Source organism: Chelmon rostratus, chromosome 17 (assembly GCF_017976325.1).
Source record: "Chelmon rostratus isolate fCheRos1 chromosome 17, fCheRos1.pri, whole genome shotgun sequence".
Lineage (NCBI taxonomy): Eukaryota > Metazoa > Chordata > Actinopteri > Chaetodontiformes > Chaetodontidae > Chelmon > Chelmon rostratus.
In genome coordinates, this window is record NC_055674.1 from 2,960,069 (window position 1) to 3,093,920 (window position 133,852).

General features: G+C 40.6%; 5 protein-coding genes and 1 long non-coding RNA gene across 6 annotated transcripts; 4 read left to right on the forward strand and 2 right to left on the reverse strand.

Moving 5' to 3' along the window:
- Positions 1-16,210: 16,210 nt before the first annotated feature.
- Positions 16,211-45,487, reverse strand: si:ch73-281f12.4 (RA_Radil_like and Myo5p-like_CBD_Rasip1 domain-containing protein). Its single transcript, XM_041957763.1, has 16 exons — positions 44,870-45,487; positions 43,809-44,147; positions 42,423-42,658; positions 39,235-39,563; positions 35,920-36,615; positions 35,639-35,676; positions 33,951-34,120; positions 33,721-33,833; positions 29,453-29,672; positions 28,927-29,099; positions 25,687-25,831; positions 24,214-24,389; positions 23,714-24,098; positions 19,669-19,790; positions 18,208-18,347; positions 16,211-18,118 (listed from the first exon to the last, which is right to left on the reverse strand). The coding sequence occupies exons 1-16, from the start codon at positions 44,995-44,997 to the stop codon at positions 18,016-18,018; spliced, it is 3,513 nt and encodes a 1,170-aa protein (XP_041813697.1). The 5' UTR covers positions 44,998-45,487; the 3' UTR covers positions 16,211-18,015.
- Positions 45,488-48,442: 2,955 nt separating this feature from the next.
- On the forward strand, positions 48,443-49,629 carry LOC121621422. Its single transcript, XR_006007626.1, has 3 exons — positions 48,443-48,588; positions 48,953-49,029; positions 49,252-49,629. It is a non-coding gene; the product is annotated as an uncharacterized LOC121621422 (long non-coding RNA).
- Positions 49,630-52,156: 2,527 nt separating this feature from the next.
- Positions 52,157-65,522, forward strand: grap2a (GRB2 related adaptor protein 2a). The gene is made up of 8 exons (XM_041956752.1): positions 52,157-52,398; positions 57,700-57,852; positions 57,948-58,039; positions 58,437-58,556; positions 59,814-60,003; positions 61,207-61,296; positions 62,366-62,482; positions 63,250-65,522. Exons 2-8 carry the CDS (start codon positions 57,775-57,777, stop codon positions 63,427-63,429), a joined length of 867 nt encoding a protein of 288 aa, XP_041812686.1. The 5' UTR covers positions 52,157-52,398; positions 57,700-57,774; the 3' UTR covers positions 63,430-65,522.
- A 314-nt stretch (positions 65,523-65,836) lies between these two features.
- fam83fa (family with sequence similarity 83 member Fa) lies at positions 65,837-80,740 on the forward strand. The gene is made up of 5 exons (XM_041956314.1): positions 65,837-66,378; positions 71,812-71,979; positions 73,752-73,873; positions 76,619-77,418; positions 78,830-80,740. The coding sequence occupies exons 1-5, from the start codon at positions 65,905-65,907 to the stop codon at positions 78,877-78,879; spliced, it is 1,614 nt and encodes a 537-aa protein (XP_041812248.1). The 5' UTR covers positions 65,837-65,904; the 3' UTR covers positions 78,880-80,740.
- A 469-nt stretch (positions 80,741-81,209) lies between these two features.
- Positions 81,210-90,112, reverse strand: cyth4a (cytohesin 4a). The gene is made up of 13 exons (XM_041956315.1): positions 89,996-90,112; positions 89,254-89,336; positions 88,908-88,972; positions 87,699-87,765; positions 86,195-86,313; positions 86,004-86,084; positions 85,719-85,831; positions 85,301-85,449; positions 83,930-84,041; positions 83,753-83,829; positions 83,556-83,627; positions 83,183-83,331; positions 81,210-82,195 (listed from the first exon to the last, which is right to left on the reverse strand). The coding sequence occupies exons 1-13, from the start codon at positions 90,033-90,035 to the stop codon at positions 82,111-82,113; spliced, it is 1,212 nt and encodes a 403-aa protein (XP_041812249.1). The 5' UTR covers positions 90,036-90,112; the 3' UTR covers positions 81,210-82,110.
- Positions 90,113-124,199: 34,087 nt separating this feature from the next.
- Positions 124,200-125,657, forward strand: sstr3 (somatostatin receptor 3). Its single transcript, XM_041957044.1, has one exon. The coding sequence runs from the start codon at positions 124,200-124,202 to the stop codon at positions 125,655-125,657; it is 1,458 nt and encodes a 485-aa protein (XP_041812978.1).
- The last annotated feature ends 8,195 nt before the right edge of the window (positions 125,658-133,852 follow it).

The window sequence follows — 133,852 nt, forward strand, 5'->3', positions numbered from 1 at the left end:
ATGCTGGAATAGATGGAAGAGGGACAGACCAGTAGATGGCGCTAATACAGCACTTATGGATGCCAACCGCCATGAAACTGAACCGAAGAAGAGGATTCAGGCACGGGAGTTGCACAAAGTGGAATGGTATAGCTAAATGGTAGGAAGAGTCGGAACAGTATTGTCTTCTTCTGTTCTTCTTAGCGGTTAGCATTAGCATTAGCGAAATGGTAGCATCGGTACTGGCCACTACCTGGAGCATCTTCTAAACAGGCCTGGGTCAGTTGAACGTGGCAGTGCTGTTTGGATTGTGTAGGAGCAGTGTGAACTGGCACTAGGGGGGGTGACTCTGGGACGCCGGAGTTCACCGCCTAGCCTCCTGGAGGTGTCGTGGGACTAAGTAGGCGAAACACTGTTGAAGGGAGGTATCCACCTGATGACCCCCAGAGACGTGTTAGGAATCACTGCTCTTTGGCAGGTATAGAGGCAGATTAGAGCTCCAAGGTTCTTCATTGAGAATGAATCCTCTTTTTGAGCACAAGTATCTTGTGTTTAAATTAACCCAGTAAATTACTGGGAAAACTGGGTAATGGTGGAACAGACAGCCAGTAGATGGCGCTAATACAGCACTTATGGATGCCAACCGCCATGAAACTGAACCATAGAAGAAGATTCAGGCAAGTGAGTTGCACACAGTGGAAAATGTCTGTTATATTTTCAGGATGGCAGACGAGGAGCTGATTTTGTATAGATTTATAATAAATAATCAGCGGATTCGTGTGATCTTGACGTGAAAAAGATTCACATCTGACCCCTTGCAGGAAATGTTCCTGAGACGACCTGTGTGACAGGAGCTGTGGACACCAGACTTCAAACTTATGCACACATGAACACATTTTTGGGGTATATGAAACTGTCCCTATGCACTTAACATCTGGTTCATCATGGCTCAGTTTTGTTCCTTCTCAGCTGTTTTGTCACTTATTCGTTCATACTTCCATCGACTTCAGGTCGTTCTGTCAGAACTTCCATCAGAGCCATCAGCATTAACATCAGCTGAACAGCTTCACAGCTCAGTCAGATGTTGGATATCTCTTCCATCTTCAACAGCAGAATCAAAGCAAAAGGATTCAAAGCTCCCTTCTACCATTTCTTCAAATTCCTATTTATTTACCCACAGAGGGGGGAGGCAGCGCAGGAAAACTCACTTTGAACTAACTTCTGAGGGATGTTTAGGAGAGATAATTACCAGGTAATAAAAGAAAAAAGAGCAGCTTCATCATCAACGAAATGAAATGGAAAATAAAATAAAATGATTGATTAAGAGATGAAATTAAAGGGACATCTTCAGTGACTGTTTCATACACCCGAACAATCTGCACGTTACAGGGCGATTTCCAAAAATCTCCATTTAAATGAGCTGAAACATTGCTCGCATGTGAGCGACAGCCCAAACACGGAAGAAAACGTCAGTTTTGCCTGCATATGTGTGGTCCTGGTCACTGGACTGTGAGGTATGAGAACTATTCATCCTCTGGGTTGCAGCAAAAACTGAAACCTCCTGCAGATTTGCCTTGTTTGCACGTATTAAATTCTGTGTTGGCCATGAACGCTGATGACAAATCTTTCCAGACAGCAAATGACAATCAGATACAACAACAGCAGGTGAGCACTCTGTTGTGAGAAAGCAGCAGCCACTGATACATAATCTGCGTCCTTTTCGTAAAGCACGCGTGCCAAGTGCAGTTTGCTGGCACCAAACGAGAGGACTTCTCGTTACTGAACGTGAAAGTTCCCACACGGCGACCTCTTCCTGCCATTTGAGCCTGCCAACACGCCCAGTCGCCAGCTGACACCCCCCCAGTGAAGTTCAGAAGGAAAACATATCGAGGAGTCTATTTATTTATCTACTCGATCACGATCGACAGGACCTGCTGCGGTTTGAGCCTCAGCAAACAAACAGCTAATCCGTCTCTGTAAGTGAATGTACTGATATTGGATTTATAAGGCAAGAAAAATACTGTCATTAGTCTCGCTGTCGGGAACAATTCAGCCTTTTGTCTCGACCCTGCTGCTCCACAGCTGCAGGCAATCATTTATGCAGAAACATAATGGCCTCATGAAATACAGCAGATGCTCCATGAGCACCTAAAAAATACAGGGAGCACATTTACATCAATTTACATCACCGGCAAATGGACCAAAGCTATTCTGACAGGCTCTTTTTTTTAGTCTTTATTCTGGATAGCGAGCGAAGAACTGATTAATTCAGCAGGCATCACCTGTAACTAAACCCCCCCAAACAAATACACAATTACACCTCTCTGCAACGGATAATCACAAACTGAACAAGTATGTCCTTCATTCTCAACATTGTATTAGTGTGGTAATAAAAAGTAGCTTGTGTGGCTTTTGTTATTTAGTTTCTTTGTATTATAGAAAAATCTATGACAAATTATTTTATTATTTGTATTATTCTGAAAAGCTGTTTTTAGCCAGAACAGCAGCTTGTGCCACTTCAGGCAAACAGATATATCTCAACATCTACGGCCTGCCGGTACGTTTGGTCCAGACCTTCATGGTGCTCAGATGATGAGTCCTGCTGCGTTTAGTGACGCCCTGGTTTTTCCTCCAGCGTGAGGCTGACATGAGTTAAAAATGCCTCAACAACTGATTTACGACCAAATACCAAATTGTGTTCAGTGCAACTTAGCAAACAGTAGCATGCTAACACTAATCTAATATGAACATGCTAAACCGTATAGCTGCTAAACATGAACAGCACTGTCATCAATGCTTCATATCAAGGCTACGTGATGTTAAAAGGAGAGTTTTTTCAACATAGAGCTAACATGACGCTGCATTCTCAAAAGATTCTTGAAAGTGCATATTCAGCAGAACTGCAGCAGCTTGCTCTTCACAACGAGTTATTTCTGCCTTCAGTAAATGCAGTTTCCGAATCTCTCAGCGACACGACAACGCTCTTCAGCTTTCTGACGACCAGAACTCAAAGAGCTCATTTTTGTTCCCCAAAGTTGGTCCCTAGTACCTCCTCCCTAATGACATCATGCAGGTTGAGAAAGGTGGCAAGCACTGATTGGTCGGGGACCAACGTGTAGTCTGTCATGTCTCTCAGCCGAGTAACAAGAAATAACAAGAACTGACTCTGTATCCACCTGCTCTGACACAGTGATCACCTGAACCTGATCACCTGTTATTAGTTTTTCTTGAGTTGAGTGTAAAACTCTAATATCCTCTGACTTCATTGTTATAATATGTTGTTTTTGTTGAGCTCTCAATAATATCATAAAAGGAGAAAAGAAAAAGAAAGAGAAAGTGGATGCTGGTGATAGATGGAGCTCAGAGAGGTGTGTGTGTGTGTGTGTGTGGGGGGGGTGCTGTTGTCTGACTGGTGATAAGGAGTCTGGCTCCAGCTGGCACAGGGAGGCCAGGAATGACAATGGCCCCGACCGGCCTGCTCACCAGTCCAGCCACGCAGGACAAGAACACCCGGCAAGGCCAGACCGGCCTGGACGAGAAGCTGCAGCAGAACGCAGGAGGAATGAAGCCCCGACACGGGAGGGGAATACAAACGACGGTCTGCACCGACACCGTGAACACTTCATTTCCACAATTAATATTTCTGGTCTATTGTAAAAAGTAATTTAAAAAGGTTTTGGTCCACAAACCACGTACAGAAATTCCTATATTTTCTATTCCGCCAGTGTCTCGACACTTTTCAGGATGTTACTGGTTTCCATTTAATTTCAACTCGCATATTTAATCCATCAAAGAGACGAAGAAGAAAGAAGAAACTGTGTCACTGCAGCATGAAATCACTGTGAGTAATCCCAGGGAAAAAAGTACGAACAGGAAAGCAGTAAACAATTTCTGCATGTGTTAAATCTAATGTATTCACGGCAGTTATGTAAAGAAAAAGTAGGCTAATGGATTAAAGCATCATTAGGAACGAGAACAAGAACGAGCAGAGGAGAAACTATTGCTCAGTCCTGTGATCTGCAAATGCAGCAGAACAACACGAGAAACATGACACAGAAATAAAAGAACACATGCATGAAATGTGGAAATCCAGACACTGATACTGTTCAGCATTTAGAGTAACTAGTTAAATAACACACTGGAAGAAAACTCAGTCTGTCCTGCAGCTACACAGCAGATAGAAAAACACAGAATATAATTCATCTCTTGTTTCTCCTAAAATGCTTAACTGATCCCTCGCTCCACATAATCTTGCTTTCTTCCACCTGTTCCTTAATATTTGGCAGAAGTTCATAAGTGGAACAAACATTTGTCAGTTTCTTGTCTGTTGTTTGCAGTTGTGGAAGAAGTATTCAGATACTTAAATGAAAGTACTAATACCACACTGAAAATACTCCACTACGTGTAAAAGTCAGAACAAAGCGAAACGTCCTGAGTCACTTTCAACCACTGCCGGTGAGTAAAGTGTCTGAGCAGAGAAACACATTAACGCTGGTGTGGCTGCTCTGGTTTTCATACGCTGCAGCAGAACAAACCACAACCTGAACCTCGCCGACGTTAACAACACAGATTGTGTTTGGGAAACGCTCCAGAAATAAAAAGCTGAGAAATGAATGCAGATTTTTAATATCTGAATGATGTTACTTGTCTATGCTGGGTTATACATGTTGGTTTAGGACTTTAATTTACAGGAACCCCCTTCGTCATCGTCATCCTCAATTCAATGTACCAATATGATCATTTCAAAATACTCCTCCACAAGTAAAAGTCCGACAGAATTAAAGTACTGACATATCATCATTGATGACATCATCAGACTGTTAATGAATCAGTGTGTGAGCAGCATGTTTCTGTTCTACTGTTCTACTGAAACAGATTCATATTTCCTCCACATTTTACTCTGTCAAGAAACAACTCAAAGTAACTAAGTAGTAATCTGGTGGCCATTAGTTTCATCAGGAGACACCATCTGCAGCTGAAGATAATAATAATGGATTTGTGGATCAACCCTCTTCATGTCTTTAAAGGGCTGAAATGTCAACAGAATTTATTAGATATATAAAATGAGCTACACCACTTTTTAAGCAATGAATAATGTCATAATGTATCAGTCTCAGAGGGCATTGTACTTCAGAACGAGTATTTTTACTTTGATACTTGAAGTAAATTTGGCTGAAAATCTTTTTCAAGTATGATCTTGAATTTTCTCTTGATATCTTGAGTTTTTACTTTTGTTGAAATATTGTTTTTATTGTTGGTTGTTTTATAGAAGTAAAAGATCTGAATACTTCTTCTACCACTGTGAAAAACCAGAAGTTGTTGCTTTGCCTATGACATCGTCTTAACTTGTAACTAAGTACATTTACTTTAAGTACTGTGATACTTGAAACTACTGTAAAACTACTGTAAAACTTACACATTTCTCACATTTTTAACATCTTCACAAATTAAGATGTTTGCACATTAAACATATAAAGAGCTTAAAAATATGATATTTCTATAAATGTTTAGCATAAAGACTGGAAACGGGGAAACAGCTAGTCTGGCTCTGACCATGAACTTTTTAAACCCCCTGTATTTTTAGATGTAACTGAGGAACATGTAGTGTTGTAGCATGAACAAATGGCCTTGAGTCTATTAAAGATCACATTAATTTGCGTTCTGGGACTTTTGTTTAAAGTGACTTCACTCAAGCAGATTTGACCTTTCATTCAAACTTATTTGTCCAATGAGAGCAGTTCACTCTCTTCAGCATTAGATAAAGACCAACACTTAAACACTGAAGATAAAAGATAAATGTAAAGGGATGAGAATGTGATGATAGGCTTATTAATCAATCAGTCGATTGACAAAAGATTAACTGGTGTCACTTTGGGCTCCACCTCAACCAAGTACAACAGTTAAATCCTAATTATTATGGCTCATGCCTTAATTTAACAGCTGACATTACTGCATGAGTCACAATCATCTAATCATATCATAAATAATAGCATAACAGTCACAGGGGAGATTATACTGCATTAAGTATTTTTACTTTTAATACTTTTTATACTCCTCATTATACTTAAAATACTTTAATCTAAGTAACAGTTTCGATGCAGGACTTTTACTTGTACCAGAGTATTTGTACTTACTGTGGTAATGATAGCAAAGGATCTGAATTCTTCCTCCACCACAGATGACAGACAATACTGATTACTGCCACCTGGTGGACGTAAGCGCAAACAGCATGTCCTTTATCTTCACTGCTGTGCGAACTGACTGTTTTGTTTTGTGGGTGATGAGCTGAAACAAAAAGAAAACAAGCATCTGCACCGAATCTCAATCAAACACGTCCTTTTTTTTAAATTTGCACATTATTTGACCTTAAAGCTGTGCATGTGTGAAGGTCCCGTCCCCATGGCAACCTGTCAACACAATGATTCAACGACGAGGAAACAGAAACTTTCTGAGATTTTACTGAACAAGGAAGAGGAGTTCAAGAATGGCTGAATACTGATGACATGTGAGTCATATTCATCACACAGGGTGAGACTGATCGTTTAATACTTCACTCAAACATGACGTGATGGATGTGAGGCTGATTATTAGAATCGATTTAGAGCAGTAAAGGCTTGATTAGGCTCACCAAGGTCTGCATGGACATGTTAACATCATTATTAACATTATCATGTATTGTTTCTGTGAAGTTTTTGTGTCCTGTTGATGGTCTAAATGAGAGCCGGAGATACTGAGAGTATTCAGATCCTTTACTGAAGAAACAGTAGAAACATAATATAAAAAAAAAATATCCCATCTTCAAAATGTTACTTAAATAAAAGCAGAGAAGTATCATCAGCAAATGTACTTAAAGCATCAAAAGTAAAAGTACTGTTTATGCAGAATGGCTCCTTTCACAGTGTTATATTATTATAGAAAATTACATATTTCTGTTTGTATCACTACAAATACAAGAAAAAGTCTTTCAGCATTAAAGAGCCAATTTCAGATACCGTGTGTATAACTGGGTAGATTAGTAGTAATAGTACTGCATCAATATAAGTATATGATGTTTTTTTAAACATAACTAGTGACTAGAAGTGTCAAATAATTGCAGTGGAATAAAAAGTACACATTTCGCTTTTGAGATATAGAGGAGTAAAAGTCTAAAGTAGCATAGATGGAAAATACTCAGGTAAAGTAAACTTCAATTAGTTGATAAATCAATCAGTTGATTAATCAACCAGTCAACAGGCATCAAACCAGCATTAATTCATTTTTAACAAAGAAATTGAGCCATCCTGCATCCTCAGTAGTTCTTTTTTAACCCAGCAGAGGGCGCTGTAACCAAACATTATGTGTTCAACTGCATCTGAGAGGAGACTGATGCTTCAAAATGACTCAGAACTGAACTTCTGCTGTGGTGAAGGAAGTATTCAGATCCTCTTCTTAAGTCAAAGTACTAATACCATGAAGTAAAAATAATCCAGTACAAGTAAAAGCCCTGCTTTAAAAATGTTACTTAACTAAAATTATGTTAGTATAGTCTGGAAAATGTACTTAAAGTAATAAAAATAAAAGTAGTGAGTGCCGTAAAATGTCCCTGTGACTGTTCTACTGTTCTCTCTGATCTCAGTAGATTATCGTGACTCAGTCGCTCATGTTAAAGCAGGATTTTACTGTTGGAGCTGGTTGAGCTTCAGCTCATTTTGAACCAATCAGACTGCAACTAATGATTCTTTTCATTCTGGATGAATCTGCTGATTATTTTCTCCATGAATCGACTGATCGTTTGGTTTGTAAAAATCGACTGTTGGGTAGTTTAATTTATAAAAAAACATATTTTATAAACTCTCCATATGATTTGAATGCAAAAATCTCCATTTGTAAAGTAACTAAAGCTGTTAAATAACAGCAGTGAAGTAAAAAGTTCAATGTTTGTAATTGAAATGTAGAACAGTAGAAGTATAAAGTGGCATGTAAATAAAAGATTCAAGTACAGTACTTGAGTAAATGTACTTAGTTACATTCCGGCAGCTCATTCACTTGAAGGGTTGGAAACACTCGTAGGAGCTTCTCATGCTGCAGGTCTGACCTTTCTGTTAGAGCTGCTCTCAACATAAGCAGGGATTACACCTCAGCCCTGACAGCTCCTCTGTGGAGGAAACATGGTCATCTGCTGTCTTATTTCAATGTCTGTCTGTCTGCCTGCCTGCCTGCCTGCCTGCCTGCCTGCCTGCCTGTCTCTGTCTGTCTGCCTACCTACCTGCCTGCCTGCCTGCCTGCCTGCCTGTCTGCCTGCCTGCCTGCCTGCCTGTCTGCCTGCCTGCCTGCCTGCCTGCGGTAGAAAGTAACTAAAGACATTTACTCGAGTACTGTACTTACTGTACTGTCTATGCTGCTCTGTGATGGATATGTTTGCCATTTTTTGTCAGTTTATAGACTAAATAATTAATTAATCAAAGTAATAGTAATAGACTAATCGATAATGATGATCAATAATTGATCGTGCAGCTGAATTAAACTGTCCAAAGGTATAAAAATGCAGTAACTTAGCTCTACCTCCAGAACAAGAACACGCTGCATTGACTTGTGCAGGACTTGTACTGGAGTATAGTTCCAGTGTTGTTCTGCTGTTCACTGCAGCTTCGTTAACTTTGTTAAGAGCCCAAAATACATCAAGTCCTGCATGAGCGGCTGTTCTTAAATTTCAGGTTGCATGAGTGCACCGAGTATAAAAGTGTCTCCTCCAACCCCCCACGCTCCTCTCCACATACCAGGAGCACACCTGTGGTTCTCCATTTAAAGGAGAGGGGCTGGGAGGACCTGAAATCCACTTTGAAGTGATCTGCCTGTTGTAGAGGCATGAATATGCACGAGAGGAATTTTATAAGAGCCAAGACGAAAGACTTGTGCAACGTGTGTGTGTGTGTGTGTGTGTGTGTGTGTGTGTGTGTGTGTGTGTGTGTGTGTGTGTGTCACAGTTTTTCCACACAGTTTTCTGTCAGAAACAAGAAAAAGCTGTTTTTAGGGATCCACAGCAACAACAACAACCAGTATGCATCAGGGCAAGCAACACTGTCAGTGTCAAGCACAAACTGTACCGCTTCATTATTGCGGCTCGAACTAATACTAAAAGTACTTTCACCTAAATAAAACTGAAGGAACTTTACTTGTTCCTCAGCACATTTCCACTGTGGTATCACTACTTTCACTGAGGGAGACGGATCTGTCACTGCTGCCTGTAAATAAAACCTCCTGACTGGCTCTCCTCCAAGTCAGTCTGTCCCCGTACACCTTCGTCTCCAGACGGGATTTCCTGTCTATGTCTGAGGGAGGGGCCGGATCCTCAGAACCCCCCCAGCTCCCAGCACTGGTACTGGGATATATACTGGGAGATGTACTGGGAATGGGACTGAGGAAGCAAGGGACGGCAGCGAGCACCGTCATCATGGTGGCTTTGTTTCCTGCCTTCTTTGTTTAAGATGAGCGGGAAGGATGAGCCATCACGTAACCGTGGCGACTCTACCCTTTTTTGTCACTCTGTTGTAATGTGGTATCTGCTGGGGTTCAGCCGGATTCATCACTTAACCCCACTGTAAAACAGGGTATCTGCAGATCCTGTTGTGGTGTGTCCAGTCATAGGTTAACAGGTTTAGTAACAGAATAAACATCCAAGATGCTAATAAACACATTCCACATCTTAGTCGACTCTGGTATTTACCACCCAGGAGTATTTCTACCCCGGGGGTCACTTCTGCAGCTGCTTGGAGGGTACAAAAACTGTGGAGTAGCTCAACTAATATGAACAAAATAGAAATTAAGATTTGAATGAAACAAAGATGGTCATATTGAGACAGCTGTAACACCTGAACGCCACATGATGAGCATGAAAACTAGCCAGCAATGCAGAGAAGCTGAAACAGCTGACGGATAGATGGCTGAAATAGATCAAATGAAAGAGAGAAACAATTTAAATAGTTAAGTAATTAATCGCTAAAATTAGCTTTATGGACATACATTTGAAATAGCTAATGGATAAACATAAAATAACTGGCTAACAGTAATGGATAAACCGCTGATATAGTTAGTGATGTATATATGCAGTTGAAATAGTTCGTTATAAAGGTAATGGTTTAAATAGTTTATGGATTAACAATTATAGTTAAAGTATAAATGGAGAGTTGGTCTGTTGGGAACAAAGCCTTATTCACTTTTAGCCTGAAAGTTTCATTGCTTAGTTAGAAATAGTCCGACCACCATGTTTGTTTCTTTGTGAAATGTTTAAACTCTTTCTTTAACTGGTATTAAGGATTCTTGTATAACCCAAAACTGAAACCTTGAACTGTAGGTTAATATCCAGTATGAACAACAGTATTTTATCTGTTCATTCTCAGAGATCACGGATTGACTGACAACCTCATATCTACCATAAACACAGAGCTGAGCGCTGCTTCCTTCCTTGTCCTGGATGATCTACATGCAGGCCAACATGAAGAAGAAAACACAGTCGTCCCAAAAACTCACCAAAGGAGAGCAGGAACATGTGATTAAACAGAGGAGCACACCGGTGGATGCATCAGTGTCTCATATGAAATGTCTGTACAGTAAATACGAAGCCAACAGGCTGGAGTTGGAGAGCCTCCGGGCTGAGATGACTGATTGGTTGTTGGACCATCAGCAGCAGGTGGACGAGCTGTTCGGCCACAGTGACACAGACAGACCAGTCAGCCTGAAGGATTTCGAGCTGGGTAATCTATCTTCTCTCTGCACCTTCGGTCTCAACAGGCTGTACTTTCTGTCATTTACAGATGTTATGAACTCAGATCTGCGGGGCTCAGATTGAAAACTCTCTTTTCACAGCAGCCTCCAGTGTCTGATCGAGCTGCGATGAATGTCAGATAAAGATAATCTTGAAGGAAAAAGAGATTAGAAAGAGATCTGTGGGTCAGTATTAACCAAATGCCACAGTGTGGTTTCACAGAAGTATTTATGGTACTGTGAGTCAGACTATTGATAATACGAGCAGTGGCTCATTTCCTCTTATCCTTCTCACAGATAAGAGCTGCTGGCTCTGGGAAACAAAACCAGGACAATGTCCCTTTTGTCTCTCAAGCTTCAGTCGCTCTGAGTAAACTATGCTTTTGTACTGAATGATGTTCGAGGAGCTCCAAGGAGCAGGTTTCAGCTCAGACCTGCAGGACAATAACTGTGAGGTGCAGACTGTGATTCATTTGGTGCAGCTCTTTTCAAAAAGCAAAGAAACCGACAGCACGTGGTGCATTCCTAATGCTGCACATCTGACGAAGGACACCAAACTTCACTGGAATCCTTGTGAGACGAACATGTGAACAAATCTGACTCACTTGTTAATGTGGCTTTCAGAGGAGGGTTTTGTCCCTTTATGGACGAAATGTTGTTTCGGTTAAAATTATTGATGCATTAATGCTTGTATCAGTTTAATGTTGCAGCTGGTAAAATTGGGCCAATACTAATCACCTTACATACTGCTGGGTAGATTCATACAAATTATAATATAAATATTATACCATGATTTATTATTCAATGTATGTTTTGTATTAATGATCTAAATCTGGGAAGTAGTAACTAAAGACATCAAAGTAATGCAGTGAAGTAAAATGTATCTGCCACCAAAATATAGTAAAGTAGCATTTAACAGAAACAGTCAAGTAAGGGACAAGTACCTCAAAATTGTACTTAAGTATAAATAATAAATAAAGTATTCTTGGTACATTCCAGCACTGCATTTATCTGACATTGTTACCACTTACTTTTCAGATTAAAAGTTTACATTAAAAACATATGATGAGTTTATAACATTACAATTTTTCCTCTTTCTTTCCCATTAATTATCTCATGACCCCTCAGATTTATCTGGGGACCTTTTCCAGGGCCTTCACCCCTCGGTTGGGAACTGTATATACAGTAGTTAAAACTAGCTCCACCTGGAGCAGCTCCAATGGCGCTGACATCCATGCTCCAGTATTAACAATCTGATAACATCCGATAATACAGAACAAGTAATTTGACTATAGGAGTTTGAATGCAGCACTTTTACTTGTAATGAAGCACTTTTACATTGTTGTACTGGTACTTTTACTGTTCCAACAGGCCTTCCCTGGCCCATGGGAGGAGTCACTGTTGGATTTTTTCTATTGATATAACACTTCTTCACATTTATACTCATACTGTACACCATTAAAAAGCTACTAGCTTGTCGTGAATCGATCGATGCAAACCATTTCAAGTACAATCACAGCAGCAGGCACAATAAACGCCAACAGCAGACAAATAACGGATTTTAAAATTGAGGCAACATTGAGGCAACTCACCAATTATGTCTCTGGGTGATCCAAAAATCAATAATGCTCCGACAAAAACGGTCTGGAAACATCCACAAAGGTCCAGATGATCCACTGCAGTAAAAAAAAATTCAGTAATAATTCACAGAAAGAAGTTTTCTCCTTTCAAATTGGCGGGCACTGTGCTAGTCTTCCGCTTGTCTTCTGTTTTCGCAATGACAACTTCCGGAAAACGTAAACATGGCTCTACTTCCTGTGTGCGGTCTCAGGATTCAGCTGACTCATCACCTGACCAATCACGATCTGCCATATGAAACTTAGCAACCAGAGAAGCCAATAACAGTCTGAGTTGAACATGCCTCGTCCTTTTCTCCTGTTTTAAGATTGAGCCAATCGCAACTGGATTTGCAGATGACTGACGCCTCAAATAGCAAATTAAATTCTAAAAACGCCGATATATTATTTTAGTTGCTGATTTACAGTTCTGATCACCGCAAATGAAGGATTTTAGTGCTACTATGGATATAACGCAACGTTTGAAGTGATAAATATAATAAATTGTCTCAATATAAAGATATATAGCCAAAATATACCTTGAATATGAATATAGATGGCCAAAATTTTTGATTTCATGAATAGAAATATAGATACTTATGCACATAAATATAAAAAATTGGATTTTATGGAGAAGGCCTACATATACCAAAGTGTGTCAATATTCAGTTTCTGTGGTATTGCTATCAGTTTTTATTGAACTTGGATTAGTGTAAGGTTTCATACGGTGGTCTCATTGTGTTTTCCAGCAAATAGGTCTCAGATATAGTCTGCAAGCATCTATTTGCAAAAAGAATATTCAGCAGGAAAAAAGCCCTCCTACTTCAAATGTCCATTACTCAATGTCAGCAGCACTTACAGTGATGTGGGCTGCTGGGGATAAAAGATCAGAGTGATACCTTTCAAAAGAGACCAAAACCATGCATGTGCTCCACATGGTTCAAGAACAGCTTTCCATTGACTTTGAGAATGCCTCTGATAGGTTTCAAGCTCTTTTCTACTGGACTGATATGGGGTTTTAAGGATCTGAATACTTCTTCCACCACAGCTCAATGCAGATGTCACAAAGTCCTTCACTAGCAGCTTATTTTAGCATCATATAAATTATAATGAAGCCATCAAATGTGTCCAGAACAGTTTCAACATCCGTCTTGTTTTGCTGAGCTGGGACAAACCGAGCAGCTCATGACAAACTTCAGGCTGAGCTGACATTCAGACCAGCCCTCCGTGTGTGAGGTTAACCAGTCAGAGTTATTTCTGAGCATCGACTCTCAGCAGTAAATCAGCACTCAGCAGCTACAAAAACAAAGTAGACCTAAACACGACCTTTGACAAGTGTCGCAGCCTTTTTTGACCTGCTCACCATAATAGTGTGTTTGTGTGTGTGTGTGCGTGTGTGTGTGTCAGTGGCAGGAAGTAACCAAGTACCTTTACTGTACTTCTGTACAGTTTTAGGTACTTATACTTTACTTGCGTATTTGCATTTCCTGCTGCAAATACTGTGACTGATTATTGTGACACGGGGAAACGCACCTAGTCACTGGCAGAGTGACTCGGGGCGAATGTGATTATGTGATTACACACACTCGGGGTGTGTGTAATCACATAAAAGGTCATTTTATGTGATTACACACACAGAGAGAGACACACAGACACGCAGACATGCACACAGACACACTGACGCATTCAGATGCCTTTATAGTGTTGATGACCTCATCAGTGAGGTCATCAGTTGAAACCATCTAGGGGGGAGGTGAGACAGGGATAAAAGGTGAATTATTATGTGCGAGATATTATACAAGATGTTTGATGGGACAGTTGTGTGTTTGAGAATGGTATGTGAGTATTAAAGGTGTGATGCGGGGATGTTCATAAATGTGGATACTTGGTTAAAGGAGAGTTTGGGATCTTCCCTGCTATATGGTTGAGTCCAGGTGAGCTCCTGTCTTTGTTCTCAGGGGAACAAATATTTGTATTGTAATATTTGTAAAATTGTACATAATATCAACCAATGCATATGTGTGCGTGTATGCATGCACTCCTCTACTACACACACATGCACGCACATACAGGTAGCTTGATTACGGAGATACACACACAGAGAAGACTTAATGTGATTACAGCTCCTCAATCATTGCTCAGTGAAAGATGATCATGTCTTTGTGTGATTAGCTCTGGTCATGGCTTTAATTCCCATGTTGACAGAGATGGTTCCCCCGGCAGTAGCCCCCCATGTCCCTTTCAAAATTTCCCAGAGGGAATTTTCTAGTACAGTACTTCTACTGCAGTTCAGAGGGAAATATTTGTATTGTGCAGAATATATAAACTATATTTTAATGATACTTTCTACTTGTACCTACTTACGGAAAAGACATGGAACATGTCAGGTAAAGTCAACTTGTGTAACCGATAATTACAGCCACACTCTCAGAGAGCTTAACATGACTCTTATTCCAGAACAGAAATGTAAATCCCAGAACAAGATCATGAAATGGATTCTGTGTGATCCAAAGTCAGATTTTAACTTTCACCAACAGGTTTGTCCGTCTGAGAGTCAGACTGATCCCCTTCGACTACGCTGCAGCCCATCCAGGAAACTTCGAGGTGGTTTTATTGAGCAGCAGCAGAGTCTTCAGTCTGATCAGGATGATCCAGGACCAGGTCAGGATCCAGACCTCCAGGCTGGAGGTTTTCCAGACCAAAGTCCCCACAGAGGAGGCCCGTCTGCCCCCAGAGAGCTCCCTGGAGGAGTGTGGCTTTAAAGGAGGGCCAGAGGAAACTCCTCCAGAGGACACTGTGTACTACGACTACAGACCTCTGTTTACAGACTGTCCCATTCTCAACTGTGACCACTACTTCAGGTCAACATCAGACTCTGCTGCCATCAGGACAGGCCGCCGTCCATAAGTGACATAACTGTGTGTTAGCCGTGCTAGCTGCAAGGCAATGTTGGTCAGTCCGCCACTTTAATCCAGACTGAAATATCTTAACAACTATGGGGTGGATTGCAATGAAATTTGGTTTAGACATTCATGTGCCCCTCAGGAGGAACTGTAATAACCTTGGGTTTAGTTTATCTAGCGCCACCATGAGGCTGAAAACGAATGACATTCAGCCTTGATTGTGCTCTGCGCTCATTTTTTTTAGTTTATTAACAAAAACTAGTTACTGCAGCTGACAGATAATTGGTGGAGTAAGAAGAACAATATTTCCCTCTGAAATGTAGTGAAGTAGAAGTATACAGTAGCATAAAATCAAAGTACCTCAAAATTGTACAGTAGTTGAGTATATGTACTCAGTTACTTTCCACCAATGATAACCAACAATTAAGGCCTGAGCATTGAAAACCTGCAGTGAAAGAACATAAAGTTGAACAATGAGGAATGTTTTCTGACAGAAAGCTGCAGGGGAGAGTCACACTCAGCACCTCTGGGCCTGTTTACACTAATTATACTCTCAGATGTGTGTTCACATTTAGAAAACAGGGTGCAACGTGTTCAAATGTTCATACCGATATAAAACTGGGTTTTAATGGTGGCCTCAGGGGGCTACAGCGGCTGAGCTGTGGAGCTTGTGTTGGAGTCAGTGGAAAGTGCTTGGCTGGTGGAAACCACAGTGCAGCTATAAACAGCTGCTGGTGGCAGCCGCTAAAGCGTGCCATGCAGCCGCCACACCCAGCAGCTTCCCTGCTGCTCCACCCTGCCAGACTTTCAGATTCCAGCTGCAGAGTTAATTCACTCCAAAACTGCTGCTGCTTCATTTGTTCAGCCACTGACACACACACACACACACACACACTCACACACAGTACAAGAGAAGACACAATAACCAGAAAGCATCCAGAGTGTAACACTAACAAAAGTGCAGCATTTTCAAAGTCAAAATATTTTTTATTCCATAGTTTCAAAAATACTGCGCAATATAAATATTACAAAACTGAATACTTTTTGTGTCCATATACTTGAACTTAAACACTGTTTACATTTGGGATGAAAACACAGACAGACTTCAGATGAGGGCTGCAGCAGCAGTATGTCATTCTACAGTGTTAAACATATTTAAACATATCTGCTTTGACTTTTTGGGAAATACACTTCTTTACTTTCTTGCTGGCTTTCTATAGCCAGCAAATGGTTAGCTTAGCTTAACATAAAGACTGGAAAGAGACAACACAGAATTAATTAGAGGTTCATTACGAGCGAGCTTTATAGGTGCTGGTAGGTACATTTTGAAGCAGGCAGGCTGTTTCCCTCTGTTTCCAGTCTTTATGCTAAGCTAATCTAACTGGCTGTATATTTAAGAGACAGCCATGAGAGTGGTATCAATCTTCTCATCAAACTATTTCCCAAAATGTTGAACTTTTCCTTTAATTTAGCTGCTGTATACTAACTGTACTACTATGCTCTGTACATATTTGTGTGAATGTTGATGCAATAAAACAAAGTAAATAGAACTGACAAACCGACACAGAGGAGTGTTCTTTTAGTTGTAACAGAATATGTTTGGCGTTATTTTATGAGGGTTTTTGAAGCTGAGGAGTTTGAACCTGCAGTCCAACACTATCATTCATTTGTCGTATTTGTCTCCACCTGACAAATCGAAGTTTGTCTCTTTTAGTTTTTGGTCTCCAAAAACTCCTGAGGGAAATATCTGACTGATATTGATTATAGCCACTTTATAGGCAACCGTGTTATGCTTCAGCTTGTTTAAAAGCACAAAAAAACACATAAATCGCAGATTAAGAGCTTTTTACCTGGCGAAGATTCCTGTTGTTTAACATGGACATTTATTGTTAACCACACTCGACCTGCTGTTGCAACAGGGTGAAACTTTTCATGTACAGCCTATCATGCAATATAAAAATGGAAATGTTACAATGGAAAGACTGTACGAGGCTGCAAAGGCCGCAGTGAAAATGCCAAACTGCTAAAACGCAAAGAAAGTCATGAAAGTCTTCTTCCATCCAGCCTCAAGAAAACATCTCCCAGTAGGTTCAGATAACTCTGCTTGTTTTCCTCGTTTTGGAAATGTTATATAAATGTGTTCAAAAGACAGAATGTTAACAAATACATTTGCATTGGATTTTTTTTTTTACTTGTGCAAAGAAATGTGATTTCATGACTCCCTAACAAATGACAGTGAGATGGAGGTTTTGCAGTGTAAAATGTGCGGTTTCACAGTTTTGAAAATAGCCACAAAAGCCATAATTTCCCAATAATTCCAGTTAATGCCAGAAACGAATCAGGTCTTGGTCCTGGAGCAGCTCGGTGGTGTTCTTCAGACAGAATACTGAGTACTCAGACACTCAAATGGATGTTTCAGCTATTTTCCTCACCGCTGAACCCTCATGGTTTATGAGTATATGAGGAGCACAGCCTGACAGTTTGTTTATAGGCCTGAAAGAAGCTGGGATAGCAAAATGAGCTTTTAAAAACCATCCGTCTGCCAGAAAATGCCCACAGTCTGCACTGATGAGCACAATGAGTCAGCCTCGTTGCTTGGGTTGATTGTCTCAATGCTCTTTAAGCAGAAAACAGCTCTACTTCATAAGTTTGAGAGGAGAAGCAGGAAGTGTGTTTTCCTTTGGTCAGACATACTGACTTTGGATGTCTCAGGAAGGATGAACCAAACATCCTCCGGTATTCCCAATTGCACTTCATTGTCCACCACAGCTCCCCCTTCAGCATTTAGTCGTAGCCGAGCCCTTGTTGCTCGTCTTTGGGTCGATCTTGGCCACCAGCAGTCTGAGCGAGTCTCCCGATGATCGAATCAGTTCTCTTCCACTGAGATGAAAACACAGACAACGAGCTGTAAGCACACAGTGACAGGCAGAGGAGATCAGGCCGTGTACTGTGTGTACTTCATTACTTACATGTTATACTCCATCCCGACCAGGCTGATGCCATTAACAGCCAGGACACGATCGCCCGTTCTCAGTTTCTGACAGTGAGCTGCAGGAGAGTCGGGAACCACCGACTTCACGTAAATGCCGCTCATCCTCAGCTGTGTTTTCTGTATGACGATAAAACAGCAAAGTAAAAGATTACCGACCGCGATAGAGGCATTACAGTGACACACAGCCGGTATGAACGCTGAAATCTTTATTTTCAGTCATGCTACCAGAGTGACTGACGGTCGCTCCACCACCAGACTGAAATAACTAACTACTGGACGGACTGCCATGAAATTTTCTACAAATACTCATGGTCCACAGAGGAGGAATCTTAAAAAGTGGTGATCTTCGGACCTTTCATCTACCGCCATCACTAAGTTGTCCAAAAATTTGGTTTATGAACAAATACATAACATACAGTATTAAATACTGTGTTTTTATTTGGTTAGAGAAGCTGGCTTGTGACTGGAGGGTCACTGGACCTGAGGGCTAACTCTGGGTGGCCCCTCAACCCCAACTACTCACTGACCAGTACATCAGACTGGTTGTACTTGTTAACCTTAACAAATTGTGCTTAATTTGTTATGGTTAACAAATCATAGTTGGAATATAATTATAGTTTATTGTTCTATAAACTGCATAGTAAAATTCACTTACCTTATTATATCTGTTATGGAACTTAAAATAAAATGTCTGTCAGGTATTCATAAATTACATAATTTATAGAGAATGTGAAATTCATTACTGAATAATCTGCAAATTGTTTTCTCTAATAAATTGCCATTTAGTCAATAAAAAGTTAGGAAATACCAAAAACCAACAAAAGATATATTCAGTTTACTATCATGAAAGCTAAAAAAAGAGCAATTATTCAGATTTGAGATGCTGAAACATTTGACATTTTTACAATTGATCATGATCAAAATAGTTTCTGTGGACCAACTAATTCTGCATTTGACATATTTTATATATACTGTATTTAATATGTATTTTAAATATCCAAATATCTGTGCTCAGATAGTGTATAAAGGTTGTAATATGTGGTCATCATTAAGCTTTTGTTAACTGATGAGCTGCCTTCTCATGAACATACATCACAGTGCCATCAGCTCTCGTCCATGAGAGACTGGACTGCAGAGCTCCTCATCAGTCAGAAAGAACATTTAGTGGGATTAGATGTGTAGTTTCAGTCTGTTGAGTTAAAATCCCTGCAGTTCACAGTCTGATCTGATTAGTCTTCAACATGGGATCTGAGCAGCTACACCACATTTTTTTCTGTGTCCTGATTAAATTGTGTGAAAACAGAAAAGCTGATTTGAGACAATCCAGATAAGAGCTGGCCTGTCAAATTCATTTTACTCTACTTGTACTTCTGAAAAGAAGGAGAATAAGAAGGAGAGGATGTGTGTTGGAGGAGGAAGAATGAAGAAGTCCTCATACCGTTCCATCCACGAGCGCCAGGCCGAGACCATGAGGTCCTCTGTGGAGCTCCACCGTGAATACTTCCTCTCTGTCTTCTTCTTCTTCCACATTCTCTGTCTTCCACTCTGCACATCCACTGGCTGGACAGACAGAAGGAGAAAACATTAAAACAAAGTCAAATAACAGACAGGTCCTGCTGGATCTGGAACCAGAAGAGTGCTGGACCACTGCTTTTCACAACTCCCAAACCTGGTTAGCCTGTATTAAAACTACATGTTAAAAATATCAGATTATGAGTTTGGTAAACTATGTTTGGAGAAAAGTTCAGTCAGGATGAGCTTGTCTCAGCTCATCTTATGCCTTTAACATTGAATTTCTGCTCTTTCTTCCTGCTCCTCCTCCTTCCAGGGAGATTTAACTCCTTGGACTTGAACCACCTGCAGGTTTCCTCCACCACCAGCAGTGTCCAGCCTCCAGAAGCTCCATGTCCTGTCCTCTGAAGACAGGGCCACCAAGTCTTACTCTGTCACTAATCTCAATGAATATTTTTATACACTTAAAATTATCCACCTTAATGACTTGATTGACCTGTTTTTCTTTTTTAACAGGACAATAGACAAATATTAGATGATGTGTTGAAAGCCTTAAATGATCTGCTGAGCTGCATGAGATCAGACCTGTTAGCCGGAGCGCTGGGAACTGAATGTGGACAGGTTAGTGTGATGCGTTGCTGTAACGGGGACTTCCTGTCTTCGTCTGGCTCATGTGGGACGTCCTGTCACAACACTAATACAGCAACAGTAGCATTCCCAAAAAACCCTGTTCCCACCCCTGCATCTCCTGCTCCCCCTGCTTTCCCCCCGCCTTTTCCCAACATGCAGCCTGTCTGCCCCCCACGCAGGACCTGCCCAGAACAATGCCGCTCCCGATTAAGATTCCACGCACCAACCCAACTGTAAATTCCCATGACAGATCGGCCACTGCTCTTTTCTCTCCTGACATCACCACCTCTCTGTAATTCTTGGGGCCAGATTAAAGGATTACCAAACTTTCAAAATAACATGAGCCGTTAGCCAAAACCACAGAGGTAGATATACTGGGGGCCAAGGTACGGCTCTGCATGGTGGGATGATATACAGAGTTCTCATCGGGACATTTCCTTAACTTAATCCATGATATGAATGTGATTTTCATGACAGATCAATTTGTGTAAAAAAAAAAAAGATTGATTTACTGCAATAGCTGAAAAAATCATTGGTTAAAAAATCAATTACTCATGAGGCACAAACAAAGGCCACAGTTTTCCTGCTCTTATGTTTATAGTGTTTAATTTCCTTTAATCAATAAGATGATTATTTTCTTCATTATTTGATTAATAGTTAAGTCTATAAAGCATTAGAAATCAGGGGAAAACGCAAAAGCTCGTCAAAACATGAAATTTACTATGGTGTAGACAAGGAAAAGAGGAAAATAGCTGCAGATTAATTTTCTACCAGCTAATCAGTTAATCTACTAAACTCTATGTAATAATAGTATAAACTGTGCATCTTGAGGAAGTATTAAACTATTGCTAATTAGGACAGACATTCATACAGAGATGGTGCCAGATGGTTTAGGTTCAATGTAATCCTCAAAGCCTTTAAACAAATGACTTTTATCAAAGCAACGAACAGAGAAAACATAATACATCAAGTAACCAATGAGAGTAAAGGCATCTGATTAAGATCAACAAAATCCTTCTGCTTAAACCCTTTTAGTAACAGCACACAACCACAGTGGGGGGTCTGCGAGGCAGCGCATTAACACAGGTTGAACCTCTTAAATTCAAACACAATCACATGTGACGAGAAGTGTTTCTGAAGGTCTGGTTCAGATCTGAGGGGAGGCAGAGAGCATCTGGACCAACCAGGCCCCTCTCTCCTGAATCCACCACATAAAAGAAATCAGCATATAAAGTATATCTTTAATGTTTCTTTAGACCTGTGCACCTATTGGATCAAGTTTTACTTATGTTTTGGCAGTGATAACAGCCCCCTTCATTCATGTTATCCAGAGGTGTGAATTTTTGGCTCACACTGACAACATATGAAACAGGAAACTGACATAATTTCCTCTTGAAGGCTGATAAACAATTGACACATGCTCTCCTTTTCATGTTTATGTCAAATGTCAAAACATCCTCTTAAATGTCAAAACGTGTTCTTAATGTCTCGTTTCTCCGAATGAAGTTAAGGGGAAAAAGCTAGATCCAATCAACACTAATATTAAGAAGCTAGGCTAACTAGCTTCCATTTTCTCAGTGAAATACAAACTTAACAGCATGATGGGTCCAAAATGGGACCATAAACTGTGACTGCGAGGTGCTCTGTTGCATAGACTTTCTGGTTGTTGCTATTAGCGTGATTCAGTTTGTTTCCACAGATATTTGTGAAATCATTTTAGTTCAGAAGAAGAAGAAGCAGAGTTCAAATTTCAGCTTAAAACTGAAGTAGTCCACTCTCATGCTGACTCCCCCTCACTCCTACAGATGACCTCATGACAGAGGCGTCCAAAAACAATAGGGGTGGGAGAGGAAGCACTCTTTCCTGCACGTTGAACCCACCCTGCACAGCCTTTCCACTTGAAATTCTTGACCTGCAGAGCGAGTAAAAGATGAAGGGAGGGCTGAGGCGCTTCACCTCTTTTATGTTGGGGGCGCCTTCATGTGGACCTGGAACCTCCAGGGACAAATATACAGCCGGTCCATGAGGTCAAGTCACTAAATACTTTCCTTAATAGATGTTGTCAGTCAGAGGAGGTGACCTCATTCCAGGCGTTATTAACAGGGGACAAGGTTAGAAGCGAAGTGGTCATATTCTCAGTGACAGAGCTGTGAGTCATGTGAATCAAAACCTGCTGCGTGTAAGTGAAGCCATGAATGACCCTTTGAGATGCTGTAGGTTTGTCATCATGTGTGTTGGTAGCGTGGTTTATTCTAGTTCACACCTACATTCTCTTAAAGCGGGGTTGGAGTCATGAGCATGCCAAACCAGAAGACGACTATATAAAACTTAACCTAAATCCATGTTGGCCAATAAGAAGCCTGAATAAAATATATTACTTGTAGGCTACCTGCTATTAAGAGGACCGAACACTGTATCACGCCTTCGCCATTGTAGGATTTGGAATTTTGCAGCTAGGTCTTGTCCTGAACCAGCAACGTTGGCAGCGGGGTCTCTAGCTTGTTAGCAAGGTTAGCAACAACACTATTTGGTCACATTTGCCAATGCACAAAATCTCCTCATGTAAACAAGGAGACAACAGCACACACCCTAATGTCATGAGCCAAACACTCAGTTTTTCCTGTCTACATGTCTTCGCAAACTAAGTTTCCTACCTTCACCCAGGAGTTTTCCAAAGTCCTGAGTTCAGTGACCTAAAACTGTCAGGCATGTTTATTTAAAATGTAAACTCTGATATTTAATATGTTTTCAAAGGTATACACTAGGACTATTTTCATTGTTGATTTATCAGGTGATTTTTAGCCGTGCTAGCTGTGTGGCTCTAGGAATGGCAATGTCTGTCCGTCCAACACTTTGGTCCCCACTGAAATATCTCAACAAATGCTGGATGTTCATGTGATTATGTAGAAACATTAATGATCCCCAGATGATGAATGAATCCTATTGATTTGGTGATCCTATGACTTTTGCAGCAAAACTGATGACGACCAAATATCTGCCAAACTGTCAACATCAGCATGGTAGCTTTGTCATTTTTGAGCATGTTAGCATGATGTTAGCATTTAGCTCAATGCTACAGAAACACAGCAAAATACAGCTCATATTGACCTAAAAGACGATGTGACTTCCATGATGGCCGCCTGAGGCTCTGTTTCATTACCTGAGAGCCGTCTGTCAGCAGCAGGTCTCTGCCTGCTCATCCTTCTGAGAGGGGAAGTATTTCACACCTTTACCTTTCACACCCAAGCAATGAAGTATGGATTTTGATGGAACTTTTTTGATTATAATTGGAAAAAAACTATAATGTGCTTAATTAACTTTTTTGATTGTTTTTAAGTTACCTTTCTTTTGCTGGCGGGCACCCTCCTGCAAATCCGCCTCCAGCTCGGCCAGCTCCATACCCTGCGGGGTATTGGGTGGCGTCAGCAGGCAGGACGGGTCCAGTGCCAGGCTCTTGTGGTAGACCAGGTCAGCCTGTCCTGGGAGGGTGTTCTGCAGCTCCAGACTCTTCAGCTTCTGGGTCAGGACTGCCTCACAGCTGCTCAGGTCACCATGAGATCCTCGGGCCTGAGTCGGCTCTGCAGGGGAGGTACGGTCGAGGTCTGTCTCAGGGGAGAGGCAGGTAACCGGGTCACAGACCACCTGATGGGCAGGATCCTGGAAGACTCTGACGGAAGGTGAGGTCGCAGACTGGCTGTCTTTGGTTGTCCCCTTGAGAGTCTGAGTCTGAGGAATATAAAGTCAATCAATAACAGATGTAGAAACATCAAGGTGTCTCATTTCCTGACTGCCACCGGCTTCTCGTTGTGTTAATGAGCTCTAGGGTCAGAGAGCTTGTTACCTGTTCCTCCACATCATCTTGGGTTTCACTGAGGGGGAGCCGGCGTATGAACTCCTGCAGATGACTGAGCTGTTCAAACAGAGCAGGCTCCACGATGGGTTTCCCCAGCTCCAGGTGAAACGTGCTGCTGGGCAGGATGAGCGGCGGGTGATTGTCGAAACTCTCCAGGATGTCGCCTGCAGGAAGAGAGAAAGGCCTGCCATGATCCATCACAATAACCCGAACTTCATTACAGCTTTCTAATCAAATTCAACCTTGTAACTTTAAGTAAAGCTGCTGCATTTGGGTCAACACCTGACTGATGCCACTGTTTAGTGGATAGTGTTTTACACAGCGGGGTGCAGTCAATCTGACAGGTGAAAACAGGTGAGAGCGTGGTGGCGGCTGCCCTGCTGTGAAAGGTGGATTTGAGACATAGCTGAAGCTGATTGGTGGAGACAGACTGACAGGACAGGATTACTGCAGAGGTAAACACAGACTGAGGCCGAGGCTTCCACGTACGGTGTGCGGTGTACTTCTAGTTGTAACTACAACATGAAGTTGAGCATAGTGATTTTTTGTGAAAAAATCTATTTTTTAAAGGAGTAAACTATAAATTAAAGTTCAAAATTATTTTCATCCTCATATCTATGGAGTCCCAAGTTCTTTCAATATTATATAAATAAAGACATTATTCAGTAAATGAACATGAACAAATTGTCGGAGGTTTAATAATTTCTTCAATTATTTTACTATTTACTGGTTCATTTATAAATTTTAGCAATTTATTTATGTGAGTTTTTACTTCATAATATCTTTTTTAAAACAGCTCAGGTTGTTATACTTGTTGAGTTGTGTTTTTATCATGACGTCGTGTGCAGTCAAGCATGCCCACTGTCAAGTTTGAACATGCAAGCTACACAATAGCTTGTTCTGAACTCTGCTGGAAGAGGAGTCTGGTTACTGCAGTTTACAGTAAACACACTCGTCTTGTGGCCAGGACAGCTCAGAAAAAGCTTTCAGGAATAGAAAAACAGAAAACTGTGCAGAAGGTACTTTCATAATGTAAATATATATTTCTTTTCATAAAAACTGAAACTAAAAAGTTTTGCACATGTAATTGTCTACATGTTTTACACTGTCAGAGCTAATGGTGACTAATCATTTATTTTCTATTTAGAGTATATTGTTATCTTATTCAAATCCATGCAGATGCTATAATGATTCTATCCAGAAAGAGAGATAGATGGGTCTCAAGCTGCAACTAGCTGTTATTCTCATTATTGGCAATTATTCTTTCAATAAATCAATTAATTCTTTACTGTTGTTTACTGTTATTGTTTACTTCATCAGGAATCTAAAATCTAAAAATGCGAAATTCACAATGAAAAGCTGGAACCAGCGAATTTTGGGTTGAAAAATGACTAATAGAAATCATTGACTGTGTTTCTGATGATTAAACGTTTCATCTTTGGGACGGTCTGTGGCACTCACCTGTCCTGACAGCGTCCTCAACATCATCCGGTGATGGGGTCCATCCAGTGGGACAGGCTTTACCAGAGCTGTACTCCCTCAGCATGTGGTGAAGCTGAGCTGGGTTCAGGGCAGCAAACTCAGTCCTGAGAGAAGCCCAGGACGCCTGGAAAGATATAAAACGACAACATACACACAGAACTTTGAGAAGACGTGAAGCAAATTTATTATAAAAACCTTAATTTTTAAGTGCAGGATTGTAAAAGTGATCCACTGTTGGTTTGATCTTAAGAAGGAGCTACAAAAGCACTTTGTAGTCATTGTGAGAATGACAGAGTGGGAGAAACAAGTATTTTCCCATCATGTTTGTTTCCACATAAGGAAACAAAGTTATTGCTGCTCTCTCATTTGCATGCAAAGTATTTTAAACCAATTATATGACTGAGTAAATAGTTTTTGTCCCTGTCATCCCAGGACCAGATGTCTCGTTCTTGTTCTGTGCAGCACAGGAAATTAAATCAATCATTATTTCTCCACCTCTCAGGTTGCAGTGAATGTCCTTAACATGAAATATGACCGTCTCCTTGCAGCAGCTCTCACTCAGGTACACTTGAGAAAGATAACACTTGATCTTCAGATGACTACAGAAAGTATCTAAGGAAACAGGTGAGTCATTTGGCAGCGACATTCATGTGATTATTTCAGCACAAACATTACAAACATTACATCGTTCATTCAGTCTGTCTGAATTGGTGGAAGTGAGACTTTTCCCAGACATTCCGGGGCCACAACAGAAACCATAAGTTAAATGTTGTTGTGTCCCTGCCCTTCTCTTATAACACAGACGCCACTCTGAGCTCAACAGAAGGTGAAGTTTGAAAGCTGCTTATAAACAGCAGAAATGTAAAAACGTCCCTGCTTGTTTTGTCTGAGATTTAATGTTTGGCAACTATATTCTCCTAAAATAAATCCTCAGAAGTTGTGTTCTCTATGACTGCTGGCAAAACAAACGACGCCACATCCTCCAGTGTAATTTACAGCTCTGCCAGTGAGCCACTTCAGTTCTTAAAAGCCCAGAACTCCAGATGGAAAACTAAAAATCTGTGGAGGGTGTGTGCTCTGTTGCGGCACCCACAAACGTGACCTCATGCCAGGGCAGGAATACATAAAACCACCAGCTTCCTAGCAACCATCCAATCCTATGAACAGACAGGACGCAGCCTTCAACAGCTGTGTCACGGGTGGGCTGGTGCCGTGTTTGTGCCCCAGCGATGTTTCAAGCCGGCACCACGACTCTGAGTCATACACTGAACACAGGTGTCAACCTCCGAGAGTAAAATAAGGCCTCATACAACAGATGCAGTTAGTCGATCCCAATGACACAGCACAGGATCATATCAACTTTAGCCAGCTGAAGTATCTTAAATCATATTGTCAATCATAGAAACTGTCTTCCATACCCCTGATTCCCAACCAGGGGTACTTATCTAAATCAACTGAGCTCAATTTAAGTAAATTCATTGACATATTTGTGTTAAGGAGGAAAATAAAAAGCCACATGGGATTACAAATTGAATTATCTTTAACCAGTAAGATGCCTAAATGCCGGAGACAGCGGAAACACATTAACAGTTAAGAAAGTGGCCATGTGTGAAAATTAGTTAGCAAGCAAGCAGATGTTTAAATAGTTATGTAAAGTAAAAAAATGACAGTTTTGGCATACAGTAGTTTGCTAAAACTAATGAAAAAACTTGAAACTGATAAATGTGATGGAGAAACAGTTGAAAATGTTATATAAAGGTGATGGATACACAGTTACAATTGTTAGCTAAAAGTAATGGATAAACAGCTTCAGTTGTTGATTATAGATAAATGGTTATATGCTTGTTTTATGCAATGTAGTGTGTGAACTACACCCAGTTAGGGTTAGTGTTAATCCGTTATAAGAACATAAGAACATTTGAGTGGTGCAGATAAAGGGGGAGTTGAGGTCATGTGATAAGGTTGTCCGGTTAAAAAAGGTTGGGAACTACTGTTCTGCATGAAGATATTTAAAGACCTTTCGGGAAAATATTGCACAAGAACATGTAAATATAAACTCTAAACCAATCATCGCCTCATCCATACCAATGTCTTTCTGTCCTTAACTAACCTTACCTTTGGTTTACAGTATACAGTTATACTGCATATAACATATAGAGCTAGGCGGTAATATATAGTAGATTAAAACAGCATTTTTTATGAAAGCAACAGTAGCACATGGCTACGTCACCACCAAAACACTCAGCAGCATCCACCTCATTATCTTTCCAGGTACAACAAACCTGTGAATCAGGAAGAGGTTTGTATTTTTAACCTTTTGTTCCATCTTTGTTCCTTATCTGCCATACCTGAGTAATTTTATGTGGCGGTTTCCTTTTATGACTCATCTTTAATACCAAGCCAAGTGAGAGCTCAGCTTCCTTCTGAGGAACAAAGTGTAAACAAGATTTGAATGGGTAACTAAGAGAGCGGTGTACTTAAGGAGGGATTAAATGTTAAGTTGGCAAGCTACCACCGCACAGCAAAGACTTAAAGCAGGTAAAAGCAAATATAAAGCTGTTGTTCTAATGATGTACAGTATTGTGTGAGTGATTATGTAACATACACTGAAACAGAGGGTATGAAAGGCTTTAACACACCATTACTCTAATGTATTTCTGTGCCTTTGAGCATTAAAATGCCATCTGAGTTCGCATGTCACACATACTCTGGTTAAAAGGATACACTCAGGTCCATATGATTTTAAGTTAGATAAGTGATGGCCAAACCTTCACAGGCACCATGACATCATGTGTTTAGTATTTTAGTGTATTTACACTTACTCTGTTTCTGCAGGGTATTTCCTCATATCTGTTCAGTGTCAATGCCACCATGGGAGTTTAAGTGCATCTATTCTCAAGGCTACTATAACCATAAAATAACAGGCTTCCACAGGCTTGTCAGCTTTTATGGCATTACTAGATCATGATTATCATGATGTTTGGCAACAATAACAAGCTTTAGAAAAGAGTAGGACCGCAGTATGAAGGGTTACGTGAGGTTCAGATTTCCCAAAGATGGAAAGTTTGGCACCTACTATATAAAAACACATAACTAATGTTGTACTGACACCTTTGAGACAATGGAAACATTCAGGCTGACGCAGACATGACTCGACTCTGGGGGCTACACCCGCCCATGAACAGACAAACAGGAAAGGAGAAACGGATGTCCTCTGACCTGCAGGAGGGTTTCTTTGGGTGTGGCCAGCAGATTGACAGCAGCAGAAAGCTTCTGGAAGAACTCGGTAGCCAGATCGCCCAGACCGATACTCTGGATCCAGTCCATCAGCAGGTCCAGGTTGGCTCGGATCTGAACACCTCTGGACCACTGGTAGAACCCAGCGACAGATCCTGGGGAACACAGATTTCGCATTCAGTAACCAGTGAGATGGAAATTAGTGAAGACGTACATCACTTCTTATGAAATTAATGCTTTTTGTACGTGGTCATACAAAGTACTGGACATTTAAAAATCATGATTATGAAATTTGAATGATGGTGCTAGATAAAGCACTAAAATCAACTAAGTTACCACAAATATCGGCCTCATGGTGGCGCTACAGGAAAAATCAAATGAACATTAAAGACTCCTCTTGGGGCCATGAAAGTTTTCACAAACTTTCACACTACCATCCATGGAGCCTGGCTACAACAAAAGTAAAATCAGGTCTGACAGGTTTCTTAATAATGAGCTGTAGTCTTACCTCTCTCCATGAGGGCATTGAACAGCGATGCATTGATGAAGAAGAACAGGTAGGCACAGAGTTGTAATGAGATGTCTGGATGGACCTGGAAGGCAGTGAGAAGCTTCATTGCCTCCTTCAGCACCTCCAGGATGCCGCTCAGTCCATCAGGCACTCGCAGCTGACCGCTCTCTGAGAATGGATTCCCGTCCAGCAGACCGGGCAAGGCTGAATACATACTCTGTGGAGAGAGACGGTGACATTTTACATCTCTGCTGCACCGAATGCTAACTACTGAGTGATACTGACCACTGCTGCTGATGCACCATGATTCCTGATTATTTAAAGTACAGTGTAAGAAAGAAAGTAAATAGGAATACAGTGTTCTCTTGTCAGTTTAGTGGCGCTTGTATGGAACACATTGACATAATGACTCAAACAGAGGAAGGCATTCACAGAGCGTACAGGAAACTTTGTAGGAAAGCTTGTGTTTCACAGCACAAAGGGCAGCTGGGGGGGAAATTAAAAACACTGTCTTGCAGTTACTGTGCAATTTGAGTCATTTTACAAAGTAAAAACTGCGAGTACATAAGTTCCAAAACAGGGATTAAAGCAAGGATTAAAACAAAAAACAGAATTAAAACAAACATCCTGATATTTTAAGATGTGAACTTTAATGCATCACATCTATGCCTATTTTAACACATAAGCATATTAAGAATACACCAATTTAATTATTGCCATGGTTGGCTCTTCTTTGCCAGATTTATTGGGAAATCTGTTGATCAGCAGTGTTGCAAAAGCTGCATCATTTTCTGCAGCTCAGGGCAGTTTCCAGCTGCTTTCAGCTCACTGTTTTTGCCTTCACTCCTTTTAAATCCCAGTAATTATCCATGATTCCTTTATACAGAACTGTCAGCAGCAGCTTTCAGCTCGGCACCACACGATGAGGACAAAAAGTATACGATAGTCTGCCGAAGAGAGTCGTATGTCTGACAAGCCACAGCGATTCAGGAGCTGAAGCTAACCGGAAATGAAATTGCGTAGTGCATACGGTACTTACAGTGAGACTATAACTTTTGAGGGAAGAAATAACACATTCTTCATCTTAGAAATGAAAACCAGAAATGATAATGCACCATTCCCCAATTCAATACACTACAATAAATCCTTTCTTGGTCTGGTATGATGCTAATGTGAGCTAATCTTGGCAAAATTTAGGTGGATACTGATGTGTAAGAGACTAAGTGTGTTCACTGACTTCTTGACTCTTCTCTTCTTGTACTGCTGTCACACTGTGTATTTAGCAATTTTGCAGTTTTAACTGCAACTTGTGGCCAGTGGTCGCTGTTCAGTAAAGCTACATAGTGTGTCTTTAACATGCCGCCTTCATGTCATATTGGAGATACCATAATTACCGCTTTAAATAAATAGTGTTCAAATCAAAATCCAAGTTGTAATTACGACAGGGAGACTTTTTCTAGGTTTTTCTTAAGGTCTAATGTTGTATCCAACTTCGCACTTAATAATACAAAAGTGCCTCAAAACTAAACAAAAACAGACATTAGTCCAAGTCTGTTATTCAAGGTAATGAAACCCAAATAAAATCAACGTAATCTTGTTGTCTTCATTCCCTTGTGCTCAAAAAGCTGTTAATGCTGCTTTAAAAATGCTGAACCTAGCGTCTTAAAAAGGGTTATGTGTTTGAAAACATGGACTTTCATTCTTACGTACATTAAACAGGGAGAAGACAGTTGTACAAACACTGCAGAAACATCTCGCAAGCTGTTTTATTGAACCACCACCTCATTGTCAGTCCTCACACAGATCCGGCTCTTATCTCTACTCTGTCTTCTGACAGCTCTGCCATTGTTTCATATGCATGACATCACCTGCTAGGTACACATACACACAAACACACTCTCACTCACACACCATGACTAAGATAATGACCTCAGACAAACTGAAAGAGGCCATAAAGACGACAATAACCTTGCACGCATGAGGCAGCAGGTCAGCTGATAGTTAACAGTGTGGCTCAGCACATTTGAAGGTGCTGATCAGTTATCATGGACACTGACTGAAGCCAGACAGGAGAGGGTTGAACATTTTTACAGATTGAGACTGCACATCGTGTTCAAAACATTTCTGCATGGACACATCTGTATAACCTTCTATGAAACAAGTGATGCAAATAATCCCACATTTTCCTTTTTGTTCATATTCCATATTCAAATAGGTTTAGGTACATGGTAGAAAAATAATAAGTGAGGAAATCATGTCTGAAATGATGATAATGATAATGAAATGATGACCACTGAGCCATATTTCAGAGGAAATTAACAGAACAACTTTTTCCCCTCTTGACTTCCTCTTCTCCGTTGGGTGTTACGCTGATGAGTTTGTCTTCCTCTGCAGAAAAGAGACTGCAGTTCATCACTGCTAATCCTCCCTTCTTCTCCACCAGAAAAACAGTAATCAGCAAACACATAGACAATAATTCACTATCTAATTAAGAGAGATATTGTAATGTATGTTCCTGCTGTCAGTAAAGCTGGGGCTGCATGGTTAACAAGTCTCAAAAATGACAAATAAACAAGATGAAACACTGCTTCTGAAAAAGCCACATTAAAGGAATGTGCCAGCTTACACTGAAGAGAATATACTGTCCAGTAAATATCTCTTTTGTCAGTTTAGGCTGATGTGCCGCACAAGCAATAGAAATATGTCTGAGCATTCAAAACAACAGCACAGACTGTTCCTGCTTCCTTCCCTCCCTTCCTCAAACAGTCACTGTGCAGGGTGGTGTTTCTACAGTCTCTGCTGTTAACTGTCAAAGCTGCGATGTCAACTGGATTCTGCGTAAACCAGACAGCCTTTAATAAGCAAGTTTAACATGGGAAAGTCACGTAAATCCAGCCCGGGAGTGTCCTGTCAGGCTGTAAAACAGGAGGGTTGACTTTTCTGTCACAAAGCAAATCCAGATGCATTTCCAGACTCTCAAAAGTCCTCATCAAAGATTTAAGACTGACCTTAGAGTGGCATAAACTGTATCTGCAACATAGATAGACCACAATGATCAATACATTTTTAATTTGCTTCTGCTACTATCTCCTGAGGCGTACCCCAAGGCTCCACCCTGGGCTCTATTTCATTGTTCTCATACATGTTTCCACTGAGTTTTTTAGAAAATTCAGCATCCCTTATCATTGCTAAGGCACGCAGCTGTACTTCCCCTTGAAAACTAAGTGAGACAGATTTGCAGTTTGCTTCAACTACAAGCCTGATTTCTGTCTTAAGCGATAGCTTTTCCCACATTAGGTCAACAGTGGAAATAAAATCGTTGTCTTTCTTTTGGAGATCTGGAGACTGTCTTACATGCTCTTACTACTTCACATCTTGACTACTGCAACTCTCCTTTTGTGAGAGTCTAGGCTAGCTGGTCTTCCTTAGCTCACCTACAGCTGGTTCAAAATGTAGTACTGCAGTATTTGTTTTAAAGCTCTGCATGGTTTGACACCAGCCTACATCTCTGATCTCTTCAGTCCATATTGTACATCCAGACTCCTCACATCCTCTTATCAGTTACTCCAGGAACAGTTTATCTTTGCTGTCTGATCTCCTCTATCTAGCTCCACTTTCACATCCTGGTTAAACATCAACTTTTACACACTTCTTTTTGAGTTCTGTTAATTATGAATATAACAATACAATGAGTTTAAAACTGTCATTAACAATTCTTTGCCTATTTGTGTTAATTGTTTAGTAGTATTTAAAAAGTATCTGTAAAGAACTTCGATTTGACTTTCAACAACTTTCAACAAGTCATCGACGCTGCTGCAAGACTAAAAAAGACCTTCAGATGTTCTAACAGCCACATAGTGGTTCTCACCAAATCGGACATGCTGGTTTTTGTTATCAAACAAGTGAAACCTTGGGAGACAGGATTGACTTTTTGTTTATATTCCAGTCAGTGGAAAGGACACCCCGCTCACTATCTTGCAGGCCTTTCCTGCCTGAGAGTTGGTGTTTCCATTCTGTTACTGTTTTCTGTCTGGAATATGTTCAATGATAACAGAATACAGTGTTTACAGTCCAATTTCCCACTTCACATGTGACTGACACTCAGGTTTAGGAGGTTAATAGGAAGTGAAACATGTTGATGTCACTTTATGACTGTTTGTGTGTGTGTGAGTGTGTGTGTGTGTGTGTGTGCGTGTGTGTGTGTGTGTGTGTTGTAGTTTATGCTGTGTATAAAGAACATAGTATATTAAAGTGTGGTGGCCAACCTTCGTTAGATAGTAGACAGACTGTTGGAAGGTGAACATGATGACTTCCTCCAGGACTGTCATGGCTTCCTCACAGGCTGTCCGAGTGGAGGACATCTCAGAGTCCAACAGACCTGACAACACACACAAACAAATTTTAAAAACACACACTGTACAACACACAGCAGGTGTGCCAACTGTGAGCCTGACAGGGATAATAAAGTAAAAGGACACAATGTGTTTTTGTCCACCTTCGTCCTCCTGGTCCTGCCTCCAGGGCAGCAGCTGAGGGACTTCGTGTTGGATGAAGTGCAGCAGTTCGATGGAGTTGGCCATCCACAGCACCAGAGGCTGCAGACCTGGGATCAGCTCCTCCATGCTAAGCAGCTGAAGATGCTCGGGCTGCATGTCACTGGAGCTCCTGTTGTTCAAACACAGAGATTAGTGCTGAGCCAAGTCTAAAAAAGTCACAAAATGACTGTATAATGAAAAACAGAGAGATTTTTTTTGTTATAAGAGCAGTGACTTTATTGTCTTTTTCACATTTGTCACACAATTTTCATGAGTCATTAAAAAATTCAGATGTCGAAATCAGGTTGAAGCTTTTATAACATCCCGAATCGACTACTGTAACGCACTTTTCTCTGGCTAAACCAACGACAGCACTTAGAGGTCTTCTTGTGGTTGAAAACACAGCTGCCAGAGACCTTAGAAGATTTAGTTGTAAGATCATATAACAGCTGTCCTGATGTCTTTGTATTAGCTACCATAGAAGTGACGGCCGATTTCAGAATCACCCTTCTCACGTACAAGGATTTCATGTATTGACTGCTTCTTCCATCTCCTCATTACTGTAGGTACTCTATCACATCCTTTAAATTATTTGACAGTTTCCTGATTTAACAAAAAAATCTTTTTGGGGTCCTATCCCGTCAAGCTTCTCTTCTTTAGAATAAACTCCTGTTTGTACTGTTTGTTGTAAAAAGGTCATAATCTAAGATGGCATTTAAAAAATAGTGAGACAGTGTAGACATTAAGAAGAACATTTGAGTTTCATCAAAAACACTCACAGAAGTGGAAGAGTTTATCCTCAAGTTAATCTATTTTGATTTAACTTCCTCTAATATTTCTGCAAATCAGCAAAATCTAATGTAGATCTGAGGCAACTTTCCACTCCTCCTTATGAAGCCACTGTCATGTTGCTGCTTTTCCAACTGTAACACCTCAAAATGTCTGCTGTGAAAAAGTATGACCCTCCTGTCAGCATACCTTGCTTAAATTATGAGTAGAATTTATTTGTTTATTAACTGAAAGCTAATCAACAATTTTCACGATCAATTCATTGATGAACAAAGTCATTCATCAGGCAAAAAAATGCAACCACTCTCTGTTTCCAGCTCCTAAATGTGATAACTTGCTGCTTTTGCCCTGTTCTATATGATTATAAGTAAAGCGTTGATTAGCATTTTCACATTTTTTTTACTTTATTTCAAGACGAAGTAATTAATTAAAAATATAATTGATAGTTAAAATAATTAATAGCTGCAGCCGTCACTTCTGTCCTTTGAATATTCGCTCTGTCTCCCGTTCACTTGTATTGAAGCCCACACAACGGCCTTTGATTCAGACTCTGATAACTTCCTGACCTCCTGACAGGCAAAATGTCATCCGGTGACATTTGAAGACAAAGCAAAGTAGACGGTGTGCTCATGAGAAAACTCTCAGCTGCATCTACTGTCTTATAGAAAAGACTGTGGGAAATTCTCTCTTTTCACAGCCTGCATTTAAAAACCCATTGTTTTGTGAAGGAGCACATAGTTTTAAATCAGACATTAACGCCTCTCTTATTCAGGCACTAAAACTTGAGGTGTCATATAACTCTGTGGCAGGTCGTGTATTTCTGGGACATTCTGTAAATGCTTGTGGTTCGTCTACTCACGTTTCTGGCTGGATTGCTGCAAGTTCCTTTGTCTTCTCCTGAGATTGAGAACATGCAAAGAAATTATCCATTTCATACATGCTATACCAGCAAATATCAACCATCTGATGTTAATTTCATTAAGCCCTGAGGGCACATTTGATAACTTAACCTTTTTCAGTACACTCAGATAATATAGTGCTGAATATACACTTATTAATACTTTGTTCATTTGAGATTCTCTGGAACAAAAGATATCAATCACCTGATGTCAAAAAGAAAGAGCAGAGCTTCATCCTTACCCACATGACGAGCTGGATCTGGCTGGCTATCCGGAGCAGGAGCTGTCTGAAGTGTGTCAGCTGGAACGTGGAGGCTGAGTGCTGGATGCACAGGCTCAGCAGGAAAGCAGGCGTCAGCTTTGGTTCATTTCCGCTGGGGTCCAACAGATCCAAAATCTCCTGCAGAACCCTCTCCTCCTGCTCCAGCTCATAGCTTACCAAAGCCTCTGTGCCTTCCAGGTCCCTCCAACGAGGTGGTAAAGGCTTCCTCTGGAGCCTTTTGATGGTGATGGTGGAGCCACATGATAAACAAGAGGATGGCGTCTTTGTATCACAGTTCAGGCAGAGTCTGGTCATCCAGGGAGGAGTCTGGAGGGATCCTGATGTGCTGGTAGGATCCTTAAACATGAAAAGGTAGTGTTTTCCCAAGCCAACCAAGTCCCCTGGGTTCAGCTCCACCTCCTCTTTAAGAATGAAACCATTTCTGGTCACAGGAGCACCATGGAGGGGCTTCAGCATCGTCTGTGTCTTTCTGTGCTCCCCTTCGGGGGCTGGGACGCTAGAGTCCAGGCGTCTGACACAGCAGTGTTGAGGCAACACATCAGGAGCAAAGAGAAGGATGTCGACCTTTAATCTCTCCTCATCTTCTCCGTTACAGTGCTCCCTACAGCAGCCAAAAATGGTGGTGGTCCCACTCATCAGGTAGATGACGAAATCCTGCAAGACACAAAGATATTCAGTTCACATACGTCAAAGAAACACAGAAGTTAAAACTACTGGAGGTAATTTCTGGCACTTAAACAATTAATTATTATACACACACACCCACATCCACACACACACATATATATATGTGTGTGTGCCTGCGTGTGTGTGTGTGTGTATAAAGGCTAGGCATGTTTTTAATGCAACAAAAAAAGAGATCCTAAAATTCTACATCTCAGCAAATAATATTTGCAGCAGAACTAAATTGTTTACAGGATATTCAATCTTCATTTCAATAAAACACATTTGTTGTTCCTCTTTCTTTACAGGGATTGTAAAATGGCAGTAAAGTATGTTCATGAATAGATATTACTTTACAGTTAACTACAATTCTTCCTTCTTCCTCTGGTGACACCCCTTGACTTCTTGCTTCTTTGCAGAATGTTTTGTTTGTATGCTCCTGCGCCACGTTGCCTCATGCGAGCACAAACAAAGCGTAAAATCCTCAGAGGATGTAATTTAGGACTGTCCGCACCTATTAATTTAAATAAATAATCAATCGATTATCAGAATAGTTGCTGATACATTTTTTGTTGATTGACTAATCTACAAATTGCTTCACATCTAGTTTAACCCCATATTCTTGATTAAATACGCTGAAAGTCAGTGTGTGGGATGGGACTGATTTCCTTGTGTAACATTTTGGAAATGACCCAGCAGCCTGCGTGTGAACAGCAACAGGAGAACCACCTGCAATGCAGCGTGAGGCGAGACAGGAACGGAAGGGCTTATGAGTGAGACATCAGTGATGTCCATGACCTCCAAGTCACCACATTAAGACTATTAGTCAGGCAGTGATACTGTATCATCTGTGCTAGTAAGAGCCAAGCAGTCTGACAGGCCCGCAACCTAACAGCTTGTCACAGTACTGTGTACAGTAGTATATACCTGCTTGTTTCTTTGCTTTTGCTCTGGGTTGACTGAGTAACATTAGGCCTGCTACAGTTCCTGGTCTACTCTGATGCAACCAGTATCTTGCACAGTCAGCACTCTCCACCAGCGGGGACAAACAACATTGCGAGAAAGAGCTTCCTGTTCCTGGGAAAGGGCTGCGCTAAAGCCACAGCCTGACTCCCTGGCTTACTGTGAAAAATTAGCTGTGTAAACTTGTTATTCAAAGTGCATCACGCACACATCAGCAGGGACGTGCGTTGGATGTGATGTTCAAAACTGCTTTCAAATGAGGCATAGTTTAAAACCCAGATCAAGTATACTGGTATGTAAATTACAGAACACCAGTTTAAGTGCCCCCTCCCACTGAGTTTGTTTATACACTCTAAGAATAGCTTCTGTGTAGTTTATCCTCTACAGTGTGTCTTTAATCAGGGTTATCTCCTTGTTTTAAACATCCTGAGCAGGTTTACTTTTGACTGTGTGGTGGACACTCTGTTCCTTGTCCTTTCATTGGGATATGATGACAGACAGCTCGTCCTGTCCTGGTCAGCTTCAAGCAAAGAGTCACTTCTGTTTCACCCTAAGCTACAGGACAGGACAACACACCTCTGTAGTCCACTTCAAGAGTCCAGAGTCCAATCTGAGAAATCCACAGTGAAGCTTTGAGTGTTCCTTCCTCTCTGGCCTGTTAGAACCACCTGTGTTACCAAAGCTCTCCTCTCTGACTCCTTGAGGTTCTTAATGTAAGACGTTCAATCCAATACTCTCATGTCCTTGTTTACACCATGTTGTCTCTTATAAGCTTGTGTTTGACTCTGCCAAATGCTGCCGGGACACTCTCAAGGAGCTCGTCAGGTCTTCAATGACCTTATTACAATAGAGTCCTCCCTTCTTCAGGAACAAACTTTCCACTACACGACAGCAATTCAATCTATAGATAGCTAAGAGAAGCCATTCATTTAAACATGCTTTTCATACACTGTATACAGCCAGTGTAATTGCTCTTCTGCTGACAGACGGGTTAATGCAGAAGGATATAAATACTTAAGGCAGACAAAAACACAGTTTTTTCAAGTCCTGGTCAGTTTTGAGAGACTAGTGCAAAGAGAAGCTCTACAATACAAATTATTTGGGTCTGATGCTAATCAATGCATATTTAATTAGATAATGCATGATTTGCATATTTCAACTTAATCAGAAAACTTTTACTACAAAAAATAACTGCCCTAATGTAAGTAATCAACTGGGGGAGTTTCATGGTGTCATCAACATCTTAAAATGTTTAGCTCTATTGATCTGTAGTGTCTTGCCTGAAATCTAGCGCAGGTTATAGACCAGTTGATATTTGTACATATTATTGTGATTAAAGTGTAATCTCAACCATTTTCCAGGAATGGCGATTTACTAATACCTTACTTTGCTTTAAAGACAACACAACGCTATTTGACTGAAAATGTCTCAGTCAAAGGCTCAAACATCTGATCTCAGAACTCAATTAATAACACCACATAGTACACTGAGCTGTCTTTAGTTCTGTTAGAAGTAATTATGCCAAGGCTTAACATTTAATTTCACAACTATACATCAACGTTTAAAATACTGTCTGATCCACTTTAAGCCTATTAACACATTAGCTGATATATAATCGGGCAGCACTTCTCTTCCTCCCTCCCTCACCTGTCTGTGGCTGTAGCCCTGCAGAAGGAGGAAGTACGGGAAGTCGAAGGGCGGGTGAATGGAGTACTGGGTGGTGTTGTCGTCACTGCTTTCTGTCTCCTCCTTCTCCATGCCAAGCCGCAGGACCTCCTTGTCAGCCTCTGCCTCGGGATCCTCTCTGAGCGCGCTCTGTCGGGCCCGGCTGGCCTCCTTCCCCATCGCGGACAGATCCATCTCACTCAAACTTCTCCAGATGCCAAGTCCGTCCACGTCCTCCCCGCTGCCATCCACAAACAGCGAGGTCACTCTGGAGCGGCTCTTCTGCAGCTTACGAGCCTGAGCATTGATGCCTGGATGAAAAAGACAACAGTGGTTCAAAGAAATGCCCAAACTGATCTGTAATAAATATAAATTGTGCATGTTACTATTTACAAAATTAAAAAAAAACATAAAAGCACACCGAATCCTTCACATGTTAAGACACAACATAAATCAATGCACCCTTGTACAGGATCCAACAATTCAGCACAACGCCCCAAATTTAGATAAAAATATAAGTACTCATGACTGACAATATTCCAAATATGAAAGAAAGGGGCACTAAAAACCTTCAAAAATCAACCCACCATTTTGCCTCTAGAATATGTGTAATGGTAGTCTGACTCACCGGATGTAGATTGGGGGTATAAGCCTGTCATTGGCCACTTATTTTAGTCAACCAATGACAGGACCTTCCACTATCGGTGTGTCACTGTTTTCATCGTCAACGACAACCTCCTAGTTAGCAACCTACATGCTGACCTGTGCTGAACATAGTAAGTTAACTCTAACCTGGTCACGAACAGTACAAACATAAACAACCCAGCAGCTGTTACCTTGTCTTTAGTGGGGTTTTAATGCCAGGGTGCAGCTCCCCATGTGCAAATGTTCCACCAAAACACTGCTTTGCAAGGGCACTGTCACTGCATCCAGGGATTCACATGGCCCAAGACGATTGTGATTGGTTTAAAGAAATACAAACTAGAGCATTTTCCCCCTGATGCCAGAATGACAATGGATACAGCCAGACATTTCTCCAGAGCTGACACGGTACTGTGGAGACAGGTCTGACTTTGTGAGACTGGCCGAATGGTAAAAACTTCTAAAATCTTGTATTTTCTGTTTGAGTTTTGAAGATACTGACACAGACTAACATTAAACACAACTTCTAACACTGATTCAGTGAAGGCAAGAATAGCTTTCTAAAAACTAAATCGCCAAAAAGATGCCAAAATATTTCTGCTTTGAACAGTTTGTGTGTATGAATACATTCAAAATAATCCTCTTTGATTTTGTTACTAGTAAGTAAGAATTGTAGAGGACCATGTATTGTTATTTATATATAAGTCATGCCTACAGGTACGTACGATTTTTTAACAAGGAGGAAGCAGAAGCACAATAAAAAAACTAAAATATTTTTTTAGGTGACACCTGTTTAGCTAAACCCATCACCAAAAAATTAACAATGGCCAAAATTTCCCCAGTAAACACTCTAGCCAACGGTCCACTGCACTGGCACCAATTCAAATGAAACATAACCAGAGGAAAGAGAGGAAATGTGCGGGGAAAGTGAGATGTGACCACCTCTATCTGATACCAACAGCCGCTCTGTCGACCTGACGTAACACAAACACTATTCAGCTCATTTGGAGCCATTAAGTACCATGGAATGTCCACAGAGCCCGGCTTCACACCAGCAGCTCTGCTGCTCTTATCAGCTGTGGAAGTGGGTGTTTTCCACATTGTTCAGCACCAGTGTGACAGACTGGGCTCAGTGCCTAAAAACTCACACTGTAGAGGTAAAGGGCAGTTTCCCCTGGTCTGTGAGAGGTGAGGAGGGCGGATCACACATGACAGAACCATGACTTTTAGGGTTTGACTGATATTGACCAATACTGATATTTTAGGCTGCAATCACTGAGTGCTGATATTCTTCCAATTTCAACATTTTTATGACATAAAATGTAAGTTGTCACACTTGGAAACAGCATTAAGACCATAATGGGACAATAAAAATCACAGAGTGAAACCTGGAATAAAAAAATTTAAAGGAATACTTTTTTGGGGAATACACACACTTGCTTTCTTTCCAAGAGTTAGATGAGAAGATTGATGACATTCACTTATCTGTACAGTAAATATGTAGATGGAGCCATCAGCCAAAAACATAAAATAAAAGCCGCTGGCTCTGTCCAAAAATAACTAAATGCACCTACTGGCACCTTTTAAACTCATTAGCTAACATGTATCTTGTTTGTTTGATCTGTACAAAAACAGGAGAGTTAAAGCGACATTTTGCATTTTACACATCGTTTTTGTACAGTTTAAACAACAAGATAACATGTTAATTAGCTTTAGAGGTGCTGGTAAGTGTTTTTTTGTCATCTTTGGACAGAATCCAGCAAGCTGCTTCTGCCTGTTTCCAGTTCTCGTGCTAAGATAAGCTAACTGGCTGCTGACCGTACCTTCATATTTAAAGTACAGATACAAGAGTGGTGTCCATCTTCTCATCTCACACTCACAGAGAAAAGGAATAAATGTATTCCTCAAATGTCAAATTATTAATAATTAGCACAAATTAGTACTGATTAAATAGTTAGTACTGGTGAAGTAGTACATTCATCTAACGCAGGAAGAACCACAACAAACTTGTGCCAACGTCAACAGGGCTGCAAAGTGTGCAGGAAGTGAGCTCTGATAGAAAGAATAACAGAGCAGTGAGTGGCCACATTCTGGCAGCTACAGGCCCAGTGGGAAGAGCTGCCCGGTGCCTCGATGCTTCGCGGGGCCCTAATAGGCCCTTGCAATAAAACAAAGATAAGAGTGGGGCCACAGTGACCTCCTCTATCCCTCACTGCAGCTTTTGTTTCCTCTTGACCTCTCTCACATGCCTGCCATCTCCCCTGTTTTAGCTGGTGATAAGCTGGACAATGAAGGCTGTTAGCCTGCAATAAGAGACAAGGATAAAGGCTCCCCATGCCACCACGACAGAGACTGAGTGATTGATTACCTAGGCGTAAGGATGTGAGGGTCACTGAGTTGTATCTACGTCACTGAAGATGGCTAGATGTGTGTTTTTAAAGAGAATAGGCACAATGTTTGGTCTCTGAAGAAGGCAAGGGACAAAAGCTATGAAGAAAAGCTATGAAGGTGTTATCAGACATGTATACCTGCTGTGACTGTGTCTCTGTCCTTTAAACTTTGCTCTTCAACGCTCGCTTTCAGCTGGATTTCAAAACGCCTGGAGAAGCCCTCCTTGGGTTTCCAAAGTGACTGCAGCATTAGGGGCTTCTCATTGTCTCCCACCACCCGGAAACACTCCCTCTTCCACTGGTTATCTGTTCCCGTCTGGCCAATTACATCACAGAGCACGTAGTCGCTGGCGTCTTCTTTTTCCAGGCAGTACCTGAACAACCAAAGTAGAAATTTAGAGAAGAGGACCACGGAGGGGCAGTGGATAAGTTAAACCATCTGGAACTAAGTTAGCCCACTGTTTTTAGGCCAGTATAACTATTGATCTAACAACCTGGAAGTAAAACTTTACTTTTTTAAGCCATGCTGACATGGTTGGTCCAGCACTTTGGTCCAGACTGACATACACCAACAACTATTAAATGGATTAGCATGAAATTTGATTCAGACTTTCATGTTCTCCTCAGGAAGAACTATAATCACTTTGTTGATTTGCTAACTTTTCATCAAGCTGCATCAAAACTGTAATTTGACCTGTACTTTGGTTAATGACCTAATCCTGCAAAACCAAAGAAATTCCCATCAGCCTCAGCTGCACTTTGTGATGCATGCTAATAAGCAAATGCTAGCATATTAGCACACTAAACGAACATCATGCAAACACCGTACATGCTTAACATCACCAAATTAGCATGTTGTCATTGTGAGCATGTTAGCATGCTGACGTTAGCATTTAGCTCAAGGTACAGCTTCCCAGAGTTTCTAGATGTGTGTAGATTCTGTATGATTCATTAAAATTTAAGAACACAATGAAAAGCACTTTTTCACAGTTTCAGAGGGTTCAAGAAAAACCAAACAACAGTCCAAAAACTAAATATATTCACTTTGCAATAATACAAAATAAAGAAAAGCAGCATGTCCTCAAATTTGAAAATGCATCACTGGTACTGTACATATCTAATAAGGAGCATCACAACAAATATCAAATCCTCTAAAAAATCTGGTTCTGAATACTTTTAAGGTGAGAAATAGGTCCATGAAGTTGCAGAAGAATGCTTCATTTCATATCTAAACTTTAGTTTTAAAAGTTGTTTTCGTGGTTCAGAAGATTTGGTGAGTCACAGCACATGTTTCAAAGCTAATGTTTGCTGATTGATCCAGTACAGATCAGGTCAAGTTCCACTGATCCTCAGGGGAGTTTTTCCAGACTTAAATCTTTCAGCAAAATATGAGGCTGTAAGATGGAGTCTAGCTAACATGTTTTAACCCCATCATAAATTTAAAATACGACACACACACACACACACACACACACACACACACACACACACACACACACACAGCAGTTTATTGAAACCCCTCACCTCTCCAAAGCCTCCTTCACCAGCTCCTTTGCACTGGACTGTGTGGTGGCCAACACACTCTTATAATTGGTCCCCTGACAGATGTCGCTGCCAAAGATCTTCAGGATGCCGGGGACAGACATTTGACTGGACAGCTCTGCCGGGTCGTCCGCAGCCTGAAGGTCACTTGCCAGAGTCCCGCTGCCCAACCCCTGGCCGCGGCGTCCACCATCTCGTAGGTTGGGGCTGTGGTTGAAAACGGTTGAAAGCCTGTTATTGTGACGGCGGATTTTGCTCTTGGCTGGCTGCCGGACACCCACGCTCTCCGCGGAACGGACGGTGCTGTCCGAGTTGTTGGACCTGAGAGGGAACACAGGAGAGGAGAGTGAGATAACCTACACTGTTAGGTGACGAGCCTTAAATATACACAATGGAATAATCAGCCATTCTGCATATATATACCGATGAGTTCCTATAGTGGCTTTTTCATATCCAGACAGGTTAAACTCTATGTAACAGTCAATCACTGCACACAGTGATTTATGGGCAAATAAAAAGATGAGCGAAAACATGACCTCCAACCTGATCATTTGGTATGACATACACCTATAGACACAGATAGTAATTTTTTCCAGTGATTTGTCATTTAATGTAATGTAATAATCTTTCACTATAGCATTTTAATATATCTGACATGGGTTTAATACTACTTAAACTATTTATTTAGGCACTAAATATGTGTGTCAAAAGTGGAAAATTATTTTTTTGCTGGATAACCTGAGTTTAGGTGGGTTTATCTCCACTACATATGCCACACATAAGGCAAAAAGGAAGTGTTCGTGAACTTCCTAAAAGCTGGCAGTATTGTAATGAAACAGTGATCATGGCAGCTACCTTCAATCTCAGGTAATCAAGCTATAGTACAGGTGGTCAATTTTTTTTTTTTTTTTTACATGTGATGTGTTGTTTTTGGAGCATGTGATCACACACTAGCTGTGACAGTGTGTTACAGCCCATCTGTCAGTGCATACATGTTGCATAGGGAGGTTAACGTGTTCGCAGTCAGCTTTAGAGGGACTTACTGGACAGATCCATTGCTGGGTTTCCTCCCCAGTTTGGCCAGGCGCTTCTTTGGAGAGCGGATCAGTAAACCCACAGGGAAGTTCAGGGTTTGTTTATTTACGTGGCTGCTTCTCTCCTCCGAAATCATTGTTGTTTTCAATTCACGTAAACGCAACAAAAGTACTGGAACAGCTGAGATATCCGCAAAATAGCATTCTTTGTCGCTAGCTAGCTGAGTGATGAAAACCTGTCGGTGCGAGAGCCTTTTCCAGGATAACAGTCCACTTCCAACTCCAAAACACTCAAAAATCACAACGAGGCGTGTAAATACTCCAACAGCATATCTGCATCCATCACACAAAAGTGGTGAAAGTCATTTGAAAAGTTAGCTTGACAGATGAGATGAACTAACGTTAACGGTTCCCATTCACACACAAGTTAACTGAGAAGAAAACCAAACGAGCGCCGCTCGGTTCAAACTTCCACATCAGTCTTCTGGAGGATAAAATCCAAACTGACACGAAAGTTTAGCAGCAGGAAAAGAAACTCAGACATTTTCACACATCGCTTGTTCATTCCCCACAGGAAAAACGAGTCGAGGGACCAGCCGGTCCATAATAACCGTAAGATCCGTTAACTCCGTCTGGGAGCGTGGAGACTGAATGAAGAGGGAACCTGCTGCCGCCACAGGCACGAGCCACCAAAGCCGACGTCACTGCAGCGTCACGCGCACGGCCCGCGAGGAGGAGGGACAAACTGCAGACATATAAACACACACTGACCCAGAGCTCTCTTAGAATGTTCACTTATGTGAAATATGAACATAATAAATGAAGTATATATACATTTACTCAAGTACTGTACAAGGGTACAATTGAGGTACTTGTACTTTACTTGAATATTTTCTTTTTTACGCGAATTTGTACTACATTTCAGGGGAAAACTACATTTACATGACAGATTGAGTTATTCTATGCAGATTCACATTATTTATACAAAATTAAGCTATCCACATGAATGGAGCATAAATAGTAATTCAATACTGTATTATTCTGAAATGCGTCATTTTGCATAGTGAGTGCTTTTACCTTAGGTACTTACATTTTGATGCTAATACTTTTCTTCTTTTACTCAAGTAATCTTTTTTGAATGACTTTTACTTACTGTATTTCTTCCACCACTGAATATGTCCCTGTTTCTACTCCACATTATTATTATTATTATTACTACTATTATTATTACTATTATCATTATTATTATTGTTGTTGTTGTTGTTGTTGTTGGAATTTATCTGACACCTGCAATAATTTTGATTTTGAGGCATTTGTTGATTTGGTGGTATTGATATGGTGAACGTATTACCAAATAGCAGCATATTTACACATCGAGCAGTTCAGGAGTAACATGATCATAATTTTGGAGTTGTGTTTGTGTCACCTGATGTGTCACATGAGTCCGATGTTCATGCTCTTTTAGCTCTGTTTTTTCAACAACTCCTGAGGGAAACATCTGGCTCTTTAGCAGCTAAATGCTCCACTATGTTCACCAGTTAGTCTGTCCGGTGCTGAGCAAACAGTTGTTTTTTAGAGCTGTATCTCTGAAAACAGCTGCCTGCTGCAGCTGAAAACAACATTATGAGAGTGGTGAGAGTGAACCAAAACAGTAAAACTGTGGTGAGACTGCTGAACAAGGAGTTGGAAGTCACTATAAAAGTCATGTAAAGCCATGGGGAGCTCCAGATTCTGCTGATATTTTACAGGTTCATCACTTCAAGCATGTTTTTCATACTGTCATGCCTTACAATGGTTTTATTAAAATACTGATTATAGCCCTTTAATGCAGTACTCTGCTGATACTGCACTTCCATAAAGTCAGAGGACTCAAAAAATACAGTATGAAAAAGCTGGCTGTCATAGAAAGGGAGGAAGATGAAATGTTTAAATATGGAATAGCAATGCACAGTCAGGCGACAGTCTCTCATAGTGTTGCACATAGTGTTCACATGAAAAGTGACAGAAATAGTTGTTTAAGGAATGAAAAAAGAGAGTGAGAAGGAGAAGTTCAAACAAAGCGTTTGTGAGCAAAGGGTGTGAATGTTGCATTGTCGGTTTTGGACAGTCACAGAAAAGGTGTACCCTGTTATTTAATCCTGGACAGGTCATTTATGCATGGTTGGTTGTATAAGACGAGGACGCTCAACTAAACAGTAAACGTGCAGTGATACAAAAGCTATGAGTTAAACAAGGTTAAAATGCTCTATGAAGCTGCTGAGTTCACGGTCATAATTATATTTAACAAAAATACCTTTCACATTACATGTAGACATGCAATTTACTGGCAATATAAAACAACGTTGAAAAACCCTGAAACAGACAACAAGCCCTGAAGCATCAGTGATGTACACATGCCTGGTACACACGCTCCATCTCGTGGCAGTAACGTTGAACTGCAACACCACTGCAACGCAGCATGTCATTATATTTACAAGAGCATTGTTTTACTAATGAATGATGCACAGTAACACTTGTGCAGAAGCATGTGTGTTCATAATATTGTGTTTTTATGATAGCAGGTTGGAAATGTGTAAAACTTTAATTATCCAATTTGGAAAAGATTAATTTGCAAGGTCGACTGTCGGAGGTAGAAAGTAACAAAGTGCTCAAGAAGACAGAAGACTTTAATATTTCAAGGGGAAATAATTATGTAATGAATTATGTTCCAGATTAAATTTTTTTCAGAAAATGTCTTGCTAAACAATTATAGTTTAAGATACTCAGATATAAGTTAAAGCAGCATCTCGACCATGCACATATATGACAGTATACTGACAGTGGTGTAAAAAGTACTCAGATCTTTCACTGAAGTTAAACTAGTGATACCACAGTGTAAAAAGACTCCGTTACCAACCAAAATTAGCTATGCTTAAGTATTAGTATCAAAAGATACCAACATACCAAAAGTAAAAGTACTCATGATGCAGAACAGCCCAAGTCTGAATCACACATACTATATCAATGGCTTATAATTAGTGATGCAGTAATGTGTAAGTTCAACTACTTTATTTACTGCCAGGTAACTTTATCCAACAAAATACATCATAATTAATTGCTTGTTTTACAATTTGTATTAATAATATGAATCTGCAAATTAAGTAGAAGCAACCAAAGTGAAAAGCACAATGAAGACTTCAGGAAAGTAAAAGTACCTCACAGCTGCACTTACTTGAGTGAATGTACTTAGCTACATCCCACACTGCAAACTGAAATGACCATCACATGAAGAATTTAACATTTTATTAACAATATTTGTTTGTAATCTAACTTGTGATGCCGTGCTATCAACTGTTTTTGAGTGTGAGTAACTTTTACGTATTACAAACTAACTGTTGGCCAACACCAACATCTGCAGTACTTCTGTACAGATACACACACACACTCACACCCACATACACACACACACACATTCAGCCTGTACAGCTTTTACAGCTTGTGGTATTGAGTGACAGGGTCGGAGGCGGATGTGAATGAGCTCCACCTGCAGCTTCTGTGCAAAGCAAGCGGTTTAGAGACGACAAGATTCAGGTCAGACACACATCTTTAGACTTCTCTGCCAACAGTCTTTTACTGTATGAGGACATCACTCATGCTTCAGATGTTTTAGGAAAGCGAGGATCCTGCTTGTTGAAGAAAAATACCAGTGAAGAAGGGAGGGACAAGCATGCAGTGACAAGACAGTGCAGGTTGTCATTTTGATTACTTTAATGTCATTATCATTGTATTGTTAAATTCAACAACAGCACAAAAATCATACATCAGGACATCAAGGTTTGGTGTTTTGATGAGACGAAAACAACATTGTGCCACAAGTATGGGACATACTCAGATACCACTTTTACATCTATTATTGGTTATGGCTACACTGATTCCTCAGATTCCTTCAATTTGTTTCTGAAAAGCATGCCGAGAAATTTAATGTCTACATGCAATTAAGTAAGCAGTGTCTGAGAGAGTTTTATCAGCTACTTTGACACTAATTTCCAAATCAAATGTGCTTTATTAACAAAATTTATGACCAAACACTCTTTCTTACTGATTCACACGCAGGCAGGTTGATTACAGCAGAGTGAAGCAATGCCGACTGACACCAAACAGCATTTTCATGAAGCAATCAAGCCCTCAAGGTAATCAGATTTTCTGTCATGTACAATAACACTCCATCAAGATAAGATTCACTGATTGGCAAAATGTCAACGCTGTCATGTATTATGACACCGCTGCTGCAGTTAATAGTGTGGGAGCTATGGAAATAAAACAAACTAGACTGTTTCAATGACATCACAGCCATTTGTTCACACATGCAATAAATGCACAACATTAAACATTTATTCTGTTTTTCTTTGCAGCGTGAAGCTTCTCTACAAACGGGACTTTATCTGGAATTGTTTAAACTGAACTTCAGGCTTGTAATTCGGATAAATATACAACATAAATGTTATTTATTAGAAGCACCTGCAAGGCCTTTGTCACTTTATAGTTTACATTTTATTTTTGTGAGTCATGTTACTGCAAACAAATAAATTCGCAACTGATCAAATTAGCACAAATAATTCCATAGGTGTCGACCTGCTTCCCTGACCCGGCTGGTGTCTTTACTGAATAAAGCAATGACGCCCTCTACACTCAGCAAAGATGACTGAGACACAGATGTTCATGTTTTCTCTCCACAAGCTTTTCTGATCAATAAACAGACAAGACTGCATGTGCTTGTTGTTTTCAGTGGTGAATGGGTCAATTATTTTTTTTCAACAGATTAGCAAGTTTCAAATCTCTGCAATGTGATTTTCAAAAGTGGGTTTTGATGCTGCAGAAGAGAACATTTTGCAGCATAACATGCAAAAAATCCCTTTAATAGGCTTTAAAAACTAATGCTGAAATAAATAGTATAATAAGTCTAATTTTCAAATAAAAAGGCAGGTTGAAAGCGCTTTGGTATATTATCTGTTCCTTCTTTTGGAAAGTTATCACCACACATAGTTAAAAAGAGATAAACTCGGAGTACCAAACTGAACAATTACATTTATTTTATTTCTATTGGACACTCCTGCTGCAAATTACAATCTTAAACTGATGCTTGTTAGAGAAACATCAGTTTACCTTACTCATTACTTTGACTGTTATTTTAGTTTTTTACACACCAACACTGGCAAATAACACGATCACTGTCATATTTGCCAATATTTGAGGCTAAAAGTCACTGTAACTTTAGGCATTTGACATTAAAAACAACTTTTTTTTATTGTTTGTTTGGCAAGCACCTCAGGATTTTATTCTAATGGAGGAGGAAAATCATATTTATCACATCATGTACAGAATGATTATAATACAGTGGGATAAATCTGTGATAACAGCATAAAAATAACATGAATCATCATTGCTGTGTACATGTGCACTTGTATATTCATATATTTTATTATGATACCTGATTAAGGTATTTTATAGTTCAGGTCAAGGTTTTTTGTGTACTCCTGTGCACATGCGCAACTAAAGCACTGTAGCAGAAGGGCTGAGCTGTATTGTGACCTTCCACTGATAAATGGGTCACAGATGAGGAAGGACAGTGGTGAAATACCAGGAAAGGAGGGGAAACTGATTCTTATTAACCAGGAAGTGACAGAATGATAACACAAACTGTCCTGATTTTCTGCAAAATAAATTAGTGCAACATAGATACGATGCAAAATATTCACAACATGCTGAAAGAGGTGATCATATTACTATTCTGTTTTTTTTAAAAAAAGACATATGCAACATGAAAACAAAATTTAACATTATTGGGCTTCTATAGCAATGTTCACCCAACCTTTGGTACATTTCAGCCGTGTGTATTGACATATTAAATGCTTTGAGCACCACAAGCAAAATTGGATTCACCTCTATTTGGTCGAGTTGGCAGCAGAAATGACACAGAACTGTCTGCATGCATAAATGCCTTGAGAGCTATATAAGAAAATAGGTTTTTGGGGGGATTTTGGTAAACCAGTCTTTTGCCTCATGATCTATTTTACCCAGCCAACAAATGTTCTAACTATGTGTTGCTCGATTACACTACTTGTTAAGTTATCTTTATAAAATACTTAAAAATGAAAAAGGATGAATCATTTTATTGTAATTTATTGGTCTATATTTACACACAAAGAGATTTTTTAAATCTTTTAAATTACAGGCCCAGTTAAATTGTGCACGTATTTAACAATATATTCTAAAAAGCTTTCGTAAGCTTGAACCAACAGTTTCAACCAATAACAGCATGACATCAATCCATCAATCAGCCTTCAAATTTTAGCGGCTAGTTAGCCAGCTAGCAACAGGCATGGTAAAAATGTGTCTTCAGGTGTTCGTCAGCCCGAACCTTGTTCGGTGGGACAGGTGAGGGGGTGATGAAGCTGTTGAAGCAGTCCTGGAGGCTACCATCCCTGTAATTCTCTGTGTTTGTTATGACACACACACTTTTTAACGTTAAAGCCTTTTTAGATAACCCCATGATCTGGTGGACTTGTGCTATATAAAAAAGTTTGATTGATTGATTTAAAAAGTATAAAAACACTAATCATATTTTGCATTTGATTTGTTTTGTCACCAAAAAGTCTGATTGCACACCAATCCATCAATATGTGAATACATTTCAGAGGGCCAACTGTTCTCACTAAAACTTCTCCTAATTCGCTTAAAAGTCTTACCAGCATTTCAAAAGCTCACTATTAAACACTTTATATCTTATTTGTTTAATCTAAAACCGAAGCCTAAAAACAACAAATTCGCCATATCCTGTTAGACTATTTTCTGGTTGGAAGCAGTTGCCAGGCAACCAGCAGAGACACCAGGAAGTCACAAAGGAGACCTTCATAGGAACTGTATACCAACAACTTTTGTTTGTTTGTTTGTTTGTTTGTTTTACAGTTTCTTATGCTGATTAAACATACAATATATTTTGCGTGAGTAAGATGTGCTGGTAGATGGATTTTATTAGGCTGGACAGAGCCATCACACCTTTTCCACATGTTAAGCTAAGTTTAGCTAACCGACGGTTCACTGTAGCTTCATAATTAACGTTAAACGGACAGACATGGGAGCGATTCCTCTCGACAAGAAAGCGAATAAGCTATCTCACAAAATGTCGGACAGACTTGGAAACTGGCACGAAACGCAGCAAGTTTAGTTTTATTTTGAAAATGCGGAAGGAAGCGACGTTTTGTGCACGCTGTGGTGGTTCTGCGAGGAGAGGCGGGACTCGGCGGGCAGAGAGTCACAGCAGCCGAGCGACGACCGCAGAGACAGAGGCACGCCGAGCACACACATCTTCCGTCTTTATCAGGCTTTTCTCTCTTCAGCCAGTTTGCAAATTCGGAGAACATCTCTCACCCAAACTTTTATTCACGCGAACATTGTTTGAGCGTACAAATATGCTGCTGTGTTCACACTTAGAAGGAAGAAGAGGCCAGCCTTAGAATAAACTCAGCACGAACTGAAGTCCACTCCAGAGAGGAGGAAAGGTAGGATGAACCCTGTTGATTAAATATCAGAATATTTGTAAAAATCAAACACCAGACTTGCTTGTAAAAATGATTCATTTTAGTAACGGCTCAGCTCTCTTCCTCTTTCTCCTCTCTATTTCTCACTTCTCTATCGTTCATCTCCACGTCAAACAAATCAAAATTTTTACCGAAATTTGTACAATATTTTTTCATTTAGATTTTTTTAATTGAATGAAGCCCTTCTGGAAATCTCTGCTGCGTCTGTAACAGCCAACACCACCACATTCAGCATCATAATTTGGCTTTTTATGCTGGTTATAACCTATTACATTGACACCAGCAGGCTACACTCCAGTCTGTTTTTATCACTCAGTTACGCATACTTTTATTCAGGTACACAGGTTAAATCTTCATTTCTCTGTTTGTTTAATCGATGCTGCTGTTTGATTTGGTGTTCACGTTCCTCAGCTGCATGCTTTTACTCTCCTCACTTTGGGGAAGTGGTTTTAAAAGCTGTTGTTAGTGTGTGAGAGAGGATTGACAGAGATCGATGCTGATGCAAAATCATTCACAGTTTTATTTGTTCAGAAAAGATGTATAGTTTGTTTGTAAACCAGTTGAGATCCCGGCATGTCTGTCTCCGGGGAGGTCAGACACCGGCGTTAGAGGTCAGTGCCCTGTGATGACAGATCTGTGCACGACCTCATGTCAAGACATCCTCCTCTGCATACATGGTGCACACCCTCCTGCACCCTGTGGTGGAAGAACACCAAGTATCAGCTGGCTAGCAAGAGCACTGAGGCATGAGTTGACTGTCATTAGTTACAAAGTCACAATTTGGTTAATTAAGCAGATGAATTAATTATTTTCTCAATTAGCTATTTCGTAATTAACATCAGAAAAGTTGTCAAAGACACCTGTTAAATTTTCCCGCAGCCCGAAGGTGTCTGTTTCTGTAGTTTGTTTTATGTGAGAACTCAGTGTGTGACAACATACAGAAGATGAGAGCTCAAATTAATCGATTAATTGTTTTCCAGCTTTTCAGATGTGCAAATGTAAAACTTTTCTTTGCTTATCATTCAGTTTAATATCTGTAGCTTTTTTACTTTTAGGCAGCCAAAACAAGCAGTTTGAAGACGTCACTTTTTGCCCCGGAGAAATCAGCGTGTGAGATTTTATAGACTAAATGATTAATTAATTAATAAAGAAAATAATCGTTGGTTGCAGCCCTAAAAACGTGGTGTCAGGTTGGGGCTTCTTGTCACATGTCTCAGGTGTCTTCGAGTTGTTAGCACTTCCGCAAAAGAGAGATTTCCCCTCTAAACTGCTCACATGGTTTCATTTGAATATACGTCCAAATTAGCAATGTTGAACTAAAAAAGCACAGATAAAAAAAACAAAAATCGAAACTGTTAAGAAAGGTTTGTCCCATTAATTATCTCACAACCCTTCAAATTCATCTTGTGACCCTGGAGGGAGCCCGATCCAGGGGTTGGGCACCGCTGGACTAAACTAACTCTGTATAAAGTAGTAGTAACTTTTTTCACTTTGAACAGTGACAACAGTGAAATGCTGCCTTCACACTGATGCATCAGTGGGAGTCTGTACCAGACCGAGCCGTTTATGATGCAGGTGCAAGATGAGAGAAACCCCCCCCCCAGTTCAGACAGTGAAACTTAATGCAACACTGCAAGCAAAACTTCAGCTCACAACTGATACTATTAGTTGCAGTTGGTTGTTATCACCATTTAAAAAAAATGCTAAATGCTGATATGAATGTGCTCTTTCTCACCTCAGTAATTTATTAAATACACTTGAAAAAAACACTGAGCAACTAACTACAACTACTACCACTAGCTACTAACAACTGAATGTCTTTGGCTTTCGAGTGCTGGTCAGATAAAATGACATTTTTTACACTAAAAAATGAGGACCATAGTCAACCAAATTGCTGATAAATTGATTAAAAATACGCTGCAGCCACTTCTCTCTGGCTGTAGTTGGTGCGCTGCTCAATGTCCCGCCCACACCACTGATTGGTTACAAGTTGCAAGTAATAGCCTATCAGAACAGACGACTGCTGTGCCACAGACAGGGAAATAGAAACACATTTACAGACTGGAGCAGGTAGAGCATCTTCATCAAATGCATTAAGAAGCACTTTTCTCCTTAAGAAAGTAACACCAGCGATTGTCCAACCAATGAGAATATAGTCAGACAGGATCATATGAACAGTCCAGTCGACCAACTGACGAGACGGTGTCAGCCCTACAAAAATCATCAGCAGAGGAGACCATTGGCACATTAACCAGTTATGAAAACAACTGTTAGGAGCAGCCCTTGTCTACAGTATATTGGCGGTGTATAGCATGCCCTATTTGTTTGAAAAGTAAATAAGTAAAATTTTAAATGTACGTCAAGCACAGTATGAGGCTAAAGCTTTGAAGTAAGCTTCACCACTCGCCATGCTGACCAACTTCTTATCTAATCCTGAAACCTTTCATATAACTATCAAGTTGAATTGAATGTTGAATAAACGGCTGTAAAGGTGGAAAAACATCAATATTTGATGATTGATAGACTCTGAAAAAACAAACAAGCCGCATTCTCACTGTCTTTACGGTGTACCATCAGGTATAAATTTCAGTTTTGGTTCTGTCAGTAAGAGTTTGTCTGTCTGACTTTCAGCAGTTCAGTTCAGCTGTCCATTGATGACTTTTACCAAACTATCTCAACCAGTAATAGTTTTTTAGTTTTAGTTACCTCTTAGAACTATTGAGCTAAGTGTTTCCACTGTTAATCCATTAGTTTTACATGACCTCTACTTAAATATAACAACCATTTATCGATTGCTTGTAGCTATAGCATAACTATGTCCTGAGTCTGCACTTTTTTGCTACCATTTCACCTCAACTACTGGGTTAATATAAATGACATGTGTCATGTTTTCAACTGATGGCGTTAAAGTCTAAACTCATACCCTTTCAGCTGAATATCGTTTCAACCAGAGTCAGCAAAATGACGCTACTGCCAATGAGTTAGCCATGCTTGTCAAGGCTTGTCCTGAGTTGGACGCCTTATCTCCTTGCTGTAAACACACAGTGCCAGTGGTTTTGCAGGGGTGTTGTTCCTGAGTTGTCCAAATCAACATCAGTGCTGTCGACGCCTCCCGGAGCATGCTTCTGGTCTTCAACATTTCAAAGCTGTGCAGTAAAGGCTGAAGCTCAGTGAAAAGAGAAACAGGGTCGCCCAAGTTTGACTTAAACTTTCGTACTGCTTTCGCTCAACAAAGTCATTTCCATGTAGTAAATACATACAGAAATGTTCCTGTTGACATGTAGAACATACAATTCCACTTCGGTTGTCATCACTTAATCACATTCTCAACCATTTGTCTGTTACATTCAGCTAACCCCTTTAACGGACTGTCTCCACTGTTTCATCCTTTACTTTTAGCCAACTATCTCAACTGTTAATTCATCATTTTCTGTTAGCTTCTTCTACTGCTTATCCATTACTTTCAGCGAATTGTTCCAACTTTACTTTCAGCTAACTGTTTCAACTGTTTATCCATTACTTTTAAACAGCAGTTTGAGCTGTTCATTCATTTTTTTCAGCGACCTCTTCAATCTTAATTTCTATTTTTTCAAGTCGGCTGAACTACTCCACAGTAAAAAGAGTTCTTCTCTCCGCAAAAAGATAAAAAATGACTGAATCTGCAATTCAAGTGTATTTTAAGAACTATGTGTGCAAATTTAAAGTAAACGAATCTCCCCATGGGGAGTGAATATCACGAGTATTTCACAGCATTATGTCTACTACTAAGATACTTGAGTTCAAAGAAGAAAGTTACGAGCTTGCAAAGCGCTCTACAACTGCATGAGTGATGCACACCAAAGTCTTTTTCATGACAAGTCACCACATCCTTCACTCCACAACCACAAACAGAGGGAAGGTTTATTCACGTCTGTGGGAAAATAACCAAACGTAACACCTAAGGTACAGTAAGCATTAAGAGCATAGCATTAATCTGCCTTTTGATCCAAGTGTCAGAGGTTTAACTCTTACTTAATTATATTTCCTTGAACTCTGGGTCTCCACCCTGTTTGTGTATCTGTAGATAAACAGTAACAAACAAGGAAGTGGCTTTTCTGACTCTTCCTAATTTAAAAATAGATTACACATGAATATTTCCAGTTCCTTTACTCTCCACATGTCATTTCCATGTTCTTCATTCATGCCGAGGGCTTGCAACCATATCACCGCGTCACATATAACCATTCCGACCAACTGTTTTATAATTACCAGGAACTGGAAGGGTTAAATGGTTAAGTGAAATAACACAAACTGCCACTGTTTGAGTTTAATGTTTATATGGAGTAACATCTTGTACCCTTCCCTCATGTCCCCTAAAACCAAACAGAAGCCTGCTGAAGACTTTTGTAGAGGAAATATTTAAAATTAGCTCGAAATCATGAAAAGTACCTTTCCTGCTTTCACATCGAGTCCTGTGTGTATGCACTTTTACCTCTTTATTATCCCTAATGTTGTGTTTGGAGGCTCTGTGACCTCAGCTCAAAAAACCCTCTTAGCATTGTTTTATCACCTTGACTCTTTTTTATGTCAGCAAGAGATACGTTATGTGCTTTAATAGCCTGGCACATAACCCCCAATTAATCTGCAACGTGGTTTTTGTACAGATTAAACAAATGAGATTGAATTTTTTTTATTTTTTATTTAAATTTAAAAAAAAGTGGTGAATTTTAGAGGTGCAAGTAAGCTACGTTTACTAGCTGCTGGCTGTAGCTTCACATTTACCATACAGACATGAAAGTAGCATTGATCTCAACTGTGATCAGGATAGTGAATAAACATATTTCCCCAAAATGTCAAACTAATCCTTTGCCCACTTCCAACAGCATTCATTTGTATGACAGATGCTACCTTACTACAGTTTTAGGAGAAACATTTCTGTTTTGTGTTGAACTATGAGGGTAAAATTATTCTTTTGACCTTCCTTAAATTGGCCATTTCATTGATTCTGAAGAGGCTACCACATGTAAAAAACTGTTAAAAATCTAAACATTTGTGTCTAAAAAACAGAGCTATCTCATCAGCATGTTGACACCTCAGAGAGAAAACCCTTGTTGCTCCCAGAGGTCTGATTTTTCTCAGCATGTGCTTTGAAGCAGCATGTTTGGAACAAAAATCTTAACTTTTAGCATTTTTCTCCCTGACAAACTGCATATTTTAAGTGCATGCTGAAGAGCTGAGAATAGTTGTTGAAAATTTCCTACAATTTTCTTTCCTCTGGCATAGAAACACCTGTGGTGGACTCTGCCTTTGCACCTTTTCTTCATTTGCTAAACCTTACTGACGCTTCAGCGGGTGCCGATGGAAGCCAGAGGAAAGTATGATTTTACTGCGACAGCAGACGATGAGCTCAGCTTCAGAAAGGGTGATATACTTAAGGTCAGTCTATGTTGATCGGACGATTTTCTCAATGTGGTTTCAAAATCTTTGATTATGTTTGTGTGATGTCTTGTTTCTTTGCTTTTTCTGGCCAGATTTTAAGCCCACAGGATGACTGGTATAAAGCAGAGATGAACGGACATGAAGGATTTGTACCACAAAACTACATCGAGATGCAGACTCCGAGGTGAGAGACACTGACAAAGTTTGTTAGGGAGTTTAATACCCAATTTGAGATGGCATCCAGTTTATTCCTCTCTTAACCTTCGAAAGCACAAGTCCTCCTCATTTGTGCTTTCACAGTTGTGAATTGTGCAACAGGACAGCAGATAAAACAAGAAGAAACACATTTTTACAATCTTTGTGCCTCTGTAACGTTGGTTTGGTAGCACTTGAGACTAATTCTGACTTTTTTATAATAAAACACAGAAAGATTTGATTCTAGGTTTGTCATTTCTGGCCTCGTGGACATAAAACCTGCTGTTGCTTAGAGAAAGTATAGTAAGTTATTTGAGAGTTGCTTTAGGCGTGTGTGTGGTTTACATCAGATAAGCAGCAGCATTATATCCTCTGTGTGCGTGCAGGTGGTTTCAGGAGAACGCCAGTCGCAGCGCTGCAGAGGAACTCCTGAGGCACAAAGATGTGGGAGACTTTGTGATCCGAGGGTGCCAGAGTTCCCCTGGAGACTTCTCCATCTCTGTCAAGTGAGTGAAAATAGCATCTGTCTGTAAATGAAGTGCAAGATCCCTTCATCATATCCTTAAGAAAAGTCTGTGATAGAAGCAGTTAGAAAATTAATTTCAGGATTTTTCTCAATTTAGCAAATCACTTATATAATGATGAGTCTTTTTTGCTGTCTTGTGTTGACAGTTTGCTAAAAGCCTCCCCTCAATAGTGACTGTTGGGTCATATCTTAGCAACTACTGCTTTCATACAGTAATATAAAGTATACTACTGTAAACATCAAAAGAGCTTTTTAGATGCTTTCCTTTTCCTGTCTCTGTGCTGGTCCTAGTGGCCACTTTATCAGAGCAACGTCAGCCCTCCCCTTTATTTGAGTTGGGGATGTTAACTCAAACTTATGAATGCTAGTCAGTTCAGTTATTGAGCCAATGCAAAAAGCTTATAACAGTGTAATTAGGGATGAGATGATCAGCTGCAGTCAGAGCTGGAGGGCAGGGAGAAAAAAATCTGAGATCAAACGTTTCACAAGCGCACAGCAGCAGCCTGAGTGTGACGAGGAGGCCTGAAGCTGGTGTGCAGGAAACCAGCAGATCTGAGCGCAAGCAAATCTTAGCTGTTTGAGTTCGAGGGCAACATTACAAAACTGAACATGAAATCAATGAGTCATGCTCTCAAATTGAAATAACACACTCTTGGATAAAAATAGGAAAAAAGCCCCTTAGTTTTTAACAATTAAAAGTGTGATTGAAGACGGTTTAAAGGTCAGTTACACTTAGCCTGGCTTAACCGTCAATAACCCAATATTTCCCTTCTGTGGCCGTCAGTATAAGAAGCAAACTCTGACTCATCATCTCTCTCTCTGAGTTTCTCTAATGTGCTGCAAACTGTGCAAAACTTGACATATTTACGACGAAGAGGCAGCTGCAGAAGCAGCGGCAGAGTAAACAGTGTGAACAGAGTGAAGCACCCTCCAACATGACGTTCAGTTAGTTTACCTCAGTGTGTCTGCAGCCATTAAGACCAGCAGTGACCAGTTCAAACTGCACACAGTGGGCCAAATTCTAGTCTGCTCTGGTCTAATGACCTCCAATAAGGCCACCAGAATGGGACTTGTGCCTTTCTAGTACACTTTCATGTTGTAGTTTTGTACATTGACCAGCAGAGGACAATCCAGCTGAGGAAACAGCTGAACCTCTGGAATGATGGAGCAGGAGGAGTCATCAGTTCTTCAGGTCCAGCTAATTCTACTTCTGTGTGCACGCTTCATCCCCCCTCAGACATGAGAGCGACGTTCAGCACTTTAAAGTGATGAAAGACAACAAAGGCCAGTACTTCCTGTGGTCTGAGAAGTTCACTTCCCTAAACAAGCTGGTAGAGTTCTACAAGATCACCTCCATCTCTAAAACCAGAGAGATTTACCTCAACGATGGCAGCTCGGACAGGAAGAGCCCCTCCACGGCCCAGTCGGTAAGAGACATTCATGTTCAGCACATTTGCACAGCTTTGATTTGCTCTTTCTCTTAAATAGGACATTTATCTTGCAAAAACCAAAAGGCCACAGTACCTTTCGTGGGTGGGTTACTTGTTAAAGATATATGTGGTTATTGTGTGGAATTGATGCTGCGTGCTATTTCTACCGCCACAGTGTTTGCAAGCTTCAACAAGCCTGCATGCAGATGGTATAAAATAAGATGATATGTGTCAGGCTGCAGTTAATTACAATGATTTATTTCAACAGCTGTAATAAAATATCAGCGAAAAATAGCAAAAATGGTCATTATAATTTCCCAGCATCCAAGATGGTGTTGTTTTGCTAGAATTACTCGTAGTCCTGGTTGTGTTTTCCCCACTTTTTTTAGTCTAACAATAAATGACCTGACTTGTTCTTAATGTCTTTATTCCTGTGAGAATCATGAGGTCAACATTAGGCCGAATGAGCAAAACTCAGTCAAACCTTCACAAAAACAAACATCGTGGTCCATTTATTATCGTTTTACAACACAGGGCTACACAAGGGATGTCAGTTGTGACCCCTTCATGTATCCAAATAATTAAATTAGAAAAGAAACACAGTTACTTATATACATACGTGCACATGTATGTAAGGTTTGTCCTGTTTACTGGAGTAGTGAACAGCATTTTCATTGCATAAGAACCTTATGGGACGGTAATGATTATTCCAGGTATTAGTCAAGCCCTCAGGTGTTACCAGGGAAACCAGGTCATGGCTTGTGAAAAGCTTTAGATTTAAATGTAAAACACATACAAATAAAAATGAATGGAATTATTTTTTTCTGTGGCAAGTGACGTGGTTAAAGCAGACGAAGTGAACGTAGTGAGGAATTAAAGCATTACTTCCTAACAATGGACGCCTCGCCTTACATCATGCACTGTTCAGATGTTAATTTGTATTATTGTTTTCTCAGTTTCAGCGTGTTTTTAGGAAGTTAAAGGAATATTCGTGTGTAGGTGCATATCTGTGCTTGTTTACTGTCATATAGGAAGTTAGAGTCCACAGACCCTGCAGTCCTCAGGCCGTTCACGTCTTTGTGCAAACCAGATGAAAAATATTTGATTTATGGACAAAGGACTGGAATCTGGTCTTTTTTCCTGCTCTACTGTAGTTTCTGATCTACTTATTTTGATGCCTCACGTGCTTCCTTCTTGTAGGTGAAGAGGGGAAGTTTGCCCGAACAGCGTAGCACAGCTGCAGCCATGGCTTCACCACGCAGAGCTTCAGACCAGCCTCACTCCCAGCTGGTACACAAACTTCTATCACTGTTTCTCAACCGTCATCAGTCTGAGGACCCCCACAGTCTCAACTCAAATACCCCCTGACTGACACCTCGTCGTGTTCCGAATGTGTTCATTTAAATCAAAGCAGATATTCTCACAGTGTTTTTACTGCAGTTGAACAGTTGAACTTTTCAACCAACCAAATCTGTTATTTAAGCTTGTTGACTATCCATTACTTAAAGTAACTATTTCCACCAGGTATCCACTGCTTTTAGTTTTCTCGAGCATTTATTCAGTACTTTTGCCTGTTTCTACGATTTATTCATTACTTTTAACTAATTTTTACAACTCTTAAGTAGCTATTTGAACTGTTTCCTTAAAACACTGTTTTTAGCTAACACTCTAAACCATTTATCTGTTACTTTTAGCCGACTAATCCAATTGTTTTTCATTACCTTTACGTTTGGACGTTTTTTATGAAAAACAATTAATGATTTCAACTGTATTTATCACTATTTTCTAGCTATTTCAACCATAAATCCATTACGTGTAAATCTGATTTGCACTGTTTTTAGATATTTCTTTAGTGAACTGCTTCGACTGCTCTGCTTGCTTCTGAACTCCTGCAGTTTTCACACACTCTCGATTGAAGCACATTGTGTTCAGGTGTTTCAACTGACTTACATTTTTCTCAGTGACATTTTCTATTTTTTCAAATACGTTTAAAACCACAATCTTTTCTCAGCAACTGCTGAAGAAACCCCCTGGGGGTACAGGTGGCCCTGGGTGGGAGTCACAGCTCTCTACCGTTATGACTCATATAATAGCCCCCTTTTTAAAATAGCTTTGCAGTGATTTCATTTGTTTTATGACATTTGATTTTCTTTTATTCTCTTTGCGTTTTATCATCTGCTTCGTTTTTATTGCTTTTAGTTTGTTTCATTCTCTTAGTGTCTTTATTCTAAAGCATTTGCTCTATAATTGAAGTTTATTATTATTATATTATTTGACCACAACATTTGACTGTATATGTGTTAGTTCACAATCAGCTGACGCAGGAACATACAGCGCTGTGTTATTCCTTCTTTTCCAGGCTAAGCGAGTGGGTCTGGAGGAGCGAGCTCACACCATTGGTCACACAGGAAGAAGCAGCCCCGTCAGCTCTGCTTACCCTCCCCGTCGCACATCTGAAACCATGCCTCTCCCCCAGGTCAGCCTGCTGTGCCTCTCCTCTGCTCAAGCAGTCCAAACCAGGGCTACAGCTCAGGATGTTTTTTCCATAATCCATAGAGTAATCAAATTACTTACTGACAAACAGTCCTGAATACAACATAATTCAATGTATAGTCATCTAATCTAACCAGAACTGGAATTTTGTCTTGATGGCTGACTTCAACGATTCATTTTCTGTCAGTTGAATCGTTCGATCATTTCAGCAGTCGTCCAAATTTCTGAATCATTTTAGAACCTCAAGTTACTAGTTTCTGCCCTCAAATATCACCACATCCCTTCAAATTAGCAGTTTGTGCACTGAAAATACCAAATTTGTTCCCTAAGTTCTGTGATTTGAGTCATTACATGACATCGAATCACCAGCATCATCATTTGTCTTTATTCCTTCAACCACTGACGTCCCGTTAATAAAGACACGTTGCTGCCGATGTCATCATTTACAATATACAGTATATGCTTCAGTGCCGAAGTGTACACAACAAGAGAGAAGTGGAAGAAGTATTCAGTCCCTTTAGTTAAGCAAAAGTACCAGTACAACAGTGTAAAAATACTCCATTACAAGTAAAAGTACTGCATTCAAATACCTACTTAATTAAATAAATTAAGGACACAAATGAGTAATTTGAGCTATTTTTAGTTTAAGGCCACATATTCCAATTTACTGAAAAGTTTTTTAAGTTTTCTATTTATTGAGCCGTCCGTCAGGTGTTGAGAGTCACTTGTTTTCCTTCTGCTGTCCCACAGAGGGCGTCGTCGGTGCAGGTGAAGGCGCTGTACGACTTCACCGCAGAGGAAGACGACGAACTCGGCTTCTGCGCCGGGGACGTCATCGAAGTGTTGGATCGCTCTGATGCGTCGTGGTGGAAAGGGAGGCTGCGGGGGAAAAGCGGGCTGTTTCCTGCCAACTACACAATACAGCTGTGAGAAAACACCCCAGGCGACGCACTTAACCTGACACATTCACAGACTCACTCTGCAGGTGCACCGGCCCTGAATTTGTGCTTTTGAACATAAACACTGAGCAGTCAATGACTCACCTAATCTCTGCACCACATGTCAGCACCTCATCAAGATGCCCGAAGGACTGAGTCAGCTCATGTTTTCAGATATGCTGTATAATATTCACATACGTGCTGCCACTAAGTGCAGTGCTTGTTCAGGATTGATTGAGTGTTTTTGTGTCAGTAATTTACAAAAAGGAGCAGAGACACAACCACAGGAACTTCTTAAAACCAGAAGCAGACAGGAGCTGCTGCAGCTGGCACCGAGGAATGTTTTATCATTTGTATTGACATGTCTTGCAGCAGGTTATTATTGGCAAAATGCTCATTGGCTGGTCTGCTCGTGTACTGACTGTAATCCAACCCATGAAGTAAGTGAAGTCATATTTTATATCATGAAAGATTCTGTCTGACAAATTCAGTAGATTTCTAAAGAAGTCTGAGTTCTTAGGATAGGCGTGGAACTTCCTCACTGCTCTGATTAAATACTGATTTGATTTTTAAATCTAACTCTGAATGATAAGGGTCTTGGGGGGAAATTCAGGCAAAGAAAAGCCACTTAAGTTTTTTTTTATATATAAGGACTTGCTGTGTACTCAGCAAGAAGGTTTTTCCTGTTTTATGACATTTTTGTTTCCTACAGCAGATTTTTTTTACTGTCATATTTCTATAGAATCCTGATATTGGTTTATAGATGTATTAAAGTTATTTTTTAAGTCCTGCCCAGCTGCATGATAGCATCCATGGCCAGCCACAATCAAACCAGAAGTAAGGAAAGTTGGCCTTCAAAATAAAAGACGAATTAGAGCCTGCGTCCTAATTCCTGGAAGGATGTAGCATCTGCTTCCTCCTCCTAAAAAAAGATTCATTACTCATTAAGTCATTAAGTTTATTACCTAGAAGTTGCCCCACATAGGCAGTGATGTAGCACTAAAAACTTGGCCCTAAATATATGCAGCCTCAGTGGGACCCTTCCCCTTTAAATACATCTATCGCTTTGTCAATTATGGGAAGCTTTCACTATGAGGTATTAAAACATTATAGGACAATATCTGAGCATAAAGTGAAGGTGGAAAGTTGTTTCACTCTGGCACCTCCACTGAGAAATGATTATTGTATGTCACAATAAAAGATGATCAAACAGGACTTTCTTTTAAAGGAATTTCTTTTTTTTATGACATGACATTGCTTCAAAGTTCACCTTTGCTGAGTTTATATTGTTGTTATATTGTAGTTGCAATTTTCCACTTAATCACATGTTCAACAAATAACTGCTCAATAATCCATATAACCTCTATTTATGTGTAAAGCCCGTCATTAACAACAGACCCAGGCTGATATACTGTATTTATAAGTGATTCATAGTAAATGGACATTGATTATGTAGTGCGTTTCCAGCAACGTGCTTCACATCGATGGCAGTGGATTTCTCAAGGACACTTGACATCTCCTGAGCCACTTTCACCTCATACATATAATGTGGTCACAGGAAACTAATTATCTTTATGAGATGATGAGAAGCACCTGAACACACCAACGATTCCATTAAAGTGTAATTTTTTCCCAAAAATATGTGAAATTTAAAAGAGCACAAATGTTGACAGTTATTCATGAACCAGCGAGCGATGATTTGACTGATTTCCTTTCTCTGCCTCAGCTGTATTTTTGGTGTTTTGAAGCAGGAAGACTTATTTTCACTTTCATCAAGCAGACTGACTCTTAAACTCTTTGGAGTACTTGAGTAAATGTACTTAGTTACTTTCCTCCACTGGCAGTTTGTTCACTAAATGTGCATATGAAGTGGTTTTCATGTTGCGTCTGCTGTGATGCCATGACCTTTGGGTTAAAAAAACAAGTGTTTTTAAAGGAAAAATTACTTCAACATTTTTTTAAATAGTTGCAATTGTTTTTCTATCGATCAGCCTAATCAGTTAATGAACTGTTCATTTAAGATGTACTAGTATAAACTGCTCTGTAGTTTAAATTAAACAAAACAAATTTTATTAGCTCCTGTGTTTTAAATGTGAAAATCTTTATTTTTAAAGTAACTAAATTTGTTAAATAAATGTAGTGATGTAAAAAGTACAATGTTTCCTTTTGAGTTTTATGGGAGTAGAAGTAGAAAATGGCAGGAGAAAAAAGACTAAAGTACAAGTACTTGAGTGCAGTACTTCTACTTCGTTTCCAACAGGAGAGACAAACGTTTTTTATTCTGAAAGTTTATAACAGGAAGTTCTTCAATAACACGGTTGGTTTGATGCCACCACGCTCACTTTCAAACAGTAGTTGGTCCCGCCTCCTGCGTCTCACCTGAGCACCTGTGGGACTGGCCCGCACAGGTATCGCTGTGCTGTAGAGCAGCGGATCAGGAGCGACTGAAGGGGAACTTTTATCTGCTATGGCGGAGTCTCAGCTGCTGTGCATGGACGATGAGCACGTCAACGAGAAGATCCCGGAGTCCAGACCCGCGTTCTACTACAGCGAGGAGCAGCGCGCGGCGCTGGAGCGGCTCCTGAGGGACGGAGACGGCGCCTTCAAGATGCGCCTCAAAGAGGACAACATCAAGGACTTCCTCTCCGCCAAAGAGGTGAAACTCATCCGGAAAACGTTTCAGGAGTATGACACGGACAGCGACCCTGAGTCCGGAGAGCACGAGAAGTCCAAGGAGTCCCCCAGCGCGGACTCCGGGGTCCACTCCACCTACTGGCCCCAGATGTCCGACACCGAGGCCCCGTCTCTGGACATCGGCTGGCCGGGCAGCAGCGGCGTCTACAAGGGGGTGACCCGGGTGTCCATGTACAGCCATCCAGCCAAAGAGCCCGGGCCGCACATCAAGGAGGTGGTGAGGAGACTGATCCAGGAGGCCCACAAGGTAAATCCAACACCTTTATTCTCCTTTCAATTTCTCAACCCAGATGAAGGCAGTCCACCCACTTCAGCCCGTTTCCAATACAAATAAACACTGATCAATAAGAGTCATTTGATCAATTTAACAACTCTGTCATTCAGCGTCAGACCCCCCTCCCCCTTTTAACTTGAACTTTATTTATGTGAGAATCAGGAGAAAAACGTGAGACTAAATGAGACAAACTATCTGGCTCATCAGGCCGATCATTTTCATTATCCCATAATCATCATTGTCTCGATTAATTGATTTTTCTATGTATAAAATGTCAGAAAATAGTTTAAAAAAATGTCCTTCCCAGTTTGCCAGGGTCAAAGGTGACATCTTCAAAACTTTTGTTTCATCAGACCAACACTCTTAAACCAAAAAATACTCAGTGAAAGCAGCAAATATCTGCATTTGAGAAGCTATAAATAAGGATTTTTTTTGACATTTTTGCTGAAAAAAAAACCAAACTTACAGACCAAATCAATTCCTAATTTATTCAGCTCTAAAAACAGTCATTTCTGTTTTGCCCACTTACAGAATAATTTTTGTCAAACCTTTCTGCGATGCATGCAGTGAAATTCAGCCAGAAAGGTGATCATCTGTAGAGAGTGAGGCAGGTAGAAGCAGGTAAAGAGATTTCTAGAGTTTGAAAAGCAAACTGGATCGACTTAAAGTTCATATGTAAACCCTCACAGTGTTGACCTGAAAACAAAGACGTAATCTGAATTTATGACTCTGTTGTAAAAGAAATCTGTGACTTCTTGTGCGCATGTAGAAAGTCCCTGACCCACTTTTCCACCGCAGAATAATAGATCTGAAATACTCCAAATAATTGGTTACTGCTGGTCATGTGACAAAGAGCCTCAGGCTGAGAACAATTACTGTCACTTCACATGTGTCCCGTCTTCAGGGATGCACCAGGCTGCCTGTAATATATTAAAATTCAAACAGGCTTAAAGATTTTCCATCAATCCAAAGACAACACGCTTTGATTTTTAATCCTGTAAAGGTGTGTGCTACAGATTCACTTCGTCATAACCGAAGCGTTTCGGGGAAATATCAGAAACGTTTCTGATGGTCGATGTTACACCGTATGAAACCAGAGACACAGTAAACGAACCTGTGCTGGTGCCCACCTGTCATGTGCACACAGCATGGTGTTAGCGGTGTTGAAGAGCTGGACCACACCAGCATCAAACCAGACCCAAGTGATATTTCCAGGAACGTTTACCTGCTGTTTGATGTGCTGCAGCTGTCTAATGATAAAATGATAAAGATAAATGAATCTGTTTTCATGAAAAAAAAGCATGTTATCTGAAGAGGAGGAATAGGGAATAATTAACTCCTGAACAACATGAAAACAAATAACAACAAACATGGCCGCTCTCTGTATGAAACACTGCTGGTTTCTAATTTGAAGTTTGCAGCGATTTACAGAGCAGGTATGTTTGCAGCAGCAGATCAAAACAATGACATATACATGAAACATCAGCTTGATTTTAACACTTTGTCCTGATTAAACGAGACTTAGCAAATTACTTAGTGAGATCTTTGTTAGGCCGGTTTGAGGCTTCCCCCTCTTCCCAGTCTCTATGCTAAGCTAATCTTACCATCTTATGGCTGTTGTAGCATAATTAACGGACAGACAGAATGAATCAGAGTGGAAATGATCTCTTATTGAACTGTGTCATAAAGCGATGCATGTTTTCCAAAATGTCAAACTATTGATAGACATGTGTATTGATATCAGGCAGATATTGCTTGTGTATAATGGAATATTAATTTAAACCCTGTGAATGGGAGGCAGGGACTCTTCTGATTGGCTTTGCTGTGCTTCTGCTGAGGCCAAAGAGTACAAGGTTCAGGTTTCAACAAGTTCAGTTAAACCCACTCTATGTGGATGGGAAAATAAAAATTGATACTCAGAGTTATTACCCAATTATCATGATCTCCTGCATTGCAGAGATACGATGTGTTTCAGCTTGTTGGTGTGTCCTAAATCTCAACGTTAATACCAGAAACATGAATGATTCTGGTATGTCTGCATCAACGTTATAATCCTTCACATCCTTTAAGTGAAAGAAAGAGTAAACCAGATTCCTGTTGGGCTGCACTGTAGAGAAGTCGTTGTAAGTTTTTAGACAATGAGTCTTCCTGACAGACGGTCGTGGATTTTGTCGAAATGACAAACGTCATTAGCAGGTTTTATCAGTTGCAGACATCTTGTTTTAATTAATCCTAGTGCTTAATCTCAGTGAGTTGGTTAAAACCTCTGTCTCCAGATGTTGTAAGGTTCCCCGTCCATTCGTTCAGCAGGCTACATGAATCATTCTAAAAGGCTGGTTCCAGGCTAAAAGTCATCATCCTCAACAGGTGACGATCAATGTGTGAAGCTGGTTAGTCCTGCTATTGTTGCTGTTATTAGAATATTTAGTTGAGCACAACCCTCAGATGGTTTGAAAGCTAGCACAATTAAATCTCGAACACATCTTTAACTCAAAATATATCCTTGCTTATAAGTTAATGTAAGTGTCTAATATAAGGAAAAAGTAGCTAAACACATAACGTCATCGTTGCTCCTGGTCCCGAAACCACAATGTGATTGTGATGTGTCTTTTTAAATGTTGCTCATTATTATGTACTGTGCAATAGAACACAGTGCAATGAGATAGAGACTAAGTGAGAACAGAAACACCCCGTGGCACTCTTAACCTTCCCGCTGTAACCTCAGCTATGCAGTATTATGATACGACTAACTTAAGCTGCAGTAATTTCATTAGAACCAACCGAAACATACACAGAAAGAATACCTGTCAGATCTAATAGGTGTGTGCAGAGTCGTGCTTTGCACATGCAGAATTTTCCAGAAAGACATAAAAAACAGGGGAGGATTAACTGAGCCCTCGGCATCAATCATAAAATCTACATCAATGGGAGAGTCAATACACGCAGGTTTTAACAAGCTGAGTCATATATGGTGCAGATGGAGGAGGCCGAGCAGCTCTAAATGTCAGCTCAGATCAGGACTTGCACTGGAGAGATAAAGACTTGTTCAGTCTCGATCCTGCGGCCCGGGTTAGGGTTGGTACTTAACAAGCCTTTTCTTTATTTGTCTCTCACCCACTCAGAGATTCCCACGGCTCCCTCTGATTGGCTGACCTCTTAGGTATGCAAACTTTAACTAGAGAGAGGAACGTTGGCCTGTGACCGGCTGGATGTGCAGAGGCTGTAGTTGCAGGGTACGGGGGTAGGGTTTTTGTTCTAGCTGGCACAAAGAATACAGCTTCTCTTTTTGAGAGGTGGGGAACAGTAAACATATCCGGACCAGATGGTGTGACTCACCGAGAGACCGGTTTGTCGTGGCGCTTTGAAAGCAGCCATGCTGTAGAGCTGTTCTGGGTGAATTATTGATCAGACTTGTACACATGTGTAAATCCTCTTCTTCATCTGCTCAGAGAAGCAAACCTGGGCCTTTATCGGTTCATCTCATGCTGAGATTGCTCCCCTTGAGGTGAATTAAATCATCTCCTCCTGCAAGCCTGCCAAATACTTTACAGAGTATCTCTGCATTTCAGTAGCCTGAAGTTCAAATTGTCACTCTTATGCTTATAGAAAGGAGAGACAAAGCCCAGCTGTGTGATTTATGTGGCTTATGAACAGAAATGGTTTTTCAGGCCAGGCGGATCTCTACGTTACAGGTGGAGAACCGTGTTGTTTCTGGTTGAACTACATTCAAGAGCAGCATTGCAGAAAATGTCTATATTAGTCATTTCAATCCACATGCAGTCATTGAATCATGTGTTTGAAAAACAATGAAAGTTTTTCCAGTTGGGTGAGATAGTCTTGTTTTTAATGCAGTCTTTATGTCTCTACACTCTGCACTTCTGCACACCAGAGGAAAAAGTCAGAGGATCACCAGAGACATTGGGATTCGTCCTCTGGGAGCTACCGGCGTCTGTACAAAGTTTAATGGAAATCCATCAAGTAGTTGTTTAGATATTTATGTATAAACCAAAGTTGCAACACTACTGTGTTGCTGTTGTTGTTGTTGTGTCCTTTATCTAAAGGTCAGAGAAGAGCCTGGTGTGGCCAAAAACAACAAAGCTCTGAAAACAGGTGGATTTCCACTCAAAGAGGTGGAGCTGTCTGCTTCCCTGAACAGTTGTTTCAATACACACTCAAAAAAACAATTTGTTGACATGTGCTTCCGTTAGCCTCACACTCAGTTTCCTTTTAATAATAGATTTCATGTAAAATTCTGTTGAACTGCTGACACATGTAAAGCTGTCTGGATCAGATCCAAACATGTACACAAGAGCTGCAATAAGGAAATAGATGATCATCACATGATCCATCCAAATTGCACTCAAGGGTATAAAAACAGGGTGGCTGTAAAATGCTCCGCTGCAAATAATCATGGTGGGATGTAACAGAGTGGACAGTGCATCGGTTGTGTGTGTGTAGGACTCCTGAATTGTAGTACATTGTAGTGCAGTGTGTGCTGCCTCTTGTGTCTCGTCAAAGGGGGATTTCTTCCAGAGCTCAGATCCTTTTGAACACTGCAGTTGCGCGAGTTAATCGTAGCCGTTGCTGGACTGTGTCCAAACTGTCTTGAGTAACCTTTTTAATCACCTGGAATAACAAGTTCCACTGAGGTTTCAACTGTTACTTCCTCTGTAAATGATGTGCTTAAATTTTGTATGGCTTACTGTCATCGTGCTCGCTGTGACAGTGGGAGCAGGGTTTACATGTTGTAAAAGGCAGCGAGAGGTAAATATGAACTGAAACACCCACAAATACCCAGATGTGATGTGAGTAACACTCACAAAGCTTACAAATCTTTACAAGCCTGTCTGGTCGGAGGTTAACCAAACGGATAAGATGAAGAACAATCCAGCTTTTGTTAACACTCGCTGCTGTTTAGAGGGCAGTGTGTGAGTGCCAATCAACAGGATTTCATATGTGCTTTGTCCTTCTGTTCAGTGGTGCAGGAGTTATTCAGTCCTACATTAAAAAACACCTCCATTCCTGTGAAGTAATAATTAGTTTACAGTAAAGTATAAATGGCGAAACAGATAAAATGCTAAAATAGAGAGCAGAACCGAGCTGCTGATGGAGCATCACCTGCGCTGTCCTGTCTCAAACAGGTATTTTTCTAACGTGACCTGTAACCAGATGACAGCATAGTTAGCTTGTCATGGCCTGCACACAGCTGGTATCTTTGATGGCTGCACCCTGGAAGTTCAGTATTTCCCTCTAAACTGCAGTGAGTAGAAGTGAAATGGAAACAGTAAAGTTCAAAGTACAAGGAAAACAAATTTATACTTCATTAAATGCATTAAATGAAATTCCACCGTTGCTGCTGTTGTGCTCCTGCTTGGCTGCATTAAAATCCCTCCTTGTGTTCCTCAGGTGGTGGCCATAGTCATGGACCTCCTGACAGACCTGCAGATCCTCCAGGACCTGCTGGATGCCTCGTCACGGCGCGGGGTGGCGGTCTACGCGGTTCTGGAGGCCAGGGGCGTGCCCCACTTCCTGGATATGTGCACACGGCTGCAGATTAATGCAGTGCATCTGCGGGTGAGGAGTGAGCACAGCAAACACCGGGGAGCTCGTCAGAGCGCTGCAGAGGGAGTAGGCTCGCTAATACAACACACAAAGAGCAGATGAACACGGGAGGTTTGAACAGAGGCAGCTCAGTGGGTCACGGCTCTTCCTCCTGCAGCGGATGAATGCTGGGATTATCAGGGATTAAGAAGCATCATGTATCATATGTCACACTCTTCACGGACTTCCTTACAAGTAAAAGACAGTATGAGCTCAGAGGTGACCTGTTAAAACATGATGATGAATTGCCAAATCAAGTACTTTTATTCCTCAAATGTTTGATAGCTGCTGTGTTCTGCTCTCTTAACGGGTCAAAGTATTCAAACCACAAATAGTTTCAGGTTGTCAGGTCTGTGCTGCTGATACCTGCTTCAACAGAGTGGAGATGAAAGCATTGAAAAACAACATCTGATTCGCATTTTCATCACCAAATGATCAAAATAGTTGAGTTTGTCTCTCTACATCATGCTGCTAAGATGCTCAGATGTAAAAGAGGGTAATTTGATTATAATAGCAGGCCCACTTTCATATAATTGTCATAAGAATATGCACAAAATAATGTGAGTGAGAGGGCGAGTGGTGGGAATGGCAGTTACTTAGAGTGGAACAATTGTAGCTGGAGGTGGAAGATAAGCAAATAATTTGAGAACATAGAAATGATGATTTACATAATCATAATCATTCATAAAGAGCCGGCTGTTATACCCGAACACCGCACGCTGAAGGTGGGTGAAAACTAGTGAGCGAGCAGAGAAGCTACAACTAATGAATAAAGGGCTGAAATAAATGGAAGCATGAGTACATGAATTCATCTCACAGGACTGTGAGAGCACGTCTGACTAAAAAGAGGATCACTGGTCCACAGTAAATGCTGTATATCCTCCAGAGTAACTGATGATGAGGAAAGGTCCTGGTAGATTTCCATAGGAAATGCATACATGTAAGTTTTGATTCACTTCTGGAAAATTGGGGTAATAATACAAAAACTGACTTCCTTAAAAAAGTGAAAGAGGTGAATAGAAATGTTCAGTGTGAGGTATGAAACGTAAGATCTTTCAGGACTAACTGGAACAGGAAATTTAGGGTTAGACATCATCATCTTTTCTGAATTAACGTTCTCATGCTGTTCTCCGTTGCAGAACCTGAGAAATGACAGTCAGTTCTGATGTAGATTAAGAGCGAACAGCCGTTCACTGAGCCAGACTGTCATCCTATCTCCACAGGGACATTATCCCCAGCCTTATCTGCTGTGTGCAGAGTTTTGTAGCTCCAGTCTAGTTTAACTGGAGCACTGGAATACCTGGCCATTGTGGTGTCAGTTGATAAGGCTGTGAAAGGCCTTTTCAGGGCGCTGGGCTCTGTTACTCTTACTTCCTACAAATGAACATTCATAGATCCTGAGAACAGATCCAAAGACGGTAACTCGATGCTTCACCCCACACCGGGGTTGACAGCAGAGGAGAGTCTCCTCCCAGTGTGTCTGCTCGGTACTAACGTCCTTTTTTGTCTTTGTCTGTCTTCCCTTTAAGTAAACATATGTGGCTACAGGCTTCAGGTTTTACCCTCTGTGTCTTGAGAGAGTTGACTTTATGTAGCAAGTTGTGACAGCTAAGTTTGGCTTGGCATGTCCCTAAATCAGTCATGCATGATATATCAGGGGATGTCTGATAGCTGGGTTTACTCAGGCGCACTCGTGCGATGCTAAGCTAACTAAAATGTGTAATTAAGTGGGTGTTTCTCTGCAGAATCTCCGTGTGCGGATGGTGAAAGGAGCGGGGCTGGCCCTGTCCTTTGGAAAGCTGCCCGGGTCTCTGTGCTCCAAATACATGCTGGTAGATGGAGAGAAAGTCATGTTTGGATCTTACAGGTGAGCTTGTGTTGCCTTAAACTCACATTCAGTCGGCAGCCCGAGTGGAAAAATCTCAAAATATCACGGAGCAGCTTTAACGCTTGGCTGAGGTGGAAATATGTGTTTATCGATAAAAGTAAAATGCCTCAAAGAACAATGCACACTGACTGGGTGAATAAATAATGACGTTCATGAAAACATGTGACTTAAATGTCCACTGAAGCTTCCTAAGCTCTTACTATCATCAACAGTTGTGACAAAAAGTACAAGAATAGAAAAAATACTTATAATTTAAGTCGATCTATAGGCAGAAATGGACTATAATATTCAGAGGTTTGCTTCCAGGTTGTATGAACACCTAGAAATGCGAGTTGTTGTGTTTTTGTTGCTTTAGATTGAGCTCTTTATCTCCACATAGGGAGCGGTCCTCCTCCACAGAGTCCACCATGTCCACCTCTCATGTTTTTTGCGAGTGTCAGGAGGGAGGTGTGAGGCGATGGGTACTCAGGTGTTTTGAATCTGCAGCCTCACCGCCACACGCCACTAAATCCCACACACTGCTCCTTTAATCTGCAACTTCAGTGTGTTATTTGCTCAGTCATTAATGTGAACCTAAATCGGCTGATGGCGGCCTGTTTGCCACTGGCAGCCTTTGAATGTAAAAACAACGAGCAGCCGACTCCAGCACAACAGAAAATCAATTACAGATCAGCACAATAACTCCTCACAGACTTCGTGAAGCATAATAAACCGTGGAATGACGGGAATGCTTTTTGCACCACACTGTCCTTATTTACCACTGGCCCTGCAGATAAAACCATTGTTGCCTGTTATGATTACTGATCGACGTGAAAAACCTGTGAGAGATTACCATGAGGAGGTAAAAAGCTTTCTGTGCGTCACCGAGGTGCTCATTCAAAATGATTAACGAGGCTCCGTGAAATAATTACACCGCCTACTTTTGTTAACCCTGTACTCCCATCGGCTGTTTGGAGAGATATCACAGTTCATATTAGAGTAAAAACTGTAAAAGTGAAACACAGGATGTTTGATTTAGCACAAAATGGCTCAACCTGTACCACAGGCCGTGGCCAGTGGTGGAGGACGCTTTCAGATCGTTCACTTAACTAAAAGTACTAATCCCACTCTGTAAAAATACTCTGTTACAAGTGAAAGTCCTGCATTAAAAATGTTTCTGAAGTAAAAGCATGTAAGTACAATCAGGAAAAAGTACTTAAAGTAGTCAGTGCAGTAAAATGTCCTGTGACTGTTCTACTGATCTACTGATCTCATTAGATGATTGAGACTCAGTCATTCATGTAAAAGCAGGATTTTCCTGTTAGAGCTGGTTGACATGGTGCTCATGAACACAACTTCAACTAATGATTATTTTCATTCTGGATGAATCTCCTGATTATTTTCTCCATTAACTGGTTGATTATTTGGTTTGTAAAAATAGTGACTAGTAACTAGTAGTAACCAGTAGCTGTCAGACAAATGTAGTGAAATAAAAATGCAATATTACTCTCTGACATGTAGTGGAGTATAAGTGGAAAGAGGCCTGAAAGAAAATACTTAAAGTACAACTAGATTTGTTTGTGCGATTTGTTCTGAAGTACAGTACTTGAGTAAATGTACTTAGTTACATTCTATCACTAGAAGGACTCTGTTGTATTTTATTGTATTGAAAGCTCAGAAACGTGTCTCCCTTTAGCTGTCATACAGCCTTACAATCAGCATTTAAGGTGTCTGTATGCTCAAAATGAATGATGGTCTGATTCTCTGGACTCAGCCATGACCCAGGCTGCTTCAAAAATAAGCTGATTTAAATGTTTTGGACACAATGTACGGGACAGAAAGTTAAGCCCCTGTGTACAGAAGTCTGTGTCTGAATACACATGACTTATCTGTCCACAGGTCAGGGTTCTCCTGTCACCCAGCTCTGAGGCCTCTGGTAAACCACGTCAGCGACCACATCAGCGCCGAAACCGTTTTCACTGCGCTTCATGAACGCGTTAGCGACACACTGAAACCAACACTGGAATGACCCAGTGAAATGAGACCAGTCATGTTTTCCTGTCTGAAACCTCATTATGACTGCAAGTTTTACATTTAAATTGTGTCTGTTTGGCTTTGAGATCAAGTTTTCAAAGCTTTTGAAAACAGGGAATACAGTTTGAGGTGGTCATCAGTGTCATCCAGAAATGTGAATCAAGTAGTTGGTACTTTGACCGTAATGACACTGTAAAAAAAATAGTTCAAATAGTTTAGCATCATTACAGGGAAACAGGGAAACACAGCCTGGCTCGGTCAGCAGGTAACACCTCCAAAGCTCACTAACTAACATGTTCTATCTTGTCTGTTGCATCTATATAAAAACCAAAATGTAAAAACGTCATTTCACCGTTTGGGGGCGGATGGTTATAGACCACACTGGGACCAGTAACTTTCAGGAGTGCTTGCTGGTTGCCTGTTGAAGAAATAGTCCCTTAACCCCACTTCAGTTTTTGAGACTAATGAGATATAACATGTTAATGTAATCGTGTTATCAGGTGCTACTGGTAGGTGGATTGTGTTACCTTTTGGACAGGCTGGCTGTGTTTCCCTGTTTCCAGGTGTAATGCTAAGCTAACTGACAGTAGCTTCATATGTAGCAGCAGCGTGCAGGTGGTATCAATCTTCTCTCTAATTTTCGTCAAAAAAGCGAATAAGAGTTCATTGTTACGCCACAGTTTTGGTTCAAATCCCTCTTTTCTCCTCCAGCTTCACCTGGAGTTCCTCTCGGATGGACAGGAACACCATCACTGTGATGTCGGGACAAACCGTGGACTTCTTCGATAACGATTTCAGAGAGCTGTACGCCGTGTCTGAACAGGTGGACCTCTACAAGGAGTTCAACATCACCAAGCCGCCTATACCGAAGCCCATCGCTAAGCCAAAGCTGGAGCCAATCCGGTCTCTACCCGTCTCCACATCTCGCTTTCAGGTATCCGTCAATGACTCCAGACAGATTGACCTGAAGGTACCTGCGCACAAGTACCATAATCCTAAGTACTCTTTAGTTTTTGGAAACAGTAGAGGCCTAACGGGTTCCCTTCAAGACCTGTCGACTCACAGCGACTTTATGGTCGGTGGGCTGAACCAGAGGAACGGCCTGCAGAAAACCACCCTTCATGCCATCAGCAACAGCCGGGAGAAGGTGGACCAAGTCTCCCCACAGAGCCCTGGCTCGCCTGCAGAGGAGGAGGAGGAGGAGGACGGAAAGGGGGCCTTGAAGAAGAATCAGGCCGTCGGAGTGAAGAAACGCAGCTCCTTCAGGCACTTCCTGAAAGGTAGAGGAGCCAATCATAGCACAGAGACTATAGAGGAAGGCGTGGTCACTCCTCAGAGACCCGCCCCGCCCTGCAAAGTGCCAGAGACCAATGGCGTCGCAGGAAATGAGCAGGAGGACTCGTTTGAGATTTTGGAGAAACCAAGTCCACTGAAATCCAAAATCAAGAAGCCCTCAAAGGTCATTCAGAGGAGTGTGTCTCTGCAGACCATCAACACAGGAAACGACGAGGGTACGTGCTCATGTAGTCTGTATTATTTCATTTAACAATAGCATTTATTAGTGACTGATGTGCAGATAATTTTCTCAATTAATAAATTAATCGTCTAGTCTGTAAAATATCAGATTTTCCATCTTAAAATGTCTTTTTCGTTCCATCGACAGCCCAGAATTGTCCAAAATTTACCGCACAATATTATAAAAACAAAAAAAAGTTTCAGAGAAGTGAAACTGTTTGCTTGAAAAAAAAACACTTATGAAAGTATCTGGCGAGTCATTTTCCTTCATTTCAGGTCTATTCAAATACAACATCTGCATTTCTGTAAACACCTAAATGAGAGACTGATGATTGAAAAATAAGATTTTTAAAATATGTTATTTCATTCTCTGTCCTAAAATATGCTATTTTAATGTCAGTTCACCCATAAAATGTTGGAACTTGCAGCACTCCCTTACTAATTAAACGATACTGATTAGCAAAACTTAATAAACACCCGTAAAATAAAACCAAGCAGCTCAAAAATAAATTAAATAAAAATGTTAAAAACTGTTAAAAGTATCATTGAAGGACTAATGTTAACTTGCAAATACAGTCAGATGTACAAGACAAGACAAATGTCTGGTTTCATTGTTTTATCCTGTGTGGAGTGAAAGAGAGAATACGTTAATGCACCAGCATTGAAAATACATATTGATAGACGGTCATGGGAGGCGCTTGTCAGATATTTTAAAACTGATGTAAGTGCAATGGGGTTTTTTTAGAAAATAACAAAAATGTTCTAGTGTCAAACTCTGCAGCTCAAACATCCAAGTGAAGGAACAACAAACGAGACACATTATGAATGTCGGAGAACTTCAAAAAATAATCTCTTCCTTGGCCCTTAGTTTAACTTTCCAATTAAATTTTAAGATATAACCTCCTGATCTAATTGAGCCTCAGTCATAAATCAGGGCAAGTCAAATGAAGCATTAATAAAAGTGTTAACCACTGTTAGTACTTGAAAGTTTTTGACAGAATTCAGTTCAAGTGGTTAGAATCGATCTTTTTCTGCTACATCGTGTGGCATTTAGCAGCTAAAGAGCCAAATACTTCCCTCAGGAGCTGGTGGAGACCAAAAATAGAGCTAACAGAGAGTGACCATTTGACTTAGATTCATCAGGTGACACAAACTCGACCCCAAATGAACGACGTGAACAACAAAATGTTGTTCTGTAACTGTTGGATGAGTAAAAAAAGCAGCTGTTGGCTAACAAGTTTGACACACTTCAGAGCTGATATGTCGCAGCTTTTTTTCTGCTGCCCACACGCAGTCAAAAAAATCAGTTACGGCAAGTTTAAAAAGTACTGAGATGCTCTTGTGATAGGCTCTTGGCTAATTAAGGTTGTTATTTTTTTAATGAATCTCTTCTTTTTTTTTTAACAGGATCCAAAAGTCGGCGGCGACATCAAAAGAAGAACTGCATCCAGTCATGAGACCGACAACAAGAGTTACAAAGAGCACATCTCATGATTAAACATGCTGCAGCCGCTGAGTCACAGTATCACCTTACTGTAACCAGGTGACATTACTTTACAAGACATGAGAGCAGTCAGAGCCTCTGGCCTGGGTCAGTGCTTCAGGATGGGGTGAAAGTCCTTTCTGTGCCTTATGGCAGTGACCACCGATGAGGTGTTGTAGTTTAACTAATCATGTGAGGAAAACGTCCTCTGGAAAATCTCAATGTTGTAGCCAAAGTGCTGATGGAGGCAGATTTCATTGCCATTCTGTTGTTTTTCTATGTTTTTGTATTAAATTATTCTCCAGTTAAGTGTTGTTTTTATATTTTACACTTGTTTGCTCGAACCTGAGCACCGCAGAGTAGCCCAGGCTGAGACTCCGGTAGCGTGGGTGGATTACATCACACCTGTGAGTTGACCTGGTTGCTATAGAGACAGGAAAAGTGATCAGTTGTGCTGTTTTCCCCGAGTGTCGCCTTACAGAAGACCCTTGGTAACAGAATAAGCGTTCACCAGAGTGTGTTGTACAGGCTGTGAATAATGCACGCTGCGCTGAGTGGTGCGGTGTTGACGCTGTCCTGGCGGTTATGAGCCCGTTTCTGCACGCTCTGACACGACTTTGCATGTTTGCACACAAGTTGGGGTTTTGTTTTTATTCAAGCAAAACTGGCAGAGATTAAAATGTGAATCCTGAAAACCACTTGAGATGCAAAAAATCAAAACTTTCTCACAGAAATGGACTAAAAGACCTGAAAACAGCAGATATATCTCATCTGACTTGGCATTTAAAGTAAGGTAGAAATGACAGTGGCGTGGTTAAAGTGAAAGCAGTGTGATTGATGGCAACAGAGTCAACAGTCTGTATTTACAGTGAACACCAGACTAATATTTGATATGATTAAGTAATGGTACTTAGTATTGTCTGTATTAATATAGAGATAGTGAGAGAATCGAGATATGTAATATAAATATAAATAATACAGAACAGGATGTGAGCTTATTAATATAATATAGTCGAATATGGTAAATAATGATAGCATCAGATATGAGATGTAGCATAAGGTGAAAGGTAGAATATAGTATAACATAATCTAGTGTATTATAGTAAATGTAGTATAAATTATAATAGATAATACTAAATACTAAAATATGTAAAACATACATAATGAGGTAAATAATCAGTCCAACAGAGGAGATGCAGGATGAAGGAACGAATGAGACGTTGCATTATTGTTCCTGATGATTTACATCTTGTCTGATGAAAAATGACTGCAGTGTGAATTCAGCACAGTTGTGTTCAGGTACATCACTATTCGCCATAGAAACAGGCAGGTTTACTGGTCTCCCTGAAGAGAAGAGACTCTGTTATGTGATTTAAGTGAGACTGAAAACGAAGTCCAGTTCATGATTTAATGTACGCTTTTTAGTAAAATGTCCTTAAGTTCTGGTGGATTTACACACAAATATCCTCTTGCATTATGTCTTTTTCAGGTCTGTAAAACAAAGTTAAATACAATGAATTCTCACCTGCTCTCTGTCTGTGATCGGTGTTGTTGTGACTTTTTATGAGGCAGCAAGATTTGGCTTTCTGTGACTGGAGTTTTCTAATAGTTTGTTGATAAGAGCTCTAGCAGGGAGTGTACATTTATTTCTCTATGTATGACATTCAGACAAACAAAACAAACATACATGGTTCATGCATGTCTCGTGCAACATATAAAACAAAATATTTCCTCGTTTGGGGTAATAATGATGATTTATTGTCATTTCTGTGTTAACTCACCTTCATCAAATGCGTAAGTTACTCTGCATAATGGATTTTAATGAGGTCAGAAGAAAAGAAAAAGAAAAACATTTGCATCTGTTTTTGCTGTTTTTTGCCCGCAGAGAGGTTTACTTTTCACAGGTGATTCAGTGCAGAAAAACCTCCCATGTTCGCAGAAAACATTGTGAGGAACTGTGTTTTTCAAACTTTTTTTTTTTTTTTTTGTGGTGTGTACCTGCTCCCAGGAAACCACAGCTCGCTATCACAGCATCACACACTCACACGACAGGAACTGCACAGGAAAAGCCTTCACGCGTCACACACACACTCCTAATCTGATCTGTAGAAATGCTGAAAATAACAAGATAGTACAGAAGTTCTCAGTAGTTTAACGCCTTCCGTCACATCATCGTCACAGCGATACTGTGATAAAGATATTCAGTGTGTCACTATAAAAAGTTTTATGTGAACTTGAGCGCCCTGATGAGCGTGACATGAAGTGATGATGTAGCACCACCTGCTGGAGGAACAGCCACACAACCAGGTTCAGACGTTTATTTTACAAGTTTGATTCTTCCATCACTATAAAGTCATTAAATTATACCAACAGTAGTTTAAAAGACACTTAAATTAAAATACATGCAAGCTAAATGAAATATACTGTACAATTTCAAAGTATTCATAAGTTAATTTTTCACTGCTTTTTCACTTTTTACAACATGAGAACTGAACTGAATTTACATGATGAGTGGATGAAGTCAGAGGAGTGTAAAAATTAGACAGCTCTTCTTTTCTTTTATAAACATGTTTTTTATATTTTCTCTAAAAAGCCCCCGAAAGTGCTGCATAGATTCTCCTTGTGGCCATTTTGCGTCTCTTTGTGGTCGTTTCGCGTCTCTTTGTGGTCGTGTTGTGTCTCTTTGTAGTTGTTTTGTGTCTCTTTGTGGTCGTTTTGCGTCTCCTTGTGGTCCTTTTTGCGTTTCTTTGTGGTTGTTTCGTGTCACTTTGTGGTCATTTTGCGTCACTTTGTGGTCATTTTGCGTCTTTTTATAGTTGTTTCGTGTCTCTCTGTGGTCATTGCGCATCTCTTTGTTGACTTTCTTAGATGAACAGTTCATGCAGAGGTTTGGTGAAAGGAACTCTGGTCTCGCCCCTGCAGCAGATGTTTGGCAGGAGGAGTTTCAGCCCCTGAAGTCGGAGCAGTAGTGCGTGCAGTTTGAAGAAGTAATGAGAAGATTTCACTCTGCCAGTCAGCAATTGCTCACTTATCTCAATTTGCACTTATTCATAAGTTAGCTCCCAGTTTGTACATTTCTGTGAAATGCTGTGTGATTAAGTTTTGCTTTTATTTCAGTTTCTGTCATAAAATCACAGGATGATTCATCTATAAAAACGCATTGAGGATCCAGACCCTTGTGTCGTTGCCACTGATGTCTTGTGCTTCAGTCCCGTGAGGAAGTGTTGCTAGTGACCTTCCTCTTTCGCAGAGCCACCAGATCACAGAAAGGGTTCTTGGTGATGCTCGCCCTGAAAGAGAAGATTACGGTCCTGACTGAAACTATGATCATTAACAGTAATAGTCAATAATAGTAAATAAGTAATTTAATCAATTAATGGCTGACTTGATTTCAGCTGGAGTCGGTAAATGTTTGTCCCAGCTGATACTGTTTGGATTGCCATAACACTGATTTTCTGAAGTAAGTCTGTGAACAAGGTAAACATTATTATTATTATTATTATTATTATTATGATTATAGCGTGCTGACATTAGCATTTAGCCAAAGTACAGCATCACAGAGCTGCTAGCATAACTGTGGACTCAGACAATGGATCAAAATTGTTGCTGATTAATCATTTCAGAACCATTCCTAACGCCACTGATGGGAGGATGAGTGTAGACTCAGACTAGTAGCAACAAGGACACGATCTCTTTGCAGTTTACCAACAGAGTCGTATTAATTTCAACAGGCAACCAAGTCAAATGCAGTCTTAGAAACAGACCCAAGGAAAACCGATATATACTTATTTGCTTTCTGAGAGAAGATGAGATGAGAAGATTGATACCACTCATATGAGGCGACAGCTGTCAGGCAGTTAGCTTAGCTTAACACAAAGACTGGAAACAGACAGCCTGGCCCTGCCCAAACTTCAACAGATCTTCCTTCCAGCACCTTTGAAGCTCACCAACTAACATGTTTAATCTGGTTTGTTTAATATGAACAAATCCTTAAGTGTAAAAATGACTGATGATGATGATGATGATGATTTTCTGTCTTATTGGCTCTGAGCTGTTGCTGGGCAACCAGCTTAGACTTCAGGAAATAACTGATCCCAGTCAAGTTGTAAAATGAAGCTGCGGTTTTAGTTCTGGAGGTCAGACGATTTTATAGTGAGCAACTTTGTTGCTTATTTTAACTCCTTGTGATCATGTGTTCCAGCTTAAGCCTTGACAAACATGACTCACTGAAGGCACCTGTCCTCCAGTGTGTACTCAGCAGCATCAACAGCTCTCACCTGATCGCATCTATCCAGTTGTCCTGGTCTTCTGCGCTGGCTGCACTGAGCTTATAGCACTGGTGTTTACCCTGCACCACTTTGCCTTTGTTCTGCGTCTTGCAGGCCTTGATCTTTTGTCCTTTGGGGTTATATAACTCCAGACAATACTGTTCAAACACACACACAGACGCACATATAGCACCGTTACTGTGTTCATGTTTTTTTTGTTAGTCTTCCGATAGCCTTGTGACTCGCTGATCTGAGCACTTGTGTTAGAAGTTCATTGAGCAGCTGCTGTGTGATTCATTAAGTTGTGCGGCAGCAGATAATGTGTGTGAGGGAGCTCAGCACTCCCTCATATGCTGTGATACCAAAGTAAATTCTACTCTACCGGTTTGCTTGTGTCTTGTAGCTTTCTGACAAACAGGTTCTCCAGAGGAATAATCCCAATTGGGTCTTTATCCTGGAGGAGGAGACGGACATTAAAGACAGATTTAACCTTTGGACCACCAGAGGGATGTTTGACATTTCCATATTTTGTTGACGTAGCCTAAAGGTTTTTGTAGCAGCGGATTGACAGATACTCACTGTGGTGTATTCAAAGTAGTACAGGCAGCTGTCTGTCAGGATGAACCACCTCCTCTTCCAGGTTTTAACTCGACCACCTTCAACAAAGAAAAGACAAATTTAGGGGGTAAAGGCACAGAAACTGTTTGGTTGTAATCTTCTCTGACAGCCTGCAGGTAATTTTTTTCATCATCTAACCCATTTTAAGGAGCCAGCCTTCTCTGTCTGGATTAAAAAACGTCAGCGTGAGGTCGTTCCCGTCATCCTCTGGGATTTTGAACGGCTCGCTGCGGATGCTCGCGTACAGTTTCTGCAAGATATTTCGAGAGAGAGGAACATATCAGTGTCCACATCAAATGTAAACTGCATTTGTTTCGATTGACCTCAGAATTGATTTAGATAGTCGTTGAAGAGGGATCGTGTTATTCAGAAATAACACAAATACCAGAATGGGAAAGTCCTGCAGTGAACACTTTACTTTAAAGTTCCCAGACAGTAGGAGTGAAAGTTCAAAAATAAAAGGAGCCATTGTGACGAACATTCGTTGTCAGAGTGAAAACCGAACATCCAGATGATTGGTGATAACGAGAGAATGAAAATCCCCAAAACAACAAGGTAAACGTCAACGGTAAATGTCAAATACCATTTGAGGTAAACAATCATGTCCAGGTTCTCTCTCTTCGGATAACACTGATGACGACTTTGGTAACCAAGGTTACAAAACAAAACAAAACAAAAAAACTCTTAAAATGTAGGTAGCTACGTATTTAATCATGTTAGGCAAGATTAGTTTTAGGTATCTGTAAAAAAAGAGTAAAATGTATAATCTTCCTTTGAAAAAAGTGAGAAAAAATCCCTCAAAATGGAAATACTCGAGTAAATTGCTAAAGAGGAAAAACATTAATGACTTTTCCTGGGCTAAATTTATTATTAGGAAAAGTGAATCACTGCATTTTTTTACTGGTTATTATAATATTACAACAATCCAGATGACTGAAAATAATGAAATAACACATTAGATGACAATCTAATGTTACAACCAGGCTGTAATAATATAGATAAATTATATATATGTAGAAAAATGTCGACATTGTTGAGATGTTGAGTGTCTCTCCCATGCTAGTGGCACTGAGGCTGGCGATGTCGGTCTGCTGCTTCATCACTGTGGACAAACATGGATGGTCCCCTCAGGATGAACTGTCTTAACTTCTAGCACCATCATCAGGCCAGATTTTAAACGTATCCAACACTTTGCTTTCTGAATAAATACCTGCCAACCTAAAGACATTCCCATCAGCCTCAGCTCTGCTGTCATTGTGATGCTGATGTTAGCATCGAGCTTGCAGCACCCCGTCACCCTCCAAGTGCAGGTTTAGTTATTTGTGTAAAATGTTGTCTTTTTATATGCTTGAGTGACAGCTAGCTGCTAGGTTTCAGCCACCAGGCTGCCTCAGCGCCACCCACGCTCCACCTCTTTGCCAATTTGTCCATGTTTCATGCAGGCTGTGGTTTATCAGGACATGTAAATAAGACATCAGTGAGACACTGACATTTGTATTGAGAACAGACCGTGAGCAAGTCGGAGGGCAGATCTTCTCCGTTGTTGATTCCTCTGTTCATGGAAACAAATCGCTGCAGACTGGGTTTGTCTTTCACGTTGGGGTTATGGAGACTCGTGTTGAGCATGATGATGGCAAAAGACAGGACGTAGCATGTGTCTGTTACACAAATACACATGTACACACAAAACACACACAGTTAGTTTTCCTCAGCTGTGCATCGTTATCACTGCTTCAACTGTATAAATTGCACCCATTAAAAATAATGAGTTACCGAGGCTTCACCAGAAATAAGAAAAAAATCTTATTAACGGACGAAGACTTGGGTTTTTTTTAATCGGTGAAATTAATGAAACAGTAATGAAACTTTTTAATTGGACTGTCTGAGAAGGGGAATCAGGCGAGACAAAGCCTCTTTGTGTTCGTACCTGTGGACTGGAAGACCCCTGGGTTACAGTCGCAGTAGCGAGTTGCAAACGCCTCCATCATCCTGTCAATCTTCTGAGCTTCTCCCGGGAGACGAAAGCTCCACAGAAACTGCCTGCAAGACAGCAGAGGTGTAGAAAAAACACACGCACAGACACAATGACAAACACATGCCGGTAAGGAGAAAGATTTCATCACAAGAACAAGACGAAAGGGAAAAACTGCTGCAACTTTTCATGCTGACTTTCACAGTTGCTTGCGTGCAAAAGTTATTTTGCGACACGCACCTCAGTGCCTGCACCAGATTCAGGTCTGAGAATTCATGCAGGCCAACAAAGGCTTTCAGGACCTGCAGGTGCATATCCTCCCTGTGCAGAAATCAAGAAAACAACCATAAGATCACCAAATTCAGAGTAGATTTAAACCTTGAAGTTACATCCACGTGTTAATATCCAGATCACTTGTGCGTCTACTGCACCTTTCTCCCAAGAAGTTGCCGATGGCGGTCTTGTTCAGTCCCTCTTCCTTGTAAAGGAACTCTGCCACCGACTCTGCTCGCCACTCCAGCAGGTCATTTTCAACCAGGTAGTAGACTCCCTGAAGCAAGAAGCAGATATGAAAAAGTATCAGTATCAGTAGCATCCATGTTCACACACAGAAACCTGTATTTTATACAGAGCAGAAAGCTTGTTCAGACCAAAAGAGGTTGCAATCTGCCACGTTTGGCTAAGAAAGTTTTGGCTAAGTAAATTTGAAATGTTCAGTCACTTCATCAAAGATTCAAAATTGTCCTCTGTGGGTTGATGAGCAAGTCATATCACGCATCAAGAAAGTTTTCTTCCTCTCTTTTTGAGTCACTTGTGATTATTCACCACTGCAGAGGATCAGAAGGGTCGAATGAACACTGCATGCTGTTATCTGTAAATCTCACAGGCTGTTCAGAGGCAAATCTTCAAAATATGACCCTTTTCTCTGAGTGCGTACTACTGCTGAGCGGGTCTTCAAATCTAATGCACTTCAAGACACTCTTAACCCCAAGAAGTCGAATAGCTTCTCATCCTCCCTCTCGAGCATGTCCTCAGGCCCGAGCGCAGAGCGGTCACAGGCAGAGGGACTCAGCTTCTAACCGAGGACGCGGGGAGGAAGGATCGAAAAGACGGAGGTCGCTGTGGTGGAGTGGCGCTTCTGCCCCACTTCAGGGAACAGGATGTGGTTTTTCTTGCTATTCAGTCATCTGTGTCTGTGCACAGTTTGCACTTCTGCACATCACACAGGCGCACACACCAGTCAAATCGACATCCGCTCTGCGAGTTATGCCGCTGCCGTCTGTTGACCTTCACATCCAGAGCAGCTGAAGTGAGTGAAAGTAGAATTTCACCTATTGCACCTTTACTGTGACTCAGACTGACATTGTGTGTCCACATTAACTGTTGAATCAATGTCAGAACCAAAGATGATGTTACACAAAGCTGTGTGAAAGTACTGTGTAGATATACACGGTGCTGGAAGCAGCATTCAGATCCTTTCCTTCAGTAAAAGTAGCAATACCACACTGTGGAAATACTCTACGTCCTACATTTAAAAACCTTACTGAAGTGAAAGTATTTAAGTACAAGTTAAATTTACTGACAGTATAAAAATAAAATACAAATAAAAAAAAAGAAATATTTAAAGTACTTAATCTGCAGAAAAATGTTGTTTTACTATTATATTGGGTGTTTTTGGATTAATATTACTGTGTTTGTTTTATTTTACTGCTATAGCTGTGTACATATTGTGCTTTTTACTCCACCGCATTGGAGCTGTCATTGTCAAATGACAGTAATGTCCTGCCCACTAGAGCTGTAAGACACGTACCCTCCCACAACAGAGCATGAAAACCATCTAACCTGTCTTTCCTGTCAATATACCCACTACTGTGTGTGTGTGTGTGTGTGTGTGTGTGTGTGTGTCTCTGTGTGTGTGTTGATATGTATACTTACCTTTTTGGGGTCCATGTTGAATTTTTTTTTCCCACGCAAGAATTTTCTGTTCCTCACAACATTTTTACTGCCAAGACAAGTAAAAGACAACAATTTTCCTTACAAACTGATTACAGACTTTATCAAATAATCATTTTTTTTAAATAACAAATTAAATGACAAATACAGATGTTCAAAATCAAACAGCTCATCTCATTGTTTGTTTCGTAAACTTCCCTTTGTATATATTTTTTTATATTCTGTACACTACATGTACAAACTGTGTGTTTTGTCTCATGTGAACTCGGTATTCTTTGCATATGTTTGGATTAATCTCATATTTGTAAATGCTGTATTCTGGATCACGTTTACGCAGCATTAACTCGTTGGGTCTTGTATGTTGGATACCTGGTTGGTTATTACTGAAGTTACTGAAGCTCAAAATGACGTCATCAGACTGTGAAGCTGGCCGGCACTTAAAATCCAAATTATTCTGCTGTCATGCCATGAAAAAAAAGTACTTAAGCAGTTTGAACCAGAGGTTATTACTCCTCAGAACATGTTCTCCATGATTCGTGCGGGTGTATTTTATCATGTTGGGGGTTTTGGGATGGAGGCGGTGATACTGAGAAACTGCGGTTATCATGCCAGTAATGCAGTTACAGCAAAATGAACAGTTACACCACTTCCATGCTATTATCACCTTCTGATGAACAGGGGCGAAAAGCTGTTAGACAGCCACATGCACGCAATCCTAAAATGTCGTGAGAAGTTTCTCTCAGATTTCTGTTACAGTGCTCACAGTTCTGTCTGTCCCGGAGCTGCAGCACATACCATGTAATCATGTAGGAATCGTTATCTTAAAGTACTGGATAAGTGGTTGAAATAAATGGCTGCCTCGAAGGAGTACTTGAACTCCTCTGAGAATATTCTGGAGGTGCAAAAAAGGCCAGGAACTAGTGCATGAGAAGCATTCCCATGAAAAGATGGTTTAAAAACATCAGGTTGAAAGGTTTAGCGCGTTCAAAGGCACGTTCAACAGCAGACAGCATATAGTGGAAGCTATTTTGACTTCTGACTCAAGCAAATAAAAATCAAAATAAAGCTGCTTGCATGAGTGAACTGCGTGTGGTGTGGGAGTGTAAACCAGCATCAAGGTGTCACTGAAATAATAGGAAGAGGCCGTGCTGACTCATGGAGGAGCTGCTCTGAAAATCTGCTCATACTCACTTTTGCTCCTTCATTTCAGGGCTGTGGATTTCTGGCGTGACGTGATTGATCTCCAGCCTCAGCTTCTGAGGGAGGGAGTTGAGAAAGAGAGCAGTGATTTTAACTTCACCAAGGTTCATTATTACATCACAGACACCCGCAGACTCAATGGTACATGACTCAGGGCCAATTTGTCCCTCACAGTTATGAAATAACCTTCAAATCCTTCATATCTCATTTAAAAGTTGGTGAATGAAATGCCTTTGTGTGCTGTGAAAAAGCTTGAGGCTGCCAGGAGAGGGTGCATGGAAAAGAATAATGAGGGATTTTAATGTAAGGCCTTGGCAGGATATGTTCACCAGAGTACCTGAAAGTCATCCAGCAGCTCAAACTTGTGAATCTTGACGGCTTCACCCTGCCTCCACTCTCCTGGGGGGAGTTTCGGTGGAGCTGTGGGGCGACAGTGAGACAGTTCAGGATGGAGGCATATGCTTGAAGAAGCAGTCACGGACATGTGTCTGTCTTGATATCCTGCCTCACGCCTACACTCGCTCTCACAGACCAGCACGCACCACAACCTCATCCTTCACTAGTTAGAGAAGTGGTCTATGAATGAAAGAAAGAAATGGGCTGAAAATAGCAGCTTCTCTTCCTCTTTTTAATGAATCAGGTCGATTTTCAGTGCTCTCTGGCTATTAAAGGACAATTCATATGAATTTTGGACAGGATTGTCCAGGATGACAAGTTGCAGCATAATAACCACAAGTTTCAGTGTTGTGTAAACAAATGATCGTGTATCACAGGTCTACGATCTAAGAGTTAAATAACAAACCGTCAAATATTTGTTACATATAAATTTACAAAAAAACATTTCCATATGAACTGCAAAACGTACAAAAAGACATTTGAGTAAACATATCTGAAAAGTTTGTAATCCACAAAATCTAAATTAGCAGCATTTTATGTTCAGTTTTGAGTTCTGTAGACTAAACCACACAAATGATTTGACCAAGAATACCCTCAATCATCCCTCAACGACACTCATTTGATTCTGAGCAGCAGTTTTCCATAATAACATAAAGTAAGGATAAAAAGAAACAATAGTGTACCTTTCCCCCAGAGGAAGCTGTCTTTTCTGCGTATGGCCATGTTGTTGCTGGCGCAGAGCGTTTGACGGCTCTACAGGAAACAAACAGAGTGTCAGCGCAGTGAAAAAAGGGCCGGCGCTGCCATTCTGAGACGCCGAAGAGACTCCGAGTTCACTCAATAGTCTCTTACAACATTTCTGATGACGTGCATGGAAACATGTTGAGTGTGTGTGTGTGGACATTTCTTTAAGAAACGGCAATGTCATTCATACCCTGCGACTACGCAATACTGCTACAACTATTACTACACCTGTGTTATACAAATACTAGCTCTGCAAAAACCATTAATACTGTACTACTATTATTACAAATGTCAATACTGTGAGTGAATTACAAAAGAATAGGATAAAAATATTATAAATATGTAAAAAAGGTCAGGCACACAATGGGAGGCACCTTTCCTCTTTTTGCTTATATCCAGCAGCAGGACAAATAATGGTATTTACCATTTTTCCAATATACTACAATCACTTTGTACTGTTTTATTACAGTGGTGTAGTTATTTGTTTACTCCATTCATGACACAGTACCACCGTACTGGTTAAATGTACCTGACACTGTTTGGAAGGGACCAAATATTTATAAAAATGTACAAGACGTGGTGGTAAATGCGTCTTCTTCAGAACAGAATGGGGCTCCTTTCATTTCTAAATATGAGGCCCCACCTAGTGGGGCTTCACATTTCATAACACGTCTGCACGAGGTGCAAATCATGATTATTATATATCATGGCTGTATCTGTTCCTTTATTCTAAAAAGGCTCAGTTACTGAAACCACCGGGAACTGTCATGTTTGATAAGACATAGGAAGTAGTGCACTTGTTCTTCAGCAGGACGGTGTCTGTGGGAGTGAGTGAAAATAAACTACAGTCTGTGTGTTCGTGGTGGTGAAGTGATGTGTCAGCGAGTGCAACAGTGTGACTCACTGATGTGTTTTTAGTAGTTTTTGGACAACAATGGAGCTCTATGGCACAGAGGAATAACAGTCTTAAGATACACAGGCATACATATTAGTCAGCTCAATTCATTCATTGTTCTTTTTGGTCTTTATGTGATTTGTCGACAGTGAAAGAAATAAGGAATAGTAGAGCTCATGCCATGTATTAAGAGTGGGTCCTTACCAAAGCAAAGTCTGGGCTGCAGCAGTAGCTCTCTGCTCTCTGCTAACCTCATGTGTCATGGCGTAGGATAACAGACAAAATTAAGATTACTGAGAAGTGAGGGAGGCTATATCTTTGCTGAAGACAGCTTATGATCTGGCCACTGATAAGGCAGCATTCAGAGGCCGGCGGTGGGAGATGAAAAGACGACTATTCATTCAACCTGCACTAGAATGTGCATGTGCACGATAATATCTTGACTTCAGATTATCTTAAATTGGCAGGATGTGGAAATATTGTGTGACAGGTCACCAACTGTATTATGCTGAGACTGCCAAAAGCCAAATTCACAGCTTTATATATTATAGTATATTGCACTTAAATTTATGAATATTCACAATTTATTTCTGAATTTGTCATGAAATGTATGTTAAGCTATTTACATGTATCACACCCTAAAATGAATAATTAACACCTCCATGCAGCATTCGTTTAGCAGTCTGAAGGATTGAATTGTTCTGAGATGACTCTTAAATTAGGCCCATTTCTCCTCCTGTCAATCACCAGGAGCATCTGTTATGAAGGTAATCTACCCGGGGTAGCCTGTTCTGTCTGCGATGCTTTGATCCTCTTGTAATTGCTTCTATCATTGTGTTCTTTTGTTCATAATGAGTGATGAATTGTTCCCAAAATTTCATATTTAGGTTTGTAATAAGACAGGCTTACTAGAACATGAAGGGAAATGATTGGATTAATGAATGGGGCTATTTGGCACAGAGCCAGGGGCCTCCAGACTGTGAGATACAGATCGACTGCAAAGAAGCAGAAAATGACCAGAAAGACTAGCTAGACAACCACAAGAGGCTCAAAATGAGACTCAAAGAGGCAGCAATAGACAAAGAGACATAAATCCACTGCAAAGAGAAACCCGACTCGGCTCCAACAGGTACCAGGTGCTTTGATTTTATTTTCCACTGCAGGCAGCACTCCCTAAATATAGGTCAGATTCTTAGCCGATCGTCATGGCGACGCTGCGTGAAACTGCCCCGACATCATCTTCAAAATGACACAAACACGCGAACAATGGAGGATACCGAGAAGATGTTCTCCTTGATTGTTTGTTTATTGGCAAACTTTGCATCAGCAAAGGCTGAATGCAACGAGAGAAAAGACTGCTGAGAAAAACAGGACGCTGCCGGCCACAGTCTGGTGGTCTGATGTCTCCTGCATCGCTTTCCTCAAACAAAGCTTGTCTCCTTGTTGTAATAAACAACCACATACTGAGAAGAAAGAACAGAAAACATTCACTGTCCTCCATTGTGTGCTTGTTGTACAATAAGAGTAGCTGAGTGGGTGGTTGAGAGGCGGTGAGGTGAATGTGAGTGTAGCAGAAGAAACGTGAGCAGCAAGTTGTCAGTCTGGCAGTAAATGTAGTAAATGCAGTGTGCAGGAAAAGCGAAGCCCAGGTAATAGCCCCACCCACATTTAAGAGTCTGTGGTGCAAACTCGAAGCAGGTTGGGTTCAGGATGGGTTATGTATGGGTTTCAAGGGTACTGTACTGAAAGTGTTTGTTGGAAATACGGCTTTAAATTGATTACCCTGCTCTCAACGAGTCTTACATCAGTCAAAGCAAACGTAATTGCTTTAAAAGTGGGGTTGAACAGCTGTTGTGTTGACAGCAGTCCCACATGTCAGCAGCAAATCACAAGAAATAAGCATTAACTCTGGACCCGCTGCATAAATCGCAGGTGCACAAAGTGAGACAGAGAAGAGGGAAAATTGTCCTTCATACCGGTTATTACTGAGATGCCATCTATCCCAATTTGTGGCATTTAGATTCTCTCCGCTTGCACAAACAAGTGTATGAAGTGTTTTGATTTGTCATTAAGCTCCAACAATAGGATTCTGCCTTCCTCTCCTTTCCCACATGCCAACGCCTGACACACTTCCTCAGATGAAACTTTGGTTTGTAACACTCATCTTTATCCTCTCATTCAAGGTCCTGATGATTCTTTCAGTTGTCATGGTAACCTCATACCCATAATGCAAATGCTACCTTGACAGATTTGTGACCTTCGGATAACAAATGCAGATCTATTTACGGCAGGGCAGACGGTGCAGAGGTGACCGCAGTCATGTTTTGAAAAGTCTTGTCATGCGTACATTATGTACTGATACTTGATTCACTCTCCAGTGTTGGAAAGTACAGCTAGTCAAAGAAATATGTCACAAAAGTGTCAGTGTTTCCACAGATGGCGCAGACCTCCCTGCTGTATTTCCATACTGTTCTTTCTGAAGAGAAAAAAATTAGACAAAAAGCAATACACAGTTTTTCTTTAGGTTCTGGGGGTGTGTAGTGAGAGGTCATAACAGGTGAACACAGGTGAATGTGCTGCTGATAACTTGAGTTAGCGTTCTGATTGGTTGAGGTGATGCCTGGTTACCTGCCGGTGGGAATACCAGCAGCAACACGGGCTCGTTCCAAAGGGAGGGCTTGTGTCTGCTGCAGGGTAAACAGCCTGATCGGTGCCACGGGTGGCGCTTGGGTAGGTGTTGTGATTTATTGGTGATGTGATTGGAGTCATAAAGATACTTACAGCATATTTGTTTTCACAGAAACACTTTCCCCATGTTGTGAAAGTGACATTTTTGCCTGCATAATTTTGTCATATTTTGTGGAAAGTATACAACTGAAATGGATACGCAGTAATTGGAAAATAATTAAAGTAATTAAAGACCACACCAGGAACAGAACACAGGCTCAGCATCTGGGAAAGCTCTTTTTAAAGACACTCTGGACATTTGGGATTATCACTTGCTGCTCCCTCCCTTCCTTGGCAGTAAAATATAAATTTGGACAAAGGGAAGAAAACTTGGTTGGTGCTGAGGTGATTGCAAAGGCCCCAAAACACCAAGCCGACTGTGAGACCACCGGGACGTCACTGGGCATCACTGAGTCCCTGTGGCCCAACATCAGCTATAGACGATGTTCTTTTTCACTAAAAACCACAAATGTCAACGTTACTGTGGCACTCAAGGTAAATCAGGGAGTCACCAAATTCATCCTCTGGACCATGAATGACGGTACAAAATTTCTGACCATCCATTTTGTAGATGTTAGGAAATTTCACTGAATAAGTGAAAACTTTGATCTCATGTTGGCGCAAGCGAAAATGTCAGGGGTTCACTAAATTCAATAAGATTCATTGACTGGGGACCGAATGTCTGGACCAAAGTGGTGGACCAATCAACCGACACTGCAGTCCCGAGAGCCACACTGCTAGCATGGCTACAAATCTATCTTCAGAGTTACCAAACTGGCAAAGTAAAAACATTGGAAATGTACATTTCTGCGGTCCTGCCTACTGTAACTCAACCAATAAGATTATGTCCTAGCTACAGAACAGTTCCTCCTCCTCTGAGAAATGTTATTTGGTAGTAAAAGTAGTCATTCACTGCTCAAGGTTGTATGCAAAAAATGGCAACAAAACAATCGATGCACCTTTGTGACGGTCATGAACACATCAGCCTCCAGGAGCAACGTGACGACGCCCTTTTCTCCATCAGCTCCCGAAAGAACGACGAGCCGCAAAGCCTGAAGAGATCTGTTGTCTGAAGGTTTCACAACACTTAGAAATAACCTCGCCACATTTATTCTCTGCCTTTCATGGTCTCTTCCAATCACTATTCAACTTTTGCTCCGCTACAGGTTATGAAACACTCATTTTCAGAGGCAGCTGTTGAATGAAAAGAGCTCGTGTGTAATAACTGTTTGCTGAGTGTCATTTGTGCACCGTTCAGCGGCTTCAGCGGTATAAGCTACGTGAAGATCATCGGATGTGTTTCAAAACCGACCGATGACTCTTTTGAGCTTGCTGAATGTTTGTCCTTGTATAAAATCATTGTACAGTAGGTGGCAGAGTATCAGTGCAGCGCTCTAAAATGATCATCCTCTCAGTCAAACCACGATACATCTGTCTGGTTTTAAATTTGTTCATGCAAGTTTGATTTCCTCACCCCAATGAGGACGGTCTAATATTTCCATCTGAGTTGAAGCATGAATCACCACTTGATAATAAACAAAACAAAATAATGTTTTCTCCTGGTCTTTAAACAGTGACATTTTAACATCTGTAGTATGTCACTTTGCACAGGTTGACAAATAGTGTTCCAGAAATGCATGGATGAAACTTTAAAGGCGTATTCCACTGATTTTATACATGAAAGTTAGTGAGCCTGATGAACTAAAATTCTCTCTCTATTTACCAGGCAGGGACAGTGCAATAAAAGACACCATGGAGATGCATTATGGGAAATGTAGGATCCAGTATTTCTATGGCTTGTCCCATACTAGAGACTAATGTCAGAGTATCTCAGCCTCTGCTACATCGGTTGAGGTCATTCTTTTTTTAATCTGTCTCCTGCAAGTCCCACAAATTCATAAAGTTGTCAAGTAAGAGCGCCCCTGGTTGCGGAAGTGAAAGTCCCTTTCATTTTTCCTATAGACCAGGCATGTCAAACTGATTCCACAAAGGGCCGGTGGTGTGCTCCTCCTTAGTTGGAACGAAAACCTGAAGCCACACAGGTCTTTATGTAATCGGTTTGACATGCCTGCTATAGACAGTGCAATGTGGCGCACAGTTGGAGCACTCCTGTGGCCTGAAAGGGCACAAATGGGGTGGACCCTCCTGGCTGAATCACCAACAAAAGATAAACAACTGTGTTAGAAAATCTCTAGTTCTGGTTCTTTTTTATTGTCAAACTGCAGCCAACTGTGTTTAGTGGGAGCTGTGTTTTTTTAATGTTTTATTTTATGCTAAAAGATGCGCTGTATTTGCAAATATTTTCAATCAGGACCAAACAATTGCTGATGTCTTGGTTCTGTGAAACACAGCAGCGCTAAAGTTACCACCTGTCCTGCAGAGACAGAGAAGTCTCTTCATGCCTGTCAGCTCTTGGCAGCCTCGCCACTGTTAGAAAGCCTCACTGATGTTAACACTGCTCGTCACTCTCGCCTGATCATAAAACTTCTTCTTCTGTCTCTTGTCCTCAACAGTGCCATTTCACGTTAGCATGCTAGCAGATTTTTTCAACGACTTGTCGACAGGAAACTGCAGTATTTTTTTTTACAGTCTAGTTTTCACCATTCACATTTTCCTCTGTATATTACTTTGAGCGAGGATTTCACTGAGTTCAAATTCATCTGTGGCCTTCAGTAATAACACAGCGTGTACTTTGCAGAGTCCTTAATGACTGTCAACTGTCGCTTAATGAAAGACTGGCGGGCAGCCAACAAAGTTCAGCAGGTTCACACACTTCTACACACTCACTCCCTGTTCTCATTTCACTGCCTCTTTCTCTCTCTCTCACACACACAACACTATTAGACATCATTAGATTCATGTATTCGTTTTCTGTTTGCCACTGAAATGTCAGGTGCTTTTGCTCCTAAGATAAGACAGGAAATAAGGACTCTGGTGTGGTGATCCACTATCAAAGTGCTGCAGCTCAGGCTTTGAGTGAAAATACTTCTTTAATCGTGTGAAAGTACATACAGTACCTCCTCGCTGGCAGGTATACGGTAAACATACAGTATATATCAGATTGTATTACAAGATAATATAAAAATCTGAACTGTCCTTTAACTTCAAAGTCCACCATCCCTCACATCACCCTCCTCTATGGCTAAAAAAGTGAAAAACGCCAGAGGCCCTCTCTGGAGCCAGTGTTTGGTTTCCAATATCCACTACTGTAGAAACAGGGTGGTGCAACACGGCGGACTCAGTGGAAGAGGAAAATTCTTATTTTCAGGTGATTACACACTAATGAAAACATTATTCTGAATATTCTATTCCAGTTCTGCCAATAGATTCCCCTCAATCCCACACACTGGACTGTTAAATAACTTTTTGATGAATTTTTATCAAGGCAAATTTTATTATGTCTGGCCTCATACATAAAGACAGAAATATAACGAAGTAGGGCCAAATATTCCCATGATCGTATTATGAAAATGCGTTATGTGTATTTATGTGGTATTCCAGCTGAACTTGGTCAGCGCCCCACAGGAAAGTTACACCAGCGAAAGCACGACCATTTGACTAAATGTCACTTTTCACGGTGCTTGGTTTGCGTACTCGCAGGTCAGAGGAGGCCAGTTTTTCCACCTTTGCATTGCTAATCGAGTCGTGACAATCAGCACAACAGCAGAATTATAAAAGGGAGAATGTGTCGCCTCTCAATAAGACTGGCAGCTGAAGTCAGCAAGACAAAGATGCAATCCCCTCCTGGTTCTGTGTGAATGAGAGAGAGGCACACATAATCACCTCTGCATCAAAGGAAGAGCTCGTTCTGGCCACAACTGGACATAATTAATGCACAGACCGCGCTGTAAACACTCTCCGGCTGAAAAAAAGGGTTGGAGTCCGCTGGGAGTTTCTTGCTGCTTCACTGCTGGCAGCAAATGAGAAAGTGCTGCCACATCTGAGCAAAACATGCAAGAAAAATATTGTGTAGTTCATCTATAAGGCAAATTTAAAGACAGACAGTTTCGACTGTGCAGGGAGGAACATACTTCTTCAAGACATGTTGCATGAGGATTTCAATTATTTAAAAAGGGATCTTTTTTTATGTATTTACACATGGAAATATTGATAAATGGGAATCTATGAAGATATGATCACAAATGACTGAGGACTGTAAACATATAAAAAATTTAATGGGGCATGCATAACTGCTTCAACACACATAGACATACACGCTAAGATTCAAGCAATAGATAGCCTATAGAATTACTGCTATCTACTTGATCTGGCTTTTCTCCGTTTTTGACGTTTTGAACCTGTGAGAGATGCCAAAAGAGCAAAAAGGGTCTGTCAGGGATTAAATGAAACTAAGAACTGACTCTGTGAAGGTGACAGCCTGAAAAGAGAGCACTTATCTAATCGGAGTAGCAGCTGCTTCTCATCAGAGCGGATAAAAGGAGCATGGAAACTGCTTTACTTTTTCATTTAGAGGAGCGAGTGATAAGCTCTCAGCACACGCAGCCAGCACACCTGAATACACAAACACACAAGATGCAGCTTTGATTTTATTTCCACGTGTGGGAGTATATGAGGAGCTGATTGACTAGTGAATCATGTATCATCAAAAGTAAGAAGGATGTTATGACTGCATCCTACTAGACTGCATGGGTGGGTCATATAGGACGGTGTGCTGATTTCCACTATGGATCAGTGCCCCCAGTGGTGTGGAGGGAGAGGGCTTTCGAAGCTATTTGACCATCCAACAAGCAGTTCTGATGAAGCATACCAGCAGCTCAAAAGTCCAGTGTGGGGGATTTAGGGGGGATCCTTCTTTAGGGTGTAATCACCTGATAATAAGAATCATGTGTTTTTGTTAGTATGAACTCCTTTAATCTGCAGAGGGTCTTGTTTGTACAGTCACCCAGAACAGACAAACCATGGACCTGGCTGTCAACCACTTTCGCATTATTAGGGGCCAACATAAGTTCTCCTACACGCTCAGAAAGCTGAAGGTGACGTGAGGGGTATTCAGTTGGTTGCAATCTGCAAACTCACCACTAGATGCCACCACTAAATCCTGCACGCAGGTCTACATTCGTGCTAGCAGCTCTGTGAAGCTGTGATTAGGCACAGCACTGCTGACCTGCTCACAGTGACCAAACACGCTTTGACTTTCTTTGGTGTACAAAGTGCTTCTCTCTTTGCATATTCATAGATCCATGCACCTGCATCTTCATTTAAAGTAGCTTCAAACAGCTTTCATCTAAGTTATTTTAAGGCATAAAGAGATTCTTTTCATGGAAATATGTCACTTTGATGAACAGAGATGAGTTTTTGGCAGTTTAATCAATGCCAGGAGAGGAACTTCCAAGAAAACTCTTTAGCTGTTCTATGATACAGATGTGTGAGCACATGATCAGTTCTCGTCACGCAGGATATTAAACTGTTTTATCATGGAACTTGACTGATGATTTCTATTATTTTATTTTTATTTTATGTTGCAGTTTAAAGGTGGAACCAGCTGTTTTCATAATGATGTTTTTTGTTTTACTTGCACTAAGCAAGATGATTGTATTGTAAATCCAAATCACAAGCTCTGTCTGTAAGACAGATGAGCATCCAATCCCCAGCGAGACACTTCAGAGTGAGCAGTTTGACCAAATGAAACATCAGTGTGACATCTGGCTGGTTTCAGAACAACAGTGAGCAAACTCATCCTGAGAAAGATGGACTCAGAGTTAGATCTGTTCTTCAAGTCAAACAGAAATCATATTTTTTTCTTGTGTACTTACTTGGTCAAAATAATATTGAAAATAAGCTATTTATGTTTTTGAAATTTTACTAATGTAGTGACTTGCTTTCACTTTCTTCAGGGGCATGAAATCGTGGTTTCGACTCATCCAAACCTGTAATTCGATTTGTGCCAACATCTGTGCTGACTAGCACTAAAAATAGTTAGAAATGTCACTTCAGTGCCAGCAGATGCACAGGCCGTTAACCAACCCGGGGGCCAAAGCTGTCACCTGCAGCTTTTGCTACCAGGTCGTTCCATCTGTGATTTGAGCACTCTGTAAATTGCTGAATGAGTCCATATGTTACTCTGTACGATAGCTACTCCGTACGTCAGTTACTCTGTGACTCTGTATATAACTTTTATCAAGTCTCAACTGGAATGGGAAATTCTTTGAAAAAGTCATTAGTCTAAGACATTTTTTAAATTTCTAAATCTCTCGAAATCTCTCTGAATACGGCCCCTGATCTGCAGTAACCTCCCGCCCCCCTCGGGCTCTCTCTCGCTGTGCAGGTATTTCTGAGGTGTGTGATCGTCTGAGTGGAGACAGGTGTGCTGCAGCAGGACCTCTCCAGCTGCATCCTATCCAGTAATCAAGACTCCTGAACAGCCTCAGCTCTGTCACACTCACCTGGTCAGACTGGAGCTCCTGCTCAGTCAGCCTGTGGCTTCAGCCATTTTTCATGTTTATATTTGCTTGTTACCTGCGACTCCTGTTCAGCCCAGAAACTTCCTGGAGTCCACTCTGGACCTGCTCGGCTGTGCTACCCACTCCTCAGCCTCCGTGCTAGGCTCATCCCCGGTTAACACCCTGTTTCTTTTGACCTGCAATAAATTACCTTAGATCTCCTACCTGACTCTGTGTCTGTATCTCACAAGCTTACCCCTTAACAATAAGTATTATGAGCAAACTGTACTTTAGGTATGACTGGCTATGACTGTTCATACCAATGTTTCAGTGTGTAAGCAGCATTTTACTGTAGCTGCTCAAGGTGGAGCTTGTTTTAGCCTACTTTATGTATAGTTTCTTAGTTTAGCTCAGTGGTTTCCAGCCTCCACAGGGTCACAAGATGAATCTGAGAGGTCATGATATGATTAATGGAGTATGAAAGAGGAAAAAAAGTTCTGCTACATATATTTACATTCATTTTTTTGCAGAATATTTGACTCATCCATGCAGTTGGTATGGATGAATATTAAAAATGACTTTTTTACTGTTCTGATCTGATTGTTGCTGTGTTTGAGTTTTTAACCTCCTTTGTCCCAGTGGCACCGTGAAGGGAAAATATTTTTTATCGACTGATCTGGTCTGAGAAGAATCTCCTCAACAACTTGGGCTCTTTTATTAAACTGCCGACTTTTATTTTCTTTTATTATCTCTGTCTTCATCTCAGAAGAGATGGTGAAGGTGGTACTGTACAAGACACACATCTTTCTCTGCTTGCGTCAACTTGTGCTGCTGCAGCTTTATGCATTATTCTGATGGCATCCATGATCGATCCAACCATGTAAGATTGTTGTTGTGACTTTTATGTAAAGTGACCAGGATGCTTATTCCTAAAGGGGTGCATGTCTGAAGGGGGCATCTAAGTGTACGAATGAACAGAGGCCTCACATGGACACTTCCTTTTTGTAAGGTGTCACAAACCAACAATGGGTAACACTGGATTTTATAAGAATATCAAATATCCTTTAATGTGAAATGTTTTCAGTACACAAGACCAGCAGCATCACAGTGCTTCTGTCAGTTTGATTGACAGTTGCTTCACCCGCCTCCCCGATGACATCTGTGCGTGCTCGTGAAATGAGACTTGCTGTGATAGGTCGGAGTTTCTGGCACTGTGATCGTTAGATTGTCAGGGACAAAAAAATGGTGTAGAAACAGCACATTTCTCTGTTTGCGTCTGTTTGCTGATGGACTGCAAAGGCCGTGAAGCCCAGTAGACTCTTTGTTTTGTCTCATCATTCATGTCTGACTCATCAAGGTTTATGCAGAACTATAATGGCTAAACAGATAAAGGTCAAAGAGCTTCTTCCACTCTGAGAAATGACGCGTTAGATGTTGTGGGAATGTTCGCTGGTGTATGATGAGTCCTCATCCGCCTGGTATTAAGTTTAATAATCTCTGACTTACACCCGGCATGTCAATGTCTCTTCTGAGGATGCCGGTTTAATTAGACAAACATAACGGTGGAAACAAAGAGTCTGACGTGAAAGGGCTTTCTGCGGATGTTTTAATTTAAACTTCCTTCAAACTTTCCTTCCGGGAACCGGTTTGCCATTTACGTCGATATTATTTGCAATGATGAAGGCAGGCGAGAACAACATGGGCTCTGCTCATGACCTTTCTGTCCATTCCTTGAGGTGATGTAACACTCCCACTCTACACATGGGTGATACATTATATGATGAAGAGTGTAATACAAAAGCTAAGTTAATGATGTCTCCTGCTGAATCCAGGCTGAATAATTAGATGGACCTGCAGGAGTCAGTTGACAGCGGAGGTCTCTTTCACCTGGAAAATGTGATTGTTTGGATCACTGCACCTTGATTAATATTGTACGTTCCTTAAGACAGTGGTGATGTAGCCCAGAGCTTTAGCGAATAGGAAGCAGGCCCCCGTCCTGCTACTTGACAAATGACAGGACGACAGGTTTGGGGGAAAGCAGGAATCAAAAAGTTGAGCAGGGTCCATTTTGGACGAGTCCTGCTCAATCCTGCACTTGAGCAGTCATCCATGTTCTCCATATATGACTCTTTGCTCTGAAAACACGGCTTCAGCAGCTCATTCAGTGAACTTTTTGCCACTTCTTGAAATCTTCATCTTGAAGACCACACACACACACACACACACACACACACACACACACACACAACAGATGGGCTGATCATGTCTGCTGTTGTGGACATTTTAATGACAGCGATGGCCTCCTTTGTAGCCCTGGAGGGAGAGAAATGCTATTTGCAAAGAAAGGTCGATTATGAAAGCACAGGATAAGTGATAATAGTCTGTTAAAGTGAGGGACACTTCGGCGTCTAACGATCTATTGATCTGTTGCAGCTCTACTGCACAACCCATACATCTGAAAAGGAAACGTCGAAGACACATCTGCTTTACGAGACCCATGGTACCAATCAGGCAGATCTGCAGGAGCAGGAGCAATCAGGCTGTAAAACCCTCTCACACAGAGAGAGACGTAAAAAAAAGAAATCTGTAATAAAAAATGTCTTCTCTTATTTATCGCCAGTGATACAAAAAATATCTTAACCGGATTGCCGGAAACCTCATGAACATTTGACGTGCTTGTCATATCTTTATTGCATTTTTAAATTGCTTTTCAAGAACCAAGTTTGGAATAAAGTCAGAAATGAGCTGTGGCGGAGTAGACAGAAAATACTGCAAGATGACACGAGGTCACATTGAAGATGTGTCCTCGTGGCAGCTTCTAAAGAAGACTTCTCCATTTGGCTCATCCTAAAGTCACAATTATCACTAAGTAAGACTAAAACACCGCCTTCACCTAAATGAATGTGGGTGGAATTATCAGAAAAAAAACGTGCTACAGTTATCTGCATCTGTGACACCGCCTTTTATCAATTTTTGGTTTCTGAGAGTTTCCAAACCTGAGGAGCTGAAAGATGGAGGAGCTCAAATGAACAAGTTTATATCAGTAGGTCATTAAAACCATAAGGTCTGAAATATAATACATTTGTATAACGACAGCTGAAAAGGGTTTTAAACTCCAAATCCCATCAGACTCACCTTGAGGAGATTAGATCATATTTTCTGTCATTCTGAGTTCCTTTGAGATCCTACTTCACTTTATTCAGATGATTATATCAGATGTTGTGTTTTAGATTCCTTGGTGAGTTGTTTTTGAAAGCTGATCAACTTTAAAGTTTTTATAGTTTTGTTCATATTATATCAATGCAGTTATTTCACTACTTTAAACTGCATTGATCCCAGGAGTGAAATTAAGCATCACAGCAGCACAAGAAGACAAGAATTGTAGAGAGAAACAGGAAACACCTAACAGATAAAACTTACATACTGTACAAGGAAAAATGTGAGTTAGAAGGCCATACACAGGTCACTACATTACAGAGGGAAGTACTGTGCTTTTTACATCTCTACATGTATCTGAGACCTTTAGTACACTAGTTACTTTTAAGTTTTTGCTTACAAAAGTACATGAAAAGCTTATGAAATCTGCAGATTAAACCAATGGCTATTTTGGCTTGTAACAGTTTACAAAAGTGTGTTTGAGGCCTCTTGTCATGTTTTAGATGATGATGATGATGACTGAGCATTTTGGGTTCTGGACTGGAAACCACTGGATTTAACATGCTAGCTGTAGATTAGCCCGCAGTATAGCTTCACCTGGAGCAGCTGAAACTGTAAAATGTTGCTCTCTCTCTCTCTCTCTGTCTCTCTCTCTCTCTCTCTCTCTCTCTCTCTCTATATATATATATATATATATAAACAGGACGATTACTTTGACTTTTGATACTTTACTTTTTCTTTTAGTACATTTTGCTTTTATTGGTTCTACTTTTACTTCCATAGAATTCTGACTGCAGAACTTATAATTCGCAACAGACACTATTCAGTCATTTTATTTACTTAACGATCTTTATTTTTGGCTTGTTTAGCCTTTTCTTCTTTCATTGATGCCGTGTGAGTGTAGGCTAAAGAGCATAAACAGCCTCTCCTAGAAGTGACAATAGAGTTTACAGTAAGTAAAAACAACATCCTGTGTTTCACAAGTTGAATGCTTAATGAGAAGCAGCAGCAGCAGGAAATGTTTGGTTAGCATTAGCAGTAACTTCTGCATTAAGTGCTGATGCAGCGTTGAAATGAACATTAAGGCTGATGAGATATTTCTGACAATTTAAAATTTAAATAATTTAAAAGTGTGTGCCGTTATTGTTGAGGGTGGATTAAAGAACGGAAACAGCCTCTTCTAGAAGTAACAAAAGTCCATTTCATCCACATTTTCTAGGACTTCCTGTCATTCTGATGACATTTGAGCTTCAAACAGCTCAAACTCACAGATTACAGGATCACAGCGAAAAACTCCTCGCTTGACGTGTCTGCTGCATGTGGATATGGAACAAGTCACAAAGACATTTTACGCACAGATAAACCGGAGCACCTGACATTTTTGGAAAGAAACCTGATTGCCACTGAACTCTCAATGAGATCAAGACTTTGATATAAATGTCACCTGTTTGTCCCCTACAGAGACAGATGTGGATGTTTATCTCAGCTGCTGTAAGCAGGCAACACAAACGTGAAAGACACCCCACCTCAAAACCCCACATGTGAATGACTAGAAATGCAGAGAAGCGGGGTGCTCTTTTTCCTCCTGTGTGGCATCATTAGGACTCTCGTAGCTCTGCTTGTCGACTCTCCACAGATTTCTCATTCTCTTTTGTGATTTGAAATAAAGAGTCGAGCTCAGAAAATCTGCCTTTTGAAACGCAGGTTGTAGAAAACATCCAGCTGCGTGTGAGCTGGAATGAGGCAGACAACTGGGTCACTTCAGGCCTCAGTGGAAAACTAGCCTTGATATCCAAGGATCACTTTATGCTGCCATCATAAACTCAATCGAAGCAGACATGAAACAGGTTGTGATGAACTATCGGGGCTAAGGCTAACTGCTGTGACAAATACTGTATGCTGCCATCTCTGTGACTCCTTCACAATAAAAAACAATCCGTGTATCACTATGTGAATGCTTTTAATTTGAAGCAGCAGCAGTAGGAAATGTTTGCTGAGCATTTGCAGGAACTTAATCAAGCTCTGATACCGTGTTGGATGAATTAACAGTGAGGCTGATGAGATATTTAATCTTTAATTTAAATTTTTTTTGTAAGTGTTTTCAGATGCAGAGTCAATTCACTGATTTAATTAGCTTTATTTTAAATTGTCTGTTTTCATTGTTATTGGCTAAATAACAGAAACAGCTCTCTGTATAACAGTAGAATGGTGGAATGTAACTAACTATATTTAGTCAAGTACTGGGCTAAAGAACAATTTTGGGGTACTTGCACTTTACTTGACTTGTCCCATTTTATTGCACTTTATACCTATACTCCAGTCTGGAGGCAAATATTGTACATTTACTGCAGATTCAGTCTGTCAGTACAAATTTTAAATCAACTAATACATTTTGATGTATCAATCTTGATTGTATAGACAGGTGATTGAGAGAAAATTGAATGTAAAAAAAAAAAATACTGCAGACCACAAAAAGTATTAAAAGGAAGGATATACAACATTTCTGCATTAGAATTTTGTTGACCTGTGCGCTGTCCAATGTTTCCAACAACGTTCAAAACCAGGGAAATCCATAATTTAATCCAAGAAGGTGTGCTTCAATTGGTCGCCTGTCGCTATGACTTCTGGGAAAACAGGAGAAACACCAAATGTCAGAGAGTAAGGAAGGAAGCCGGGAATGTGTCCTGATGTAAAACTTAAATACACATGTAGTCTGTGAATGTTTGAGTCAGGACATTAACAGCTGTTTAAAAATGAAGAAAACAACTCCCATGATCCCATGCTTCATGACATCATCAAACTATGTCTTTTGTTATTGTTTTGATTGAGAGACCCCAGCTAGAAATTACAGACTGTGCCTTTAAATAACTTACTGACACACTTCTTACTTTCTTCAGCCTAACATAAGTGTTCTAAGTGGAACACAAGCTGGCTTCAATGGTTCTTCAGGCGTGTTACAGGAGAACACACACACACACTCACAGAGACTGTGCTGGGAATGAGCTGCACACACACACACACACACACACCATAGGATTTTAACACCTCCTACTTGACTGCGTGCAGCAGGCTCAGCTGTTACCTAGTTACAAGGCAGAGACGGTGCGACCTGCGCGCAGTTGCAGAGCTGCGCCGGTGACTTTTAGCGCATCAGTCGGTCCTGGAGCAGACGAAGGAAAAACTCACCGAGAAACACACCTGAGCAGCGGAGCGGTGCGCGTGACGGCTGAGGATGACGATGAAACACGTCCTGACGGGGAATACACGCAGTGCACCCGCTCTGCTCGCCTTGTTCCGTCATTAGATCCTGAATCACACCGGGCGGACCGCGCTGTGAAAAGTCTCGGCTGAAAGGTGAGTTCAAAGTGTGCACGTACTTTGTGTTTTTAACACGAGGCGCATCACGTCTGCAGAAAGCGAGGCAGCGGTGAGTGGCTGTTGTCCGTCACTGTGGATCCGCCGCTGTCACCTCACCTGTGATGATTTTAACATCCAAACCAGGAGTGGAAACACAGGATCCCTTCATGCGTCCATCAGTCAGGGCGGGGATGGACGCGTCTGAGTGGGGGGGCACGCTGGAGAACACATTTAAAGAAGGAGCCACGTTGGTAAAATGAGTTAAAATATGTTAAGTCTCCAATCTAAAGCCTCGATTCTCAAGAAATAAGGAACTGCACGTTATTATAGTTGCGTTTTTTTAGTGTCATAAATAAGTGCCAAATAAACAACTTTGAATATTCTAATATCAATAAATAGCAGCTATTTGTAACTCCAGATTATGAGGTACCCCCACCCCTCCTACAGGAGCCCTGACCCCCAGAGTGAGACACAAAACGTCACAAACCACGCAGCCTCGTTCTGTCTGAGGTCCTTTTTGCATCTTTTTGGTCGTATGTGTGTGTTTTTAAGGCGTTTTGCGTCATGTTGTGGTTATTTTGCGTCTCTTTAATTGAAAGGCAAAGCCCTATAGCCTGTTCATAGACCCAACTGAACAGAGAGGGAGCTGAGGTAGTTCTTGATTGTAAGTTTCAATTGTCCTGATGTCTTTCTTTATATTAAAGAGTTGATTAATGTGGTTTTAAGAGCTAATGTCCATTTTAGTTTCCTTCAATAAGAACCTCAAATAGCTATGGCATTATGAAAGTGTCCATCAGTCTGTCTCTCTCAATAAAGCACATATCTGAATGAATCTGCCACATTAAGAGAAACAGACTAATGGATATTTTCATGAGAAAACTCAGCTCACTGTCAAACATAATTTAAAAAAAATTGGCATGGTAACCTAATCTGTGTGTGTGTGTGTGTGTGAGAGAGAGAGAGAGAGAGAGAGACACTGAGCCTGTGTGTAGGCATGCATGTATTATGGAAACACTTTAATTTATGACTCCCTATAAGCACTTTATGAATACATTTAACTAATGTTTTATATCACTCTTTAATTGGTTCATACACAGATATATGTATATACACCTATGAAGACATATCATTACGTCTGTGTAAATGTCTGCTGACAGCTGCATCACATTGTTATAATCAATTTATTAATTGTTAATATACAGCTTCTAAATGTTAAATGGGGGGCTTAAAGCAAAATGTTATCTGTTATGTTATCTAAATGTTATTTTACTACAGAATAAGGAATTAAAAGATTATTTACTGATGAAAGCATGCTGATGATTTTCAGTGGGCAGATAAGGCTTTATTGTCTTGCACAGCGTATCATAATTCATATTCTGTTCCGTCCTACCTCCCTGGCCTTCTTCTTGTGCTGCCATGATGCTAAATTGATTTGATCTGTAAAATCTTTATTGTAAAGCAGCGGTGGGTATTTCAGAGTGTTCGACCCTCTCAGATGACAGAAACCGATGAAATATTGAAAATGTGCCCGTGGCTGCAGGGAGCTTTGTGTTCAGCCTCAAGAAAAATGCACAGATTTTAGTGAAAAATGCATTTTATTTTGTTAAAATGTTCCACCCACATTTTAGGATAATAAACCTGAATATGTATCTTCAGCCACTTTCCCTCTAGAGGTGGATAAAATGGACAAAAGCAGTATTATCATATTATTATCCGGCTTCATCTCAATTATTAACGTTTTTGTTTCTAACTGTGCAGCTTTGTTCGAATTAATCATTCATTTGCACACGTTGACTGGACCAATAATTTGTCTTTTTGTATCATGATTGTTTCAGTTTGTCGGCTAGATCTCGTTTTTTTCTGAAAAACATGTCCCCCACTGTGTGTGTGACAGCGTCTGAGCACCATCTGACACGATTTGTTCTGTTTGGCTCCTCCATGTGAAGCCACTTGTTGTAAAATGCTGCATTTTTATGCTGCATCTAATATTTTTGTTACATTTCACATCCAGAATAGGACAAAATGTGACATGAAAGATTCAGATAGTCTTCAATGTGCGATCCTGGAAATTGAGATTATAATGACTTCACACACTAATAGCAAAATTATGCTGTAATCTGTCCATCTACAAAGTGAAACACACACAAATCCACACAAACACACACACACACACACACACACATACACATACACACACACACACACACACACACACACACACACACACAGTCACCACAGGTGGGAAGTTAATCAGCAGAACCACCCACAGCATACTTTCAGGCAAAAAATACCTTTTTAAGAGGTGAACAAGGCAGAAAGGCAGTTAAATCTCACAGTCTGGTGCCTCGTCAAAGAAAAAAACAGCATTCAGGAACAACTTTATTGTACCTGGATACACTTAAACAGGTAGAAGTAGAGGCTCTCTGCTTTTTTTTATTCAGTCCTCTTGTTTCATTCAGTCATGACAGGACGTTTAAGAGCCAAGTGCTCATGAGTTATGTGGCACCTGATGAGAGAGATGAAGCAGCTGCTGTTTTCCAGCAGTGAGTTGGAAAGTTCAATGGTGTGAAGGAAGAAGTGTTTTCATCCCTGATGGATTTTAAAACTTATTTTGCTGTTGAAGCCTCAGTTAACGACAAGTGTGAGGGACACTCTTCTCATCGGCTGCATCATTCGAAGTAGTAGTTTGGAATTTTAGGGAATTATTTCTTGTCTGGCAGAGAGTCAGATGAGACGAATGGTGCCACTGAGGGCTGTTCTGTTACCTTCAGAGACAGCAGGCTAGCTGTTTCCCCCTGTTTCCACTCTTTATGCTAAGCTATGCTAACTGGCTGCTGGCTGTAGCCGTATATTTGCGGTAGAGTCGTGAGCCGTGGTTGTCTTCTTGTCTAACTCTGCTCAAGAAAGCGATTAAACTTGTTTCCCAGCACATTGAACTCGTTGTTCCTCATTGTTAGTAGAGAAATATAAATTCTAACAAATAGTAAATTCTGATGTTTGAAAGTATAAAGAGTGAGAGAGAGCAACAGTTTGATCAGGTGATCGAGACGTGCGTCAAATCTCTCTGTTCATGTTTCACCTTTATGCTAATCTGACGACATTCAGCTCACACCTGTGCTGGGATCTAGATCTGACCTCGTCAGATTGCCATAGTTACAAAAAGTAGCTCAGGCATTTATTCAGATATGGGACTGACGTGTTCGATTGCCGTCACATTTCTGTAAAAAGGTGCATGTTTGAAAGAGGCTTTTGTTATTCATCTCCTCTTGAAACTGGAGAAAGAAAACATTGATAGGTGCAGAGGGTATTTTCATCCCACTCTCATGTTTTTCCTTTTTTCAGCCCTTGAGATTGGCATCTACCTCGTACAGAGGACCTGCACAAGACAGGAAAACGTCAGCAAAGCTTAAAACTGAAGCCAGAATTGGACGCCAGGCTGTGTGTGAATTCACTTGGTTTATTAAATCCCTGTGATCCACTGAGCTCAGAGAAGCCTTCCTCACTCCTATAAAACCTCAGACTGAATGAATTTTCATTTTAACATCCACATAGCACAGTTTCAAAATCAGCCAGAATTAAAGGACTTATGTCTCAGCAGGATTTAGAAACTTGTCTTAGCTGATTCAGTCCTCACTAAGACTAGGAGAGACCACAACAGTGCAGTTCTCAGAGCTTTACACTGTCCTCCTTTGTGTCAAATAATTGATTTTTATTGTTAGTTCATAATGCACTGAATGTTTTATGTTTATTTTATGCCTTTATATCTATCTTTCGCTCTGTTATGAACCGTCCAGACCTTGCAGATGTTCTGGGTTCAGGTCTGCTCACTGTCCACAGAGTCCAAGCTAAACATGGAGAAGCAGCATTCAGTTTTTACGCAGCACTTTTCTGGAACAAAGTCCCTGACAACTTTAAACCTGCTTCAACATGAGTTCTTTTAATTTAACAGGCCTTAAAATTACAAGTCCGACTCAGGCATCATTATTCATTCAATCTTTAAATGTATTCAAGGTAACGGTGTGCTTCATTTGGTCACCTGTCAATCCCCTTTACCCCTTTTACCTCCACTCACTATAACTAACACCGGATGATACAACAGAGAGTGAGGAGGGAAGTTAGCGAACTAGCTTGCTAGCCACCCTAGTGTTTACTATTTTTGTTGCTAACTCGCGATGATGCATGATTAATCATTTTCATCTGCGACAGTGGTCTAATGAATGAAGACAACAAGTCCCATGATGCCACGCTGCCTCATGTCGTCATCAAACTACATCTTTTGTTATTGTTCGGTAAGAGCCCCCCAACTGCAGATATCACATGCTGTGTGTATAACACATTCTGTACGTCAGGTGCAGCAACTAAAATATCATCTGCATATGGTAAAATAGCCAATTTATTACCAATTAATTAAATTCAATTAGCTCAATTAGCTTCCTTAATCTATAGAGCTAATAGTTTTGTGACGTTCACGAACGAACTGGCTCTTTTGAACGGCTCTTTAACATGAATGATGGGAACCGAGTCGCAGCTGGGAACCGTTCTTTTTTTTTTTTTGGGTTACATGGGGAGGAGCGCTGCCCAGCTGCTTATTAGATATGCAAATAGCATCACGCCACCTTTTGCACGCTGAGTGCGCCAGTAACAAAAAAAAAAACACTGTCAAAGCAGAGTGATGTGGCGCCACCCTGTGGAATATTTACAATTAATCCAGATCAGACTTTAAAATCTAATCCACACATGTCAAATAACGTTATAATCAATATTTCAGAATAATTTAAACTCATATTAGGGGGATATCTAAATTCATTCCTCCCAGTGGTTATTTCAAGATAAAACAAGTTAAGGCCAGACTGCCTTCCTAAAACTTCATAAATATAAAAATGAGCCAAATGAGCCAGTTTTTTTGAACGGCTCTTTGAAAGGAATGGCTCACCAAGATCGGGCTCCCCTCAAAGAGCCATAAATCCCATCTCTAAGAGCTAAGTCATTCACACATATTGCAAAAAGGGACAGGTTTGGAGAAGGCAGCAGGAGCACAGGAGTCTCAGGTCGGCGGACTTCCTGCTGAGTTTGGAGGAGAGGCATCCTCCTTAAAATATTCACCCATCAGCATGCTGAGCCACAAGTCTGACTTATTCAAGGACTGCGGATTCGTTCTGAGTAATGGCGGAAACAGATTCAGGGGCACTTGTGATCCTAAGCAGCGTGCCCACACACAAACACACTCAATCTCAAAGTGTGTGTGCAACATGTTTAGATGAGCTCTTCCCACACAGATATAAAATCAGTGGTCGCACATACAGAGACACACAGAAATGCATGATGTGTAGGCGGTTTGCCAAAGAATCCACTGTAGAGCTGAAACAATTAGACGAATCAATCAACTGATAACTAATCCGCAGCTATTTTTATTACTTTTAATGAATTAATCCTTTTAAATCAGTTTTCATGCAAAACTGCTAAATATTCCCATAGTTACAGCTTCTTGATTGTGAAGATTTACTGCTTTTTTCTCTTTGATATCATCATAGAATGAACATCATCTACTGTTTTAGTAAATTGTGATGGACGTTTTTCACTATTTTCTGACATTCTATATACCAAATGATTCTCAATTTATCAAGAAAATAATTGTCAGATTAATCAATAATGAAAATACTCACTAGTTGTAGTCCTAATCTACCAAACCCAAACCAATGCTATATACTGAAATGTTTCTCAAGACTGCAACTAGTGATTGTTGGTCCATAAATTGACTGAAAATAAGGAAAAATACCCCAAAGTGACGTCTTCAAATGTCTTTCGTCTAAAACCCAAAATTATTCTGTTTCCAGTGATATTAAACATTAGCAAGTAGAAAATCCTCACAAATGAGAATCTGTAACTATGGGACTGTTTGTCATTTTTGCTAGGAAAATTGCTTTTTATGAATGACAAAATGACAAAAATGTTAGAAATGCACACACAATCAATTATTAATTATCGACAGATGATTATCACAATAAATTTTTGTTGACCAACTTAAAACATAAGTGAGATAGTTTGATCAATCCAGCAATAGAGCCTATTCCTGCTTGTTGTCTCCTCTCCGTGGGTGGTATTTCCACATGTCACCCTCACTTAGTAAAAAACTGTTTTATCTCCCTCTTTTGTAGCTTCAGGTAGATTTAGTCATTGAAGTCGCTCTGAATATTGTCCCCTGACTGTGAACCCACCACAGTCCAGATGAGAGCAGGTCCCGCTCTGGTCTTGAGAGGTGACTGAAATGTTGCACACACGTTGTTGAGGGTCGTGTGCTGTTCACATGAATCCACTATGGTTAAACTTTGAAAGAAAGCCGCAGACAAGCTGTGATACCGCTGAGCTTATGTTCTTTTCGATGTGTGAAAGATGACACATGGTGTGAAACGTGTTTGTGGCGCAGCTTTGAACAAACTCTGTCAACCTGACAAAGCGATTGTGGGTATTGCAGGATATTCAAACGACAGAACAGTTCAATACTTTTAGAATTACGCGTCTTTGCTTTCTTCTGGAGACTTTGATAAAAAGGTCGATGCCACTCAGGACACATCTGTTTTTCTCACTGCTGATTTTCTGAGAGCAACATCAGACATTTTGAAAAAAAAGTCCCATTTTAATGATCAAGATGGTCAAAAATACTCCTGACATGACTTTCTGTTGAAACGGTGCTCGAGATGCTTTTATACGAGGCTGAGTACTGTGTAGTGCAGCCTTGTGTTTAATGACGAATGAAATGAAACGACCTCTACATCATTTGCATCACTATAAACTTCAAACATAGTTACTATATGATTGGTGGATATTCCTCTACATCAGTTTTGATGGAGCAATGTTTGACTCCAGCTCCATCGCCATTGAAATTAATTCAGTTTGACATTAAATACTGATGTTTTATCAGGATGAATTCTGGTTGTAGGTGGAAATATAGAGATCCTGTAGAACCTGTCCAAAATAAAATAAAGGCCACAAGCTGCTGCTCCATGAAATCAGCATTTGTTTCATAAACCATAAATCCTCATGTTTCAATCACATTCGGATCAGAAGAAAACCCGACCGGGGTCAGATCTGCCTACACAGAACCCTCTGCATTAGCTTCTCCACACGGCAAATTCACATCCAGTCGAACAGAATTGGTACATTAATATTATTTTTGCCCAAAGCTGTTGTCATGATGTAATGATTTTAGACTAGTGTTTCAAGACTGCATAACCTCCAGATTTATGCAGACGGCCCTCACCCATAGGAGGGGGTGACCGTCGAACATGATCTACCACTGTCAGTGTGAATGTTTTCAGTTCCGGCACAGTGACGGTGACATGTTAAAGAGCTGTGTTGGCAGAGCATGAGCTAACGATTGTTTTTAGAGCTCTAGTCATACTGGGTCTGCACTGATTCGTACTGCCTCCAGGAAATAGCCACGTGCTAACACTAACACGACACTGACAGAAGCTGTCGCCTTCTCAGCTTTAATATGCTACGGACTAACTGTCAGCCATAAAAATGGAAGCATTACAACCTTAAATAGTGTTACAAACTCTGTTGAAAGTTCAGCTTGGTGATACCAGACCTCAGACAGATGTGCTGCCCTCAATGTTTCCTGCACATCCTGAACTGAAGCCTGTTCACAGAAGAACACTGAAGAGCCGCTTGGGAGCTTCAGGGCTCCCCAGACTGGCTCATATACCAGAGTCACAGTAGACTCAGTGCTTGTTATCCTGTTTGTGGGATTCCTGCAGTGCCTGTTAGTGTTAATGATAGATTTGTATTGAAGTGCAAGATTTTTATTTTCTGCAAAAATAATATACACATAGCATCAACAGAATTATCACAGTACAGAATACTCAGAATACTTATTCTGATATTGCCCAAAGCTTAATATTTTGGGAGGATAATGAAGCATGTTACTTTACATCCACTTGATACCTGCATATCATGTGCCCCTGACAAGCCACTGGACGCCATGACTGTGAAAATGCACAACAAGGTGTCCTGATGTAAGGAAACAGGAGGAAAGGTGAAAGTTAACTGGCAGTATCTACACATCAGGATACGTTTGCATGTCCACCAACCAAAAACTAAAATACTGTTTTTTTAAGTGAGAGTTCAAAGTTAATGTAGTGTGAAGCATTGATATTGTTGCTATGGTTACTGCCAGATTAATCGGTCTCTTATTAAAGTTGGAATGTTTCATCTGTTGACTTGTATAAGACATTAAGGACAGCATTTTCCATGGCCATGGGCCAATATCGTGGATGCTTTCAATAACTTAAAGGCCAACGTAAAGGCCATATGTTATTACTATATTATTATATATAGAAAACAGCCATTTCAGTCTTTATCTACCTTCAACTATCACCTTCATTCTTTGTTGGAAACCATAATAATAATAATTTTCCATTCTCCTGTACTCACATCTGCTCAAAACTGTTTAGTTAACCACTTGGCAAACTGCTGAACATTCACTCTCAGCTTTCAAGGTGAGAAAATACAAAAGAAACCTAAACAAACATGCTATTCAAACAGCTGTGGCGATGTCCTTAGCTGTGACCTGACCTGCCAGTCTGAGTCCTGTCAGCACTGAACTCTCAGTCAGTCCAGCAGGACTGGCTTTGAGAAACAGGAGAGAAAAAATTAACCATGGATTAAATGTGACTTTAGTCTCTGACCTGACCTGAACGTCCACTCTGCCCTCTCTGTGTCACAGGTGATAGAATTATTATTATGATAAGAATTATGATAAAGGAATGTCCACATGCTCCCCTCACTTTTACAGTTTCAGTTTTATTATCTTTTCACTCTGCATCCACCATAGGTCAGATGAGAGAACCATAGGTCAGATGAGTTGAGAAAAGTGAAGTCTTGCTCATCTTTATTGCTTTTAGTTGTTCTCTGAGCAATTAAACCTATAATAACTTTTTTTTATTATTATTTGGCCACGTTGAAGCAGCAGAAATAAGCTACAAACACAACACTTATCATCAGCAAACAGTTGCTTATTTAAACGTTGGAGCTTTACAGAGCAACATTCATTTGGGGTTGCATTTGTGTCCACCTGTAAGTTCAGGATTCACTCTCTTTCAGCTCTGTTTTTGGTCTCTACCAACAGCCTTTATCATCTTGTCTCTTGAGCTTAAACACTCCATTGATGTTAACCAGCTCGTCTCTAACTGTGTCTGCCTGCTGTTTGCTGTTGAGCACGACAGCTGTGCAGTGCTGCGTACAACAACAAACACCACCTCTGTATCATGTTTCCATTTATCTAGTGTAGCACAAACTTTAACAAAATTTATAGAAAAGCGACAAAACAGTTTCCATCCAGTTCTGTTTTGTGAATATCAAGAGTTGGTGCATTGAGATAAATAGTTGGTGGCACTACTTCTCCATTCAGGTGCCATCAAACCATTGTAGAAGAGGAACAAGATGCTGTCATTAAATTGAAATGTTTTTGCATGAAGAATGACTTTGATTATCCAAATAGTTGGCAATTAATTTTCCGTCAATTGACTAATGAGCTGTTGTTGTTGGATAGTTTGATTTATAATGAAGCATCATATTTTAACAAATGTTTTGTTAAAAAAAAAACAGTATTTCCCTCCAAATTGTAGTAGAAGTAAAGCTCCAGTTTGTCCTGAAAACAAACCTGTGCCCCTCAGTGTAAACTCTGTGTACCTGAATGCATCTGTTGATCTGAGCTACATGGCTGTCAGGATGACGCTCCTCCCTGAAATACTCCGAACCTTTCAAGTGCTCCGGCTGTCAGAGACTCTGACCTTTGTGATGGATGCTCAGCTCAGCGGTGCAGCAGCGCTTGACAGCTAAGATGTTGGCATTTCCGCTCCTGCAGCGAGCTGCAGTCAAAGCTATGTGAGATACAAACGTTTCCTCACCTTGAAGTGCTCACCTTCATCTCATCGGCAACTGCATTTTGGTATCAACTGATGTTACGTTAATTTATTTAGTCCTTTGTCGCCTAAATTGTGTGCTGACAGAGGGGCATTTACATGAGCACTGGCCAAAGATTATAAAACAGAGATCAAAGTATTTTTAAATGGTAAATTACTGCTTTTTGTTAATGGAGTCTGGTGGCTTTGAAGAGAACATAGATGGATATAACTTCTTTAGGTTCCATGGAAAAGGCTGTCTGACAGAAAGGTAAAGTGGTGAAAATAATAAATATATAAATATATATAACATACACAAAAACTGATGTCGCTTAGCTTCCTGCCCCGGTACTGCTGCTGCTTCTCCAGACTGGCGCCGGCCATCTACTTTAGGTAATACATTTATTATTACATTCATTATTAAACCTCTATCTCACCAGGTACGTCCCATTGACATCACAAAATCTCTTTTTCAAGAGAGCCTTAAACATTAATAAAAACTTAGAGCTGCTTCGTTGGCATTACAACATGTTATAAACCATTTATTAAATATTTATATACTGCCTGTAAAATGTTAATTATGGGTGTTAAAGTATTAACACTGAACTTATGTAGCACTTAATAAAGGAAGAAAGCATATGATCTAATTGGTCATTAAAAATAAAACACAAATAAAAAGCATACTAATAGAATCTAAGTTAAGGTTAAAAGTGTGAGTTTTTAAGAGGCCTTTTAAAGCATTGATGCATGTTGCTGCTAAAAACAGTAAAAGTGTTACATCTGGAGAAAAAAGGTGAGGAACATCTTTGTCTGTGCGCTGCAGGTGTGTGACGCCAAATTAGCGAGTAACTGTACCAAGCGTGGCACCTTTTTTTTTTTTTTTCAATGATTTTACACATTCAAACACATTTACACTTTTACTTCCACTCGTCTGTTTCCATTCTAGTCAGTGAAAGCAGTGTGCTTCTGAAGCCTGGAGATGTTGAGTGTTCTCAGGGAAAGATTAGATTTCTTCAAAGAAAACGACTGCAGCTCTGTCGTTGCACTTTGTCACTCTCCTGCACTCCAGGGGTTCAGGATTCAGACTGCAGACACTCTTTTCTAAAACACACTTATATCTGGAAATAGAATTAATTTCTAAGTGTATGCACAATATAAATACATGAGTGTATGATGCAGATAGAAAATAAGTGTAAATAATTGAGAATAGACTCTATCGGCTATTGTTTGTCTTCCTTTGATTCGTGAGTATCAAAAGTTTGCCAACCTGATAACCCCTGAATACAAACGCAGTTGATTCAGCAGACGTTAGCTCTTTCTTTTAAATATGATTTGATGTTTATGTGATTTGTTTTTTACCTCAAACACGGTGGATTGTTGGATGACAGAGTCTGACTTTAGCAGAAGAGACATCATTCACGTTTTTCCTGCCAGCTGTCACTGTTGGTTTGAACTTTATTTGTAGAGTTATGTCATTTTTGAAGCCAGTGACAAAACTATTTTGTCATTAAGGTACAAACAGTTATTGCATAAATCAGATATGTTGATGTTTTTAGGCGGAAATTTGAATCCTGGATGATTGTGTTTATCAGGAATAAGCAAAACATTTTGTATTCTAATCATTTCTAGCCAGTGAGCTCGTTCAAATTAGCACCTTACTGTAAGTTCCAAATGATTTTGTTTAAACAGTAAAACATCATGGTGTTTGTGTGATTATTCCACTAAGATTAGAACGCGCTGTGAAAAAAGTACCTCCCATTTAAAGGAGTTGTAATTTCCAGGAAAGAGAGAATAAGCGGCACACCTTCAGGTTTCAGATAAGTCAGCGATCACCTTCAGCAGCTCTGATAGCTGCAGCTTTGTTTCACCACATGACGGCTGCTCATAGTTTGTTTGATTAGTCCTCGATTGTTTGAGTGAACAGTGACACCCACTCTGACAAAATTACACTGTGCATATTATGATTTACTGCAGAGAGCGACTGTGTATCTGTTTATAGTGCAGCCAAACAATCCACATAGTCTTAATAAATGTAGATAAATTCAAATGCATTGTGTGTCTTGTGACACAATAAAAGCCACCCAGTGTTTTACAAGTAAATGTATTTTAAGGTGAAGCAGCAGCAGGAAATCTTGAGGTGGGTTTAGCTGTAACAGTAGAGCTCTGATATGGTGTAAAGAGAGCGAACGGTTAACAGCTAGGCTAGATTACTTGCCTGTGTGGTGGAAATTTAGATCCAGGATGGGAACTATTGATTAACCTAAAGTGTAGAGAGGTAAAAATGTCAACCATAAATACAATCATTAAAATGTCAAGGATGACAACTGGTGGGTGACAACTGTAATCACAGCCTGGATTATGTTCACAGCCAATATTTTGTCATCATCGCATTTTTACATTTAAATCTAAGCACACTGTATATACTGTGTATAGAGATAAATGCATGTATATACGATACACAAACACCTACTTCATATATATGAAGCAACCTATTGCATTAATCACTATTTTTTCGCACTATTTTTTATTTTATATTCATGTATTTTAGATTATTTTATTATTTTTATATTAGATTTTTTATGTTGTTCTTTGTTGCTTTTTATATGTATTGATATATGCATTTATTTTGCATGCACAGACTAGTTAAATGTGCATTTTTACCCATTGTTGTTCAGCTTTGTTGTCTTTGTTTTTGTGCGTACACATACTTGTCTGATAGAGCTGATTCAGATTCTGAAGAGATATTTTAGCAGAAAATAAATAAAATATGTTGTCAGTGGACGTTTTACTGATATGATGTGACATTTTCTCATTATGTTACTAGAAAACCTAGTCTGGCTGGCATTACATTTCCCTACAGTGTGTTTGCTGTTGTAAAGCAGTTGTGTATGAACATAATTTCGAGCAGCAGGTGTCGCTTCGCAGATGCTGCAGGTGTGCAAATAAATTAAAACTTCAAGCTGACTGAATCTGTCAGTTTTTACAAAAGCTCAAGCAAGGCATTAAATAAAATGCAAGTCTGCGGATAAACAAAGTGGAAAAAAATGTGTCACCACAAACAGCAAGACCACAAGAGATGAGTCCTCGATACGGTCAACCAATCAAAAGCAGCGGACATCAGAAGAGGCAGATCATATGTAATTTTAGCCTGGGTGTCCTCGTTTTTCTGGTGCTGTTAACACAAAGTATTCTGCCTTTAGCCTCACACAGTTGCAGCCTGTGATTTCACAGCCAAAGCACTGCGGAAAGATTATTGATCCCTGATTGTGTGTGTTCAGATTATATGGCTGCGTTGCCGTGTTGGCCACATGACCTGCTCTGATTGTTCCGTGCAGAAACACGTCACCTCCCCTCGTGTCGTGTAAAGACAAGAAAGACAGACGAGGAGACATCTGGATCACAGGATGTCTCGTTCCCGGGTGACAACGGCAGCAGTTCAGAGTCTCCATTTACCAACTGAATAGATTTTCCCTTTCAGAGAGGTTTGACAGGCCTTAAAGGTGCCGGCTGTTTAGAGGGAAGATTAATGAGATGGAATGAAATACGGTGAATACAATGCTGATATTAAACCCCAGGGTGTTTGAGATGAGACATGTAGACGGGGAGGTAGATAAATTGATTTCTCTGAGGCATCAAAACGTGAATTAATGTTTCAGCTGCACTATAGTTAAGGTTTGAAAGATTTATTTCAAGATGAGGCTGCTCATCTTATAAATTAACATTCCTCCTTTTTTGCAACTATCAGTTATTTCCATTATCAATTAATCTGATGATTGATTTCTCAATTTATTGTTTGTTTAGTCTTAAGTCTTTTTTACAACATGTATAGGTTTTTTTCAGCATTTCAGCCTCTCAATGCTGGATGGAAATGCGCCGACAGGCTGATTTGGCAGCTCTCTGAGTGTAAATGTGGATGTATTAAACACTGGATGAGGTATCCAAACAAGAAAGTCCACATGTTTCCACGAAATTTGCAAAAAAACTTTACATGGCCATTTACACTTATCATTTCAAAGATCTCGTATCCGGATAAAATCCAGATGTGATTTAAAACACTTTTGTGTGTCTAAGTTAGCCATATCACAAATCTGCTGGCTATTGGTCTTTGTTTTTGTGGCTACATGCTAATCAGGGTCGCCCTCCTCCGGTCCAGAGAGACGTTGGTAAAGCACAATAAGTTGTTTGGTAACTGAAAAATGCACTCATGAACTACAAACAAAGTTTCATGGTCGTCCTCTCATCCACGCCGCTGTCTCGCCCATGCACTTCCGTGGGAAAACTGATCAGGGATCAGATTCGTGTTGTAACAGCTCTTTCTGTATGAGCACTTTGATGGATGGCTAATTTCAGTGTGATTTCTGTATGAATTTAACTTCTGTTATCACAGCAGACAGGCCATATAGAGGCTTTTTCCACTAACAATATTACACATGTGCATCTTGGAGAGACGGATGCATTTCCACCTTTTCAACATCTGACTGGATGAGTCTCCTGAAATGGTTTAAGCAATCTGATCTCAATCCATCTTGAACGCTTCTTTGATGCATTTAGCTTTTGTGATATCTGATTGCTGTCAAATCAATCTATGATGCGTGAAGTGTAAACCGAGTCCCTTCCACCATCATTTGTGCTTCTTTTGTTCTCTGAGTCAGTTTTCTTTGCAGTTTGGCAAAAAAAAGTTGTTCTGGGCCCTGATGGATTTCCATAATGATGAAAACTGAGATTCCTTTTCAGAACGTTATGAACATGCTGGCAAAGCGAAAACAATTTAGCAATATTAAAAATGATAATGGCTGGCTGCAGTCTAACCAAACATAATATCTACGTGCACTCTGCCAGAGCTGTTGTGGCAAACATCCTGACGGAGGAAGAGACAAGAGGGACGGATTCTGGAAAAATCTGCACAATCCATAACACCGTGCTAATGGCAGGAGAAAATTGTGTTTTAGCCGCTGATAAACGTGGAGGAGCATCACAAATAACATTCATGGCAGTTACACACAGTACAGTGTAGCTGTGATAAAAGTGAAAATTCTGCCATTTGTTGTCTTATTTGGTCAATAACTGATATTTAATTAAAGTGTAAAATTAGCTCAGTGTACTATGAAGCCAACATATGGATGTAATCGTGGTCAATATTAAAACTGTCCTTCAGTGGCTGCATGAAGCACCACTCAGGCTCGGCCCGAGCTGTTATTGTATAGTATCCCTCGTTCATCACCAAGGAGCGGCACACTAATGTGTTTTTATTCTTTTCCTCTTTGAAACATTTGCTAACGTGAAGAGAAAAGAAGACTCTATTCCCGTTTTCCTGCCATGTGTTTATTCGGTTCCGTTTGATTTACGACGCTGATTTCCAGGTTTTCTCTTTCTCTGGTTTCCATAGTGATCCAAATTGCCAAATTGAATGTGAAATGTCCCCAATCACAAGGAACTGGAGATATTGAAAAATGATTAATGTGACAATGTGCTGAAATCAACAACATTACTCTGGCCTCATAAGAAGACGTTCAGTACACGCGTTGATTTTTCTTGTTTTGCTGTTTCTGTTTTTCTTCGTGTGTCTTTTAAACTGAACTCCGGGAGGTGGACAGATTGAAAGCCTTTTTTTTATAGACTCTGCAGCTGTTGCCATTGAGGTGATAATAACCTTTCAGTTGGTTTGTGTCTATCAGTGAGCTCAGGGCCAGTCTCTGTTTTTCTCGCTGCTGATTTTCTGAAAGGAAACATCAGACATTTTGAAAAAAAGTAGATAGAAATATTTTTTATATGACTCTCTTCTCTAATGGTGCTCATTATGCTTTTATTGTCATATGACATTTATTATAGTACAGCTGTGTAGTCAGTGAAGAGTGTAATGAAATGAGAAGCTTCTACAGTATATGGCTTATGGTTTGCCATTACGGTACTTCACTATACACTTCAAATATAGTATTACTGTGTGTTTCTTGTATATTGCTTCACATCAGTCCTAATGTAGCACTTTGGGAATGATTCCATCCACACGGTCAGCCAAAACATAGTTTGACATTTTGGGAGAATTGCATATTCTCTTTCTCTGTGAGAGTTTGATGAGAAGATGAGAAGACAGGCTCATGTTTGGATGCTGCATTTGAAGCTACTGCAAGCAGCAAGATTAGCTTAGCTTAGCATGAATACTGGAAATAGAGAAACAGCTAGCTTGGCCAAGAAAAAGTCAAATAAGGCAATGTTAATAATAAGTTAATTTGTGTGATTTAGCCTGTGAGGAACATTAATTACTGTACAAAATTCATTCATCCCTCCACACTGCCAGCGTGACTAATATTAACCTGAATAAAGGATCTACATCAGTTTATTTTTCATTCCTTAATGAACGTGATGGTGTGAATGTGTGGGTGACTGTACCAGCTGTTGCTTCAGGAGTTGGTCAGTACAGAAGATGTTTACCAAGCGGGAGACCACACTGAGTCTCACCTCCACTAAGTACGCTCTCCTCCCTGTGTGTTCTCAGTTCATGTTAGCCAGAGTGCTGCTGGGTTGCTAATGAAATGTCAATTCGCCCATGTGTGGGAACACACTTTGTTTAATTTGCCTGCTGTATCAATAGGACCAAATATAGCTGCTATGGTCAATCTACCTGCAAACATCCATCATCACCGGGCTTTAATTGTTTCCTGTCTGACTCATCATCTCACATCCACCTCTATCCCATCTGCTTTTCATCATTTTATCTCGATCCTGTGCTTCTCTTTTTGTCTCTGCCACTCGTCCTGTGAGCGTTATCTTTACCTGCTTCCTCTGTTTTTCACTGTAAACATGTTGATGGGCACAGTTTATGATTTGTTTTGGCTCAGCTCTCACAACAGAGTTTCAATGTGCAATGAGCCAAACTGATATGCTAAAATACCACAAAATGCTGCGCTTACATACAAATATCAGAAACTCTAAATCACATGCTCTGTCCTCAGAATACAGACACGAATGACGAACTTAAATACTTATTACGCAACTCACAAATCACTGAATCAGTGCGTATGTTTGCAATGTCATTACTCTCATGAGCACTGTTGCAACATAATGGCTAATTACTTCACCACCACTGCCATGCATCTGAGACGTATGGGAGAGGGGAATGCATTGGAAAAAATGACAGAAATGTGCTTTTGAAGTCAGCAGCACTTAAGCACTGGACGTACTACGACTTATTGTGTTTGTAAAAATCTCAACGCTTTCTCGTGTCCTTGGAAAAAACACTTTTCATTCCTGTCTCTTCACAGAAAACGTATGTAAGGTTACTTTATCGTTTCCCAAAGGAAACCACCGAAGGTGGTTTTATCTGGAGATCTGGAGGCATGCTTCACAAAACATGCACATCTTAGTTCATGAATAACAAGCGACAACGTATCAGTTACACATTGACCATAATAATCCTGGATCAAGCCTCTGCAGGGAACAGGGGTGCTGATGGATTCTTGCAGAGACTCTTGCCACATGTGTGCCAGCTGAGCTCTCTATCTACCTTGTCTAACAGAGCTCTGGTCTCCAGCTGATCTGGGATCTAGCCTTATTTCTTTAGTTTTATGTTACTAATGTGCTGCAAGATGAAACAAACATAGTAAAGTCAACTATTTGGTTAATTGATTCATTGATTTTTCTCCTCCAGCAGAACAGATGGGCGGGAGCTGAGTCGACAGAAGGACGAAGTAACTGACAGAGCACTTCCATGGGTGTCGCCTCACTTCCCGTGCTGGAGATGATGGATGAAATGTGGGAGAATGGCAGTTATGCCAGCCCCTCGCCTGGTCTCCCCCTGTTTCTGCTCATGTTCAACGACAGCGATCTGAACGAGACGCTGTTCAACTCCACCAACACCACCGTCCCAGATGTCTCCTCTGGTCCCAGCGTGGCAGGGGTCCTCATCCCGCTCATATACATAATCGTCTGTATCATCGGCCTGGGTGGAAACACTTTGGTGATTCACATTGTGCTCCACTACTCGAAGATAGAGTCAGTGACCAACATCTACATCCTCAACTTAGCCATCGCTGATGAGCTCTTCATGCTCGGCCTGCCTTTCCTGGCGGTTCAGAACACCCTCCAGTCATGGCCGTTTGGCTCCTTCATGTGTCGTCTGGTCATGACTGTTGACTCCATCAATCAGTTCACCAGCATCTTCTGCCTGACCGTGATGAGCATCGATCGCTACCTCGCTGTAGTCCACCCCATTCGGTCTTCAAAGTGGCGGCGCCCTCAGGTGGCTAAAGTGGTGAATGGCACTGTCTGGGCTCTGTCGTTTCTTGTTGTTCTGCCTGTGGTCATCTTTGCCAACATCCAGAAGACGGGGGGTACCTGTAACATCGCCTGGCCTCAGCCGGCTAACATCTGGCGAGCGGCTTTCATCATTTACACCTCCACGGTTGGATTCTTCTGCCCCCTTCTTATCATCTGCCTCTGCTACCTGCTCATCGTCTTCAAGATCCGCAGCTCGGGTAAAAAAGTCCACGCCACCTCAACCAAGCGAAGGAAGTCAGAGAGAAAAGTGACGCGCATGGTTGTGATCGTTGTTGCCGTGTTTGTCTTCTGCTGGCTGCCCTTCTACGCGCTCAATATCATCAACCTGCTGGTGTCCCTGCCCCCAGAGTACCAGGGTCTTTACTATTTTGTCGTAGTGCTCGGCTATGCTAACAGCTGCGCCAACCCAATCGTCTATGGCTTCTTGTCTGACAACTTCAAGAGGGGTTTCCGGAAGGCGCTCTGCCGCTCCACTCGGAAGGTGGAGAACCACGAGCCCATGGAACGCCAACAGCAGCAGGAGGAGGGGAGGACGGCGCTCATGCCCCGGGAGAGCCTGAGGCGGGCAATCCGGGATGAAGAGGACGATGACGAGGAAGACGTCTCGGAAATGACTGAGATCTACAGGATCGCCCAAAATGGCAACAGCAGCTTCCAGCCGCAGTGCTCACAGCCGCTGTTCTTAGAACGAGGAGCGACTCCAGGGGCCACAGAGCCGCCGTCTCCAGACAGGAAGGACAAAGCTGGGGAAACGAAAGGGAAGGATCCCATCAACGGGTCCACACTGACTGTACCGCTGCTTCTCAATGGAACCAAAAACGGAAGCGTTAAAACTCTGCCAGAGGAGAACTTGGAACAGAGCACCTCACTGGAGATAAGTTACCTTTAGTGTAAAATATGGACTGTAAGTTACTTGAATTGAACTCAGTATTAGAAAACAGTGCAGCCTGCCTCGAATCCACAACATTCAGCTGCTTGTAATGGCGCAAAAACACTGTTGAAACACGCAGACGGGCCTTAGATTTGCTATTTTTGATCAATGGACTCTTCAGCATTCGAAGGAGTTGCTTCAGTTTTACCAACATATGGAATGTATTATTGTTTATATTGTGTACATATGCATGGCTGAATGTACAAAGGTGTGTCTTTATTTAATTTCCTCACAGGTATCTTGTTGATTGTTGTACTTTTTATTCCGTAATGTGACGATCATTTGCTCGACTTTAACTGTATGTAAGCTTTAGTCAACATTTACTGCAACCTTCTGCACATGAGCTGAACATTAAGCTGTTTCTGTTCTGATGGGAATCCCATACCTGCACCCCCATCTCCTGTTCATTATGTTTATATATGACTTGGTGTGTTTTAAGAGGAATGTAACTGCCACCAGGATTATCTTGGATTATTATAGGATGTGGTAGGGATGGATGGTGTGTGTACACAGCATAAGACCGGGATCAAACCCTGAGTCTGATGTGCAGTCAGCTTTAGGCAACCAAAGCACTTTGGTTTTGTTTAATGAAACACCGTAGTTTCAGTTGAATGCTAATAAAGATGTTGAGCCTCACACTTCAAGGCGGTTTTGACTTTTTCCTGTATTAAACAAAGACCGTGATCTTTAACCTTAACCAGGTGCTGCCAGTATCTAAAAATAAGCGTAAAAAAAAGTTTAATTTCTTTATTGTTGCTAGAAGGAAAACAAATGAAGTGCAGCATGAACATTTTTATAATATTAACCTAAACCTCTCTTTATTCCAAGTTTCTTCAATGGACAAACTTGTTGCAAATAGCTCGTTTTAACCTGATGAACGCGGCCTTTTAACGAAGAGATGCGCTTTCATGAGATCTCATCGTTAACTTAATTGATGACCCAAAAACAATTAGAAAATCTTGCTACACAGCTGCTGAAGACATGTCATCAGAGCAGAGCGCCGTACTGAGACATGAAGAGACAGCGATTTAATATGAGGTTAGATGCTAAAAACATCTTGTAAAGGCGAAGTGGTACTTGACTAATGTGAGATATGAGGGGATGTGACCGTCATGCAGATGTTAGAAGAGGGAATATTAAATCCTAAAGAAGGTGATGCTACTGTCGGTGCGACAGAGGATGATCCTGGTCAGAAATCTGTGTCAAAGCCCAGAGGCAGCCATCACTGTCCTAGCAACTACTAGCAGTCATGGTGATGATGATGATGATGATGATAGGAAATGTAAACTTGTCTTAGTTACTGTTTGAGATATATTTTATTTAGTGAAGTCGTTTCTTGTTTAAACTCAGTTCACTTGGATTTCAGGTCAAATTAATGTTCTTTGGCCTGACTGTCCATGAATTATACGGCAGGTCTCCGTCTCTTTCATCGGTACCTCAGAGAAAATTCAAAATATGAATGCCACAAATTCTGTTAAATCATTTGTACGAGCCTTTTAAGAGCCTGTCTGTACGAGTGGTTCCTGCATGAGGCCAAATGTTTAATCATTATGCTGGTGAACTGTAATTCAGGCGGTATTTAGTTGCTTATTTGCTCTTACAAATTAGTCGTATATAAACATTATTTGTAAGAGACAGGTTGCATGTCTTCAGATGTCAGTTCTCAATGAATATACACTAACATTTTATTTAAATATAAGCTGTTATCTGTGTGTATGGCTCACATTCAGGCCCTGACCTTGGCTGTTCTTCAGAATTAATCAAAGCTATGTTGTAGCTGAAATTGTGACTGTGGTGAAGGATTTACTTTGTCTGCAGTATGAAAAGTTGGAAAAATGAAAAAAAAGTGAAAAAAGTGTGTGATAACCTGCGTGATTGTACATATGATGAGGTTAGACAGTAAACAAGCCTGTGCTGCCTACAGATGCTACAACACATGAATGGAAACAATACTGCTTTAATTATTTCTGTTAACTGTAAACTAAAAACCCCACATAAGGTCAAAACAGGTCATTCTTAAGAGTCTCATGTTAAGGTAAATTCATTGTTACGTCCTGTATAACTACGATGCTGTCAACAATTGAAGTGAATAATTGATCATTTTGTCATCAGGAGGTAGGTGGTATAATTAACATGGGGGATATGCTATTTCAGGACTGTCAGTTACCAAGTAAAACAAACTCGGAATATAAATGACAGAGTGTTCAAGTCACACTGGCTTTGGGCTGGTGCAAATTTAGTCCATGTGTGTTTATTGTACAGACTGAAATGACTGATTTGGCTCCACCAGTACATTATTTTTCTTTATCAGAGATACTCAAGGACAAAAAAAAAAACTCTGTGCAAAACATAAATGAAAGCAGAATGCAATCATTTGCAAATGAATTGAGTTGAGCTCATGTGTTAATCTCCTTTATCCAATCATGTGTTCACAAAGTGTTGAACCTTGCTCCATCCTCGCTGTGAACCACTGAGCCTTTCAATCATGACGCTATCACCTGTTACCAATCAACCTCTTCACCTGTGGAATGATCCAAACAGGTGTTTTTGGAGCGTTCCACATCTTTCCAGGTCTACACGGTGAGCACACATATTTAAATATCAGCAAAACTTACAGATGAGTGGGGCTGATCAGACACCTGATTAATATACAATAAATATGCAGTCGCTCAAAAATGCTCAAATACTTAAAGGGCAACTACAGCAGTTTTACGCAGCACAGTGTGTTTCCAGGTTTTGGGGAATACTCCTACATACAGTACGCGAAGAAAAATTTCATCAGGCCTTTGGTGGCTCCAGAACGGGCTGCGATAAGGCAGCTGCCTCCGTCAGTTCGAGCTGAAGACTAGAAGTTTGAAAATGAAAAGGATCTGATGGTGTGGAGTTAGACGTCTGTAGCTGCTCCTTATCTCTGCTGAAGGCCAGAGGCTCCAGGCGACATTAGCCGCTACTAGCATGACACACCTGAATCTCTGACTCAGGCTGTCCAGTTGTATTGTGGGTAATGGACAAGGGGGAAGAATGTGTGGAACAAAAAAGACGATTTCTGTGGTTCTGCTGCGTAGACAGGGTGAGTTTTCCAGTGCTGCAGGAGTGCAATGATTCATCAGCGCTCTGAAGGTTAATTAAGAGCACTCAGAAATAACACACTTCATAATACTGCACAGCCGAGGTTCTGCCATGACAGAAAAAAATCCTAATGTCTTTGGGACAGTCTTTTTTCCGTCTGTATTTTCTCTCCGTGTCGCTCTCGCTCTCTGAATAAATCCTGCAAATCAAAAGAAGCAAACATACTTGCAGCCAGTACGTGAGCAGAGGGCTATCGGCTAGTTGTGACAGTCGTTTGTCATTTTACTACAGTAAAAGTATAAGCAGTAAAAAATACTGAGAGTGTCAAATCTTCTCATGATGCAGAATGACTCATTTCAGAATTCTATGTTATATAATGTTGTATAATGGCATTATTACTATTAATGTGTTCATCACTTTAAAGTTGCAGCTGGTAACGATGGAGCTCATTTTAATTACTTAATGTATTGCTGAGTAGCTTGTGAACTCCCCCCCAGAATAAAGTCTTATTTTATTTTAATCTGTTAGTGTAATTTAATTGTTAATTATATTAGTAAAAGTAAAAAGTACAATATTTACATCTGAGTTGGTGGGTAGAGGTATGAAATTACATAACCTAGAAATACTCAAATTAAGTACAAGTACCTGAAAATTGTACTTAATTACAGTATACACTTAAATTAACTTTCCACCACCGATGAGCTGAAAGAAATCTGCTGTTGGAAAATGATCCTAAATCACAGCAGATGAGTTAAAAACTCTCCATCATTCATCAGAAACTCGCCTCTCGGCCGTTCATTCATGAGTGCCGGCGCACCGCTCGCTGAATCCAGCCACGTTATATTTAGCCGGCTGTAAATACAGTGAAACGATGCTTCTGCTCGCCGTTGCTGTGCTGCCGCTCCTCTCGGCTGGTCTTCAGCCCACACGCCCACGCTCGCCCCTCTGCAAAGATCCTCTGAGGAGCATAAAACCATCATTAAAGGCACATTAAAAAGGGATTTGCCTGGCTGGTACTTTATTTGTCCGGCCCCTGGGGGCTGCAGCTTGACGAGAGCGGACGTTGGTTCAGGGCGAGCAGAGCTGCGAGGGCCTGTGTGTGTTTACTTCTCTCTCTGTGTGTGTGAGTTGCTTACTAGTGTTTGTGCAAGTGTGTGTTCGGCTATAAATATTGTTGGTTTGAGCTGCCTGCCCGCGTGATCCCAGACTCCCCTCAGTGATAACCCACCTGTGCTCACTGCACATGGAGAGGTGCTAGTCAGGCCGGAGGTTTCACTATGACTCACTGTGATTCACTGCCTACAGGCTCTCACCCACGTACAATATGGACTCAAGTTAGCTCTAATAGCCTGTTATTCGCTTTTTGTTGGCACAAGCAACCACGGGCAGCCTGAGCAAACGCTGTCATCAGCAATGAGGAAGAGCACAACGAGGTCCACACACGATCCTAACGAATGTTCCTGCTTCCCTTCTGGGTCGGACTTAATGTCTCAGCCAAACTGAACTGAGGCTGCAGACACAGAGTCGCTGCGGCGTGGAGGGAAAGTCTGCAGGCCGTTCAGGAATTCACTCATGAATGAATGAGTCAGACTTCTGACAAATATCACTCAGTAAAGATGTCTGCTGATGCTAATTAACTTTCCGGGTATTTTGAGTGTTTCTCATGCCTGTCCGGCTGAAGTGAAGGGTTATTATTGGTACGGTGTTACCATAATAAGTGTCCCCTCAACAACTGATATGAACATAAATGGATCCAAACCCTAATACTACACAGGTGATAATAATAAGAATAAGAATAATGGCAATTTGCTAAGATTATAATTATTATTTCACATTAGGGTGGATGTGTCCCTCCAACATGTGTGTTAATTACAGCCCTGATGGAGACAGAGTCACACACTCACATCCGCAGTGTAGTCCGGATGCATGAACAGTTGTAAAATGGTCCCACAGGTAAAAGCGGACTGCGTGGGAGTCTTTATTACGTTGTGTTTTCACAATTCAACCCTCACTTTAGCTGAAGTGTTTGTGTTGATTTAAGTGCAGGAGCAGTTTCCCAAAGGGACATAAACCCTCATTAAAGGAGATTACGCTGTAAAAGATTCAAACCACCAGGCTGGATGCAGGCGGCTGCGCATTTCTATTTTATATTTGTTAGTTTTTATTAACATAATGCTGATTTTATGCTATGATGACAAATCTATCCTTGAATATCTCATTTAGATTTGTAGTGTGAAAAAATAAACGATGTGTTTTTGTGCAGCTGTTGACTTTTGTCTTAATTATCTTCAGTAATAAACAGTCAAATAAAAAAAAAAGAATACTGAACACACTTTTTTGCCGAGCGTTAGGTGCGAGATTGATACCACTCTCATGTCTGTGCGATAAATATGAAGCTACAGCTAGCAGCGAGTTAGCTTAGCGTAGCATAAAGACTTGCCGTTTTTTTTTTTTTTCATTTAATCCACATGTGATCCTAAAACCACAGATGTTCTTAAACAGATTAAACAAATAAGCTGTAACGTTTGACTGAGTGAGCTGTAGAGGTGCTGCTGGATAGGCTAGCTGTTTCCCTCTGCTTCCACTCTTTGTGCTAAGCTAAGCTAACTGGCTGCAGCTTCACATTTGCCTTACAAAAATGACTGTGGTATCAACCTTCTCATCTAATATTTAACCACAGCCCAGGAAAACGATGTTCTCTGTCCTGTTACTGGATAATTGTAAGATTGTGTGTATATAAATTACTGGATGATTTTAGGTGTTTTATGCCTCTTAAATTATTCAAACAGAACAAGGAGAAAATCATTAAAACAGAGAAAAAAGGTTCAGCGCCGGAGGTGAACATGGACATGAACAGGAAACATGAACCACAGTGTTTGTGACGCCGACTGCATTCGTTAACAAATATAATTAATTATCTTATACTAACACTCAGGGTGTGGACAGCACACACACACACACACACACACACACACACACACACACACACGTGCAACTCAGGCATCATATCAGTAGCAATCAATGCAAATGGAATAAAAACCATTAAAATGCACAAATAGCCTGAAGCAGCAGACAGTCGAGGAAAAAGAGTGTGAACTGCTGACAGAGACAAAAAAAACTCTGAACCTGTTCAGGTGACTCACCTTCAGCTAAAGTCTCACTGAGATTCATCAGTTCTGTTTGCAGTAACTTGTTATCTGAACACATATTTTTTCACATAAACCAGAAGTTTAAATGAGAAACAATCATGAAATTAGGTTAAGCCAACAAATGCTAACTGCTACAAATGCTAACGGCTCTGTGAGGCTGTACGCAGGCACAGTGCTACTTTGAGCTAAACGCTAACATCAGCATGCTGATGTGCTGCAGTGACGATGCTAACATGCTGACGTTTAGCAGGTATGCTGTTTATCCTGTTCACCATCCTAGCTTAGCATGTTAGCATGCTAACATTTGGACATTAAACTCACAAATTTACCAAACCAAAGTTTTGACCTGATGATGGCGCCAAAGGAAACATTAAGGGATGAACAAAGTTATTATAATTCACCCTGAAGGGGCCGTGAATGTCTGACCTAAAAATATCACGTCTCACAGACATGACATGAACTTGCAGTATTAAGCACCAGCGCATCAGAACTACTCCAGTAATCTTGTCGCTGTCCACATCTGTTAAATCAATATGAGGAAGTAAAAGCAATCGAGTCTATACACATAATCAGTTATATGGCCGTCAGGATTCATCATGACAACGACACAGCGTGTTTACCATCTGCTGTCAGCGCTGCTGCAAAGATCCCTGAAGGACAGTTTGAAATGAGTCACCGCTTCGCTGCCAGCTGATGATGGAGCCTGTGAAATGGCAGAACCCCCTCTCTGCTGATGGATGTTATGTTCCATCAGTGGTGGAAGAAGAACGCAGACGCTTTACTGCAGTAAGGGTACTAATACCACAGGAAATCCAAGTCAAACTGCTGCATTTAAAACCGTACTCCAGTAAAAGTGTTAGTATTATCAGCAAGGTGCACTTTTTTTACTATGAAAAGTAAAAGTCGTCATGTTGCATTCAAATGTTCCTGTCAGTGTTTCTCTATCATATCTGATGTTTGTGGATTAATATTCCTGCTGCATTAATGCTGTATTTTACTGCTGTAGATGTTTCAGGTTGAGCTCGTTTAAACTACTTTATATACTGTTGGCTGGTTTAATCTACAGCGATGCATCATATCCTATGAGATCATCATATGTTTGTAGCGTGGCTGTCCTGTGAGAACCTCGTATCTCCGAAAAACAGCCTATTTTCAGCTTTGTGACGATGCATTTTCCAGCTGATCCAAGAGGTTTTTTAAACAGTTTATTTAGCTGAAGAAGGACGAGGAGAATTTTCTCAAGACAAGAACACTTCATTCATGGAGATACAAGGTTTTTACTGAACAGGAAGGGGATGAACAATGTAATGTGCAAAGTAACTAAAGCTGTCAGACAAAATGTAATGGAGAAAAAAGTATATTTAGTAGAGCTGAAGTTTAAAGTAGCATAAAAAATGATGCTACTGATGTAAAGTATTTCATAGCACTGAAGTACCGTACCTGAGTAAATGTACTTAGTTACAGTCCATCACTGTATACATTAAAGATCAGTGGTTTGTTACAGCTCAGGAGAAACAGCCGATTAAATGATGTGAAGATAAATACAGATGTTTAAATCATTCATCGCCTGACTGCTGCTGCTGACGATGAATCCCATGTGAGAGATCTGCTCCATATAACAGACATCCACACAGACAGCCATCTTTTATGTATATTAATCAGATTTCCTGACCTTTGCGGTGCGTGAACATCTTCTTAATTGGATCCAGAGAGTCATTTATAAAACACCCTCGACTGGTGACATGTGACTGCAGAGCAGATCAGTGTGTTTGTCCCAGACAGATCAAATGCGATGCTCACTTATCCTGGATATGTTCAATATGGCATTCAAAAGGCAAATTCAGTGCTCTGGCTGATAATGAAAGAAGCTTGAATTATGTTTTTGAACACTTCATATTTCATGTGCAAAACAAGTGGAAGGAAACGAACAGAGAG

Coding starts and splice junctions, on each gene's coding strand:
- si:ch73-281f12.4 (XM_041957763.1), bottom strand. CDS start 44,997: ATGATTTCGGAGGAGAGAAGCAGCCACGTAAATAAACAAACCCTGAAC. Junction 39,564..42,422: donor CAGAGACACAGTCACAGCAG/GTATACATGTCT, acceptor TTTTTCATCCAG/GCATCAATGCTCAGGCTCGT. Junction 24,099..24,213: donor AAGATGATGTGGAGGAACAG/GTAACAAGCTCT, acceptor TATATTCCTCAG/ACTCAGACTCTCAAGGGGAC.
- grap2a (XM_041956752.1), top strand. CDS start 57,775: ATGGAAGCCAGAGGAAAGTATGATTTTACTGCGACAGCAGACGATGAG. Junction 60,004..61,206: donor GCCCCTCCACGGCCCAGTCG/GTAAGAGACATT, acceptor TCCTTCTTGTAG/GTGAAGAGGGGAAGTTTGCC. Junction 62,483..63,249: donor AAACCATGCCTCTCCCCCAG/GTCAGCCTGCTG, acceptor GCTGTCCCACAG/AGGGCGTCGTCGGTGCAGGT.
- fam83fa (XM_041956314.1), top strand. CDS start 65,905: ATGGCGGAGTCTCAGCTGCTGTGCATGGACGATGAGCACGTCAACGAG. Junction 66,379..71,811: donor TGATCCAGGAGGCCCACAAG/GTAAATCCAACA, acceptor TGTGTTCCTCAG/GTGGTGGCCATAGTCATGGA. Junction 71,980..73,751: donor TTAATGCAGTGCATCTGCGG/GTGAGGAGTGAG, acceptor GTTTCTCTGCAG/AATCTCCGTGTGCGGATGGT.
- cyth4a (XM_041956315.1), bottom strand. CDS start 90,035: ATGGCCATACGCAGAAAAGACAGCTTCCTCTGGGGGAAAG. Junction 86,085..86,194: donor GGCAACTTCTTGGGAGAAAG/GTGCAGTAGACG, acceptor ATTTCTGCACAG/GGAGGATATGCACCTGCAGG. Junction 84,042..85,300: donor TGCCCTCCGACTTGCTCACG/GTCTGTTCTCAA, acceptor AATATCTTGCAG/AAACTGTACGCGAGCATCCG.
- sstr3 (XM_041957044.1), top strand. CDS start 124,200: ATGGGTGTCGCCTCACTTCCCGTGCTGGAGATGATGGATGAAATGTGG.